This window comes from Chironomus tepperi, unplaced genomic scaffold, assembly GCF_022539635.2.
Source record: "Chironomus tepperi strain 1889 unplaced genomic scaffold, CSIRO-AGI_Ctep_v1 contig_82, whole genome shotgun sequence".
NCBI classification, from domain to species: domain Eukaryota; kingdom Metazoa; phylum Arthropoda; class Insecta; order Diptera; family Chironomidae; genus Chironomus; species Chironomus tepperi.
The window spans coordinates 590,986-712,881 of NW_027226204.1; the positions used below are offsets into that span (position 1 = coordinate 590,986).

Sequence of the window (121,896 nt, forward strand, 5' to 3'; positions counted from 1 at the left end):
TTCTATCAATCAACAAATTAGATTCCAATACAACTTAAAGTTCAATGACCTATCAAGCAAAGTAGAATCTAGTGTAACATGGCAACATTTTAGTCCAAAAAAAAAATAGATAATCAAGTCGTGATAAAAATCAAAGTAAGCTTAATTTATGATAATATGCCAGAAAATATGCATTCAGATTTCCATACACAATCTCTTGAGAACTCAATTTCGTGCCTTAATTTTTACAACCTTTTTGTGTAAATTTTTCATAACCAGAATTTTTCCCACAAAAAAAAATGGAACTTTAAATTTATTTCGGACTCTATGAAAGTGACGCGGATCTACGGAGTGGAATCAATAATTTAACTACTTTAAATTCCTGGAAAATCAGTCGATTATTGCCAATTAAATTGTTAATAACATCAATAATTCATACACAAAATTCATTGGAACTAAAAAGATCCAGCCACAAAAAAATGAGATTCCCGAGAACCAAAAGTAGATCTTCCATTTATCATTTCATACTGTCTGATAATTAGATTGTGACATTTGATTAAGAATGAAAATGTTTTATCAATCAGATGGAATCTGTTTCTGCTTTTTTTTTCGACCGGAGTTGAAGGCATTTAGCACACAAGAAATTAATTTTAGGACAACTTCTATTGAAATTCATAATAAAGAAGAGTATTTGATCACAGAATGTTGATAAGGCGAGACAAAATTTGAATAAAACACACATACTTGACTTGAGTCTCTCTTTTTAGCTCATTTTGGGAGAAAATTGAATGATTTTAACTTCAATTTGGTTGGTTGACTGACTTAGTCGCTAGATTTCAGGAATTAGACATCGTAGAAAGCTTGGATTTGAAGCATTTGCTCTGTTTTTTCAATCTCCTGGCTTTTTGATTAGTTTGGTAGCATTAAACCATTGATAAATGCTTTAATTAATGATTTATCCATAAAAACACATGGTTGATTACCCCTCGAATATTTGAAATTTTTTCGACCGTTAATTTTTAAATTCGAATTGTCTCCCAATCGACAGAAATAAAATGCGCTAAAGTCACACGAATTAATAGAACCTTTTAATTTTTGGACAGAATGACTTAAAAACGGGTGTTAAAAAGTATCAAGTTTAAAAGTCCGATGTGAAATCGAGTGAACGACAAACAAGAAAGTCATAAATTAAGCTGATAAATTAGAAGACAATCCATAAGTTTTTTTTTGTAGTTTCTTGTCTTATTTTAAATGATAGTGGCTTCCTCTCTCTCGCATTTCCATTCATTTATTTTATTTTTTTCAGCTTCTGTTTTCTTCTATGGCCTTCGTCTGTCTCTTTTTTTCTGTTTCGTCGTTTCGATAATGACAATTAAAACTCAATGAAGCGCATCATCAGAAAAATATGTCGCATTTTAGAGTGACTTTGTTCTCATTATATGACTGTTTTTTTTTTGGACTTTTGTATGTTGGATATAAAAATTATTGTTTTTAAGTTTTGTGTCCATTTGATGATGAAAAAAAAAAATATTTTTAATGTCCAATAATATTATGTGAAGTGACTAAGAAGGGGAGAGATTGGTGATGCTGCAAACAGCTGGATAAGTGATTAGTGAATTGAAGATGCAGATTGGCTGTTTGGCAGAGCTATTAAGAAGAGCTTGAAGTTGACTTGTATTTTATATCCCGTGCGACACAAATGTATAAGTTCCATACATCCTTTTCATTTGTGTCACTCGGGATTGAAGCTGGATTGACATTTTCATATAAAACATGAAGAACATTTTATAAACTTTAAGATGCAATCGAGGAACAAATTGAGCATTTTTTACTAAATCTGAATAGTTCATCAGTCAATTGACGGAACCCTGAAACATGCATGGCATATAATGATCAGAGGATTTTCAAAAATTATCAGGACACTTTTGGAAGAAGTCGGGACATATCTAGTCTTTGGCACTATTGAGGTTCTTTTAAATTTTCTAAAATCTCTAAAATAAGTTTAATTCTCAATTTCTTGAAAAATCGGGACATTTTGTGGCTTTTGCGGGACAAAGCAGCAACGGAAAAATATAAACCAGCATCCCGGCAAAAATATAACAGATGGCCACTCTAGGTCACCATCTTGCTCTCTTCATGACAATTTAAAAGAAAGAATAAGGTAGCTTCTAACGAAGCAATACTTCTATCCAGTGTAGATATCTTGCCTTTGACTTTGAAAAAGCAAAATCTTTGCAAAGTCAAAGGCAATGCCTTTATTAAAGGTATTCATTATCAACTCTGCTTCTATCTGATCTGTACACATTATGAGAGCGACCAAAGAAGTCATGGAAATGTGATGGGATAAATTCACTTCCTATAACAATGATAGGCAGCATGTTGTAGCATACAACTATAGACAACCCGCCAATAGCTCAAAAATATGAATCAAGCTCAAGTATAGTACCTCGGCACACAAAAAAATGATCCACAACTATTAGATTTTGAGCTATTTGACTTAAAGTCGCCGTCTATGCGACAAAGCTATGTCTACACTCGTGCTATAGATTCTCAAACTTTAAAAATTCAGTCCAAATTAAACATTCTTCGATCCAAATAAAAAATGCGCTTCACATCATTATGATATCATGAATTATGTAAGAATAACGCAATAAAATTCAACAATTCTTTTTTATACATCCCAAGACATTCGAAAAATGAGAAATAAAAAATAAAGGAATGAAAAAAAATTAATATTCAAATTTAAATGAAAATAAAGTTTTTGTGTGGTCTGAATTAAAGCCAATTTTAAAACTCATACTTCTTTTCTGACTTCTTTTATTAGTACCTTAACTCATACATTTATGTATGTTATCTCTCTGTGGCCAGCGCCAAACTATAAACCTCTCCGTGCCTCATTTCATGGCGTTTAATTAATCTTTCAGTTTATTATTTAAAACGAATTAATTAAAAAAAATCTTTCGCTTCATATTTTTTTTATTCTTTTTTTTCCTTACTCGTTTCTCGTTGGTCGTAGCTGTGTGTGCTTCATGCGATGATGTTCCACGCAATTAATTTTTCCCTTTTTTATATAAAAAAAAAATTTATAACAAACATCATCATGGATCTGCTCAATTATCGATTTCATTCTGATGTTTCTCTTTATATTAATTGGGATTTCGGCTTCATTATTGGACACTTTCTGGGAGTTCCAGTGGCTCATGTCGATGTAAATTGGGATTGGAATTAATTGTTTTTGGTAGTTTAGTGGTTGAGATTAGTTGAAAGAGGATTAAATTGGGATTGAATGATTAATTTAGCTTTTGGACTATGTTTGTCCTATTTATACATATATTATGGTCTAAAACGGTTCGATTCAGTCATAAACTTGATCAGGATACAATGAAATATTGCCAACACTGCATTTATCCAATAACTAACATGAACAACAATTAACTCAAACGCAATTGGCAACCAATGGGCATAAATAAGCAAATTCAATTCAATAATTGTCTCTAAATTACCCGAATTGAACTGGATAAATTAAGTCGACCGTACGTTTAATAATGACTTGACATTTGTGTAAATTGACATTTTTTGGCATCAACCGCTTGATTCGTTCATCCGATCAGCAGCTTTTTACCCACCTGATCATCATACATTGAAATATTGCCCCTACGGCGACGACCAGACAGTCTACATACTTAGAACCCATTTTAGATTGTGAAAGTAACCAAATTTTCCGATTAGCTACCACTCGATTCTAAGTATACTACTGCTTAGTCATCTGTTGGTGACAACTCTTCATTACGTCGTGATCAGATCAACTGTCAAGTTTATAAACGATCATAGCCTGTTTTATTCAGATATCAGATCACTATCAGTTCCAGTTATTGCTGTGTCAGACATTTCAATGGGTGTCGTTCAATAGTCGGAAAGTTATCAAGTAGCCTTCAAAGTACCATCTAGTCTTGTCTTCAATGCGTTGAGGTAGCTGTGCTCTGGTAGCTACATTGTGCTGTTCGGGTTAAAGAACCATTTTTGAGGATTTTGTCAAGGATATTGCCAGAGGCTACCAAGGGAGTTGACAAGCAAAGAACCTGCATGACTTTCTATAGATATCTACATTGAGCTTCACACTAAAATGCCAAATCATCAAAAAATACATTCAACTACATCATAAAAGAGTTCAATAACTAAGTCATAACCCCAAAAAAAACTGATCAGTTGTTGATGACGAGAGAAGTGAAGGAGTGGGGAAAAAATATTCTTGATTAATTAGCTTTTAATTTTTTTATTATTTCATCTCATTCGTGTATTAATGTAAATATACTTGTGAGAGCTCGACAATTATCGAGCAGACAATTTTTCTGTGATGAGATAATCACATGACAGTAAAAAAAGAAGCAGTTCCACACTTTTATGTATTTTTGATTGTCAGAGCGTATGTAAGTGAGCTGAATTATGGCATATCATTTGATTAGATTTCGTTGATCAATAACAAATCATGAAATTTTATTGCTTATAAGGAACAAAAAGTTTATTATCCTTAATGACAAGACAATCGAAAAAGGGATAAAGTTTCATGTGCGTAATCGTAAATATCGTCAATTTTATTGACATTACACAAATAAGACAATTTTCATTCGCGATAAGAGTGATTGGTTTCGGTCACAGTCATCATATTCATGTCTATATATCTCATATGTTTATGCTCAATCATAGCCCCCTCCCTCCTCCCCAAAAAATCATATTTGTATATCTACACATGCCTGATCATATATTGTGTTTTTTACATGCTTTATGTTCAACATAAACATCATGGATTACGAGATTCATCAAAATTCAAAGCATGGAGTTTGTTATTTTTATTATTTGAGAATTAAACTTCAGGCGTCCCTTGTGTGAGCATTTTTGAATTAAATTTAAAGTTGAGTTTTTGATATTTTTCATGCTGATGTCAAAAATTTAAAAGAATTTTAATAAAAAAAACTTCAAAAAATTAACAAACTTTTCAAAAATTTATCAAAATTGTCAAAAAAGCAACGAACTTTTTAAAAAATTAACGAACTTTTCAAATAATTTAACGCATTTCTCAAAAAATTAACGAAGTTTTCAAAAAAATTAACGAACTTTTCAAAAAAACTTGACGTAACTTTCAAAAAAAACTTGACGTAACTTTCAAAAAAATGAATGAATTTTTAACGAAATTTCAAAAAACTTAACGAACCTTTCAAAAAATAACGAATTTTTCAAAAAACTTAACGAACTTGTCAAAAAATTGACGAAATTTTAACGAATTTTTCAAAAAAAATTGACGAAATTTTCAAAAATTTAACGAAACTTTATCAATAATCTTTAACGAAACTTCCACAATTTGGTCCAAAACCATCAAAATTTCCACACAAAAAATTCCCCATCCATCACCCAACTGATAATACACAGCCTCATCGTGTTTAATGACAGCTTGTGAGTAATTTTTTAGTGCGATGACTGATAAGGTTCACAGGAACGATTGAGCGGCTTCTTTTCATCTACCAAAATATGAATATTAAACTAGAAAATCTGAAGAAAGCTTCAAACATATTTTATACGACATCAAGTTCATGTGAAAGGTTACTTTGAAATAAATGCTGACTGCTTTGTAATCATTGAGAAAAAAATAAAATTAACGATTTTTCGAACGGAAATTGTTTTATGGTGACGCTGGATTTAGATTAAGTGGTGATCTATGTGAAATAAGTGATGAGAAAGATGTCGAAGAGATTATGGTGAGTTTTTGGGGAAATTTGATGAATTTATACAGATTTTAGGGTTTTTTGAATTAGGTACAATATGCTAATTGCCTTAAATAGGCAGTTGGGTATCATTAAAGAAGCACAATGTAAATTGTCAGTTAATTACATGACTTATGGTGGTTAGAGTGCCAGACTACCGATTCTGATGACCCGATTTCGATTCCAGGAAAAAGATTAGTCGGATTCGGTTGTTTATTTAGCTGTTTTTGGGCTAAAACTTGACTTAGATGATACACGAATGGCAAAAGTCGGTTACTTCCTCTTTTCATTCGCTAGCCGTACAGATCAAAAGTAATCCTTGGCCTGATCTAGTTTGCGTCTGAAACTGGCTTTATCGGTAACTGCCGCTTGCCAATTACCGATACCAAGTGCATTACCAACTCTATCGACAGACTTCTTTCCATGAGGATGTCGATTAATCGATTCAAAATCCGGAAAATTTGGATGACTTCCTTGTAATCGATCATGGTTCATGGATCATGAAGAAACATGCTACAGTCACCTCAGTCCTATGTCCCATTTGGGAAGTATTAACCGACTTGTGCTGTTCGGAACATATTCTTACTTACTTCCTTGGCAAGAGCCTCTAATGCCTGCCAGTCCAGAATGTCAAGGATTTAAGCTTCTTTTTCTACACATCCTGGATTGGAATTCATTGGTCTTTCTCGAGAATTCGGAGCATAAACTCGGCATTAGCCATCACAATACTAACCTACATAAAACACCCAAATTACCCCAAAATCCTGACGAAATTCCCACAACATCAAATCCAACAACTAAGAAGGAAACAAGCCATGAAGAGATTATTTTGTGGAAGCGAAAAATGTTAAAAAGGAAATTTTATGCCACGCATGATTTTCGAAAAGGACTGATTTAAAATTATCTTGTGACCACCACCAAAAAAAGGGCCCAAGATTTATTTAAAATTGAACATTTCTGTTGTTATCGTCTTTTGTAAATCAAATTTGCAATAATTTGTTTCCTCTTCCATTTATCTATAGCTCTTATGTCCATAATTTTCAAGAATGTCTTCGTCCCTTTTATCCCTTGATTTTTGTTGTGTTATCATTTTGTTGGTATCCGGGGACGAAGAGTTGACATTTACAATAAATGATTATCATATAAAAATATTTGCTGTTCTACATTTTCGGCATATTCAAAAATAAATTTCTGTACAGAAATAAAACCCAAAAAAATAAAAAGATTTAAAATTTTGTAGACGCACCATAAATTACTTGACTTTTTTTTGTTATTCACATCACGCGCTCTAGTGCGGTTTGAAGTTCTTTGATAATGTCAACTAAGCCACTTGCTACTTGCTTTTATTTCTATTCTCTAAATAGACACTGTGATGGATCTAGATTTTTGATATTTAATTTGAATAGATTTTGGTAGAATTTCGAGTGATTTGGAATTTGGATGAAGAAATGTGGTTGAAAATGATTAAAATGATTAAATTGGGTTTGGGATTTGGGATCTGTGCATAAATTCTTGTTGATTGTTTTGTACTACGACTTAATCGACACCATTATTGGGGAATTAGGAAAGCCGACTTTAAAAAGTTTAAATCTGATTTTATAAAAGGCAATCGATCAAGAGGGCACCCCAAGAACTCATGGAAAGATAATATAATGACTGAATGTCTATGCAGAGATGCGATTTTAATGCACTTGACATCGGTAACTTGCAAGCTCTGTTGCAAAGACAGGAAAGATGCTATCAGCTTCAGACTTGGCATCGGTAAATGACAAGGGTTAAGACGAAAACAAAGTGGTAATGATAACAAATTACGCCCAGCGAAATAAGTAAGTAAGTAAGTCAAGTGTATCATCTCGTGGAGTTCCTTGAAATCGCTAAATACACCGATGGCAACCGAGCCCTGTGCCGGTATAATTACAATATAGGATAGAGTAAAAGCCTTTCCATAATTCCTTATTTAAAGGGTGGCAGCTCTACAATCAGCCAAAAAGCACACGTCAGTTAATCGATCTGAAATAAATAGACGTCTTTGCCATAAATTCTAAAAGTTGTAAAAGTAACTCAATAGTCTATAACATTCGATATGTGCCTCAAATCGAGATTGACTGCTCCGGGTTCAAATCCCAATTGTAACAAAAAAATTTGTTATTTGCTCTGTCTCCCTCTTTTTTGCCAAAATCAAATCTAATTCACAAAACTCCAGCCTTAAAAAATTATTCCGCTCAGCAATTGTGTCCCTCACGATCGGCATCAGTCAGAAAAAAAAGAATAAATAATGAAATTGCGTAAAAAGATCTATCGATATGATGTGACTGAATGGTTGAGCAATTCCTCAAAATATTACTGCTTTTGTATATTGTGCCCATCCTTACATAGTGAGTTCCTTCGTATATCTCACCCATCACATATTTTTTCTATCGGTTTTTGCAAGCGGAAAGCGTAATTTAAAAAATAAACACCATTTGCGGCTTCGCTTGAATAATACACCATTAATGTGTAACACGCCTGTGAATTAACATTAAAATTCCATGAGACTACAATCTGAGACTTTTTTGTTTATGCGATTTAATTGTTGAAAATATTTTCAATTCCGATTCTCGGATCTTCTGCCCCGGAAATTTGATATAAAGCTGGAGCGACAAAAGTTTTTCGTTGTTAATTGTTGCATTGTTAAATGTCATGAAAATTATGTATTTTTAAACATATACGATATAAAAGTATCTGATATATTGTGTATGGTGAGGTAGGTAGGTGTATAATGTAATAATATGCATAGTGATCACAGATGATGATGATATCACATTGACAAATTACTTAGGAAATTTCAAATGCATTTTAAAATCAGAAATTTTTTATTCGGATAAGATTAATCATCACTTCATTTACATTTCAATTGAATAAATAAGGCTGAAAAAAAAGCTTTTAAAAAAATTTATTTGAACGTTTTGTTTCGCTGCTTGGATACAAATTGGATGATTTTTTTAGATGGAATTGAAATTGTGTGAAAATATTTTTGTATGATTTTGAGCTAATTGAAAATATTAAATTGAATTACAGTAACTGGGGGTCGATAATGAGTGATGTCAATCAAAATTGTATGCTGGTATACTAAAATAGTATACTAGGTGACCGTTACTAGTGATATACTGGTATACTAAAATAGTATACTGATATATTAAAAAATAGTATACTAAAATAGTATACTAAAATAGTATACTGGTAAACTAAAATAGTATACTGGTATACTAAAATAGTATACTGGTATACTAAAATAGTATACTGGTATACTAAAATAGTATACTGATATATTAAAATAGTATACTGGTATACTAAAATAGTATACTGGTATACTAAAATAGTATACTGGTATACTAAAATAGTATACTGATATACTAAAATAGTATACTGGTACTGTTATACTAAAATAGTATAACAGTATACTGCTATACCAAAATAGTATACTGGTATACTAAAATAGTATACGGCCCGTATAATACGGGTATACTAAAATAGTATACTGGTATACTAAAATAGTATTCTGGTATACTAAAATAGTATACTGGTACTAAAATAGTACACTTGTATACTAAAATAGTATACTGCTATACTAAAATAGTATACTGGTATACTAAAATAGTAAATTAGTCTACAACAAGTCTACAATAATAGTATACTGTTATGCAATAGGCTTTATTCTTAATATCAAATAATTTCCAATTAAAATTATCATTATCAGTTAGAATCTCATGAATTATCTGCCAGAATAAGAAGCTGCTCTCATTCTGTTAAGCCATCAAATCCAAACGATCCCATATGTTATAAAAATTAAAAAAGCTGACTCAAATCAAGTTTTTATTAAATCGTCGCAGAACTAATTTTTATCCTGTCTTGAAAGGAGAAAACTGGATCAATTTCCTTGGCATCAGGTATACAGCTATTTCTCAATGGATTTATACAGCTGTGTCATAATTTTGAATATAAAAAATCATAAATGAGTTTGAGCACGATGAGAAAAGTGATCAAATCTGCCATTTTTAATCTAATTTATTTTGATTAGACCATCGGTGTGGGAATCTGGAGCTTCATAACTCGGGTGTTGATTCCAAATTGCTGCAATTAAGGTTTACAATGTTGTGGTGTCTTCTTTTTTGTACAAGTTGAGTATGAAAATTGATGGTAATTGATAAAGATTAGAGTCGACTGACTTTATGGTGACAAAATTGCTAGGTAGGAGGCTAGGCAGCATGGATTGGGTGTCTAATGGGTACGGGCAGGGGTTTAGCCTGAAAATTTTACTAAGGGGTGCCCGACTGTTATAAAATAAACAGTTTTTCAACTATCAGAGGGTCCAATGACCCCTCTGGCTACGCCCCGTGGTACCAGGAAGATGAATGTTTTATTTGTGGCTCTCAAATTAGACATAGACGCATATGATGCCCAAATTGACAAGAATCATCTGAAAATCCAATTTTTTGACTAATAGATTGTTGGATGAGACTGATTCCTACAACCTTGGTATGAGACTGATCAACTGATTAACAAAATCAGCAAATTCTCAAACACAAATCAAGTCTTATCAAAAATTCCCCTCAAATAGGTCAGTAACCAAACGAAACCAAAAGTCTTTTAATTCCACAGAATTCATATAGTGTGTTCTAATGGCACATAAAGACGTGTCCTGCCTACCATATCACCTTAAAATCGGCAAATAATATTTGAAGTGTCGAAAAGATTTGTGAATTTTAAACCAAAAAAAAATATCTATTAAATATTTCAAAGATTATCTAAAAGCTATAAATTTTTATGTTATATCACACACAAAAATTACTTATTTGACGTGACGATTACTGACCAAAATAAATTATTTTTGACTTGATATTGCAGGATGTTTTCACTTAAAATATTGCCAATAATAATTTTCATTGTCAATGCTCATGAGCACATGATAAACGTTACGGGAAACCTTAATTATTACGTAACGAACAAGATTTGAATTATTTGCATAATCAGGCACATTGAACATGCGTTGACAATTAACAAGTTTTTTTAATCTTTTTTAAGCAACGATTTTCTTTTGTCATTTTCTTGATTCTTTTGTGTCGATTATGTGCTGTACGTGATACGCGTTTTGTTCGATGTTTGACATGTTGTTTTATTAAATAATTCAATAATTTTACATGGCAGGTATGAGAAAATTATGAGACGTTTGTCTGATTTGCTAGAGATAAGTGAGAAGATGTGAATGGTTTGGCGTCGGCTGGTGACAATTTTAAGCTAGAAGTAAATTCTACTTTTTGAGAAAAAATTCATGTTGAGATCAGTTTGCGGAAGTTTCTTGCAGGGTATCATGTTGTGAGCTATTGATTAGTAATTAGTTGGGAATAAATTATGAATTAGCCACCTTAGAAGCAAGACTGATAAGATCTTTAGGTTTAAATTTGGAGGATAGATACCGAATAATTAATTTTTGGAGGTAAAGGCCTAAAATTCAAGAGCAGCTCTTGACTTAATATTCAAATATATCTGATTTGAATGAGGATTGGTATGGAAATGAGTTCGAATAATTCTGATTGATGTACTTAGGGCTTTAGTGTAAGAGCATGCATATATTATGTTGCAGACACAGACTTACTTACTAACTTTGCTGGCCGTATAGATCAACTATTTTCCATAGCCTCCCGCAGATGACACCTAAAGCTGATTTTATCGCTGGCTTCCATCTGCTAATTATCAATACCAAATACATTACTGTCTACATCGACAGATTCCTTCCAGGAGTTCTTTTAGGTCTTCTAAGTTGAAAGAGACAGTATGCCAAATAACACAGAACCAGTCATGAACGCAACGACCTAGCGACAACATTGTGCTGGATGGGAATTGTTCTTGAAAATTTTAATTGGCATACGCTTCTTTTCTTGAAAGCAGGAGCTTGCGAAATAGGACGGCATGAATCTTGCTTGGGACTGGACTCGATAAAATCTGATACCTGACATGATTCACACTATCCTATTACCAGATTTTTCTATGTATACATACGTAGTGTGTCTTCAAGTAAGTGAGTCTATAATTCCTCTTATTAACTGTTAGTAGCGTTGATATCTATCTTCTAATAAAGTTAAGATTGTAGTGTGTTTCTAGGTTTCAAATTAATTAAGATTTCATCTATAATGTGTCTAACCTCACCATAATTTTAATAATCTTTATAATCTTCATTCTTACCATACATTGTCCATTAATAACAAGCTCTTGGTAAACAATTGTGTAATTTTCATATAAAATAATTATTATTTTTTTATCAACATTCCTCATCAAAAATTATTTCACACATACTTTAATTCAGCTTCGCACTTCCAAAGAAGCATCAAAAAGATTTATTTAAATAATTAAATGTTGTAAAAGATGATCATCAGTGTAAGAAAATACCAGCACATAGCTCGATCATGTGTGGACTAAACATGCAAATTAAATTTCATCTTATTGTAATCTCAGCAAGTCGAGAACATGGCGAGATATCCCAAAGTGTTACATAGAACATGTAAGAAAATTAGAAGTTGAGAAATTTATCTCCCAAAAGTGATCACATTCTTTACATTTTAAATAATTCTTACCTTATCATGATCATTTAAAACATTTCAAGAAACACTTTAAAGTCTCGTGATGTCTCCTATAAAGCACCATCCAACAATCTTTCTTTCGTTCCTCTCACAACGTGTGTATGTTTGTGAAGAGGCGCGAATTCATGTTAAACATTTATTTATGCTTTATAGAGATTCAAATTGTTAAATTTCATGTGCACATTTTGAGCAAAAACCTCAGGGGTCCCCATGGCAAGTGCACGCCATGTGCAATGTCTCCACATTATTATCTACACGTATAATTGTTGTGAATCATTTACATGACCATTTACATTTTATCCACACATAACAAAGCATAATATCACTCTTGTTTTTTTCGGAGCTGGATTTTTTGTGAGTCTGTGGTATTTGGGGGGTATGCGTGGGTGGCTGATGGTTGGATGGAAGGTAAGATGTTAAATTTGAAGAATTTTGGATTGTTGAGTGATATAGTTGAGTAGGAATTATGGAGACATATATGATACGTAAGTTAATTGAAAATTTAGGGAGTCATTGACAATACAGGTACATTGCAGAGTACATCAGGTTTAATGACATACTCGTGACCTTGCAATTTACCTCCAGTGCTTCCAGCTCATAGGGATGGGCCCTTCGAGCATTAAACATATACAATACTGATGACAATCGCCTTTCATCTTCACTTTCTCAACTGTTCAATTGTCTAATCCACCTCCCTGAAGGCAAGGTTACCTTTGAGTATAGACCAGGTGAGACACGCTCATGTACAACAATCAAAAGTAAGGAAATGAGCTGCTTTAAATGTCCTAACAGATAATCAACATACCCAAATGACATAGTAATCGCATCATTGTAACGTATGAGTATTGTCTGCTTGGTTCAGAGTTACAAAGCAGGCATCTGTGACAGACAAAATTATAACAATTTCTGAATAATTTGTATGATTTTGTAAGACATGGTTTTGCTGAGCAGATTTAAATCGCAGTGTCTCCAGCTAAGACTAAGGATGACCCCGGTCTATACGAAGCAATAAACCCATGACAACCCATTCCCAGGACAACATGGAAGCCTTGACTTCTTTTGATTGTCCTTGATAAGGAATCGAACCCATGTTCAAAGGTTTGCCGTTCCTCATTCGAATTTACACGGGATAGTTACATGTATAGTTAGATAATGGACCAGCTACATGATTAATTCCAGAAACGACAAATCACCTTTATAATCCTCCTTAGAACTAGACATACAACTAGTCAGAATAGAGTCGATTCAATAGACATGTCTAAGTCAAGTCATTATGAAGTCATCATGTGAATAGCTCAAAAAAACGCGGAAAAATGTAAAACAATTTTCCATTACAAACTAAATATTTCAATGCATAACTTTAATCCAAATGCATCACATCAAGTATTTTAACGCCAGTCAGTCACATTATCTAATAAGCCGCCCAATTAACCTTTTCAAGCTCCTTATTAAAATATCTGAGAAAATATTTTTGACCCACAATCCACGCTTATTAATTCGCACATGCAACATTGTTGACTGTATATTATGTATGCCTTAAAATGCACTTTAGTCATCAGTTCCTTTAGTGTAGTTCTTACTGCACGTTCCATTCGATATACTTATGAGATAGTAATGAGTATAATAAAATTGAAAATTATTTGGTGTGTCGCTTTACTGCATAGGCTATCGATCGATCCGTTTGCCATATACATACATACATGCATACATTCTGTTTCTGGTCGGTTGAAAGAGGTTAAAATTTATTTATATATTGAAAAAAAAAGCTGATCACTTATCAGACTAAAAACTACACGAGAAGATTGCTATGCACCGATTATAGGCCTCTTTTTTTCCGTCTTCTCAAGTCTCTCTGTGCTGCACATTTTTTTTATTGTTGGATAATTTGTTCAATGCGATAATTCATAAATTACGTCGCTTTTTTATATTAAACAATCCATGTAATTGGTAATTTAAAATCAATTGGAAGACATAACGAGAAACTTGCAGAACAAGGCCCCAATATATATAAAAATTATTGACAGACACTTTGTTTTGTGATGCAGAAATTACACAATATAGCAGATGACGCCAATAAATTAAGCAATTATATTAATATATTATATTTTTTTTCATCATACACATATTTAGCTTTCCGTTTCCGAAACGTGTGAAAAAATGTAACGGTGAATTAATAACATCAGGCATCAATCAGGCAATTCATACATGTATGTTGCTGCTCTCTCTCTCATAGTGCTTATAAAATTCCAAAAGAGATGTAAAACAAGTTGGAAAGTCACTTGATGTGATGTTAATAATTGAGGTGTTTAGAAGTGCATTTTGGAGTGTTAACTATTGATTCAGGTTGTTTGTCAATCTATTTTTGTGTGAAATTTTTAAAATTTTTTCAAAAATATGCAGCGCATTAAGGAAAATTTGAAAGTTTATTTACGAAATTAGATGAAATTTTGACAGTGAGAACACTGGTCGGTACTGTAAAGTATAGTTGCTGGTCTCTGGTCTCTCTGACTCGAAAAAGGACTCACAGATAATCGTTCTATTAAAGTGGTCTAATTATTTTGTCTAATTTCCCAGTACAGCTTAGTCGATGCTTCGACCAAAACCTCACATGGCATACGGTATATGACATTTCCAAACAATTCGGCGACACTTAGTTTGGACAACATTACTCTATTAGTTGTGCTGATATTGAAACCATCCTTCCAAACGATAATCTATTGCCAAACTCAAACTTAACTCCACGACACACAAGTGTATTAAATTAAGTTGTCTCGAATTATTCTTAAATGTTAAATGAGTCGATTTTTACAAAATTTGATAAACAATGTTGTTTTGCTTCAGCTTGAAACTGGAATAAGTCCATTACAAGTTCAATGCAGTACAACAGTGCATATTATTAGATGCATTCTCATTTGAATTATAAATATATTTCAGAAGTGGGAATTAGCTAAATACAAAGTTATTGATATATGTACATTTATTTAGTCCATTGGAAATTGGCAAAGTGTGGAAGTCAGCGATAAAACCATTTTTAGTCGACTTCTGAATGAAACCATGGATCACAATTGACTTTATCTTAAAGTGAAAGTAAGTAAATGAGCAAATACAAAGCTCGTGCAATGAGTTTACAGCATCAAATGTCATTATGTCCATAAATTCTTGCTTATGAGGGAGTGAAGCTGTCATAGTACAGTATGGGGTCCACAGACGTGAGCTAGAAAATTTTTGAGTAAGGAGGAGTTGGGGGAATGAGTTTAGATCAGTGGTGAGAACGATTTATTTTCCACACTAGTGTGCTGCAGCACATAGACTGGACTAGTTAAAATTTCACGAAAAACCCTGGCAAATTGAAGAATTATATAAACACAAAAATCCCAACAAACTAAGTTTTCCATTCACAAACTTCACACAAAAATCATAAATAAATCCACAATAGACAATCAGACAATAAGCCATCAAAACAATTTCCATCAACAGCAAAAGCAGCGCACCGAAATTGTCAACAAAAATAAATAAAAAAATTATTTATTTCAGGTTTTTCACAATCATTCGCATTTAATTTCTTTTTTTTACAACAAGCAGCAACAAAGCACAAGGAAAAATATTTGCGAATGGGAAAATATATTTACAACGCTATAAAAATTATGATAGTGGCACTTTTAATCATATTTTTGTTTCATATTGTCAAAGTATGTTTTAACCAATTCAATGGTTCTTAATCAAATGTAATGACTATAAAAATGGGTACCAGCTTGTGAACGGCACACTCTCTATAAGGAATTAATTATTTCGTGCTTGTTCACTTCTCTATCTCTCTCTCACTCACTCACTTTACTCCTTCTATTTATTTACTTTATAATATCGCGAGAAATAATTTGATTAATTTGTTGTTTAGCAACTTTCCGGTGGATGTACTTACACTAACTTTAGTTTCTTGTGGAATATAATTCTTTATTACATTTATTACTTTTTGCCTAGCTTTTTGCTGTATTTTTCGTGTGCCAAGCTTAATATATGGCTGGTATTAAAAACTATACAAAGTTTTGTGTAAGTTAAAAAGTTTTTTATTTATGGAGTCAAATATTCTATGCGACAGTATGGATATGATGGAAAAATGTTAACGGTTTTTTGAAATTTGAATTTTTAGAAATCTTTTAACTGATTTTCATGCCATCTTTTGGATTTATGGGAAGTTTGTTTGAGCGAAAATTTACCCCTTGAATTTATGTAATGAATTTTGCTTTTAATTTACTTGATTTTATTGAAATATAGTCGATTCTGTGAGTTATGCAACCATATAGCTTGAAGGGGGAACTTAAGATTTACTCCTTTAATTTATGCAACTGTTGTCACTTACTCACCACAATATATGAGAAACGTGAATAGTTCAAATCAGTAAACGATCAAAAATCCGATTCCACATTGGCGTGACTCTGACTTGGTGCCGGATTCGGTTTAAATCTAACCAGAGTTGGAAGGACTTAGGGAGTCCGGACTGCAAATGTCCAAAAAATCCGAATTCCATTGGAGTCGACTCTACTAATTTTTTGTGATCCGGACTCCAGTGGAGGCGATTCCACATTAGAGCCCTGCCAACTCTGAATGTAACATTATGTCAGAATCACGTCAGACTGGCCATTCAACATTCAGGATGTTAAAAACTCTGATCCAGGTATCAAATGCAGTTCTCTGCCAATCTCAATATTCGCTCATATTAAATGATAAATGAAAATGTATAATGTGGATATGTCACGAACCCATAAAGTCGAGTAACACCAGATAGCTCAGTATAATAAGCATACGACTGGAAATCGTAGGATGTGAGTTTGAGTCCCACTCGCGGTCCATTATTCGGAATTGCACTTTTTCTGTCAGATTAACAAATATAGTAATTAAAGTTTGAATCCTCCCATATCAAGATTCCCCAGCTTCAACATATCCCTCTAAAGATATAACCCCCCTTCTGACTTCTACTGACCTTTAAATGCATTTCTGGATATGTCTTCACTATTCAGCATCTTGATATACACCTAAATATTAAAAACTAATATGCACTACTTATCTACTTTAATTCATCAATTTTTCATTGACAAATAGCAAATAAAGTTTGTTAATGGAAAAATTACACGACCTTAACTAATTCCAGTAACATGATTTTCCAGTAAAATTTTGATATTCTATTGTATTATTCACTAATATTGAACAATCAAATTATTACATTTAAGTAGTGTATGCACAATTTTTGATAGCTATTCTTTTACTGTAATGTAAAACAATATTTACAAAGAAACTTTAAAATACACGTGTAATAATTAAAATTAAATCAAAATTTTGTACAGCTATAGTGAATCACGTTTTTATAAAAATTCAATGGTTTTGCTTTGATTTGATATTTTGTATATATTTTAAAAAATTAAGAAAAAATTTAAAAATTTTAAAGTAAAATTCAATAAATTTGAAAAATATGAAAAAAAAATTGATTCACCTTTTCTTTTTGAAATCAGATCCAATATCACAATAATTTTGGGATATCATTACTTATTTGTTCAAATATGTAGATTATGTTTTTACTCATCATTTTTCATGTCTTAGAAACATTTTAGGATTTGAACCATAAAATGTCAGTTCTAAATCATTCTGAACCAATTACTATAATGTAATTTAATGACTTGAAGTATTCTACATAAAGTTTAAATTTTTCAAAATAGCAAATTTGAATTTATTTTAAAAAATTTTAATTTTTGTATTTTTAGAAATTTACAATTTAAAACAACTTTTTAAGACAATTTTAAAAATTGTCAAAAATTTGAAAAATTTAAAAAACCTTAAAGAGTTTAAAAAAAGTTTAAGCAACTTAAAAAAAAATTTAAAAAAAATTAGAAATTTCAAAAAATTTGAAAAAATTTAAAAAAGTTCAAAAAATTTGAAAAAGTTTAAAATGTTTTGAAAGAAAAATTATAATATAAATTATTAATTTAAAAATTTCAAATCAATTTTTAACCTCATTAAAGAATAGGTGAGGTCACATCCTGGTGATTAGCTTCGACCTAAACCAAAGGTTGCCCATCACTGAGTTAAAACAAATCTCAACAGCACAAAAAAAATTGCAAGTTAAATGCGAATCCATCAACACCTAATATTGAAGCAAAAAGTCTTAATAATCAACGCTGCATTAATGATCCATGGCTAAAAAAAATCCATAAACAATAATTTGTTACACAAAATTACGCAATTTCAATGTTTTCGTAACACTTAATAAATTACAGTGCGAACTTTTTCTGCAAAAAAAAAAAATTTAATAATAAATATCAAGCTATAAATAACAAAAGCTTCTTCATTTTTTCTTCATAAGCACCTGCATCAATCATTATTTTTATTCATTAAACTTTTTTTTTTATTATTGAATGTTTTTTGCAAAAATTTTTCCTTAAAAAACTAATTTTTCTCATATTTTAAATTTAAAAAAAAAATGCAATCAAAAAAATTGAAAGTCAAATATGATTAATTTTTAATTTCATTGACTATTTACTTCATTTTATGAACCTAAATGGATATTTAAAAGATAATCATAATATAATACAAAAAATATATGTAATTCAGTTTACTTAAGCAAGTGGGGGCAAGTCAATCATTAAGTATATCTTTTAAGTCATAAAATTTATATTCAATTCATTTTTTTTTTCAATATAAATGCATCTTATTATCTACAAAATAGAAATCAATCGCTCATTTAGTTATGAATTGGAGGAAAGTCAGGTAAAAAATTTTTTTTAATGGAATTAAGGCCCTTGTGGGATGTTTTGGGGGGATTTATTGAGCTTGTTTGTGATGGAATAGGTTTGAGATTTAATAAATTTCAAATAAGTTAAGTTAATTTAATAAGTTTTGTGTCTAGTTCTAGGAACGGCAAATCAAATCATGGATATCCTAGCTTAAATTCTAAATACAATGACAACTAATGCTGTCATTATATATTATCTATGTATATCCTTAAGATTACATATACAGGTAGTCAAAAAGCCTTTTCACACTAGAATGCAACTCAAACTTGTTCAAATGCTTCATATGCCAATCAAAAACACACAGTTTAAAAGTAAAATGTTAAATTATTTAGTTATTCAAGAAACACTCGGGTTCAATTCCCATTCAGTATGATTTGAGCTATAAACAATCACTTTAATGTTTTTTTTTTTTTTTGATGACATTAAAGCTTCATGGCATACCTCCTACACAAAAACTGAAGTAAGTCATAAAACTATCAATATAAAATATTTTATTTTGCGCCTTAATTTTCCATCAGCTATAAAAATTAGAACTACTGTCTCACGATATTCTCAGTCGTGATCAAAATTTTCTTAAACTATCGGCAAAAAAGTCACAAAAATTATTAATATCTGTGACTTAATAGGTCAGTGAGGCCAGTGTTTCTTAAACTATGATCTGCGACATAATAGTTGCTAGACATAATCAGACTTGCGTCATTTCATTTCGAAAAAATTCGAAATTAGTTCGAAAATGTTAAATTAGTCATAAAATTGAAAAATAATGTGTCTTGATATAGTGTAAACAACGAAAAATATTGTCTAAAAATTATCAGTTCTTTTCATGAAATTCCATAGTTAAGTCTCAAATGATCATTAATTTCATTGCTCATGTGTGTTACACTAGTCAAACAAGTCACATGAATCAGAATTTGAAGTAAATATTGATTTTTTGTTTGAGTATTAATGGACTTTAAAAATTTTCGACTATTTCATAAAAATAGTTTTCATCCCCGTTTTTTCATTCAAAAAATAACGATCAATATTTGAAATGACGCTTGTCTGGACATAATAGTCAATAGTCAGAGTAGTATGTTAACTTTAGTCATACAAGTTGCACTAATCTGTCTCACTAGTGTGTCTCACTGGAGTGTCTCACTTGTGAGTTGCTCTTGTCAAGCTGGTGACACACTAAGAGGCACTTAAGAGGCAAAGATCATGCTTTCGAAAGCTTGTTTTCTTTAAATATACTTGATAAGCATATAAGCATGCTCGTCAGCGTTGTTCTATTCTTACTCTGCTTTTGAAAGCACACTCTTTGTCCCTTACGGAAAGTATACTGGACAGAACTCAAAAAGTTTGAGAAACACTGTCCTAGACTGCCTTCAAACCCAAAACTAGCATATCCTCAATCCTATTGACCTCCTCAAAGAATCCCCCAAACCCTTTCCACAAAAGGCCATCGATAAAAAAATCGTCAAACAAAATTAATTTTATTGCACAACATCCAAAAAAAAACAACTCCAAAACAGTCCAAAAGAAAGTCATCGAAGAAGAAGTGCTTCTTCATAAGAATGGAAAATTAAAATCACAAATCGGTAGTTTCAGCATGATGAGATTGTCTATGATAAATTCTATCTGGAATAGTTTGGTACGTTGTATTCTCAACAATTTTGCTCAATTCCTCATATAATCGACTCAATGTCTCAATGACATCGGACGATACTTTTTGATATTTTTGTTGCATTTTAACTTTATCGATTGCCCGTTGTGTATCGCGTAGGGCTTCCTCTAAATTATTAGCTTCCATAAGTGCCTTTGCACGTGCATAATATCCATCGTAATTGTTGTTCTTTATTGATATTGCTGTTGTGGCTAAATCAATTGATTCGGAAATTTCCTGTTGAAGAAACAACAACAAAAAAGAGAATTAAGTCATGGATAAAATGGAGTTATATTAAAGTCATGACTTACATTCATTTTCCGCTTACATCGTGACAAATTAATTAAGAAATTAAATCTCAACTGTTGGAAGGTATTATTATGTCCATATTGCTCATCAACGTCATCTGTACTTTCGGATAATAATTTATCAGATCCTTGAGGAATTTTCTTTAATGCATACTCATAACGATGACTGGCATCTTGTAGACGATTTTTACGATAAAGTACATTGCCGTCTTCGAGTAGCTTATTGAGTAAAACGATCCTATTGAAGCGTAAAATAAAAAAAATCATTAACTTAATGATATATTGCTATAAATTGACAAGTAACTTACATTATTTCAGGCTTACTTTGTGCCAGAAACCACGTTGAACTGCCCAATTTAGCGCCATGCTTTAAAAATACTTGAACTACTTTGATGTTCCGACATGCAATAGCACGATCAATTGGTCGCATGCCTTTCTCATCAACATGCTCAATTTGTGCTCCATTTTCGAGGAGGGTTTGGACGAGTTCGCCAGTTCCTTGATATGCGGCCAAGTCTAAGGGCGTTCGCTGATGATTGTCTTGATGATGAATGTCGGCATTGTGTTCGAGGAGGCTCTTAGCGGCTAGTAACTTTCCCCTTAAGCATGCCCAACTGAGGGCACTAAGACCATCTTTATCCACTTTTCCATGATCAGCTCCTTTATTCAGCAATAATTCCATAATTCCAACATGACCTTCCTCAGCTGCAATCATTAGAGCGTTTCTTGAATTTTGATCCACAACTTCAATATCAGCACGACTTTGAAGTAAACGCTCGACAATATTCCAATGTCCTTCCTTAACTGCCAGCAGTAAGGCATTCATACCCTTTCGATTTTTATTATAATGATTTGCACCACGTGATAATAGAATTGATACAGTCTCCGTATGTCCATTTGATGACGCAATTGTTAATGAATTATCGCCAGTAATGTAATCCATAGCATCAATATCAAGCTCAGGTAGTGAAAGTAACAAGTCTTCAACAATTGATGTATGTCCTCTACTCGATGCAGCCACAAGTGCTTGCTTTGCAGCATCCATGAGGCTCATATCATTACGACTCTCATGTTGTATCCAGTCGCATGATAATAAATATTTAACAATATGACTATGTCCATTAAGAGCGGCATGAACTAAGGCACAACGTTGTTGAGTGTCTGTTTGACCTAAGTAACTTCCTGTGGTCACTAATTGCTGAACAATTTCAAAATGTCCTTTGATCGCTGCTGTAATTAAAGGTGTGCTGCCTTGATTGTTTGCTTTCTCGACATCGGCACCAAATTCAATCAATAAATTGACCATACTTAATATTCCTTCATTAGCCGCAATACATAAAAGCGGTGCATTGCCAAACAGTTGTGTCTGATAATCGGGATCAGCACCGGCAAGTAAAAGTAATCGTGATACCTTAATATTAGGATTATAAATATTCCGTAATGTACACAACGTGGACGAAATATTTTTAGCAGACGACGCAACCCAAAAGGCTTGTAAGTCACGCGGTGCTTGTGTTACAGGCGGCGTACGATAAATATGTGCCTTTAATATATGATGACATAGTTCCAATGTTTGTTCGGGATCTAACGGTGCTTGTAGACGTGACATTCTAAATGCAATTGCTGCATGACCAGTTCTTGGGTCACACAAAAATTTTGCACTTTCACCATCGTCGCGTCGCATAATAAGCCATTCCCTGAATGATGGATGAAAGAACATGTACGTATTGTCAATTCGCTTAACAAGAAAACCAGCAAGCATTTTAAATCGATTAAGAAAGTCATTCCACTCGAGTTGTGCTTCTGTGACTAAAGCATTAACTGAATGAAATATCTCGATGAGTGTAAGTGGATTTAATGCTGCTAAACATACAGCTAATATTGGTGAAATCTTCTCAAATGCACTTTGTGTCGGATATCGTAGATTAAAATTTAATAAAAAGATTTGTGACAATGTCACCGGAAGTACCTTGAAGCTATTTGACTTTACAACCAAATGTCCTCTTTCGATTAAATCGAGCGTTAATTTGGCAAATAAGAATGAGCCTTTACTCAGTGTTAATAAATGCTGTGCAAATTTCATTGCGGTTCCTTCACGTGAATTTGATAATGTACCGGATGGATTGATGTGACTGATGTTATTTTGTATGGATGGACTATGATTGAGTCTTAATACAATATAGTCTAATATATCTTTTTGCATTGTATCATTTTGATAATTATCCAATGTAATTTTGGTGAATGGCAAGCTGCTTGTGTAATCCATCATTTGTGTACGTACGGTTGCGACGACTTTCAACCATGATGGAAAATTGTGACACATTGTACCCAAAAATGATGTTATTGTATCGCCATAATCGGGACGATGATATTCTGACTCGCATAATGCATCAATTAGTATCAAGCATTGTCGACTCATGATCTTGCCTTGTCGCTTCAACATGTCGAGTGGCTCGAGAATTCCCATTTTAAGTGCACGTTGGGGATCGGCAATGCATTCCTTTATGCTCAATACATTTTGTAAATGCGGTTCATTAAGTAGAAATTCATTATAAGCAGCAAGTTGTGGTGCTTGACATAATTGTGCTGCCAAGCTGTGCACGAAATCGGGAACTGTACACGTTGGACTATTATCGCTCTGACAAAAATGATAAGCAACAACGTGACTTGCCAACTGTTTGAGTCGTTCATTTGGCAAATTTACTTGACAATAAATCCCATCATGTTCTTGCATTAATGAGTCCTTTTTACGACCAAAGCATGAATATTCAACCATTTGAAGGATAAAGAATGTTTTACCGGTACCTAAGCCACCGTTTATTATAACACCTTTACAGTCGGTCGTTGATATTGCATTGGATATTTCACGAACTAGCCAGTGGCGCCCCACGAATATTGGGTCGGCTTCTTGATGTGGCACTTCGAAAAATAATGGCTTCAATGGCAATTGGGCGGATGTTCGGTATTGAGCAAATCGTATTTTTGGATCTAGTGGTGCACTTAGTTGTACTGATCGTGCTGATCGCCTTGCAGGTACTTTGCGGGCTTTAAATTGGGATAATTCGTCGAGTCCTTCAATGTTATTTTGATTTCCTGTTAAAAATATCTCAAATTAGTAATTATAAAGTCATAAGAAGTCACTAAGTCACTTACCAGTAATGGAATGACGTCGTCCCATCGAATTTGACGATGCATTGCTGTTCTCCGAAATGGAAACAGACAAAAGAGATCCAATTGATTCACAACCGCGTCGAGAAGTCTGTGATTTGTCTCGGTATGAACCTTTCGACATGTCAGCTTCCGATGAATTTGTCAATGTTGACAATGGACTCGTATTACTCGATCCCAATGAATTCAACGATTGTTTATGTTTAGTACGTGCCTGACTATGATTATTATTTTCCAAAAATAATCCAAGACGAACTTGCAGCTCATCATCCTTGACTGTACGAGATTTGTTTGATGCATGCTTCTCATCATCTGTTATTGTCATGGAAATATGAGAAGAATATGCAAAAAAATTATTATTAATCATTATAATGAGATTAATGGATATTTAACAAACAACTCAACAAAAGAAGAAGAAAATAAACACGAAATTTGAAAAGAAGAAAGTAAGACTCAAAATAATGTTGTAATGAATGAGGATGAAAGTGTTTTTTGTGGTTTTGAAAGTGAAATTAACGGTCAAATTGAGTTTGAATTTATTTGAATAGAAATTGTTGGTTTTGTGAATAATTTTTTGTTAAAATCTGCCTGAATTGAGCTATTTTTATGATAATTTCATGCTTATGTGGCTACACACAGCATAAACAAGCAGTCAATTGAGAATTCTAAGTATCATCTGCTCTAAATATGAGAAAATTCAGCAAAAAAGAATAAAATTCCGCGAAATTGGCAAAAATTTAAATTCAAATTAAAAATAACCGTTAAAAACTCAAAAACCTTAAACAATAAAAATTCACACAAAATAATAATAAAGAAACACAACAAAAACCGACAATAATGACAAAAAATAATAAACAAAGTATTTTAATTATCATGCAGTGTAAAAAAAGTCACAAAAGAACAACAATAACTCGCAAAACAATGTGGAAATATTGTTAAAGACCTAAATTTTCTTTGCTCTTGCTTTTCTGTCGTCGATCAGAATCAGCCAACATATTAAGTCCCGTTCCATTAACCGACCATAAAGACTTAATCTTTCCAAACACGAGTGTACCGCCACTCACAACAGCACCACCAAATCGTTGCAATTTGTTCTCTTTATTATCTTTATTATGCTTAACTTTAACTATTGACTGTGATGGTGACGTGTTTGAGTAGATATTTGATTCGGAATTGTTTGTTGTTGTTGATGAGTTCATCGACGTTAATCCAGCAAAGTTTTTATGGAAAAATGCTTTATAACCAAAAAGATTTTGTGTATTTTTAAACAAGATGAATTTTGGAGACGACAAAAATGTGTTTTGTGTTTAAAAGAAAGGAGGTGGAAAGAGAAGAGATAAATATGAATAAATAAGTGTGGTTTATGAAGATCTCAAAAGTTAATGTGATATATGGAACTAAATTTAATAATAAATAAAAATTATAAGGAGCTGTTTAGGGTGTTCGGTGGATTGATAGAATAGCTTAGACCAGTGGAAGACAATCTTTTTTGAGCTACGGCAGTCTTTGGTCATCTGGACCGAAACTATACACGCCATACGGTTCATGACATTTTTAAAAACTGTTGGTGACACACAGGTTGTTCACTACTAGCTTAGAGTATGTGATACAACTGGTGTATTGAATAAGCTCTAAATTGTATCATATGATAGCATCATTAGCACCCGCACAGAGCCCAGCAGCAATCTGGAACGTAATTTGCAAGAATTTTGACTATATTGCTCTTAACTGCTTGAAAATGATGGACATTTAAAGATTTTCTTGTCATTTTCTGGCTTAAAAAATTGTCAGCTCAAAATCTGTCATTTCTTCATCAAAAGTTGAAAGTTCTGATCATTTTTAAAAACCACAAGAATTTAAGCAGACATTTTTTCTGACAGAAAATTGCTAAAATATGTTCAAATTTTCAATAATATCAAAAATGTCGGCAAGAATAATTGAATGGCAAGATTTTAAGCGATTTTATTCTGACAAAATTTTAAAGGAAAATTTTCAAATTGACGTCTAAACAATTTGCAAGATTTTAAGCAGATTTTTATTTCGGACAGAAAATTGTAGGAAAATCTTCAATATGTCCGCTAAAAAATGCAAAATTTTGAACGGATTTTTTTTTCTGGCAGAAAATTTCAGGAAAGTCTTCAAAATTTTAACAAATATTAAAAAATCCACTGAAAAATTGTAAAATTTTAAGCGGAAATTTTTTCGGCCAGAATATTTTTCAAAATTGTACAAATGTTGAAAATGTCATGTCCAAAAAATCTTCAAAATTCGACCAATCAAGTGCAGTTAAGAACAAAATTCTTTAAATTCTCCTGAAAAGTTGATTCTAGATTGACGCATGTGTAGCATATCCACTAAGCTAGTATCCACCTGTCCAAACCCCACTTCCCCCCATCACAACTCCATTCCTGCCACCTGCCACCATTTAATAAGTATTAAATATCTACCTGAAAATGTCAAATTCTGATCCGATGATCCACCACTATTTCCATTTCTGTTCTTATAAAGTCCAAATGGACTTTTTAAATGCTTCGGTATGAAGAATCGTCGTCGATTTTGTGGCGGTGTTGCACAAATTTCAGCCTTTGTTGTGACAATATTTGGACTGACATCAACTAATCCCCTCAGGTGTGATAATGAGTGCTGTTGCTGAGGACATTTTGGTGGCTTACTATATACAGCATGGTTTGACGATGGCTGTTGCTGTTGTTGCTGAAAATAAACAAAGACAAAAATTATCATTAAATAAAAATAATAATTACATATGTGAACATTTACAATAACAATTCAGAACATAATTTATCACTCGGTTGACGAGAATCAAGATAAAAAGACACAAGTTGAATATTCCATATACGGTCCTATATCGATGAGTTAAATATATTAAAGAGAAACAGCAGACGAAAAAAAAAAAGTTTTTATTTCTTTTGACTCCTCTTCATATAGGCACACAAAACAATTGAATATCTTTTGGGCTCGGGTACTTAAATCTTATATGCTTTATACACATGAATCACGAGATTATTTAATTTTTTTTTTTCATGATTATATGGAATGAAATTTTCAATTTTCAATGGAAATGATTGTAGATTCTTAAAAAAAATAAATCTTTCATGAAGCTGTTGTGGAAATTTGTTAAAAATATTTTTGTATACTGTTTTTTTTTGGGTTACAGAAGAAACTTTTACTGTATGTTGTCTCAATTGACACTGGGTTCAAGACAGTTACGTGACATTAAATTGAGTTTATGGTCTTTCATGCTGATTTGTATTCAGATTTAAGGCGGAAGATGTTTTTAAAGTGTTTAAGAACTTATTAAATTTGAATTATTAGTTTTAACAATTTAAACTTGAAATTTCAGAATTTTAAAAATTTGAATTTTTAAAACTGTAAAAAAAAACTTTTAAAATTTAAATTTTCGAAATTCTTAAAAATTTCAATTTTTGAAAATCGTTGAATTTTGAATTTTTAAAAAAACTTTGAATTTTTGAAATTTGAATTTTTTAAATCTTGAAAATTTGAATTTTTGGAAATGTTAAAAAATTTGAAGTTTTTAAATTTTTAAATTTTGAATTTTAGAAAATCTTTCAAATTTGAATTTGAAAAACGTAAAATTTTAAATTTTTTGAATTTGTGAAATTTTAAAAATTTAAAAATCTTGTAAATTTGAATTTTTGAAAACTGTTAAATTTTGAAATTGGAAAAACTTGTAAATTTGAATTTTTGAAAATTGTTGAAATTTGAATTTCAAAAATCTTGTAAATTTGAATTTTTGAAAAGTTTTAAAATTTGAATTTTCAAAAAGTTAAATTTGAATAAATTGATTGATAAAACTGTTGAAACTTGAATTTTTGAAATTCGTAAAAATTAAATTTATAAAACCTTTAAAAAAAAGAATTTTTCCAAATTTTTGAAAACTTTTAAAATTTGAATTTCAAATGATTTAAAAATTTAAATTTTTAAAAGCCGTTAAAATTTGAAATTTTAAAAAACTCTGAAGCTTGAATTTTTAAAATATATTTAAATGTAAATTTCTCATATTCAGTATAATATTTCAATCATAAATTCAATTAACATTATAAATGCTTGAATTAACCTGAACTACTTTAATGAAATCAATTTTCATAAAACCACAATTTCTAAATACCTCACTCAATTCTCTAATGCTCATTGCTCATGCTAACTCGCTCATTTATGCTTCAAATAATTGCAAAACATTTCTGCATTCATTCATAAGTACAACAAAAATTTCCTCATAATTCTTCAAATTTGGTAGCAAAAAAGCCACAAATCACATTCTAGGCATACCTCAGATTCAAATCTCCAATGAACTCTAATAAATCTCAAACTTAAACTTATTTTTTAATGATCCAATAAAAGTTTATAATCTCAATTCATTGATCACTTCCATGCGAGAGCAACAGAAATAAAAATAAAAAATTATTATTACAATCCGTGAGAGACTCCAGTGGAATGTAAAAACTATGTCTACATAAATGCATTACTATGATCAATTTAAAGTACAGAGCAGTACATAATAAGCAATAATGTCTTGAAAAAAAAGTATGTATTTTTTTGATTAAACAGCTTTCTGTTTGTCTGTTAACATTACATGCACATAGATAGATAGATAGATAGGTAGATGGAAGAAGAGGAAGCACAGCATAATCAATTATTGTTGGGCACGTCGATAAAGTTATGTTTGTGTAAATAAATGTAAGGTTCAATAAATTTCATTCAGGTTAATATCGCATGAAGGGGTTAGGAACTTAATAATGCAGGCAAACAGTTCATTGTCATGAGTGTGACTACTTAAGACCATAAAAGCCATGAAAAATTGCAAAATGTCATAAAAAGTAAACAAAATCCGATAAAATAAATTAAATGCATGTCCAGTCAAAGCCTGGTGATGCAAGTTGTGAATTAAATCTGATGAGTCAGCACCCCTGACACGATTTTTTTTGTGTGTGTGCCTTACTCTTATCTTGATTCAATTCCAAAATCGAAATGTCATTTAGATTTGTGTTCAAATATTTAGAATACATAAAGTATAAAACTTGGTTATTGGAAAAAGAAGTAGAAAGTGTCAACAATAAACATCCCATGGGAACCCGACCGATCGAATGATTACAAAAAAAAAATTTATAAATTCATAGCAAATAATGAAGATGTCTGGAATGTGACTTGAAAGCGCATTACTGTAAAATATTTGAAAGTTGTTGAGATTCGAACATTTGCCTTGATTGAATAATTGAAATTTTCAGAATTTTGTATGAAATTACATACTTCACAAGAGAATGTTTCTGGATTTAAAAAGGTCAAACTGGATGTTTTGTCAATTTCGAATGGATTAGCAGACATAATAGGAACACAACCAAACATCCAGAAAGCAGACACAACATCCGAACAGCAGTTAGTGACAATTTCCCGAAAAGCTACCCCAAAAAAGCATTAAAAATGTCAAAAATGTCTCAGACGCACATGAGCTATGGATTAAATATTTTAATGAGATCCAATAATCATAATAAAGACAAGAAGTTTGTTGCCGCCGATCGTCGCTGCACGCTATGCATCTATAGAGAGCCACATTAACAACAATTGGTGGCATATGCATGAATTATAGAGACTTTGGCATTGAATTTTATAATTGAGTAAAAGCCGCAACTTAATGAGCTTTATGTAGCACCGATGGTCAGCAGTTTTGTGGCTGCATTGATGAAAAAAAACGGGTTGCTAATTCCTTACTGCTGCAAAAAAGAGTGCTTCTTTTAAAAAACACACAGCAAATTGGGATGGCAATAAATTATATAGATGAGGCTATTTTTTGTGTACATGCTGCCGTTGAACATCACGAACCATATACATTGAAATATTACTCAGCAATATTTTTTGGTGTTAACAAAGGACACAATGCAATTTTGATATAAATCACAAAATATCAGATCGACGCGACTGTCTCAATTTACTTTCGGAACATTCCTTTAAAAGCACAAAAAAATGTGTCGATGTTAAGCCAGAAAAATTAACTTTTACTTCCACAATGTTATTTATTAATAATTAAAATTAAATTACTGACACAAAGCGCGCGAGAGAACTTGATCACATAAATATGCTGTATCCACATTACTGGAGAGAATCATTAGCAAATAATCAATCATGATTTCACCCATGAGACATTGACAATTAATGATTATGCTGGTTGCTTTGAGCATAAAATGTGTCCATGTGGAGAGAAGCAGATGTTAGATGATAGAGATGCTGATCTGGATTTGAGATGGGATTAGAGCGCATTTGAAGGGAGCAATTAGCTTGTAATTAGCTCTAGATGGTTTGAAGACAACTGAAAGTTCTTTAGAGTTTGGGATCTAGAGATCAGTTCGGCGGTAGTCCCAATAGATTGAATAGGGAGGATACAATCTAACCAAGTCTATTCCAAATCTGTTCCTACATCTCAGAGTGCCTAATTTTAGGTTTCAGACAATAAATTGACTACAAATTTAGATGTCGAAGTACCCCAAAGCTTGTTCAAAATTACTTGGTTGATGGTGAGATTCGAACCTGGGAGGTCATATCGCACACCTCCTTTTGTGACCTGCACCTTACTAACTGAGCTATCAAGGGTTTGCTTGATTTAATAAAGTCTACAATTGTAGTTATAAGAATGCAATTGAAATTCAGGAGCTTATTAATGAGCCATAACCTTCAAAGTAGACATAATCCAAAGATAATCAATGATATACTGGATTTACCCAAGACTCTTATGCATTTCCAACACAAACATAAAGATTTCAGACATAATATGAATAATACAAGCTATCTAAGCTGTTAATCACTAATTAATCAGCTTGACAGGCTATGAGCTTCAATGATTAAACTCTTAACCTTCAATTCAATAAAAATTCAGTCAATAACCTCTGGATATTGCAGATTAAGGTCAATATCAAGTAGTCTGGCCACAAACGTGGTCATCTTACAATTTATGCTCATTTCTTGCTAATATCCACCATCTGCCTCGGAAAAACCAGCTAACAAAAGAGAAAATATCATCAACAAGCTTCACACGCACATCCAAGCAATCTGCATTAGATAATAATGATGATTATCTTTAGCTATAGCTTGTCATTTTCAGATATGTTTATAATCTAATTAATTTAGCGTTTACGCTACACAAAATATAAAGAGCCAATATTAGAGGCGGTTGATTGACGAGCTCGCATGAACAACTTTACTTCTTCTTATTATCCTCTCTTTCACACATGATCACACAATAACACATCAAAAGCAATTTAATTTTCCACGCTTAAATCTAATTGCTTAGTAATGATTTTTGCCATGATAAAAAATAATATAATATGCTGCTACATAGACGACCTAATGTTGCCGTCATGCTGATACTTATGCAATTTTTTTTAGCCATACGATGGGGGTCCTCGGTTTGAATAATGTTGGATTTTTGGAGAAATTTTGATCAAATCTCCTTTAAAATGCAATTTTGAATCCAAAAATTCCGTTAAAAAAAATTTTTCAAAAAAATTCCAATTTTCAAAACCGAGGACCCCCAAAGTACAATGTTTTTGTTTCATTCCTACACGAGTCTAGTATATAATTTTTTCTGGCAATAAAAAAAATCTCCTCAATTTAGATTTAGATTTCAATTGAATGATACTCGCTATGTACTTCAATTCAATGGCACAGCACACAGCACACAGCACATCACAGACATAAAGTATGGCGATAAAGAAGAGAAAATTGAAAAAGTAGCTGATGAGAAGAAGTCAACAAAACCATAAAAGCAAAATCGACTTCTTAAATGGCAATAACAATCATCAATGCAATGGAAAAGGAATTGGAAATTGGAGAGAAGCATAATAAGAACTGATATTCAACTGTAAATTGATTCCATCATAAAAATAAATTTTCATTTTATTCTCTTTCTTTTTTTTTTATCAAATGCAATTATTGCGATTGGAAGTATAAAGGAATTGAGGTGGATGACAGGGGTCGGTAACGTGATATCTGTGACGACTTTTTATGGGTCAGCCTACGACATAATTTTTTTGCTTTTGTTGTGTAAAGGTTAATGAGAGTTCTGAAGGATGTTGTTGAGGAGTATTTGATATCTTAACAGAAATGGAAGTGGAAATGTATGAGACTTGTATGACAAGTGAGACTAACATCTTATTAATTTGATATTGTGGAAAGAGTTGTAAGGAACTAATTTGCTTGTAGGATGTGATTGCAGAAAGCGCATCAAATTATTTAAAGTAAAAATTTCAACGGTTTTCAAAATTTTAAATTTTTAACGGCTTTCAAAAATTCAAAATTTTTGCTGATTTTCAAAATTTAAAATTTTTACGGGTTTTAAAAATTCAGTTGCCCTAACGAATTTTGACAATTCAAAGTTTAACGGTTTTCAAAATTCAAATTTCAACTGTTCTCAAAAATTCAAATTTTTTAATGAATTTAGAAAATTCAAATTTTGAACATAATTTGAAATTTCGAATTTTTTAACAAAATTCTAAAAGTCAGATTTCTTAACGGATTTCTAAAATTCAAAAATTTACGATTTTCAAAATTTCAAATTTTAACGGTTTTCAAAAATTCAAATTTTTAACGGTTTCCAAAAATTCAAATTTTTAAGAGATTTCAATTTTCTTGAGTAAATTTAAATTTACAAAATTTTAACGGATTTTGAAGGTTCAAATTTTTAATGAATTAAAAAAAATTAACTTTGTAACGGATTTCAAAATTTCAAATTCCCCAACACCAATTGAAGTCATCTAAAATTGCCATAAATTGACAATCTGAGCAAATTATCCATAAATCTCACAATAAACCGCACATATCTCATCAAAACCTCCTAAAACAAAGCATCCACTCATATCAGATTCAAGATAACTTCCATAAAAATCAATGATCATCAATAAAAGTGTCAAGGGATGATAATCAAGTAAATAAATTTGCCACTTCCAACAAAAAACTTTATTGCTTTTATTTGCCTTTCTAATGAAGCAAAAACAAAAAAATTAGCAATGCCTCATAATCATTAAACACGCCATAAATATCATGGTTTTTTGGGCATTTAAAAGCGAGGATTTGGATTAAAAAAGTCGTAGGATTAAGTGTCGACCCCCAACGCACTTATCAGCATCATTAACATTTTTCCGACATGCACAGTCCAGTCAGCAGAAAGGTCAAACAATAGATGACCAAACTCTCGACATTCGCAAATGATTTAATTACAGTTGTTGATATTTTTTCGCTACTTTATATTAAATTGCGTTTTCTGCGACTGTGACACGAATACAGGCACAGAAGTGTACTCGAACATACATTATGATGTCTTTTCTGATTACTGTTAATGGCACCAAAAAATAAAATATTTTATTTACTTTCGTGTGACAAAGATTTCGTTTCATGTCGAAGACTTAAGAATATGAAGGAAGAGAAATGGGCAATGCGAATTTAATTACTGTGATATGAGAATTTAACACATTCGTTGTGCTGAATATGAAGGTGACAAATGTACATTGTTGGATAGGATAGAGATGATGACCTTAACCTGTTAGGCGACTTGCGAATTGAATATTTAAATAAAATTGATGATAATAAAACAGGAATAGAGAAGAATTCCCCGAAGAAATGGATGTTTTTGATGTGTTCGGTCGACTAGAATATCCGGATTTGTAATTAAATTAACAAACTGCGTAGATTTCATGGCTTTTATGAAGTTTGAATGTTGAACAGTTCATTTTAGTCAATTTTGAAATTGTTGAAATTCAAATTTTTGAAAATCGTTAGAAATCAAATTCTACAAAACCGTTGAAATTTGAATTCAAAAAACTCGCAAAATTCAAATTTCATAAAGCCGTTAAAATTCAAATTTTAAAAGAACGTTACTTTCAATATCTTAAACATCAAAAATTTCAATTATTTCAGAGCTGAATTTAGAAGGCATGAAAATTCAAATTCAAGTAACCGTTGATTGTCAATTATTTTAAGAAATTGTAAATTTCAAATTTTACAAAAACCGTTGATTTTTAAAAATTTTGGAAGATCATTCAAATTCAAAATTTTTAAAAATTCAAATTTTACAAAACCGTTTATTTTCAATGTTTTTACAAGAAATTTTAAAAATCAAATTCTACAAAACCGTTAACTTTAAATTAGATTTCTGGACTATAAATTCAAATTCTACAAAACTTAACGGTTTTTATATTTTGAATTTTGTAATTATATTTTTAAGTCATTTAAAAATTCAAATTAAACAAAACCGTTAAAAGTTAATTACTTTTCATCACAATAAAAATTCAAATTTCTGCATTACCGTTAACTTTTAATCGAAAAAAAAGAATCCATACAGCACCAGATATAAAAAAATTAAATTAAATATTTTTTTCCAATAAACTTTTAACGATCCGATTAAGGAAATTATGATTCAATCGACCGCAGAATCAAATTTAAATCTCAGATTTTCATAATCTATATAATAAAAATATCCATTTAATATTCATATGCTACTGAAATTGATCGTTTGTGCCCAACCTTATCATATACACATGTAGAGAGAGAATATATAAAAATTCAAGAAATATGGGGAAGTTAAAGGAGAGAAAAAAAAATAACATGTTCCTTAATTAATTTCGTAGCCATCCATGACCGTGTGTATTTAAACTTTAGCTATCGCAAAATCGTTTGATGTTCATACTGCAAGGAGAAACATTGACAACAGAAGAAATCTCTGTCATCATTAAATTAAACTTTCTTTTTATGTACATTTTAACTTCTCGCTCTCGTCTTGATTTCCTTCGGATATCAAACCGTGTATAAATATTATTTGATTAATGATATCTTTCTTATATGTAATAAAAATAAGTATTTATTTTTATATTTTTTATTTTTTGAAATCTCTATTTGCATTGTCAATCATTTGAATAATTCTTTTCGCATTTTGCAATATCTTACTGTCAACAATGTTGTTGTTTGATGTTCACATGATAAATGAAGTAAGAAAGAAGGAATGAAACTAGTTTGTGATCAATAAATTGAAGATTTTTGAAAGATATTGCGCATTTTGTTCATTTGAATTTTAAAAGTTCGTTAATTTTGAATTCTTAAACTTCGTTGAATTTGAATTCTAAAAGTTTGTTAAATTTGAATTCAAAAAGTTCGTTAAAATTGAGTTTAAAAAGTTTTGTAAAATTGAATTCAAAAAATTCGTTAAATTTGAATTAAAAAAATTCATTAAAATTGAGTTCAAAAACTTCGTTAAATTTGAATTCTAAAAGTTCGTTAAATTAAAATTCAAAAATTTCGTTAAAATTGAGTTCAAAAACTTCGTAAAATTTGAATTCAAAAAGTTCGTTATATTTAAGTTCAAAATTCTCGTTAAATTTAAATAAAAACCTCGTTGCATTTGAATTCCAAAACTTCGTCAAATTTGAACTCCAAATCTTCATTCAATATTCAAATCTCAAAAGTCCGTTAAATTCTCATCCTCAAAACTCCCTTAAATCCATAATAATTCCAAGAATTCCAATAAAAATCTAAACCTATCAAACCATCTATAAATCCAATCAAATCATAATTAAGCCATTAACTTCAATCACGACTCCATCACACAACATTGTCTGGATCATTTACCTCTCAATCAAAACACAGACAAACCGTTCATCATGCCCCATTTCCCTAGCTTCAAAAAATGCACATTAAATAAAAATAAAAATATTTTTTTTTTCTAAATCAAAATGCCGACAACATTGTCAGTGGAGCCATTCAGCTATACACATTTCATGTATGTATATGATCAATGAGTAAAGGAACAGAACACAAAGAGACCAATAATTTGCCCCGAAACCATATAATAATTCGCACTATATTTGTCTCAATCATTGATGTGGAAAATTAACTCGTGTATTAAATCAAGTCGCACCAACAAAAATTTTGGGGATTGTTCGTAAATGATGGGTGGTTTTTTGGGTGAGGCTGCTTCATTTTGGTTATTGGACTTTATGGCATTTCAAACCAAATTTATTGGAGTAATAGACTTTTTAAAGCAAAACCTGGGGAGCCCCGGGGAAAAGGATTATTTTAGTCTAACCACTGATACCTCCTCACTTCCCCTTTATTTCGCTCTAGCCACTCAAAAATATTAAACTATCCATCCTCGTCCCCATCCTCGTCTCCATCTTCGTTCCCATTCTCGTTCCCATCCTCGTCTCCATTCTCGTTCCCATTATCATTCCCATTCTCGTTTCCATCCTCGTCGCCATCCTTGTCCCCATCCTCGTCCCCATTCTCGTCCCCATCCTCGTTCCCATCCTCGTCCCCATCCTCGTTCCCATCCTCGTCCCCATCCTCGTCCCCATCCTCGTCCCCATCTTCGTCCCCATCCTCGTTCCCATCCTCGTCCCCATCCTCGTCTCTATTCACGTCCTTGTCCCAATCCTCGTCCTCATGCACTCCCCCTACTTAAGAAATTGCTACCCCCAACACCTGAGCCAGACGTCATTTACAAACAACCCCACCATGTTGATAGTCATTTGAATTGATAATGTAGTAAGGAAAACATAAAGTTTAACAAATTGATTGTAGTTCATTTAATGAAGTAAAATAACAACAAAAAATATTTCTATGTCACTACATCAACATACCTGCATGTAGTTTGTGAAACATCCATTGGTCTTAACAAGCGAACGACAAGCGAGTTGAGGTGAGCCAAGAGTTGTGGAACTGCCTATTCCAGTATCGTAATCGCTAAATGTTTTACTGTGATTTCCTCGTTGAAATTCTGTAAAAAAAATAGGAACAAAAAAAAACAATGTAATTAATTATATATGCCACATATTTTAAATATTCACTGACTAGAAAATAGCATTTCATCACTTAATTAGACGGAATACAACTGTGCCTTTAAAAACTTGTTTTCTAGTTTCTATTTCTTTAATTTGCCATGAAAGTTATAAATTATTGACAAAAAGCTAATAATTTTCAGTAATTTTTCATGATGAGTTAAAGATCAATAAAATCAATTTATGCATGAAAGTTTTCTTATTGATAATTTTTTAATTTTACTTCTTGGGATAGAGTGTGATAATTTCCATATAAATTAATTTCTTCTTGATCGGGAATGATATTTATAGATACTATTAAGGTGGAGATGTTTAGAGATTGTTTGAAATATTTTTATAGGTGTCGACATGAAGACTGAGTTATTGTTGGATATTGTTGAAGAGTTTCTAACTTTTGCTTTATCTATGCTTTTTCTAACGGTGTTTCAAAACAATAAACAATTTTCAAAATTTAACGGTCTTGTAAAATTCAAATTTATTTACCAAAATTCTAACGGTTTTGTATAATTCAAAAATTCTAACGGCTTTGTAAGATTCAAATTTTAACTATCTTTGTAGAATTTAAATTTGTAAAGATTTTTTAATTCAAAAATTGAACATTGTTCAAATAAAATTTTAACGACTAACGGTTTTGTAAAATTCAAATTTTAACGAATTTTAGAATTTAAATTTGTAAAAAAAAATTGTAATTCAAAATCTTAACAGTTTTTGTAAAATTCAAAATTTTTAAAATTGAAATTAACGGTTTTGTAAAATTGAAAATTTTAATGAATTTGTTAAATTTAAATTTTTATCGAATTCAAATTTGTAACGGTTTTGTTGAATTTAAATTTTAACGGTTTTTTAGAATTGTAAAATTTTGTGAAATTCAAATTTTAACGATTTTGTAAATTCAAAATTTAACTGTAAAGTTTTTAGAATTACAAGGAAAGATCATTAACGGAATTGTAGAATTTAAAATTTTAACGTTTTTTTAGAAGTCAAATTTTTAATAGTTATGTTAAAATCAAGCAACTAACAATTTTGCAGACCTAAAGCTGCATTCATTTTACAATAGCCATTAATTTTCAATCAAAATCCATTTCACAATCAGGATTATCCAGCATCTAAATTCCTTGAAATCACTGACTATGCATAAAAATTGCCCCTCATTAAAAATGAATCATAACCAGATGATTATCATTAGGAACTAACGAAATCTAACCTTGCTTTCATTTTATTATTATTATGACTTAATTCATAAGGGACTTAAATGGCATTAATATGAAGAGAAAACTCATTGAATCGATAATAATTGCTTCAAGTTCGCCACTTAATGATAAATATTTAGGTAATTAAAAAACCGGTGCCAATTATCGATCATGAAATTGGTTGAATAATATTAATGCAGAGTGAATGGTGATTAAATAAGTGCTAGATAAATCATATGTGTAGGTTGTTATGGAGAAAAATTAAGTAATAATCATCGGGAGCTAAGTATCATTTAGTCAACATAAGTGACGTATAGTTTTGAGTAATTAAGAAAACTTGTACTTAATTTGCTGTTGATCAGGTGGCTGAGTCAGGTATTTATGCATTTAAAATGTCATTTACTCAATTTAACATGTTAAAGAATTCAAGAAATTCAAACTTAAAATTTGAATGTTAACGGTTATGTAGAATTTAAATCTCAACAGTAAATCATTTTCTTAATTTAATTGAAAAAATTTAAAATTCAACGGTTCAAAAAATTCAACGATTTTGTAGAATTTGAATCTTAACGGCTTTGTAGAATTTGAATTTTTCGCATCATTTCTTGTATTTTAAATATTAAATGACCGTTAAATTACTAAACAATTTAAACTCATTCAATTTATGACAAAATACTTAAAAATAAATAAAATCATGACTAATAAAGTCATAGCCGAGCAAAAAAACACGTCTAAACAGCATAAAAAAGCACAATAGCCATATAAATCCAACACCATCCTACATGATGACAAGGCAACATACATCGAATAGTCTACAAATTATGTCAAAAAAGCTAATTAAAGCAATTTATACTTAATGTTGACTAATCATCAGAAAAATATTCAGACATAAAATATCTCAACAAGAGAGACCCCGAAAAAGGGCACAAATTAATTAAGAGACCCCAAAATAAAAAATAAAATCACAGATGCAAATCAGACAACATGGAATGTATTCAAATTTGTCATACACGAGTGTAAATTTTTGAATTCATTTACAAATATTAACAATGATGTGATATGTCATGAATTAATTTATTATGGTGATATTATGATATCATTTAGATTCATTAACTTTTGTGTATGTATATCTGCATGGTCAGGGTGGTATTTGGGGTTTTGAAGAGAACGCTCCATTAAGCAGATAAATGCCTTAATGGTCAAATAGGTAAGCTGCTTGCCTCCAATTTGGTATGGTAACTTAATGTACGAGATCAAGTCTAATTTGAAATTCTGGGCAACGTTGGATTAAGAAATGGGTCATAAACTTGAAGTGTAGCGAGAGACAACGGGACGAGAGCTACAAGATTACCTAATGATTTTAATCAAATCAAATCAAGCTAGAAGCTTACATTTTTATGAAAATTCCAAGGATGAAGGAACCACGGTTAAAATGGGATTAACTAAGCATCCCGAGTAATCGACACGAATTGCCCTCCCGCCATCCTCTTGGACCTTCTTGGATAGGGTTTTATTTGAAATCAATCCTTCTCCTTCAGCTAACTAGCCTCAATCTTTCTTTAGAAAAACTTCACTGGATGATGAACTAAGCTTAAGTTTGAATGACTCAAGTATGGAATTCCAAGTTGATTTACCCCAAACTGGATAAAAAATTGGCAAGCGGAAGCCAACGATAGAGCCAGCTTCAGGCGTCGACTGAGATCACACTTAATCTGTTCGGCGAGTGAAGAATTCTGTTCGGAATTTTATCCGAAATTGAGAAGATTTGAACTAGCAACCCCAACCCCTCTCCTGGTTACGGTCTAATATAGAATTTTGACATCTTCACCTCACCCCCCTAAGCCTACCACTTGCTTACTAACTTCAATCTTTCTCTTAGAATCCCGAAAGAATGAACCAAGCTTAAGATAGTAATACTGAGTCAAGCAAAGCCTGATACAACAAGCAGCGCGATAGATGACCTCGACTCCCTATACCCCTGACTACACCACCATTCACCATTTCCCCATATACATATCTGATGCATTTTTGCTCTCAAAAGCAAATTCATCTCATGAAGAAGTGTTTCTGTTAATAATATAAATGAACAGTTAAGACAGTTATGCATGAAAAATCGTTAAAAAAATAAAAGAAACAAGAATATTAAGCAAAACAATCATAAAAAGTGAGATACAAGAGCTACGAAGGAATTGGAATTAATACGAATGATGATTTTCTTTAAATGTTCCATGTCATAAAAATATTTTTGGTGCAAATTATGATAGCATAAATAATCTTTAATGATGTACAGATTAAAGTCAATGCCTTGGCACGAATTGGAGCATATACAAAAAAAAAATGTTTTATATTCCGTGATGAATATTATTACTTACCGCTGATATCGTCGTGCATTTCCTGGTGATGTCGTTGCGTATTTGCACAAATTGTACATGATTCATTCTTAAACATACACGTATAACATTTTGCATGCCCGCATGTGTCAATTAACTTTCTCTTCTTGCCTTTATCGAATGGCATATCGCAGCTTGGACAGCATGTTGCACCTGCTTCAGTTTCAAGAATTTTTCTAATTGCTGCCAGATCTGTAATGAGACATAGTAGATGGAGACTGTTAGGAAGGTATTTTTTAATCATTTTGACATGTTTTATTTTTTAATGACTCAGCAACGACCAACGTGACTTAAAGTTCAACTAGTAATCTCAAGCTTAGCATTTAAATACAACTATCAATTTTTTTTTATTAGATTTATTCAATTCCTGGTTATTTCTCGTGAATCGTCAGCTGTTATTGGGGGATTGTTTGGAGATGATGTCAAGATTTAATTACTGACTGCTTCTGGTTCCCCTCCATCACTTTCTTATGTATAGAGCAGTGGTGGGCGACCTATGTGTCTCGGCACACTTCGGGTCGTGTCCCACCTAATCACAATACCCAGCTCATTTATATAGGTGATTAATTTTTTGTATAGAGCAGTGGTGGGTAACCTTCGTGCCACGGCACACTTCGAACCATGCCCAGCCTCATCACCTTCCCCCAGCTCATCAGTATATAGGTAAGTCATCTCAACCTTCGCACACTTATCGTTGCCTAATCACCTTAGCACACAGTGTACCACAGCACACATGCCTACCACTGTCATGAAGCATCATACACTCCACCCCCCTCCTCCCAAAAGAAGCGATTGACGTCACTTACAATCCCCCCCTTTCCCAATGAAATTCACCGAATGACTCCACAAAAATATCTCTTAGTTCCTTTTAAAGACATCTTTGTTAATCTGTTACTAGTTACTATTTTTATTAATTTTGTGCTCTCGGTGAAGTAAATTTGTTAACAATAAAAGAAAAAAGAGATTTTTCTTACGTTGACGCTGTAGGCACTTCGTGCTCTTAATGGCTATTTATGCCGATCATTTGTATTCAATATAATGAGCTTTTTAAAACCTATTAAATTATACACTTTTGTTAATAGATTTCAATTTCACGTGAAAGAATATAAACATGTTTTTTTTGGAGGGAAAATATAGGCAGGGTTGGAAGGTGCTGAAGGTGTTTTTTTGTGATTCTTGGAATGACTTGGTTGTTAAGATTGAGTGAGATATGGGTGGATACTTGGAATGTGCATTAGGGGTAATCATGTAATGTTGAGTTAAAGCTCTTATGAGCATGACTGCATGACTTTAATGGAATGTTGGAATAGAATATGATTTTTTGGGAATATCTATGAATTTAGGTACAAGAAGGACCAGAACATAGCCAAATCTTTGGGATGTAGAGAAGGAACTGATCATAAGAATAATCATATAGTAAGGATGACCCTATGACAGGAATATCGACAACACTCTATACAATAATTGGAAGATCGGACTCTGATGGGAATCGAACATACGTCTTCATACGATTGAGGGTAACTAATGTCTGGCAGGCTTCCTAACCACTAAACACAGTCATCTTACTTTCAGATTGACAATTTTGCCTTTATATGACTCGATGAAGTAGTAAATGCAACTCTCATTCCTCAATATCCAACAAATTCAATAGAATTTCATTCCTTAAAATGCTCTAAATTGCTATGCTCACTCTTAAAAGACATGAACTTATCTAAAGATAGATCCAGCTTCCGACAAATTCTAAATGCCGCAATGGACCCTCGTGCCTCTTAGCCAAGGAAATAAGAAAGTAATTAAATGACATTTTACAAACTAAAAGATGCATCATCAACTCCAAACTGCAATAATACCCAAAAATACCCACCGAAAAGTCAATTGACACAGTGACTCTAATTCAACACCTCAACATCAATCATCCAACTCTGTGAGTCAAAACGACCTCTCAAGGAGTCATTATCAATCAACAAAAAGACGAAAAGCATTGCGTAACATAGCAAGTCACAGTGCCTGTGTTAATTGAAATTTTTTTGGAACATAAATTAGTAGCTTAATGATAATAGTGCTGGAGCAGCAGCCAAAAATATGTTATATCCAAAAATTTATTTAGCATATGTTTGCAAAACACTAAGGTCTTTTGAATGGATGATGTATTGCCATACTGGTGATCTGGTATAGCTTTATTAATTGGACTATATATTACTGAATATAGTCATATATCATCAATATGTCATATAGCATACGATTGTGCGTAAATTAAGTTGTTTTTTGGATATAAAGTTTTAGTCATTAACTAATGAAATGTGATGGATATCTTCGGTGTTAATTAAATTGGAAACGTGAGATTAGCTTGCAAAAAACTCGAAAAGTTCTCTTCCTTAAAATAAATTAATTCAACCTTTAAAGTTGTCTGCAAAACTTGCTAAATAATTATATGTCTCAAGTATCCATTCATCTGTCATCGATACCCGGTCATCAAAAGTATTTTAAGCTATAGAGCAACAAAAAAATTTGTATTGAAATGCCACTTTCAGGTTTTTTTGCAAACTATTTCTAAGCCTATCCATTTCACATCAACTTGAAGTACTATTATGAATATATTATGTCATGAACTTTAGTGTTCAATAGCACGTAAACCCAAATTAGCCTAAGTAAAATAACAAATCATAATAATTTTGAAATGTATTAAAAAAACAAACACCCGAAGCTGTTTGCATTTTCATCCACAAAAAAATATAAGACATATCCAATTGAACCTTAGTTTATTGTCAATAAGCTAATCGGCAAGACAAATGGCATTTTTCGATACAGTCGATAAATAAATTTTCGGCTTGTAAATTGTTGATTGGATGTAAGAAGGAAGGAATTTGGTAATTAAAATGAGACTTTTTTGACGTTTAAAAGTAAGTGGAACTTGTTAGCATTGAAAGGGATTTGATATTTGTGCAAATTGTTGCAATTTATTGTTTAACGGTTTTTGAATTCAATTCGCTGTTCGTAAATTTTTTGTCATTTTTTTTTTACAATTTCAACGAAATTTTTAGAAAAGAATTTGAATTTTAGTGCTTTCTAATAAAAAAAAGAATTTTTACAATTAAATGATAAAATCATAGTTTTTAAAAATTTGAATTTTTATTCTTAACCGTCAAAAATTGTTTAAATTTTGTACTAAAAAGGCGAATTGTTGTTCAACGGTTTTTGAAAATTTGAATTTTGTTCGAAAAATAATTTGAATTTTGTTCAAAAAATTTAATTTTAAAAATTTTGTTTTAAAAAACTTTCAATTTGTGAAAATTCTAGATCATTGTGGAATATTTTAACGGTTTTTAAAATTTGAAATTATTCTTTGGAAAATAGTTTGAATTTTGTACGTTCAATTGTTTTCAACGCCTTTTGAAAATTTGAATTTTGTTTAAAAAAAAATTTGAATTTTGATCTAAAATTATAAATTTCTCGGTTTTTATGAATTCAAATTTAGTTTCGTTCAATTTAACGTCAAAAAAAGGGGAAAATCTTTCGGTCAATTTGAATTTTTCCCAGTAAAATTCAAAATTAAATTTAACGAACTTTCTTAATAATTCAAGAATTCTACAAATAACTTCAAAACATGAAATGCAAACAAGTGAATGTCCATCATCATCATCTATTCTCACACTCAAGTCCATAAAGTGTTGAATGATTCAACTCAAAATAGACAATGACATCACGATTTCTAATAATGTCGACCACTTCCATTTACCTCATTCTTTCCATTTCATTCATAAAAAATATTGAAATATTTATCTTTTCGTCGTAATAGCTGTCCAATGGTATCTTAATGAATCAATCGGAAATGAAAATTTTAAACACTTTTAAAGAAATGAGAAGTAAAACAAAAACAAAAAAGCACGTGGGCGAGCTTAAATTGTATCGCAAATCTTGCAAATGTGTGTCATTGTGACAAAAAAAAAAGTCGAATAATTCTCACTTTCGATTTCAATGACCACGCGATATTGTCACACAAATAGGTATCAACACCTATTAATATTCGATTGCTGAGTCCATTCAATCAGCAAATCTAAAAGAAGTATTATTATTAATGAAACAGACAACAACAGAGCTTTAAAAGGTTGTTGACAGAACAATTCATTCATGACTACCTCGCATTAATCGTGGCTATTTTCGGTAGTCGTAATAATAATAAAATAATTTTTATATTTCACACATTCGAAGACGATTCCAATTCAATTAGACATTAAACAATTAATAAAGTTGTAATACGAAATGTGTAACATCTTAAGAAGGCGTATTGTAAAACATTTAGTTAGTTCCTTGCCATTTATAGGCATTTTTTTTATATTCTGCTCCTTTTAATAATAATTCTCTTCGCTTACAGCCTCCGATTTTCGTGGGCGATTCATAGTGCAAAATACGAGATGAATGAAAAAGTTAAGATATGGTGGGTGAATGAGACGCAGTTTTTGCTGAATGAATCAGAGTAGTATTGCTTAGATTTGTGAAATTAATGAACTTAGAGACTAGATGTTGACAGTAACAACTTTAAATTGCTTGATGTAATGAAATTGATTTGTTATTTTGCGAATTTAGTGATTCAGGCTTTGAGAATTTGTCAACGGTCAATTTAGATTTGAAATCAGATAAGTTGATTCTCCCCTTTCATAGTTGTTTACCTTTTCTTTGATATTTTGTTTAAATTTCATTTTTAGAAGGTTTTTACAAGTTTTTGCTGCTTTCTGGATGTTTGGTAAGTAATTTTACATCATAAGATACTTGTTATTGCCCAACCTTTTACCCAAAAGACAGCAAAACTCAAATCAACTCTAAATTATCAGCATGAAGCCAAATTTACTTTCATGAGTCATAAATGACCTTAAAATTGACATTTTCAACAAAATGTTACAATTTTCCACTTACTGGATCTACATTTTCCAATACCACAACATCCATCAAACCCAACAGATACTTGATGGACTATGCCAATATACAATTTTAATTAAAAAAAAATCAATTGTCTCGTTGATTACATTAAAAAGAATTTCAATGTTAAGAGAAGCATGCTCTACATAATGAAACACTCAGAGTCAATCATTCAAAAAAATCAAGACAGCTGGGAACCAAAACTGTTGGAATATTCAGCACTCGTTGTGCAAAAAAAAAAGAAGTGCGTTGAAATGTCTTTAGCTTATATATGACTATAAGCAAAACGTTAAAATAACATCAAGGTGAGTAGCAAACAAGAGACTTTATGGGGTTTTAATAGTTCCTCTCATTCATTGATTTTTATATATATTTAAAATTCATTCATTCATAAAGTTGTGAAGAGGGAGAAAAAACCTGAAAAAAAATCATAAAGCAGCTGATGATGATTGCGACTATATTTTGCAGAATATTTAACTTAAATTTTTATTTGTTTATTTATTTACAGCACTTTTAAAGAGCAAGAGAATTAGGTCAGCAATATAATGTTATGTCTAATCATGTTCGACACATGGTGGTGCCATTAGACGGATCTGTAGAAATAGCCGTATAATGAAAGAGATGAGAGAAAGAGCGTTTGGCAAAAAAATAGCTAATTCCATAATTAACATCCAACACATTATTAATAGATAGATTGATGAATGTATCTATATACACGCTCCAAATTGCTTACGTTGCATAATCTAATTGTCTAAAAATGTTTTTTTTATTACTATGCTGTATAAATGTATATGGCCGCTAAGAGTGTCTGCTATTAGAAAAAAAAGTCATAAAAAATTGATTGATTGATAAAAAGCCTTTTTTTTTCACTCGAAAATTGAATTTTTCATGAGCACTAAAATAAGGTCAGCTGTCAGAAGTCGGTTGAGTTTTGTTTTCGGACTCACTCAGCTTGGTACCGAAAGGTGGACGTACGTAAATGATGTATACTGAGTTATAGCCATTTTTGAGTCAATCTCTATTTTGAAGAAGCTTAAGTGTCTTGATAGTCAGCTTAGTGAGAGCTGATACTGAATTTAGATACCTGGGTTCGAATCCCATCATCAGTATAGTCTTCAATCATGGAAACCAAGAATTAGGCAACCTGAGATGTTAGAACAAATCATGAAAGATGTAGTAAGACTGAGAATAGATTCAAGACCTTTATATCCACTATATTGGATTTTAGTAAACCAGACGCACTCAGACATCATTCCCAAATTCCCCCTAATGTAACTATGAGTGTGCATAACTTCAATACACATATCTAGGCCCATAATAATAATAATAGCATTAAGAAGGTAAGTGTTGTGTGAGAAGATTACAAGATCGGCACTTTCTTACTCACTTTAATGGCACTTACTATGTACATAGCATACAACATCCACATACATATGGTATATTACATTAATTATGCTGGTAGCATAAAAACACTCTCTCATGTCATGCGATTTATTTTTTTTATGCTGTTGCTCATTTCAATTTGTCTTCATTCGTCATTTTATTTATATTTATATTGAAAGATCATTGAAAGCACAACTTTGGGTTCCTTTCATTTTGAACTCGATCGGTGGTTACGCATGGGGATGGTGACTTGGGGGATTTTTGCTGGGTTCTGTACAGTATTTAAAGACACTCAAGAAACATAGAATAACCAAAATCGAGTATTGTCACCAAATAATCGGCTAACCCATGATGTATGTTGAAACTATAAGTGACCATCCACTGATCCACAACATGTCAATAAAGAAGAATGAAGAGCTTAACAATAAAAGAAAGAAACTCAATTATATCCACATAAGTGTCTCAAAACAGTCAATTCAGACAATAGCCTTCAAAGTCTTCTCAATTTCATTTCCATTTCAATCACCTTCAACAAAATTCTTAAGCTCCATTCTCGGCGTCTAATCCAAAAAGTCAACACTCAAAAAAAGGTTAAATCCCCTCGTGTTTTCAAGTTCGCGAATATGTTTACTAATAAATTACGCAAATATCTAGGTACGCATATCATTTGGAATGGGAATTGACTTTTGCCTCTTTTTTTCATGTTTACATATTGGGGTGAGTGTGGGGATGATGTCTTGTGCGGATGGTGTGGATCAGGACCAAGAGGGGTGGACACAGGAGGGCAAAGGGATCAGGAGGTTGCAGCAGTTAAGAACGAATTTTGAAAAATGCAAGAGCTTATATGGATGCAGCGTGATGAACATCACTGCCGATCGAACCCCATAAAAATATATATTTTCAATATTATTATGCCTTTAGCTCATTGCCGCAATTTTTGTGTACTCAATTAATTAACTTCGATATGTAATTAAAATAGACATGAGATTGTGTATTTTTGATGTCTGTCCTACTCTTACAATCTTTTTATATTTTTATTTATAGATCTCTCAAAGCATTACCATAGTAAGTAAGTATAATAATAATATTTTCATTTCTCTTTTTTTCTTTAATTTTTAATTACTTCATTATGCATTTTTTTTACATATAAGCACAAAATAAATGAGCTTTTAAAGCTTTATCTACTTTAAATCATTATATATTACACGAAGATCTTTTTTTTTTGTGGAGACAGTTAAGACAGCATTGACGATGGAAATTGATTGAAATCTGGTTAATCGTGAACACGAGCGAATGAGATTGGTTCATCTATCTTATGAATATGTACGTATAGCTTGTTATATGACAAAAAGACTAAGAGATGCATAGAGTTAGGAAGTCATTATTGAAACTATTCATCAAAAGACGCAATCCTATTAAGCAGGTAAAATTATAATCTGATTTATGTGATGCTCACATCATTATGTGATGCTCAATCAGTTCTAGATGGAATGTCTTCATGGTTGTTTTTGGAATTTTTATGGTAAATAAGTGAGAAAGATGAGATGTTGTGGATGTGTCATAATATTATCTTGGGTATTGCTTGATAGGGAGTGCTGAGAGGTGTTTGACTACTGTTGAACCAAACTTTGAGGATCTCAGGTGACATAAGGTAGCAAAGACAGTCATTAGGACTCCTTATGGAGCTCTCAAGTCCAGGAATTGCATGGTAGGGAATGCAGAGGGGTGTTCGACTACTCAAATTCCAATATTTAAGGCTCCCAGACACCACAAGTAAGCAAAAACAGTCATTAGGATGCTCTATGGAGCTAGAAAACAGTCATTAGGATGCTCTATGGAGCTCTCAAGTCCCTTGGGACTAGATTTTAGGTATTGTATGGTAGGAAGTGCAGAGGGGTCTATGACTGCTCAATTATAAATTTTTAAGGATCCCAGATGACACAAGACAGCAAAGACAGTCAAAAGAACTCCTTATGGAGCTTTTAAGTCACACTTCGACAAACATAACCTAAAAATCACACTTTCGACTTCATAACTATAACAATCACCAGATAATCCACAATACCATATCAAACCCAACCCATACCAGGTCACATACCCAGAACTTTGCCCTTCACCTGCTATTAAGATATCAAAAAAAAGCTCTCACAATAACCGCAATTCAAACCCTTTCGTTCATTAAAACACGCTATAAAAAATGCAAAGGAAGCCTTGAATCATACAATTCACCTTTTGTGTGCGCTGACATAAAAGCCAGATAGATAAGATGTGTACGTTGAGGTAAAATTAATTGTTTAAAGCGGCTTTTTTTCACATGCTGCACTCACTTGATGACCTGCAGAATATTTCTTTATTGGCACGATAAATCAACAATAATATTTTATTTATTTTTTGTATTTTTATGTTTTTGACCTTTTAATTATTATTTAAATTATTTTGTGCCTTAATTAATCCAGTCCTATATCTTCCGTAGTTAATTTATATGATTACAATTGGATTGCATAAAAAAATTTGTTTTTTTCTTGTAGCAATTTTAATTTACATTTTTGTTGGTGCCAATGGGGTTGTGTCGTGAGTGATGTCTGTGATTTGGAAGTGAGTCTAGTTGTTACTATCTCTAAATGGCGAAGAGACCGCTTTTAGGTACATTAGTGATTTTTCTGGACCATGAGAGCATGCTTTATGCCTGTTAGACTAAGAAAATACTGTGAAAAAGGAATGGTATTGATGAATTTGAAGAGGTTTATAATAAGATAGAGTAAGTGACTATAGCAGAGTCGAAAGAATATGAAGTGGTCTGAAGCAAGTCAGTGTTGGATTTGTTGATCTTGTCCAATACAACGGTAAGAACTGTGCAATGAGCACTGTATATAGAAGAAAGTTTAAGTGAGCATTGTGTCTCTCTTGCACTCACTCTCCAGCAACCCCCGGTAGCTCAGTAGGTTAGAACACTTGGATTGATTGAAAAAAGGCGAGGGTTCGATTCCCAATCAGAAGCATCTACACTGATCAAGAAGTTCACTTTATTAGGCTCTAGAATCTCAGTTTTAATTTGATTCCGAACAGTTAGAGTTAGGATGTTAAAACAGGGGACAGAAGTAGTCTAAAGCATCTAGAAGGCTTTAGTAGAAACATGCACAGAGCAAGTAACAGAACAAACATGAACATAGTAAGTAGCCTTGAAGTCCAAAACAAGAAAATTGCAAGTAATCCTTTAACAAGGTAAAGAACAGTTCAAAAACGATCTGTAAGGAGGAAGAGAAGAAGTCTAAAGAAGCAAAAGAACGGCTCTCTAAAGTCAGTTATCAAGCACCAAAACCAGTTCCCAACAAACATCACATCCAAACAGCCCCCGTTGTGATTTAAGTGCACATATATCTCATGTAACTTTATAATATACTCAATCAACTTTTATTATTTGCAAGATAACTTGCAAGCAAAAAAAAAAGAGCCTATCCAGACAGAAAGAGAAATGAAAAAGAAAACGTTGTTGTTGATGGTTGTTATTGCTCTGTTAATTTTAATTTCTTTAATTAAATAGATTTAAATTTAAATTTATGGTAAACAATTACGATTATAAAAGGCAAATGAGATGTGAAATGTCCTTGCAATAACTGTCGTCAGATTTGATTATTGGGAATTTTACTTCTCGCATTTTAGCGACTATATTGATTATTTATGGAAAATAAGTTTTTTGTGATATCTTTATGGCTTTTTATGAGTGGATGGAATTGATATTTTTTTTTAACTTGTTTGCAAACATTTTGTCTGAGGAGTGGATCACTTATGGATTGTAAAATTGGTGATTCAGAGTTGCATAATGGATATTTCGGAATATTTTTGCAATAAAGCGAGACATTGTAAGCGGAAGTTGAGTAGGTGGATGTGACACGAGTAAATGCAGGGACATTTTTTGTTGTATTTTATGTTCAATTAATTTGGATAGTCTACCGCAGTTGAGGTTTATTGAAGTTTAATAAGATTGCTAGTGGGAGATAGAGTTTGGAAGTGAATTTCCTGCTTTAAAGGGCAGTTGACTGATGACGAGAATTAAAATTGCATTTTTTGGGTCATTTCCTACTTTCAACTTTTCAGACAGCTCTATAATACCCCAAATCATCGATTACTATCTAGACGTCACTTCTGAATTACCCCCAAGCTATACCATAGCCATTCAATCATCAAAATCCCCTCCAACAATCCAAAAATTGCACAATTTCCAAGAATCAACAACCAAGCCATTATCATTCTAAAAAGCCCTGAAAATCTACTCAAAAATTCACAGCACGTCCCTCAAATTCCCAATAATCATAAAAATAATCGTCAGTCCTCATAAAAAAAATTCCTAAACAACCTCATAAAAATGCTTCATCTTGCAAATTAAATCCTAGCCAGTCTCAATTTCCGCCTAAAACCAGTTTATTACTCAGAATCATCAAACAAGATGTGTGTTCCGTCCACATTTCTCATCCAATTCATAAAACATTAAGTGAGCGATTTAAATTAATTTGACATTTGAATGGACCCACAAAAAAAATTAAAGAAAGCGAAAGACAAAAGACATAAAGTCATTGTAAGGGAAAATGTGCATTAAAGCGATAACAATCTCATGCTGCGGTAAAGTATTTATTTACGTTTGTCGACTACAAATCTACTTTACATTTCGATTTAATAATGAATTAATTTTTTTTTGGACGTAAAACACAGAACTTTTTCACTCTGAATTTTTAATTTCATTTTCTTCTTCTTCCTTTCATTTGTCACGTTCAGCATATTTTCCCACGTTTTGCCGTATTGTCTATCATTGTTGCCATTATGAAAGTGTAGAGTCATTTGGGAAATATATAAAAGAAATACAGAAGAAAATAGACATATTCACTCATAATAATCGTAAAAAAAATGCATGCGAGGGGTAACAGGTAGAAATTATGGTGGGGACTGTACGGAGGTTGGGGATCATTGCAATTTAATTGAGTGAAGAAGAACTTATTGGGTCGGGAAGATTTCAACATACTAGAATTTAGAATAATTCATCTAACCTACCCGGAAGGCACACGGTGTAGAATTTTATTGAGATTTCAATGTACTAGAATTTAGAATAATTCATCAAACAAGTGCTTTGTGGGAGTACTCAGAAGGCACACGGTGTAGAATTTGAGAAAATCTAGCTTCACCCAAGTGATAGTCTGACATGAACCCTGATTTCAGCAACTGGTGGGAATCGAACTAATTAACCGAATTCCTGTTCTAATTTTGGCAAATGCCACTAGCAAACCTACATTGATACCCGACCTATTCAGACCTTAAGTAGCTTGAGGGATTTGCATGGGCAATTTTAAGTAATAACTATAAAATACCACAGAAATTCATAATCGACAACTTCTAACATGACCCAACATCCGCTCAACCCCAGCACAGCATTTTTGCCATCAAAATCAATTCCAACGATTCTCCTCAATTACTTTTCTATTTCATTTTATTACTTTTTTGTGCTTCTTTTGCTGTATTATTTTATTTTACCATTCGCAATTGTTTATTAGATACATTAGCACACATATAATCATATTTAATGTTTCCTCGTTCGAACTCCAGTGCTATTTGAGCTTACTTTAAAAATGTAAAAATTATCGTGAGTTGAAAACTTATAAGTGAAAATTGATTTATTAATCATCAATGAACGTGATGTTGTAAATCCAAAAAAAGTATAAATAAATATTTATTGAATAAAGTTTGCAAACGTGCAGAGTTCTTCGATCTTATGCCTGTATACCTACATGTTAGCTCTCAATAATGCAATTGGAAATCTGTTTTGGTTAGTATGGAATGAAAAAAACATAATCATTACAGTTGCAGTAGTATGAGTGCCTTGTAGTCGTATTGTTGTCTGCAAATTCCACAGATTTTAATTCTGAGATTCCTTGTTGTGCTTAGTCTGGGCTTATTCTAAAGACTAATTGATAAATTGATTGTATGTAATGAATATTTCAAGTCCTAAGCTCAATTTATTTTATAAAAGGAAATGGATGGACGATTAAGAGGGGTGCAAACTGTTTGGCTTTTGACGCAAAACTCTTTTGAGATGTTATCGGGACTGTTTTGCATGGGAAAATATTTATTTTGAATGCACATGTTGTTAAATTTTGCAAAAGTATATTTATAATGGCTAGACAAATGTCATAGGAAGTGACTTAATCACCTGGTTTGGTATGTCAATAGTTTAGAATTGTAATGGATTATTGCTGGTTTGGAAATGTGAACTTAAATGAATTGGTGACGGAAATGTAGAGTCATTTGATTAAGTATGTATGTTGACTTATGGCATCGGCAGTCATGGGTTCAAATCTCAGGTAAAACTGTTACATTGACAAGATTCAAAAGTGATTTTAAAGATCGGCTTTTAGTAGGAATCGAACCCATTAAAGTCAAACAGCATGTTGGGAAGCACCTTAGCCACATAAGTTTTACTCTCTGCGCTGACAGATTCACCTACATAAGTATCGATACCTTAAAATTCTACCAAATTCAGGCACAACAAGTTACTTTGAATATTAATTAGAAATCTAACAGAACTATTAGTTCCTGAACATCATCAATACTCTGCCTCACTCGTCCTTAATATGCCACTATGTCTAGCAAAGCCAAGCTCAACTCAACTCAATCCACATTCCAACAACTAAAATATGCTGAAATGTATTAAAATAATTCGCGAATTAAGCTTAGTTGCCATTCAGTCTATCATATCGATATATTAGTCCAGAACCAGTTAGAAATCCAGTCACCCACACACAACTCACCACTGAGACAACCAGTCATCCATCGATTCAATTCATTACAGATTTATTTGTGCAAAATTCAAATAATTCTCAAAGCTTCATACCCTTTCTCACATGGGAAGTGGATAAACCTCATGTTCAACAAAATATATATCCACAGTCGTTTGCAATGAGAAACAGAAAATAAACAACAAGAGTCAGAAGGAATGAAAAGGAATGAAAAAAAACTGAAAGTGCAACTTTTGCGAGAAGTAAAAACAAAAATAAAATAAGAAGTAAGAAGTATGTTTAGCTGTACATGGCAAAAAAAAAGGTACAAAAACTATAAACGAAATCAAGCAGCATATGTTAAAGATTGTTTATCGCTTCTCTGCTGTTTCTATTTCTATTTTTATTTTTCTACATACATGCGAGTCAGCAAGAAACTTTAATTCATGCATGTCTATGTGAACGATATTACTTTTTATGTACATGTATGAAATTATATTTCGTGACATTAGAATTAACTCTATCGGAGACTCATTGACCTTCAGGCAAGTGCTTTATCTTTTGTGATTTTTTTAGCAGCGCGCGCAGAATTTGCATAATAATAAGAGTAACCACTACCAGTAAAAAGAATCTAGTCAGCAAACTTGAATTTGAGACTTCATAGAAGAACTTCGAGGCTATTTCATCATACCGCATAGTCATATAACTTTATGATCTCATCTTTGTTGTGTACCACAGAAGAAAATGCTTCTTTATTATTCTTTTTTTGTCTATCTATTTATTCACTTTTGTGTCTATTATGTATATTCATTATTCACAATACAGTAAGAGACTTTTACATTCGATATTAAAGATTTAAATGAACGAAAAGGGAAGTAAGTTAGTGATTGTGAGTCATTTTGAGATTTGTATAGACAGGCTTGAGGGGAATTGATGCTGTTGTCAATTTATTGATGCTGTTTTGTTGTTTAGTGATTTGAGGAAGTTTGAAGATGTTGGAAATATTGTCAAATTTAGCACAAAATTCAACAAAGTCGAAAGAAATTCAAAATTTAACGGCCGAAAGAAATTTAAAATTTAATGGTCGAAAATATTCTAAATTTAACGGTCGAAAGAAATTCAAAATTTAACGACTAAAAATAATTCAAAATTTAACGACCAAAAATTATTCAAAATTCAACTGTAGAAAAAAATTCAAATTTTAACGGTCAAAAATTTTTAAAATTCAACGGTTAACTTTTCTTTAAATTGTACAGTCAATACTGTCAGTTACTATTACTACTCTCAGTATTGTCAGTTACTGTTTCTGCTGTCAGCTCCTCTCAGTTACTGTCAAAATTTAACGACAAAATTCTATTCAAATTTTTAACGGTCAAAATGATTTTAAATCCCAAAAGCCTACTTTTATTATTACACAACATTGAATCTGTTTTTAAAAAGATTGTAAAATCACGAATTTTACCAGATTCCAATGCAAATACACAAAAACCACATGACATTTATCAAAAAACTTATTTTTAAACAAACGACAAACGATGACAGGTCAGTTATGCAAACAGAAGGAACACGATAGACATTGACAAACCTTTCTTTTCGTCATGTTTGTTGAACCACTTTCTATGAGTGCATGAGACACATGGCATACATATTATTATTTCACAATAAAATCTATGTTTGTGTGTTGGATATATGGCAAAAAAAATGTTTCATTCATAAAAATTTGCTGTAGCGCAAAATCTTAATAAAGTTTCTTCCCACGCATGTGCTGTTTTTTTATATTTTTTTTCATTGCTGGATATTTTTACTACGTTCATTCAACATTTTCAATTGGCTAAACAGCTTTATATGGAAATAAAGAATGCTCTTCTCAATCATACATATATATCAGGTAGGGTACGGTCAGAGTGTGGCCGTCTCAAATTCGACATTTGATTGTCGAAGAAATCGAACATTTCGAACTCAACTTATTTTAAAATAAAAATTTACGTTACGAAGAAAAATACAAGTAACGGTCAAAAAAAATTTGAATTTAAGCGACATTTTTTTTGGTTTTTTGAAAAACATTAACAGTCGTTTTTGAGAAAGCCACACTCTGGGTACGGTAAATAGTTAAAGTGCCCTGTTAACGTGATTTCATTATTTATTGTTTGCCTTTTCATTTTTCTTTTCATCTTCAGAAGCTGAGGTAGATCCGAGTGTAAATAGACACTGATGCGTTATTGAATGTCATCCTTAAGTCGTTCACAAACAATATGACGGTTATTTTCAAGAAATCAAAAAAAAATGTTGATATTTGACGCCTTCGGTGACGATAAAAAAAAAGTCAGGCAGGCACACAAAAGACATGGCATATAAAAGATGAGGACAGAGAAAAAAATAAACAGTTTCAAATTTGCATAGAGTTTAGAGCAGGGGTGGGTAACCTGTGTGCTGTGGCACTGGTGTGCGCCAAAATATTTTGGAATTGCCATGAACATTTTACTGGTAGCCAAAACCGTTATTTTTTGAAAAATTTTTAAAAAAGCAAACAAAAAATTTAAATTTTAAAAAAACGCAAACAAAATTTACGGTTTTTAATTTTCGGAAAAAATGCGGTGTACGGTTTTGGTTCGCGCCTTACCACCAAGCTGTTCAGCCTCAAAATAAAAGCTTGCCCACCACTGGCCTTACAGAGTAGAAGAGACATGGACATGATAGAATAATAAATCACAGATATCGCATTTTATGTGCTCTCATTGGCACAAAATAAAAACATTGGTGTCTATGTCCAGTACAAGTTCAAACTATTGCTATTTTTATGCCCATAAAAACGTATCATTTTCTCTTCCAGTTTCAGATTATCGTCAACATGATGCCTATTTTTGCCTCGTTGTTGCACGTTTTTTTTTCTACTTCGAGCCACTCAACGTTGATTATTTTCATTTCGTGCCTTGATGGATATTTTTTTCAAGACATTCAAATAGCGCGATAAAGAAATTTAAAATTTAAAATTCGCAAATTACGAAATTTTCATGCCAGACTTATGAAGATGAGAGAGTTCAACAAAACATTTTCAATTTTATGGTCCACAGATGTGGTTTAAAAGCAGCACAACAAAAAAAATGAATGAAAATGTCGTTATAACTTTTTGAGATAAAAGCATGTTTTTTTTTAGGTATTGTTGCGGTCATGAAGGATCTGGATTAATTTTATATATTCACACAAAAAAACACATTCTTTCGCGATATTACATCCACATGTCAGATTATGAACAAAAATTATTGCCAACAAAAAAACTTCTTTTCTATTCAAGTTTATTCATGAAATATCCCGCAACGTCTTAATAGAGTCTCACAAAGCCCTGACATAAAAATTTCCATTTTTTGCACTCTATTTTTTATAAAAATAAAAATTTTTTGTTCTTGCTCTTTCTCTCTTTCATCTCTCAGTTCTGTCCTGGCTTCTTCTTATTTTTGAGAACAACTTTTTCCTTCATTAACCGAGACAACCATGATGAAATGAAGAAAAAGAAAGCAAAATAAAAATCTTACTCGATGCTGTGGGGATTTTTGTAAATGATGTCTACATATCTTAAATTTGGATACTAATTCTGAACCTGTTGGCTTCTCTAGAACGCCAAAAACCAGAATAGACCACAAATAACCTTAACTTGAGTACACTTGGCTACACAAGACCATGTCAGATACCACAAAACCTTACTAGATCATGGATGATCGCAAAAACTCACTAAACTGTACTAGACTACTGTAAACCATGCTTAACATCACCCAATACCACCAGTAGACCATGCTTGAGCATACAAAACTCAATTAGACCTTGCTAGACCAAATAAGACTCTACAAGATCATACAATACTTCATAAGACTCCAACAGTTCATTTTTGACTTCACAAGATCTCACTACACCATGTAAGACTCCACTATAGCCTATACAAGACCCCACATCGTGTTAGACATCATTCTAAGGCTAGACCATAAAATACCCCCATTAGACAATACTAACCTCCATAATACATCATAAGACCATGTTAGACCATACAAGAACTCACTAAGTCATGTTAGACATCATAAGACTCCACAAGAAAATGCTAGACCATGAAATACACCCACTAGACTATTCTAGACCAAAGACGACCCCACTAGACAATGCTCGACTTTATAAAGCCCCTTTAGACTATTCTTGGCTTCTTGAGAATCGACTAGACCATGTTGGAGCAACACAATACCACACACGACATCAATAGCTCATGATAGACTGAACTAGAGCAACATAGACCTTGCTGAACGACACAATACCGCACTAGACTATCCTACACCATATATGACCCCTCTAGAACGATCAAGCTCTAAATGCTAGACATCATTAGACCCCACTAGACCGATCAAGCCCTAAATGCTAGACATCATCACCACACATCTCCCACTGCGGCTTTAGCATTTTTATACTCACATCTTGTGAGATCACATAATAATAATTTGCTTATATTGTTCTTCACTCTACAATTTCGCGAGATGAAGATTGTTCCTCTTATTCAGTTTTTGATTCGAGAGCATGAAGACAGGGCATCGTAGAGACATACATTTTATGGCCCAATTTTTTTTTGCCCCTTCATTATTCCACTCTTCTCCTGTATAGTAGAAAGACAGTCGCAAGCTTCTTCTTCTTTTTTGTTGTATTTTTTTTTTTTTTTTTGTTACGTCTTCACTCTTCCACAATTATTAACGTTCCTTTTATGACGGCTGATGATTCCAAAACAGAAAAAAAATATAAGAGTCAAGAAGAAGTGAAGCGAGCATGAAGCGGAAATTTTCGATTTGATATAAGTAACGCATTTCTAATTGAATGATCGTTTAACAACCTTATGAACTTTGGATGTTTAGTTTTTGGGGATGTTTGGAGGTTATGTGACGGTTGGAACGGCTATATAGGCTATATTATCTCGAAATTGGATGGTAAAAGAGCTCATGGTAGACTAAAGAACTTCTGGATATAGAAAAAATGTAGCATTTGATATTGGCAATTGGCAGACGGAAGCCAGCGATAGAGCCACCATTAGGCATCATCTGAGGAAGGCACAGTTGATCTATACGGCCACCAGCGAAGTAATTTATCTCGAAATATGTTGCAGATCAGGTATAAAACTTTCCAAAATTAATAACGGCCCTTTCAAATTTAAATAAAGTGATTAACCACAAAATGGTGCATTTCTCCACTTCGAAAAGTAATTCACAAAAATCGTGCATCAAACATCAAAATTATACATTCCAAACAGCATATTATCCTTCAAAAAAGTGGCAAGAATCGAAAATAAACAGTTAACCTCATCTAAACACAAATATAGAGCGAGATATTGAAGATTCACTTAATCAACCTGCCAATCAAACCAAAGTGTACAGCACATCCCATCATTCAAGCATAAGAAAAAAGGCACTAAAATATGTAGCTTTTTTTATGATTTCTTTATAATATTCTCTACAGACACAACTATAGATAATAATATTGATTGGACAGCTTCTTGACTTCTTTAACGGAAATGATTTTTTGCTATCGCCAGAGCATCTAGCTCTTTGATACTTAAATCTTATTATTATCGTTCTTTTTTTTGGATGAAATAAAAAAAACATTTTTAAATCACAATTGAATGAGAAAAGAAAATCTCAACACAAAAGGGCTATAATTTGTCGAATTAAAAGAAGTACGAGGATGAAAAGCAGAGCATAATTCGGCTCATTAAAAATTTACTTCTTCATCTTCTTCTTACATGGAAATAAGAAGTAGAAAAAAAAAAATTGAATATAAATGCGAGAAATGGAGCAAATGTCGAAGTTACTTTGTCTGTTGCAACATGAAAAATCCCATAACAAACAAGCATAAGAATACAATAAAAAAAAGCAACAAAATCTCTTTTCCCATCGACATTCCACAACCGCATATCTCGTTTTTTGCTGCTCTCTGTCTTAAAATCCTCCTCAACTAATCGTTCAAATTTAATTAGATTTTCTTTTGTTGTTATATTGTTCTGTAAAATGCTTCATTCTTGTTGTGGGGTCATTCGTTAGTGATGTATCATGAATAATTAGAGTCTAGGGGATCTTAGGCTACCTTGTTAAGCTTTGCTAGAAGTTTTTGGATTGAAACATTGTATTGGTACACCTTAGAATCTCAGCTAAATTTAAAGAACATTTTTCGACTATCTTGTCTCCTTAGGTCACTTCATCGAACATTTTTTGGTTGTCTTGCCCCGTTGGCACACTTTATCATACATTTTTAGACTATTTTGTCCCCTTGGAGCACTTTATCTAACATATTTAGACTATCTTGTCCCCTTAAAATATTTAATCAAACAATTTTTAATTATATTGTCCCCTTGGCACGCTTTATCAAACAATTTCGGACTATGTTGTCCCCTTGGCACACTTTATCAAACATTTTTAGACTATCAGTCCCTTTGACGCACTTTGTTAAACTTTTTTGACCATCTTGTCCCCTTGGCAAACTCTAATATAATTCCGCACCTCATTGCAACTTGACACACTTTTTCAAATAATATTGACTATATTGTCCCCCTTGTAGAACACAGTCTCGCATTTCTTGACTACTTTACCCAATTAAATACCCTCAATCACATATTTTGGGATTACTTGTCCCTTTGGCACACAATGCTCCACAATCAATGATAGAATAACCCCTTGATGGAGCTATGTTACTCATAATTGCACTATCATACCCCCTGGTGTGCTTTGCCACTAATTATTGAACCATCTTACCCCCTTAAGATAAAATTTCAACCAATTTTCAACCTACAACAGAATAAATCAAACTCCAGAAGCTCTAAACAGCTGCCAACTCATTTCCCTCTCTAAACCCATTAACATCATAATTGAATCCCTCCCAAACCTTCTCGTCTTCATGTTTTATGTCTCTTCAACTCATTACAAAAGGGAATGGAATCTTGTGATAAAGAAAAAAAAATTAAATTTTTATATTGCAGGAAAGACAATAGAAATGGCAGAATGAAGAGATGTGTAAAAGTATAATATATCAAGCTGATTGTTTACTTTTTTTTTACACACACGAGTTTTTATGGAGACAAAGACTTTATTCCAGGGACTTGCATTTATTGTGCCATAATTAAAGCCATTCACAAAAAAAAATTGCACACTTTAAAGCTGTTGGATGAGGGTCTGATCGAAGGATTCGTCGAGGACATTGAAACTGATATGATGGTCAATAATTATTTGTGCAGCTTGACTTTTGAGGATCATCAAATTTTCTATGCCAGCATCAAAATATTCCACCTAGTTCTATTAATCCTCAGGCACCTATAAATGCCATATCAAACTCTATGAAAGCATTACAAAAAGAATAATTGCAGCTATTCTCTTCCTCAATAAACAATGTTGATGCAGCGGTGGGTAACCTGTGTGCTGCGGCACAGTAGATTGGCATCAAAGATTGTTTGGAAATGTCATTAACCGTATGCCGTGAAAATGCCAAGAACCTTAATGGCATCAGTGGCCTAAATGGTAGAGCGTTGGCCTTACGTCCCAAAGGTCGTGGGTTCAAGCCCAGGTCATGCCTCATTTTTGAAGCTCTTTTTCCATTTCACTGTTCAAGTTATGAAGCTCGGTTCGTGTGTTGGGTGGATTTGGAATTTGGAGGTTTTTGGCACATAATATGTCTCCATAGCTAGGTCTACGAGGATATACTTTTGCAATGTCCTGAGTGGTTCGATTCCCATTATAAATCTAAAGGGTGGGGTCAGATTTAAGTGTCATAAGGCTGGATCCTTCAAGGTATACGTGAGTACGGGTTCGGTTGAGGTAGTAAGTCGCAAATAGCTTTAGGTTGCCCACTACTGATATAGCTTCAGATAGACTTAATGTTCTTCACCCCAAAGAAGAAGTTTTTTTTCTCATGCATGTTCATCTCTAGCATAACTCAACAACAAAGATTCGACATATATATTATGTGCATCAGCCACATAATTTAGCTGCAATTGATTTGAAGCAATTCAACATTGTTGATGGCAATTACACCTGCATTTAAAAATGCATTTATTGAGCGACTTATCTAATGAGGAAAAATCTCCTCGCCTTCTTTTTTTTATTTCTCTTCTATATAGCTATATAGCTAGCTATTTCTAAGAGGCTTAACAACTAACATTTCACTAAAAAATGTATATGAAAATAAAAATAAAATGTTTCTTTTTTTAACATTTCTTTTCTGCTTTTCTATAGAAGCGATTTATTGAGAGGTGAAAGCCATAAAATATTGTCATAAAAAATTGCACACACAAAAAAAAATTATATTTATGTGACATGATGTGCATTTGAGTTCGCTATAGCAATTTATAACATTGATGAATCGAGGGAAAAATTTATTCTTTTTTTTTATTCCTTAATCAGAGTTGACGCTTTGGGTTTTGTGTTATGAGTGAGTAGTTTAGGCATGGTTATGAAGTGCTTGAGGGGAATAACATGTATAGCTTGAGGATTACATGAGGTGTTGAAATGCCTTTGGGCTATGGCTATAGCTATGGGATTAAACTTGTAGTCATTTAAAATGTTGTTGTGAAATTTTGATAATTTTGATCAAAACTACATGACTTGAAGTTGTTGGAAGTGGTATTAAATGCCAGTTATCCTTAAAACTTTTGTGAATCGAACTATATGACAGAAAAGTCCAGAATTTAGGGAACCTTACTTCACTGGTCATACAGATCAATTGAGATCTATGACCTCCCACAGGAGTCGCCTGATGCTGGCTCTATCGATGGCTTCCACTTCCCAATATCCGATACTAATCGCAATATTGTCATATAGAGGTATTTGGGATTACTTTTGAATATATTTTGAAGGTTTCAGGGCTTGATTGAGCTTAAAATTGGCTTAAAACCACAAAATGCAGAGGAATGTCTTCAGATGTAGCTTTAAATGAATCTACTTGTTAATCTCGAACAACACAAAGTGGTCACTGTTGAAAGATAAGCATGACTCTGTACCTCTATCAAATCATACCTTCATTTAGTTGTTACATTGCTTTTAATGCAATCAGAACCTAAGACTTAGCCAGAAGTTTGGATAACAACACCACTTTCTGGGTTACATCCCAAGTTTATAATCCAGAGCAATGATGGACAAACAGAATGCGTCCCAAAATTGTTGAAAATGCCATAAATCGTATGTTGTGTACAATTTCGATTGAGGTTTACAAACAAGGTGTATAGCAAAAAATAAAAGCTACCCACCACTGATCTAGCGTGTTGAACTTTATATTGACGAAAATGCATAAATAGGATAATATGACTGAATGGTCAGGACACATAGACTAAGAGTCTTGTTCATCTATAACAGCATGGGTTCGATTCCCATCAAAGTCAAAAATTCTTTATTAAGTAATTTGTAATTTTTTTTTAAATAAGAACCTTCCCAACTCTGCGTCCATTCCCAATCAGCTAATTCATACATATCAATTGCGACAAAATTGACACCAAAAAATTTAATAATGAATAAAAAAAAAATATACTTTTTTCACGTTTCATTTAACATGATAAGGCTAATGTCATCATCGGCGCCCATAATCTATAACTATATAAAGGAACATTACGATGTGTCTAAGTGATTATAATTTGATGTCAAAAGACATTCTTAATTTACGTTTCAAGTTTAAACCTGAATTTAGATTTGTCATAATTATGGACATTATCGGCAGGTATTAAATATGTCACATTTAAAAATTCAATAATTCAACATGTCCAGACACACCAGAAAAAAATTTCGTTGACCTCATAATCCTACTTGATTACTCCATGATATCCAAAATAAACTATCGATATTTTGTATTTCGGCGTAAAGTAATTGAAATGTCAATGTTAATGCCGACAGATACATGAGAGATAAACAAAAGCACTTCGTGGCGTATTTTAATATTTTTTTTTTTGTGTCTGCTGCGTGACTGAAGAAAGTAATTGACGAAAAAATGATTGGAGGCCCATAAGATGGATATACGAAGTAAGTGAGGTGAAGATGAAAATTATGGTAAATGTTGTGTGCAATTTAGAGTGAAACTTTATTGTTTCCACGAATATATAGCTTTTATGACTTTTTACTTTTCACCTCAATTTGTCGTTTTTTTGTATGGTCTTATGGATTACTTATAATCCAGTTCCAGAGACTACTTAACCCCCAATAGGGGGGGTTATTCGGGTGTGATGGTTAGAATTTAGGAAGGGAAGAGCTGAGGAAGAGCAGTAGTGGGCAGCTAAAGTGCAACGGTACACAAGTGTACCTTAGAGAGTGCTCAGAGTATGCCGTAGCATTGTCTAAGATCGAAGTGTGTCGTGGAACAGAAAAAAGAAGTCCATTCCTGGCTTAGGAGGATCTAGAGCTATATGACACTTCATACAAGCTACTCATAAGGTCACCATACGAAGAAGGAAGTCTGGAAACCCCAAAAAATTAGAAACTTAATGCCTCTCATTTATGAACCCCCCAAAAAATCAAAGAATTTAAATCCCCCCATCCACTGATAACGTAAATACAGACCATAAAAATTCCCACATAAACAGCTCAAACTATAAAAATTCAGACAGTCCCCATGAAAGTCATGGTCACAAAAAAGTAAGTGATAAAAGACACTTAAATTGATCAATTTTACAACCAGACAAATCCATAACTTTTCAACTCAATCAAGAACTTAACTGCATTTGCTTACATTGTTTCCTTAATACGAATAAGCACTTTCAATCTAAGCAGATTAAAGACATAAAATTTGATATTTTCGATTACACAATAATTTAATTTTAATTTTGCACAATCGACACTAATTGAAATCACGAAATATACTTTGTCGACAATCCTGGGATGGGGGAGAGTGGAAGTGATGTGATGTGTTGGTTGGAGACCCCCCTCCCCCCTGCATCTCATTTTCCTAACATTTTGATACTAAATGATGCTTAATATACAGAAGATTGAGTATTGTAAGTTTTTATAAAAATTGAGGCACTTGAATGGATATGCTTCTGGAGCGTAGGAGTCGTAAGTGAGTGGAGGGGGATGGTCTGGGGTACTGTATAGAAATTTAAGGGAATTTTTAGTTTTTTCTCAAAAAACTTTATAAAATCGTGAGGGGGGGTCTAGGGGGGTCACATTAAAAATTCAAAAATTCAAATTCAAAACAGACGTAGCTGATGAATGACTCCCCTTTGACACTTTAACAGTAAATCGGATTTATCATAAGAAATTCTGGCCATTTCAAGTAAAATTGCATTATGAAATAAATAATTCAAAAAATTGCAAATTTCCTCTTTCAAAATTATATTTGCAATAATTTGACATTTATAGCTTCAAGGGATATATGACTTTTTTTAAAATATATAAAATAAAGAAACTCAATTTTTCCATCATTTCACAGTTGCAAAATGCAAAAAAAAAAAAATTTCAAATGAGCTTTGTTGCATTTTAGACGGTTATATGTACAGTATTGCATAGTCAAGTTCTTACGTTCACATAAATCGTAAGGCATATAGGAGAAGTAGCAACAACAACAACAAAAAAATGGAGAAAAAAAAGTTAATTAAAATAGAATAACGAACCTAGTACGCTTAAGCTTAATCCACTACCCGGACGACTTAATGCTGATGTTTCATTTGAATGAGGCATTCTGACTCTGTGTAATGCACTCTAAACTCGTTAGTGCTATTTTTTTTCAATTGGATTTCAATGCACCATAAATTATAATTCAAATTTTTATTTTTATATTTTTTCCCACTGCAACGTGATTTTACTATTATTGTTACTCATACTTTGTTATTGGATGTTGTAAAACTTCTTAAAAATTATTTTTTTAAATTTTTTTTAACACATTTTTAAGACACAATGAATTTTTATTCTTAGGAATGCTCACAACACGTAAGTATTTAATCTTGATAACAGATTATTTTACACCTCTTATCAGCACAACCTTAACGAAAAACATATGAACTAATATTATTCACATTCCATGCTTACACTAATAATAAATTCTTATTAATATCTGCGGCGACTTTATTCAATTATTTGTGTTCAATTTTCACTTTTTGTTATCAATTTTCTATTCCAATGTATACTTCGATTTAATATTTTATTTTTCTTATTTTTGCAAAAAAAAAATTCTTTAATTTTTTTAACTACATAATAAAATTCAACCGATCACAATGAATGCCTACAACTGACTGAGCGAGTGGATCGAGTAAAGTGGAAGAAAAAAAAATACAATAAACCTTTGTGGAGAGTGAGAGAATAGAGAGGCACACTGGAGAATGGCTGTTTGTGAATGAACCTACAAACTATGACGTCATGAATTGTTGCTTGCTGAGACTATTTTTTTGTTGTTTATTTGCAAAAGAGAGTGAGTCTGAGAAATATTTTTTAACGTCTAATGAGATTAGTGAAGTGGTAACAAAGTGAATTTATTGATGGAATTGGATTTTTGGATTGTTTTACGCAATTTTATGCAATTTTTGATTTTAACGGATTTTAAAAATTTGAAAATTACTCAATTGTTCAATTTGAAGCTTTTCAAAACTGTCAAATTCAAAAAGTTCGTTAAAAAAATTTGAATTGCAAAAAATTTTGTCAAAATTCAAATTTTCCGTTGAAAAAGTTTTAAATTCAAAAAGCCCGTTAAATAATAATTCAAATTCAAAAACTCATTCAAATTCACAAAGTTTGCCATCGTTAAAATTCATTAAAGTTGTCAAAATACCATTCAAATTCAAACAGTTCGTTAGACTATCATTCAAATTCAAGAATTCTATCAAAATTTCATTCAAATTCTGAAAGTTCGTTGAAAATTTACTCAAAATTCAAATTTTATGAGCTCAAAAAGCTATTCAAATTTAAAAAGATCGTTAAATTACCATTCAAATTCAAAAAGTCCGTTAAGCGTTTATTCAAATTTCAAATCAGTCCATTGAAAACTCTTTCAAATTGAAAAAATTCGTTAGAAATTGTTTCAAAATTCAAAATATATTTCCATTTAAATTCAAAAAGTCCGTTAAAAACTCAACAATTCAATGCCCTTCCAGTCTGCCTTCCAGCAAACTTTAACTCTCTCTTCCAATTTCACTATCAACATGACTTCTGGTTACAATACATGTCCATGTACCTACAACGCCTTCCCATGAATTGTTCAACATTGCAGAAGAAATAAGGCAGGAACAAGAAGTGAAGCAGAAAAGAAACGAAAAAAAAAAACAAGTTATGTAGAAAAAAACAGCAACAAGAGTCGGAGAGTCTTCGCAAAAAAAACAGAACAGAATGAAAGAAGAACACTTGAAGACACAAACGGACAACAGACATTTATGATGACTTTTATTCTTTTCAATTTCTTTCCCAAAAATTGAAAAATCTTCTCCCTTATTTAGTTCTGTTTTGTTCTTTTTTCGGTAACAGCAAGAAAAACATGAGATAATTATGTTCAAAATACAGCAAAAGTCTTTCGTTCCTTTATTTTCTCACAGCACAAAATTTCTTTTATGTCTATCGATGATTTCTGAGAAAAGAGATCCTTTTGGAACCAAACAACGAACACAATTTGAGAATAGAAGGATACACCACAGAGTGTACTATTAAAATAGTTTTAATCTTCAAAATCTTAATGGCCAAGTTCTTACAAATATGTGAGAAATTCTTTGTTTTCATTCTTTTATGTCTATCTCATCAATAGACTAAAAGGCAAGAATGAAACAATAAAGTAGAATGAAAAAATAGAAGTGAAGATTTTTTCGGATCATAAAGAATGTAAATTAATTTAATATATTTTTTTGGGCAATTTTTGAAGAACAATGACGGTTATAACCTCACTTTGATCAGGTGGTTGGCTGACTGGCTGAGTGAAACGCAATATCTCAGCAACCAGACATCCTAAAGACCTCTAGTTTGAAGCATTAGCTCTGTTCCACCAAGTTACTGGCTTATCGCTTGATCTGGTAGCTTAAAACAATAGTTTAATGCTTTAATTAATGATTTTTCAATTTTCCCACGTGTTTTTACGCCATTTAAAATTTTGAATTTTTTTCGACCGTTAATTTTCAAAAATAAATTGACCGTTATTTTTCATACAATTTTCATCTCATTTGTCTATTGAATTTTATTAAGCTAATCAAATTCTAATAGCCCCTTAAAATTTTGAATTTTTTTCAACCGTTATTTTTCAAAAAGAAATTGACCGTTATTTTTCATACAATTTTAAGCTCATTTGTCTATTGAACTTTATTGTGCTAATCATATCGCTGGTAATATATGATATACATTTATGATCACTAGGCAAAAATGCGCTTTAGTCCCTCGACCAATAGCACTTTTATGATTTGAGAACAAAAGGAATTTAAGTAAGAAAATTAATTTTTAACATTCGATGCACGATTACACGGCGATGACATAGGTTGGCTTCATTATCAACGAAATTCCCAATAATCGTCAAGTAAAGACGACGAGCTTATCATTTATGATGAGTAAGATTGATATTGTGCATTATCAAAATTCTATTGAAGTATAAAACTGTAATATCATAAATTCTTCGTGATGGAATTGGAAATGGTTATGAGTCAATAAATATTTTTCAGGGAAATAATTATATGCAAATTAGTTTGAGTCATCTGTGGATATGCATGTCAACACATGAATTCTTTCACATCTGTCAAGTCATCATTTTTCTTGAAATATGTTATTAAGTAATTGCGACTAGGAATTTTTGGAATTTATTTGCACAATCGATGCTTTTGTTTTAAGGGCATGGAATGTCGGATTTGAAAGGTTTTGAGAGATTCATTTCATATTTTACTAAGCATACTTTACTATATTATTAGCTTAGTCTACAGTCTGTTTTTAGTCTATGTAATCCACTTGAGATGATGCCGATCAAATTATGGAATTTGAAAAATTAGGAAATTTAGGATTAGAACCCGAGTTATAAATCATGATAAAGTGGTTTTTAACGAAACATAAGGGAGTCTATCTTGTAGAGTTAATGACAAATTGACCAATTTAACTTCTTTTAGACCATTTAAAAGAACATGGAAGCAACCAAAAAACCCTTGAAAGGAAGATGTTGTTAAAGACAGAATTTGATTCCGTAATAGAAATTGACAGATGGAAGAAAGTAAAAAGGGCAGCTTCAGACGCCATCTGAAGGAAAATGTGGATTAAAATTGATCTCTCCGGCCAGCAAAGTAGATGAAATGGCAAAAGTGAGACCTGAGGATAAAATATTGCAGGCTTAGTGCTGAATCTAATAAATAATGCTTGAAGGGCCCAGCCTTATGAGCTGGAGGCACTGTGATTTTAAATCTGTTGTACCACGCCCTTTAGACCTACAGTTTATAGTGGGTTCTGAACAACTTGTAAACTGACAACTGATGCCATTTCACCGATAATCTGAATCTAATTGATATTATGCTTTGCACTGGTCTGATGTGTCTTGGTGTTGCATTTTTTCCACCAAATAGGCTATCCGGGTTATTTATGATGATTCCAGAAAGAAGTTAACTAGCGGCACATCGGTGCTGTATAGCAGCCATGTCATAGGGTCATGTGGTTGTCATATAATTTCGTGACAACACCTCGACTCCGTGTTGGCAGTATTTTGCCTTGGTGGTGCTGTGGGAGCTGTATACTATAATCCGCAAGACTGCCATGTGACAGCCATCTTAAATTGTCTTACCACGTTTATGGCAAGGTAGTCATAAGGCTGCCACATGACTGCCATTGCTGCCATACGCCTCTCGGGGTTTTCTTTGAAAACAATTATTTGAGAAAGTCTAGAACTCATCATATAGAATTGTAGACATCTGGTATGTCACAGCAAACTAATTTACTAGGAAATAAGTAAGTGTGTCCCTAAAATAAATGAAGTAGCACTCCATGACACTATTCTATACATCACTTGAACATAACTTCTATGTCATCAATATTGTGACTTCCAAATCTATGAAAAATTCCACTTTAAGCCTTCAATACTTGAAATCTACATTTGTGTGACAACCACTTGAAGATAACTTCCTACCGTCAAATATTCCCAAACCCTTCAAAATTTCCAATTCCAATTCCATGTCATCAAAATCTACAAAAATAACTCTTCAATCACATGACTTCCTATTTAAGCCTAATTCATGGCTGTAAAAATCTCACAAAAAGTCTTCATAGTCGAAATTTTTAATGTAGATCATGACAAGGCATCAAAAAGTTTGATATGAAGCATACAATTTAGAATTCAGCATTCAAAGTAAACGTCAAAAACAAAAAAAAAGTTCGTGAATGTTACAGCACTTCTTATCCATAAACTTCCCTTTCTATGGTGAGTTGATAGCTGTTGAGAGATTATGGATTGTTTGTTAAATACCAAAACAACATAAGAAAGGTGAAATCTCATAAAGATCTGTTGCTGTACATTTACTTAATGATTTTTTAATTGTTACTTTCGAAAAAAAAAGTTTTTCTTTTTTGAGGGCTCACAAAAAATTAAATTGACTCAACTTGACTTTGAACTTAGTACCATAATAAGAATCTTTTCTTTTTTCGCTCTCATAAATCAATTTATGGTCTTCCCAATGTTGTGTGTATTGCCCACTCCCTCCTCCTTTCCAATTTTCTAAAGCAATTTCTTTAAGGGAATTGAGGTTATGTTTGTGTTTTGACTGTCTGTCTATTTGTTTATTGCTTGATAACTTCTTCAGTTTAAACTTTTTCAATGCAGATTTCTGTTCAAAATGTATTTGCCACTTTTTTGAATCGATTGCCAAACAATCACTGCAGTTGGTAACTTCTTTAACTAGAACCAGCAAAAAAACTTTCTGAAGTGGCTTACGTAAAATGTAGATCTACGTAAAATCATCAAAATGTGCTTGCCAATTTCTGTTTAAAATATGCTTGCCACTTTTTTGCATTGATTGCCAAATAATCAATGCAATTGGTTGCTCTTTCGACGAGAACTAGTCAAAAAACTTTTTGAAGTGGCTTACGTAAAATTGGGTTACGTAAAAATGTATACGTAAAATCATATAACGTACGATTTCACGTAACATAGAATTCTAAGCAACGTGCTATTTTGTCCTGTAAACTTAAAGGTATGACAAGATGTCTGTGGATGGGTCATAGGGGAGCTGATGGTAGGAGTCTCTGGTGATAGACAGAAAGATACAACATTTTAAAATTTAATCCAAATATTTTTGATCGTTATTTTTTGAATATTTTTGATCGTTTTATTTTTTAAAAATATTTCGACGATTATTTTCCAACATTTTCTTTTACAGACAATAAAAAAGGAATAAATGCGCTTTAGACACCCAACAAGTACCAAAATCCATACCAGTTTTTCGTTCGTCTCTTCCTCAACATCCCAAAAAAAAAGTAATATAACATAAATGATATTAAGAGAATTAAAGCACAAGAAGAAAGGAGAGAAAAAACAATGAAGATGAAGATCGTGATTGAAATCAAATAATAAGTAATAAAAATAATAAGAAAAGAAGTTCGCCTTTCTGATTATTATAAGAGGAACAGAAACAAAAAATAAAATCATATAATATGACTTTAATCAGATATTTTTATGCCAATCTAGCCTTCAAGCTCTTTCCAACAAGCAATTGAATGCGAAAATTTCTTTATCAATAGTGCCACGTTATGTGCCTCGTTTCCAATATGTATATATATGTTCAGCATGTATCTCTGTGTAGATACATTATTTTTTTATGAATGAAATTCACGAGTAAGAAGTATTTCGACATCCTCCACATAAACTGCATTTGCCATTTTTTCCATTGACCAAAATGATATTAAATAAAAACCTAAGCTTGTTGTGGCTGTAATTGCAAACTCAGGACAAGTTTTTTATTTATTCCTTCATTCTCTCCTCTTATTTCATCGCTTAAAAAAATTGCATTTGCGCGCAAAGCTTAAACGAGTAGATTCATTCATACATTTAATGACGCCCACGTATTTTAAAAAATAAAAATGAATTTTCAAATCGAGTTTCTCAATCGCAATAAATCTGTGCCGTCAAAATGTCTGTGGAGCTGTTAAATTCTTCCGCTTCTCAACAGTCCATCGATCGATACATGTTTCTAACTTTTTTTTTGTGCCTCTATATTATTTTATTATATTTTTTTATTTCGTTTGCCTTTACTCTCTTGCAACATTCGTGTACGGGGAGGGGTTGATTGTAAATTATGTCATGATTATGGTGATTATTGGTGTAATCTTTTGAGTATGTCCTAAAATTGTCTTATAGTTGCATAGTTCTACTTCTAACTTAGTGGATGGCAAGTGATCACGAGGAAGACCGAAGAAATCCTGGATTGTATTAGTTGAAAAGGACGCTAGAGTCCTTAATATCCCGAACTTTCAGAAGGTTTTGAAGGATAAAGCTGTCTTCAGACATACCCTACGCTCGGCAATGGGCCCTCGTGCGCCCAAGGAAGTAAGTAAGTGAATAAGTTGCATATTTACTGTAAATCTAAAGTTTAATCAAGAATACATTCTGCATGAATGAGATTTGTGAGTATCAGGGTCTTGGTGGCGTAGTGGTTTCGTCCTGAGGGGACTTAATCATTACACACTGACCCAGCGATCATGAGTTCGAATCTCAGTATGGGAAATTCTTCACTTGTTCTTTTAGGAATCTTGTGTGCTGGAAATGTGGATAAAAGTCTCCCTTTGTTAGGATCCAAATAGTAATGTTCTGAAAATATGGAGTAAGGTATTCTGAAGTCTCGGTCTGGACAAATCTCGAAACCCAGACTGGGAAAGTCTTAGTCTCAATCGGGAGAATCTATATTATAAACACCCAATTCCTTTGCTGATACAAGAACGGAAGCCATGTGAAGCCATTTTTTGAAGTCGTGTGAAGCCGAAAATTGAGGGGTATCATGGGGAATGGGGGTGTAATGTGATGCCACGTGAAGCTATGTGAAGCTGAAAATTCTGAAGATGGTCGCCACGGGCGCTCCCGATATTCTAGTCCTTAATATGGAGAGATTTAATATTAAGTTTTGTGTTAGATAAGACGAGACACCATGAACTTGCAGCTATAGTCTGCACCACAATGATATGTCTAACTCAATGCCTTAGAGATATGCTTTCAAGTTTACTGAGAATATGACTTATGAGACAGTCAAGAACAACTCATTGGATTGAATTTTGAGAATAATAAGGTAAAGTGGGCAATAATACTGGAGAATATCCTGGAGATTGCCCCACCTGCTAGTACAAATTGCTCCTGCACCTAGCAATCCTCTCATTCAATTAACAACATCATTTACAGTCAATCCCCCACAGCATTATTATTATTCTTTTTCATAACAGGCAAGAAATTATTTTTTAATTCGTCATCCATTACAAATTGAAATCAGCAAACAAGCAGCAAGCAGTGGAGAAGAGAAAACAATTTTTTTTTCATTATATTTTCATATTGCATGTTATTTTTTTTATAGTATTACACTGATGCTGGTACTTTTTCATATAAAACTACACGAGAAGAACAAAACGATATAAAAAAAAATCCTGTTTTTTAGTGCAATGTTGCAAAATATCTCTATTAGCCCAAATAATCAACGCGCGCACTTAAATCAAAGTGCTTTATTTCGCCTCTCTCTTTCTCACCGCATAACAGACAACAGGTCTGCTATGTTTCTTATAGATTAAAACACGAAAAAAAAGACTTTAAATTGCATTTTTATTTTTTCTTCAATCTATTTTGCTCATTTTCATCACAACCAGCAACGCCCTCTTAATTATCCCATAACAGTTAATGTTTGCTGCTGCTGATGCTGATTTTGATGCAGATCTAAGCAGTGCTTGTGCGGACTCAATAATGTAATTTTTTTGCTGCATTTGATAGGTTTAATGAGAGGAAATTAACTTGGGGAAATGACTGTTGTAGAGTTGTTAAGAGTGATTGTGGGGATCAAGTGGGGATTATGGGGTGGATTGAGTTGGAAGTGATAATCGAGACAATTGAGAGCTCAGAGAAGGCTGAGCGGTTGTCTACCTATGACATTCAACATTTAGATTGCTTAAATCAAGACAATTGTCTCTAAAAATGCATTTCGGACGAGTAGTAAGGAACAGAAGATAGAAAGACACATTTTCCATCAACATCACTAACGAACAACCCCCAACATTAAGTCTGTATCCAAATTATGACACAAACAATCCCAAACCACATCTACTAACACAATCCAGCTATTAAAAGCCATTTCAAAGAACAACAATGCAGGCAATGATGAAAAAATCTCAAACGAACAATCTAAGCAGTGCACAGAAGCTATTGAAACAATTTGCAATAAGCAAAAAGCAATTCATTCAGCATTCCATTAATCAAATCAAATGACTTTTTATCATTCTCTCCTTTTTGTGTAATGGATATGCACCGACATTTCAATCTTACAAATAAAAAACTAGTTTCTACCTTATAGACTAAAAATAAAATGATAAATGCAATTACTATTCACATAACTTTTGATTTTCATTCTTATTACTATCGGTATTTTCTAGGGTATTAGAACAAGTTTATAGTCATATTGTCATTAGTTTGTCTGCATGGGACGGTACAAACATAATGATGTGAAACGAATGAAAACAGATTCTTTATTAATTGATGGAAATATTTCAAACTAAGGAGGTACAGTTAATGCGTAGAGTAAGCAACAACACATATAATTATAATGAGTCTCAGCAAGGTATCGAAATAAAGAAAATTAAAGCGATCATCTCAATCAATTGGCTTGTGAATCTGATATTTTAACAAAGTAGCACAATGTAGAGCTATTTTTAAAATGGGAAATTGTTGGATGTTGGGAATTGATATTGGAATTTGGCGGGAATTAAGAAATTAGACAATTAGCGTTTGTGGGCTAAGTGGTAAGGAACGTTGGGCTAACTTGCCGAAGGTTCTGGGTTCAATTCTTAGTAATGAGTTAGTTCGAATCTCATTGTTAAGTTAGTTCGAATCTCATTGTTAAGCTTGTTCGAATCTCATTGTTAATTTCAATAATCTAGTCACGAAGCTCGACGCTCGTTTTTTGTGCAGGGTGTAGGAAAGCAGTCTTTGGTACATAATGTGTCTAATTTGCAAAGTATTGTAGAATTTGCCAGCATCTGGATGACTTATTTATGGAACTTTATGTGCAAGAATTGATCAGAGAAGATCAAATACACTGCAGGGTACGTCAGAACTTCTCCTGCAGGTCCTCGTGCCTTTTCGATGTCCGGAGCATGGATTTAGTCTAACGGCACTGCGATCGATGATCCCTTGTACAAGGACAGTCTATACAAGACCAGATACACTTGGCAGGGTTTCTCAACGTCCTCGTGTCAAGACTTCTCAACAGTCTCGTGTCTTTGTAATGTCCGGAACATGACTAAAGTTCAAAGAAGTACGAGGACGGGATATACAAGATCAGATACACTGCAGGTCTTCCCAACGTCTTCATGTCTTTGCAATTCCCAGAGTTTAGTGGTATTTAATGTCTAAAGAGTTACGAGTAGGACGATCTATACAATCTGATCCATATTACCTCGACCTTCACATATTAACAATCAATCCCATCTCATTCTCACACATCAAAAGTCAAAAATCATCACAAATAACAAGTCGCATGACATAAATTCACGGAATCCTAATTCACAAAATGTAAACTATCATAACAAGCCCAAATAATTTATTTTACACGAAACTTGATATGTTTGGACAATTCATTTGTCAATCAAGTCTGTTAATTAACAAATTTGTATTCTATTGACCATTTAAGGGCTGTAAAAAATTAATCAAAACATATTGTATTTCAGCTTCCCAGCAGATCCAAAACTTAATTTGATTTTTATCGATTTGTAATCGAATTCAAAATCGAAGGAAATCGCTGACCAGATCACCTTTCACATGACTATACATGAGCCCTTAAGACGGAAATATTTTATGAGTATCAGGTGGATATTGGTGTTGGGTAATAAAAAATTAGGTGATGAAATTATTATGGATTTAGGTATTGGTATGCTAAGTAAGTTGATGTTATCTGAATAAATGTTCAGAAATTAAGTGGGAAATTTATCGGATTTGGAAGAGTAACAGGAAGGATTAAATCGTGTCTAATTGATAATTATGGTGCTGATGTAGAAGGTTGGAGGATTTTAAAGAAGTTATTGTGGCTTTTAAGGGATCGTTTATAATTGATGTCAATCAGAAAAGCGAAGCTCTATCGATTCTTGACTTTAATGTCGACTATCAAGCTGTTGTCGGTCTCAAATGTCAAGTAACAGGGATATACTTCTCCTGATCTGCGCGACATTGCACACTTAATCACCTAAGCTGTTCAAGATGCATATTAGGGCAGATCCGAATGAGTCTATGGATTTTCAAGCCGCCATTCTTAAATCCAAGATTAACAACCCAAAGAGAAGGGATGCTTAGAAGGCAGGAAGGTTGAAGCAATAGAAGAGAGGAGTTTGGACTCCAGTACCAGTCCCTCCCTTCAACCTTCTTCCTCTGCTCTGCTCTGTTCAGCGGAAAGCTGGATACTCTAGGCGCATTTCTGCGGCTCTACGGAAAGCTGAAGGATAAAATTTTCCAAAAATTTTAGGCGCAATGGATCAAAATTGATTTGTAATGCCGTATATATTTAGGTAAGTCCATATTGATCTAGAATGCAAATGTCGAATTTTCGATTTTCCCGCACATCGCATTTTAAGTTATTGATCTGATGCCTTTAATTCCATAGTTATGTTCAGCCCAATCAGCCTTAGTCTCCATCAAAATAAGAATACCAATCAAAGATGTCCACAAGAATTCACAAAGCACCTGTCTATTCAATCAAATCATCATCCAAAATAAACTGCCACAAATAAGGCAGAGCAATAAGAAATCTAGTTGACATTTCAAATATCGTAAATTCCAAAAATTCCATCCCAATAAAATACGATCATCATCAACATTATTAAATTAAAGTTATTTGCCACTTGACACCCACCAGAATTCCAATTTAATTTTCTGCACAGTTCGGGCAATAATCTTTTAAAACGCATGCTAAATAATTGTATACCTTACACCATCATAATTTTAACGATTAGTTTTTTTTTCTACGTACAATTTAAAGATTATTTCATAACTTGCATCTTGTAAAATTAATGAAATAATAAATATGAGGATTAATGGACTTATAATAAGATCATTATTACTCTATTAAATGCGTCACATTTTTCCTCTTTGAAATTATCGACAAAGTCGACTTGTTTCCGAGCAAACTTGCAAGAAATATAACGTAAATATATCACTAGTTTTGCGATATTTTAAGTATATGATCTTAAGAAATCATAAAAAGTGCTCGACTTTATTGATTGACTTAAGCGCATTTTTGTCCTAGTCATCAATTAAAAGATTTTATCATAACGGTTTTTTAGAATTTAAATTTTCTAGCAATTTCTAAGATTTTAAATTTTCTAACAGTTTTTTAGAATCTAAACTTTCTAACGGTTTTTTAGAATTTAAATTTTCTAACAGTTTTTTAGAATCTAAACTTTCTAACGGTTTTTAAGAATTTAAAATCAGCATTTTAAATTTGAATTTTCTTATGGTTTCTAAGAATTTAAATTTTCTATTGGCATTTTAGAATTTGAATTTTTAACGTTTTATAAGAATTTAGAATTTTCTAACGGTTTTCAAAAATTTAAGTTTTCTAACAGTTACTAAAAATTCAAATTTATTGAAAGCAACGCTTTAAAAATGTTTTTCTTTTGTTTATTTAATGAAAAATCATTAATTAACGTGCATAGAGATGACTTTGGGCTTCCAGACCAATCGATACTGAAATAACTCGATAGCACAAAGCTAATCATGCAAACCAGAGCTCTGAACGATGTCTGGTTGCTGAGATCTCGCACTTCATCCAGCCAGTCGATCAAAGTGAATCTATAAGCGCTAAAAAATCATTTCCATTCCAACAGTACATATCGATTTATAGAAGTTAATGTGCAAATGACATTTATCCATCTCACAATTCTTTTCACATGTCTCTTTTTATTTCACTGGTGTGTTATCTTGACGACTTAAGCTGAATATTTACATGCAACAATATTTTTATTTATTTCATATATTTTTCTTATTTATTACCAGTTTGCCTTAATCCACTAATGAGTGTGTTATTTTGTCTCAACTCAAATCAGATTCGTTAAATGAAATTAAAAAATATGCATAATGTGCAGTAGCTGTGCATTGGATATAAGCATTTGGTTCCGAAAGCCGACATTATTTATGAAATGTTTGGACATTTTATGAACTGAAAATTACTTTTGCTGCCTGCTGAAAATTGAAGTTCTCTATCGCTGTTTACTACATGTTGTTACTCACAAACAAGATATAGTGTATTATGAAATTTTATGATTATTTCTTTCGTACGTTGTCGGTGATTTAATTTATATTTTTGGTGCAACTTTATATGATAAGATGAGTGGATTAAGATATTTGTGTCTTGTTGTTGGTTAATCTTACCCGGAAGGCACAATAGGAAAGAATCAGGGACAATGATTAGATTGGTGTAAAGTTGGTGTTAAGCGTGGATCTAGCTAGTTGGAATCCACAAGAGAAAAGGCGTCCAGGTGCTCCAAGAGCAACATGGCGTAAGACGGTAATGAAGGAATGCCAGTTAGATGTCAAAACTGAGAATTTTTACGAGCTTTGTGATACAGCCAGCAACAGAGTCAGATGAAAGGCCTATTCTAGCAACATAGGCTCTAAGTCGGAGCATGGTTCCAGTATGTGGATCTAGCTAGTGGTAGGCACGAAGTTGTCATGGAATCATTGAGATCCAGAGCTTTTTTAGGACGTATCTGATGATGGCTAATGACTTTAACGAGTGAGGGTGTTCCAGACAACTGCTTTCAGTAGACCTACAGTATAAACTCTTTTAATGACTCTATTGTCCGTTTATTGTCTTTAGTCTACAAAGAGAGGCTGTGAGCCGCGATTCTATTACATATGATTCGAAAAAGGACAGCGAAAGAGTTTCCCCGGCGAGTCTCGAATCAATGACCGATTGGTCAGTATTACACTAATTAGGTACCTAATTATGAAATCATTCCGCCTCCGAGCCACCGGGCCACCTCGACTAACTAAACCATGTCACGTCTTGTCTTCTTCCAACCCCATGATTTTGGCGTCCCCAACCAAAAAAAAAATTGAATCTCCTCAAATATGGATTTTTGTCATAAATACTTTGTAGATTTATAAGTGATAATGTATTGATTGATCTGAGAGTGGAATATAATACTGTGAAGGGTTCAAGTCCCACTTTATGAAACTAATTAAGAATAGCCATTTGGACCCTTAATACGATCTTTTTTTTTGCCAAAATACAAAGCTTCCATTCTTTTTTTTTGTCATAAAACATCGTCTCATACCTAGGGTTGGGCAAATTCGTATACGTATATATACGTATACAAATATACGTATATTTTATACGTATATATACGTAATGTATACGTATACAGATTTTTCAAATTTTTTTCCGTTGCATATCAAAAGTCATTTGGACCCTTAATACGATCTTTTTTTTTGCCAAAATACAAAGCTTCCTTTCTTTTTTTTGTCATAAAACATCGTCTCATACCTCAAGTTCTTATACGTATATATACGTATATATACGTATATTTGCCCAACCCTACTCATACCTCAAGATACTTTAATCTACCTTCCACTAACTTTATACTTCATAACCTTCCCATAGTCAAGAGAATATAGTGCATAATTGAGTGATATGCACTATGCACTATAATCGATATTTATCTCGATTTTCACTCTTTGTAAATAATAATAATAGTGGAGTATATACATGTGTTCAATGCTAATGCAAGTAGATTATAATCTCCCTAACTCTATCTCTTTGCCAACTTATGCCATTCATGAGATACATGATGCATATAATAACATTATCATAATGAGAAATCAGCAATGAAAATGAAAATCGCTATCATTAAAACGGGTTTGTTAGTACTTGTATAACAATTGTGTCAACTTGCTGAATCCCGTTGGTTGTATTTCCTGTCGACATGACGATACCTCTCGCATGTGTGCATTAAAGTGATTTGAGTAGGACTATTTTTTAAGGTGTTGCATTATAGCCGCAATATGTATGTAAATATCAATTCTTATTTTTTTTGCGTCATCATTTCCTACGTTTTAATGTCTTTTTATGAATGAATGAATGGAAACCACAGTCGATCGGTTTTTGTTGTTGCTGCAAAAACCAAAATCTCCATCTATAGCTAGTTGGTCATTGATACAAACATCGATCGTCTCTCCTCGTTTACTTTCCATCAAATCATGGCAAGACATTTGTAATTTTTTATTGCAATTTAGAGGATTGATGGATGTTGTTGTCTGCAGTTTGTCTGTACGTATGTCAATTTGTCGGATCATGCTGACTGTAAGGTCTGCTGTCCATCTGTCTGTCTATAGTTTCATACATTTGATTTTGTGCTCATCTGGTCATAGGATTATGTCAAAGATTGACATAGTGCTATGACATGGGGTGGCATAGTGCTATGGCATAGGGTGACATAGTGCTATGGCATGGGGTGACATAGTGCTATGGCATAGGGTGACATAGTGCTATGGCATAGGGTGACATAGTGCTATGGCATAGGGTGACATAGTGCTATGGCATAGGGTGACATAGTGCTATGGCACAGGGTGACATAAAGCTATGGCATAAGGTGACATAGGACTATGGCATAAGGTTGACCATTGAAAATGCCAATGAAAAGCATTCGAGACCATTATTCAAATATTTCATGACCGTTACTGTTTCAAATATTTTTTGACCGTTATTTAAACAAAATTAGAGACATCAACTTTACACTTGAAAATGCGCTTCCATCTACTCACAACCCATCCACATCTATACAACATTTTGTTTTTGTCACATTTCTCTTTTAAGCTTTTAATTAAAAAGTCATTTTTAAAGATTTTTGCGATAGATATACAAGTTTGCGAGATTGTAATATAATCAACCTGCGTGAAACTTTATCATAAATTGATATTATACAAGGGAATGAAGATCAACAGCATCCATTTATGGACGAAAGTTTAGTTTTTTTCATTTTGAGTAGAAAATTAAATTTACAATGTTTCGTGAGTCCATCAAAAAAAAAACTAAAATTTACCATTAAGATAAATGTGAGAAATTGAGGATGGAAATGGAATGTATCTGGCGTGTAATTAAAAATTTTATGGAAATGATATGACAAAAAGTTGTCAAATTTCATGGTAAATTAATGGATTGTGTTGATTTGATTGAAGCATACGAGTGGGAAAGTTGGTGATTGTATCTTTGACATTATTGTGTGACATTTGTGCTCTAAATTAGGTGTTAATTATTTACATCAAATTAGCTGATGTCAAGCTGTTCCTTAACATTCAAGCCTGTTTAAAGCATCCATCCCCATAAGTGGATCCATCAAACTTTCACACCGAGCATCTCACAATCACGTAAATTTTTTTTAGCAAACTTAATATCAGTTGAGTCAACGACATTTACATTTTATATCGATTTATTTGACTATTAGTCTTTTGGAAAGTCCTTATGAGATTATGTGATGCCTACGCAGCATATCAAAAGCTTCAAAAAAATAGACACAAATCCACTAGGTCAGTGTTGTACAAACTGTGTGTCGCGGCACCTCAATGTACCTTTATGACCCCCATGACCTCCAGACATGAACCAAATGTCTTGTACTGTTTTGGATGTTGCTTGGCAGCAAAGTGGGCCGCTACGTAAAAAAGGTTCGACAGCCCTGCACAAGCTAGAGAGAATTCTTAATTAGTATTTTTATTTTTGTGTATGAGCTTGACAAAAATCGCCAAAGCATATATTCATCTGAATGTCTCATTATCACATGTGCCTACAAGGTGTAGATTTGTTAAATTTATGTCATTAATGGGTAGATTTTGATATTTTATTTTTGGTTAAATTAATTAATTAGTTTTTGCATTTATAATCAACTTTACTATTGTGTCGATGCCCACCTAAGCATTGGATAGACCAAAAAAATTAAAATTAATTTGTAACAGTACGTCAAATTATGGTTGAACTGTAAAGTGCTCCGGGAGTGTCCGGTGTGTCAAGCAATTTTCTTGACAACAGCCAAAACCAAAAAAAGTGATTCTCATAAACTTGTTTAATGCATTTTCATCAGACACAGACTTTGTATGCCCGTATGTTACTTTTTTTCCACATGAACAATTTCTAATGAAGAAATGAGAAGGCACATAAAAATGGATATTTAAATGGATATGATTAGTTATATCTCAACATAAATGAGTATTCATTTGAGAATAACATGAAGCTGTAAAATTTTATGATCAAATAGGTGAAGCGCATATTTTTATAGCTTATTTTATGTGCATGTTGAGATATATTTTATGTTCAATAATTTAACGGTTTTCTGAGATTTGAATATTGAGATTCTAAAATAATTGGCGGATTATCTCACTTCAAAAAGTATTTTGTTAATTCTAACTTAAATCATTGTTTATTTATAAATTTTTGATTCAAATGCTAATCCACGAGGTGGCAAAAGTCAAATGATCAACATCCAACAATGTTTAAATCAATATTTAACGTAATAGTCTGAGAAACAATTATCACATTGATTCTGAAGCCAACCAGTCTGTCAAATCAAACAAAAAAATCCACATTCATCTCAAAAAACAATGAATTATCTCATAGTTTTAAGACCTAAAAGCGTTAGAATGAGATTAACTATTAAAATATTATGTTGTGATTAAAAGCATCTTAATGCTGACGTATTTTGACCCTCGGGCATCATCAACAGCATTTATTCATGTAACATATCTACATATATTAATAGATTATCGACACACGACTAACTGACATCATTTATATAGAAAATATTTGTATATTATATCAGCAATATCTTCACATTTGAATCTACATTATGTATATTAATATATTAATATGCTATATAAATTGATCTCTAATGACCAACAAGAATAGAAGCTAATCCAGCTCCAAGGTTGCCAAAAAAAATCACAAAATACACTAGCCAATCTCTATTTAAAGTGGCCGGAAAGTCTTTGTAATCTAAATTGTCATTAAAAATGTGTAAACGATTCATTCATTCAGTCTTTTTTTATTTGAATGGAGCATGTGAAGGCAATTTTCATGTAGTTGTTAGTTTATTTGTAATGTGGATGATAGGGAAGTCGGGAAGGAAAGACGATATTGACGATGCTAAGTGGCTCTCCGCGAGGAAATAAAAATTATATGACTATGATCTTGTTTTGGAATGTTTACGTTCGTTCTGATTATTATGAAATTGCGAGGCTTGTCGTGTGCTGCTTTTTGCGGTAATTTTAATTTAATTGAAATTTAATTTCGCTGATTTCATTCAACTTAACGTTCACAAATGCGATTAATCAAAAATTCTCAAAACAATTGACGTTAATCTCTTCTATACATTGTGAGTCAGGTCGACGTACTTATGTGATAAAAAGTACTTAAAATATAAACAGACTCCCGGCGTCTACCGTATTGACATGTGGCGAATATAATTCATTATCACAGACACAATTGTATATTTTTAACCCACTTAAGGTCTCTCTCAGATCATTGCTTTATAAATTGATCAAACGTCATTTGTTACTTTTCTTATCAACATTTCCTAATTTACGTTGTAATCGTACATGTCGCTTCATGTTTGTTGTGATTGTTGATAAATGACGTCTGTCGAAAATTAATGGGCATGTTTTTGGATGTCAAGTTGATGTTTTTTGTTCATCTTGAGCCGGTTTGTGGTGTTTGAGTAGAGGAGAGAATCTAGGAGATATCGAACCATTTAAAGTATGCTTTCTCGACACCGGGACCGGGAAATTCCGCGACAGTCCCGTCCCGAGTCCCAAAAATCTTCCGGGATTTCCGGGATTTCTGGAAAGCATAATATAAAGGTGATTCTGTCAATTCGAAATTAAGGTCTCTATGGTTGAGTGAGTAAACAATTGGACGGATATCTGTATCTGAGTGCTTGAGTTCGATTCCTATCCCCGAGTCTGATCACTCAAATCGCTATATAGTGTGTTGTGGATATGACAAAGATTCAGGCAGTGTGTCTTAAGTTACAAGCTCTTAGAGATTGCGGGGAGTAAGCAACTTCCAAAGCGGCACAATTCGGTCGCTTCTATACTGATTCATTCTCGTGTTGGTCTCAAGATATCAAAATAACGTGTAGGTTTTCCCAGCTTTTTGTTGTCCATTTTGACTAAATTTGCCGCATTACTTTGCTATAACCTTAATGCATCTTTAAGATATGATTCGAACTCGATGCAAGTACTGATCTAATTAGCCCTCAATCCCTCCACTCCTCCCCATTCCCCACCAAACCAATATTGAACCCTAATTGACAATAAGTATACTTAAAGCTCTTTGTAAGTATATGAGTAAAACCTCACTACCGAATAACCCCTCTAATCAAATAATAAAAACTTATGAATGGAATGAAATGAATGAATGTTTTGTGGATTTATTTATGTGTACATACCAAAGGAATTTTTGTAAATAGCTTTTTTACGCAACATTGGTGTACGGCAACAGCCGAAGAAATCTATTTGTTTGTATTTATCAATTTTTTTTCTTTCCAGCTTGTCAATCTTCTTGTATTCACATGTGTATATAAAACTCATTCATTGCAATCATTACCGAAATGTCATATCGATATGAACTTTTTTTTTATTTCTTGTGTATTTGCCTGCCTCGCTTGTTTTTCTTTCTTTTTTCGCGATAATGGAAACACAAAATAAAAATTTGTTGCCAACTTCTATTGTTCTCGTTATTCCACAATGCGTCTCACGGAGTAATGAGTATTGGCAGTTTTTACATTGTATTCAGTTCCATTAATCATCGTATAATCCCAAAACCTCGGAAATACAAATTTCTTGTTGTTTTGTTGCACATTGAATGAATATTTTATGTGATTTTTATTGCTTAATTTTTTATCTTTTTTTGAAAAAATTATAAATTTTCACTTAATAATATTTTAATAAACGTTGTGATTGTGTAATACAATTAAAATTCAATTTCAGCATGTGATAAACTTTCCAATATCATTTTTCAATCAGTTCTCTTTTTTTGGACTCTCGTTTTTTATCAAACTTGGTCTTTTTTTATTTTTGTTTCATCAGCACCATGAAACTTGAGTAAGTTCCATTCGCGATTCGATCCGGCAAACTAAACATTATTGAAAAGCGACAGAAAAGAATTTTATTTTTTTTTTTTATTGTACGACGACTCAAAATAAACACACGAAAAATATATAACTTGATTCTTATTTTTCATACACAACATTATTATATATGAGTATATTTGCACATATGTGTTTGCTGGAAGGCTTATGGAAATACTCTTTTTTTCTTTTAGGCGACTTTAGAGTGGATAGAATTATCATCATATGTGTATGGAATTTATGGATGTATATATACATAGTTTCAAGTGCTTAATGTGAAGAAAAGAAGATTTTTGGTTTAAAATTTATTGAATATGCCTCATAAAAAAGATGGGAATTTGAAGGAATTTAATAGCTTGAGTGCAGTTTAGCTTTTTTATGGTCGGAATGTCTGAGGCGCTTTGATTTGCATCGGTTGATCATAAACAAATGACTCAAAATAATCCCCTAACAGGCAATGAGTTTGTTCTCAAGATCAGAGTAAGCTGAGAGCAAAGCTCACGGGCATACTCATCTAGTGTTCTTAAGGTGAGCAACCACTCGAAAGCATGCTCTTTGCCGGTTTAGGATTCAATTCAACATTTCAAAAATTTAACGGCTTTTTAAAATTCAAAATTACAAACCAACAAATGACCCATAAAATTCAATTCAAAATTCCAAATATTTAACGGCTTTTAGAAATTCAAATTAGCAAATTATGCTTTTTCCATTTCGCGCAAAATTGTTGAGACCGGGACAGGACTGAGATTGGACTGGGACAAAACCAGGAAGAAATTTTTCTGAGAAATCCCGATCCCAGTCTCGATATCAGGAAAAAATTGCAAACCAAAAAATTTCCTAAAATGAAAATGGCGGACAATTTTTTTCTCCATATTTAACATTAAAATGCAAATTAAAGCCTCACTTAATGGCTATTTAAATAGCGATTTAGCATATTTGCTTCCTAAGAATGGCACAAACAAAAATCTAAATCAATCATGCTCTTTAAACATTTGCTTTTGAGAGAAAAACAATAAATTGTTTTAAAAATATCAAGATTCTGTTGACTAGACACCAAAAATAAACAAAACCTTTCAAAATCGTTCAATCACACGTTCTCGTGGCCAGAAAAAAAAGAGCTCCAATAAAGTATATAAATTTATTTAATACTCTATAAATTATTCGACGTGTGCGATTAATTCGCATCAAAGCTTAACGAAGCCTTAATTGATTTAAATGATGCACGTAAATATTTTACGAATAGAACTAACTGAGTGGCGCCTGTCACGCTTATTTTCTCATAATGATCAACTTTTTTTCTACATTCAAGTCTCATTTCAGCTTATTAGCTATGAAAATCTCCTAGCATTTCCTCTCATGATGAGAGTCTCATCATCATCATCATCATAGTGCGGTAATGTCAAACCAGATATTAATTTTTTTTTTGTGATTCCATCTGCTTGACTTGAAACTTAATATTATTTTTTTTGAATATTAAACGAGAAAATGAGATTTTTTTTTCATTATTTAAAGTTGAAGGAATTTCATACAAAAATTTATTGTGTCAGCCTTGGGACATAAATCTTTATCTCATCTTATAGTAATAATATATTTTTTACGTAATGAATGAAGGAATTCATTCTGCAATAATGCATGCAATATTCAATGTAAATAGTATGGCACGAGGAAGTGATGATGGCATTTTGTAGATAATTTGGGCACGAGGAGGAGCGTGAGAATTATGACTTATTGATAACGAATTGAGTACGAAGTACTGATTGCTGTGCAAATTTATTTACTCTGGCGCTTCCTTGTGTGCCTCAAATTAAGCGCAAATTAATAAATTTTTCATTTTTATGATGAACAATGCAATAAAGAACAGCATTGACAGGCGTTGTTGTTTGGCGGCTGTTTGCCTGTTCATCTCTGACATGTCGATTACAAAAGGTATGTGCTGATAAGATTCTAGTCAAGTCATGTTTGGTCATGCAATCATCATGAATGTCATAAAAAACACTAAGTCTAGATAAGATCTTGGTTTGGGTTTGTATAGTTTAGTTGGTGAATGTTTTGGCAGTGGTAGTAGCAGTGACAGTGACTAGACTCTGACTAGATCCAGGTACACACTTTACTAGGCAGTTTTTTGGTATAATCTAATTAATAAACCTAGCCAAGTTGATGTGATCAGAACAGCGAAAAGGCACCCGAATCCGACTAGAGTTTCCCTGGGATCGAACCCGGGTCGTTAGAGTGTTAGGCCAACACTCTAACCACTACGCCACTGCTGCTTTTTCGCTGCCTATGAGATAGCACCGATACTATCCAAAAACTTGAGTCAAGAACTTGAAAAAACTGAGTTTAAGATCAGGAACGTCTAGTTACGAGCCAGTCTAGTTACTGGTTATAAGAGGGGATCATTCGGAAATTACGTAACGCTTAAGAGGGATGGCTGATATGGAGATCAAATTTTGATTCATGATTCTGCTATAAAGCGTTGTTGTATGAGGAATGAGTCTTAAAACTGCTATTTTCAGCTTTACGTAACTTTCGGACGTTCCCAGGCATCTGAACAAATTGAATAATATTGTCCAAAAAGAAGATGGGAGGAATGCTATGACCCCAAAACTCCTATGGATGAACCTGTCTAACAGGATCAAGAACTAGACAATACCTTGACAAGATGCCCTCAGTTTGAGACATAGATGACCATGCCCAATACCTAACCTATATTTATCAGGTTCAACAACACTGATTATTCTACATATACTTTCAATTACTTCCACAAATGTTGTCATATTGACACAATTTTCATTTTTAATAAAAAATGAGGCCTTGATATAAAAATACGCCAACGACTGATAACGACGACTTCACGCACATTGCAAATATTTTGAAAAAAACGAAAAATTTTCGTAAACCTTTAAAAATATTTTAATTCGACTCACATGATGATAAGAAGGCAAGAGCAAACGAACATCCAGAAATAGTTTTATACGTAAGTGATTTTGGTCAGGGTCAATGGCTTTCTCTTCCTTTATTCATCTTCGAATTCTGATTCTTTTTTCAATTTCCAAAGACATTTTAACTAATTATTAAAATGCTATAAAAAGTTAATTTACGTTTGACAATATTGTAGATACACAACATCGAAAAATTTGCTTTTTTATGACAATTTCTGTGTTAAACTTGCTCGACCTGTTCTGCAGTCTTATGTTGTTTTCGCTTACATTTCATCCGAAACTTAATTTTTTTGTTTGTTTGTAAGACGGACGTAAAGTGGATGGAAATAAAATAACGAAACAACATAAATTGCATCAATAAAACACCTTACAATTGCCCTTAGGGTGACTTTTGTTAGAATTATGGGAACGAATGACTTTTGTGTAGGGTGTCTAGAGGATTTTCGCAAAATATCGGGACACTTTTGGAAAAAAAATCGGGACATTTTTAAGTTTGGCACTATTGGGGTTCTTTTGGACTATTTTGATTCCTAATATTCACAGATTTAGTTAAATTAGGTTACAAACTTGCACAAAATAATTGAAATTCCGAAAAAAATATTTTCAGTCCTGGGCTTGAACTCGGACCTTCAAAACGAAAATGTTCAAAATTTGTCAAAAATTCCAAAATTTGTATGGACTTCTTGAACAATCGGGACATGTTGAGGCTCTGTCGGGACACAGCAGCAAAGCTGAAAAGTACAGCAGCGTCCCGGCAAAAATACAGCAGATGGCCGCTCTAATTTTGTGTAACTTGTAGCAATTCCAACAATTGGACATGTGAAGGATATACGAAAATATGCAACACGTTCTAATGAAATTGGGTTAGAGAACACGTTTGACTTGCAGCAAGTGCAGCTCATGTTCTTTTTGACAGCATTAGAATTTTTCCGAGCAGCACATGTTTGAAGTGGTCTGTTATCAGTTGATTGAGTGTTTTTATGACAGGTCGGTAGCATATCAAGACTTACTATCTGATCTTCTGTTTCAAACAAGACCGAAACTAGATTTAGTCGAATTTTTATCAAGTTTATGAAATATTGAGGAACAAAAGGCAATATTTTGAGTGTCTCTATCCATTTTATGATGAATGGCACTTGCTAACAATTCCTTTAATTCAATTCACGCCTTAATTACCTCTACCTGACTCAAATGCTGAATATTAGTAAATTTATTGAATGATTTTTCCGGAATTCTATGCTCATTCTCAATTCTAAATACACAATGGACACAATAACTGTTTCCGTTAGTCCCCGTCGTCAGTCATTAGAGACCTTGAGTCTTTTATATCGTTCGGATGTCTGTCTATTCTCCGATTGTAATCACGTAAGAATGATCGTATTAAATTATTTTTTGGCAAGCATTAATGTATTGTGTGCCTTAATTTATTGTTTATTCCTGTGTTACACGAAAAAAATTTGTTTTTTGTTAGCTGGTCAGTGGCGTTAAAGAATTTAGGGATCGTTCATTTATTACATATTGTGAAAGAATGAGAGTTTTTGAAGGTTTAAGTGTGTTTTGTGCTACATTCCATAACAACCACCAGTAGGTCAGTGGTAGGAGAATGCAATCAGAAGACATGGACGTGAGTTCAAAACCCACTTGGGCTATGTTGTGGAGAAGTGTACTTTTTCTCTAGAACCTTAGAAGTAGACAAGGTTGCGAACAGCCCGAAGTCCGACCCCAAAGGTGAGCAAATGTCAAGTGTACATATTTGTTCCTTATCGTGGTATTCTCTGACACAGCTTTCGATCAAAATATGAGCCATACTATGTACGGTAAGCGATTGTTAAGCGGACCATTGAAAGCTCTTCACCATTTAGCGTTCCCTAGTGTTGCATGGTGGCAATCTTACAATCAGACTAGTTCAGTAAGGGATTACAAGACTGGATTTATAACTACATCCCAATGCAAACGACGAACTTATACAAACTAGGTTACAGAGCCAACAATAGAGTCAGATCAATAGACTCTCGTAGAAAGACCAGAGCTATATGCGTATGGAGTAGAGTCGTCTGGAGTTGACTTTCCCATACAAAATCCGAGTCATCTTCGAACTCTGAGAAACACGGTTACAGTAAGGCAGTCAGTAAGTAAACGCGATCGACTAGACTTTCTCATGTCAATTCCATCCAATTTCCACCTAAGATCATTACTACGTTTCAGCTAACATTATTTGATTATTTTATATATCCAGGTTGTCATCATGTTATTGGAATTTCAATGCAAACTTTTTTTTATTACTTGACTCATTAAGTTTCTCCATTAAATTGTGCACTGGCTTTACGGTTAAAATTATTATTACACCATGTGTACACAGCAATATGATTAAATTCTTTATAAGTTTCCCCAATAATAATAAAAAAAGTCAAAATGAATCAGCAAATGAATGTCTCAAATTTTTCAGTCTGTCTGCACTATCATGTTCTTCACTTTTTTTTCAGCGCATATTTCAAATGTGTCGGCAGAGTCTTTTGTTTTTGTGAATATTACTATACATACTATTCAAGTGGCTCTTTCTCTCTCTTTTATCTTTTATTGCCGGTAAAATGCTTTTCAAGTTATGTAAGCTTCATGTTATCTATGCACAGCAAAAAAAAGGAAAAACAATTTCAAGGTTCGTTTGATGTTCTTTTTTTAGGAATGATTAGCAAGAAACTTTAATTTGCGCAGAATTTTGCGCTCGATAACAGCAACAAAAGAAGAAGTTTTGGCTATAAAAATACATTTAGAAATCAAGTTTTATTGTCTTTACTATTTTATGAATCAATTCTTGTGGATAATTTTATGAATTAAGATTTTTTAATTTTTTATTGACTGGATGGGGTTTTATGAATTTGTCAATAACTTTATGTCTACGCAGAAATATTAATTAAAATATGAAAATTTGATAAAAATCTGTAATTGAATATACGGATCTATAACTTTTAAGTGGCAGTTAAAATGTTTCTTTTTTTCTATCGATTTATGTTCTTGGATAGCTTTTAATTGGTTTAAAAATGGCAGAATTAATTTTATGATTTTTGGGGTCAATGCCAAAAAATTGGGATTTTTAAAGTCTTCAAAATAACTCTTAATAGGTGCATCAATAAGAGAGAAGAGGTTGGGATTAAAGAAGATAATTCTTTGTTTTGATCATGAAGGTCAGTCACCCTTGCTTATAAATAAACAAAATTGAAGATCAAAATCATTTACTCAATGATAAAACATTAAAAGCCTTATCAAACAACATAACGGATTTTAAAAATTCAAATTTTTAACGGTCGAAGAATATTCAAATTTCAGAGTTCAAAAATTGAACTTTAAAACCACGTGTTTTTGCTTATTTAATGAAAAATTATTAAATAATTGTGCTTAAAGATAGCATTGAGCTTCAAGTCTAGTTGTCACCTAAACAACTCGATAGCACAGAGCTAATGCTTCAAACTAGAACTCTGTACGATGTCTGATTGTCGAGATCTCGTGCCTCAACCAGCCAAACAGTCTTTTATTTAGCGCCATATCATCAAAAATGCTTTAGAAACTGCTTCAAAAGCTGCTTCTATTTTTCTTCAGAAACTATTTTTATTTTTGAATTATTTTAAGAACGAACAACTGCTGAGAGCCAAAAATACTAAAAGTCCTACAGGTGTTATGGACGTTAGCTATGTTCATGCCAAAAAACTTTACATCATCCTGACTCTTCAGTTGTCTATTTCTATTCAGACAAACCACTGATTCAAAAGAAGAAAAAAAAAACATGAAAACAGTTCAAAGACTGACCCCAGCAAGAACATCCAAACAGCCACACATGCAGTCAATTCTACCTATCCATCTTTAATAATTGCCCATCCTGTTTGCAAAATTTATTCATGCCAATAATCCCCAGAACTCACTCATGTGAGTTACAATAGAAATTTTTGTATAAATGTAGAACGACAGCCTACATGCTGAATATTTTTCCACTCGAAAAAATTATGCCGGTTATCGAAAAAAAAATAATTTCATAATTGCTTTAAGGTCAACATAAAGTGGCTATTCGTGATGAAATAATGTAAAGCACGTCAGATATTAATTTATCTTGACTTGGATGATAAGCTAATCAGACGTAATGTTCCAATGCTGCATAACATGAACATTTCGTAATTCTCTGTAACATCCACGACAACTATCGTGAGCGACATTATTTTTAAATCCAGTTCTTATTATCATCACGTTGTCAACCTTGAAATAAAGTCTTTCAATTTCATAATAATTAAGCACTCACCCTCTTCAGCCGTCTCGTGTAGATTCTGTAAGCTTTCTTCCGTATGCTCTATATGATCATCCCACCATTTGACAATTTTACGTTGGCGCGCTGTTGCTGTTGTCATTGCTGTTTCAATTGATGATGTCATTGAGGGTATTTGTTCATATATGGAGCTATTTATAGAGGATATGCCATCAATTATTGACGAATCTGTTGTCGTTGTTGTTGTCATGAGGGAGGAAATGATTTGATGATTACTTCCATCCTCTTCTATCAAGTCTTGTTCATAACTATTCCATACTGAATAATCGGATGGATTATTCAATTGTCCATAACATGATTGTGTCATAATCTTTGGAAATTTCTCGAGTGGCGGTTCACTTGTACTTTCACTTGATGTATGTAGCATCATCAAACTTTGATGCTTTTTTGGCTTCTGTACGGTAGCATATAAATTGTTATTATCGTAATGTACATCAGCAACACATGTCACTTTATGACGATCATTTGTCTCCGACTCAAAATGATCACGCATTTCATTTAATGTCTCAATATATTCAGCATCTTCTGCTTCATATGAAAATTTTTGTAGATAAACTGGATCGATTTCAATACACGAATTTGGATCCGTACTGCTAACGAGATCAGGTGGAAGTGAACTAAACTCTTGATCAATTTGTATCTCGTATGGCTCATACATCGACATAGGACGTCCAAAATAGTTATTTGCGCCAACGCTATTGCCATATGCAAATGTTAAAACAGCAGGCGGCTGTTGTATTTGTGATTCTGTTTCATATATTGACGATAATGTTGATTTGGTCTGTAAGTTGAGACTTGGATGATCATTGAATGATACAAAATCGTCCAGTAATCTCTGCTGATTAGGTGTTAATGTTGACAAATAATTGAGAACATCCTCATCCATATTACTTGAATGATTATCGTCACAAAAGCCACTTGATGTCGCTATTGACGACGTAAGAAGTTGATATTTATCAATGGATTCATTCATGTTATAAGCTACAATGAGAAATATAAAGGTTTGAATTAATGAATGGATTTTTTTTCTTCAATTAAATTGTAAGCATCATCTGAACGGAAATCGCATGACTGTAGCGCGTACCATAAATTGTATATCGCGACATAAAAGTGCATCTATTTTTAACCTACACGCATTCTTTTTTATGATGCATTAGACATGAGATTCCGACAGTTAACATCACAGGGCATGGAATAAAGTATAAACATAGTACATGCATATGTAAAGTACATGAAGGCAGTCATATGATGATTCTGCTGGGGGGCGAAGTTATTATTAAACATTCTCTCTCGCTCGTCTTGCCGATGCTACGCCGATAGACGAAAAAGAAAAAATATAAAGTCAGTCTTACGGTTTTCTTCTTGTTGTTCTTTGTATCTTTCATCACACGAAAGGCATTCCTCTATGGAGTGTCTATTTCTCGCACTCCAAAAATAGCCTTAGCATTGTTGAAAAGATTCTGAATTTGAGAAATTTATGACTTTATAAGCAGATTTTCGCTGCCTTTTTGTCACTGCTGTTTTTTTAGGTGACAAACATTCCAATTAAATTAGTCAAAAATGCTTCTAAGCAAGCTAATTTAAAGTAAACGACTAGTCGCGTAGATTTTGCGAATGTGCAAAATTATCAACGTGACTATAAATAAAGGAAAGAGTCAAAAAACTGTTTTGATACTTAATTTTTTTCTATCTGAGACGCAAAACTTTTTTTAGACACAAACAACAGAAAAAAAAAGATTCGCAGACAGTAAATTGTAAATGAATGAAATTGGAATGGGATTTAAATTGCAATTTTTTGTGCTGCATTTATGGGCTTATCGAAAAAAGATTGATTGGAATTACTTTTCATTTCCGTTAGCAATTAGTCTATTAGCCATAAGGTGATTTATGAGCTGTAAGGTTGTTTATTAAGCTGTCGGGTTTTTGTTAATTTGTGATGGTTTGGATGGGATTTGAGGAATATACTTTAAGTGATTTTTATATTGATTCGGACTTATTGCTGTGATCCTCTAAATCAATGATAGGCAACCTCATATTTTCCGCGGCACACCATGATGGTTAGTCTCGACAGAAACCGAAAATACCATTTGGTTCATGACAATTCCAAAAATTCTTGGTTGCACCTAGATTGCTCATCACTGCTCTAAATAGAAGCATAGCCAGATATGAATTTTCATACAAAAATCCCCTTCTGGATGTGCTCCTGTCTCTAATGATTTTTGGAAGACATTTATATCAAAAAATCTTAAAAATTAAGGAAGAAACGATTCAAAGACAGATTCTTTCTCCGGATCTGGTACGGAACTACTTTAACATGTTGGTTAAACCGTAATATACCACATCAGAAACAGAAAATCAAGCCTCTGATCAGTAATATGTTCCAATAATCTTCACTTACAGCTAAAAAATCAACAAAAAGCTGTCATGTACATAAGTGACGATTGCTCTATTATTACAATTTAGATTCCAATGCTTTAGGGGAACACATCAAATTTCAACTAAACAAATGCTTTACTGTGTCACACTCAAAAAAGTTTGAGAATCACTGATATAATAGCTTGTCAAATGCATCAAACTGTCAACATAGATTTGCGTCAATCTGGAAATTAGATCCGAATTAGAATCGTTGACAAGAACTTCTCAAATTAAAGCTAAACTTCGAGATTTTGTTATTCAAGACGGCTTTGCCTTGACAAGCTGCTTTGACTAGACATAAACAATTTAGACAGTTACTAGATATCCCAAGATACCTTCGCAATTCCTAAACAAACTTAATATTGATGATAATTCCTACTCATTATTGCTGTGTCAGGGAAGATTTTTAATTCAAAAAGTAGCACAGCTTAATACTCATTTTTTTGCCAGAAAAAACCTAATGTTTAGTAAACAAAATTCCTTCCGTATCTTATTTCATTCACGATCATTCTTCTTATGAACGATTTTTTGTCGATTCCGAAATGTAAATGTTTTACCAAAATTGCCTGAAGCATGTCTGCTGACTTATATAATCAATCTATGAATAATAATTAAGATTATGTCTTAGCACCTGAAGTCAATGTCGAACTTAAAAATTCTCTAAATAGGCCAAGGTTACTAAGATCAAATTTCATATTATGAGTCATTAAACGATGCTTAATTAACATGCTCATATTAATATTCCTTAAACATGTTTTATTAACCATTTAATAATCCATTAAATTCAACATACATCCTATATATGTTTGTATTTTCTCTCGATAAATGCCTAAGATTTTCTTATTTTATTACTAAACAAATTGCCTACTTTGTTAAGCGATTAAATCTTGTCTTTTTATTGTTCCTAAGAAAATTACTGTGTTTGTCTTTACGTTACGCAAACTCTTTTAGGATGTCCTACATTTTAGCAAGAAACAAAAAAAAAATGTTGTAGCAAAAATTATCTACAACGAATATTTTTTGTCAAAAACTCTCATTTATGACTTTCAGATGTCATCTTTTTTTTATTTTTTGGGGATTTTTCGCTTGTAATGTGATGTAAAAATTAGGTCGAATTGGAATATGTTGAGAGATATGTATCAGGTATTAGGTATTAGGTATTAGGCCAAGTCGTAGCACTTGCGTTGGTTTATTAGCAATTTATTCGATGCTGTCCTTTCTAAGGGTTTTTAAAAGGACAAGATCGAGGCAGAGATCGAAATAGCCTTGAAAATCCTTCCTTTATTCTACCCATAATAACTATCATCAATGGTATTCTTGGAATATGGTAAGGATCAGTGTACTAGAGCTAATAATTATCAGTACACACAAGTATACTTGGACTAGTTTACATCAGTATACTAAGGCTAGTATGCAATAGTACACTTAAACTTGTATGCAGTAACATACTAAGACTAGTATACAATAGGAGACTAAGGAGTACATCAGTTTACTGAGGCTAGTATTCGATAATTTCCTAAAACTAGTATGCAACAGTATATTAAGACTAGAAAAGATCATCATACACTAATATACTAGGACTAGGGCAAACTGGTGCATTAGTACAAACTGCTATGTTAGGACTAGTACCAGGTAGTAAAATAGCACTAGTAATGATAGAGGAAAAGTAATGACTACTAAACTAGGAGTTGCTTCATCAAGAACATAGGCATTTTGTAGAGAATTTCGGATGAGATCATCGATCGCAGTGCCGTTGCTTTAAGCGAACCCAAACTTATATTCTATTCTATTCTAAACTAGGAGTAGGAACGACTAGTATACATATTAAGACTGGTGAGGACTAGTAGAATAGCATGTAGAATAGTATTTAACCCAGAGCTCATCTGATCCTCTTCTAGATTCGATTTGTCAGCAAACTTGAGGGCTGCCTCAAGTCTGCTTCCAGTAAGAAATTGATCCAATCTCATATGTATGTATGCCATGACCCGTCATGACATGACTAGTCAAAAACAAAAGGTGATAATAGACGTGTTTTACGAACAACCCCAACTTATCACGGATTAAATTATAAACTTTTTTTTAGCCTTTTATATTCAGTGATTTTGCAACGATTAAGTCATTTATTTTAATTTTCATGATTTTGCACATTTTTTCAAATGTCTTACAACTTTTTTTTTAAATTATTTTTTCAAAAATCATGACTTAAGACAAAATAAGAGATGAGAGCAGTTAATTTAATTAAAAAATTTTCTCGCATCACACGATGATATTGCTGAAATGATTACTTCCGTTCACTTGGGAAGTAAAAATAAGGCACAAAAAAATTATTTAAAGTACATTAAAGGCAACCAGAAGAGGGAAAAAAAATTGGCAATTCCTGTAACAAATTTATCACACGAGAGAGCATGATGCACATTTTGAGTATGAAGACAGTTGCAGAAAAAAAAGAGTTATTAAAATTGATGACTCCAAGATTCAGCCAGACGTGCCATCGCTTTTGTCGCTATTTTTAGAATATATCATGAAAAACTTTCACTCATTTCACGTCGCGAGAAGAAAAGATTTCTTATTACTTTACTTTTACTGAAGCATAGTTTCTTCCTATACATGTGTATTTATAACGTCTATCATCATTAGACACTTAGTTTATATAAAAAAAAACCTCTCTTTTTTCGAGGTCACCTCTTTCTCTTCTATAGAAGTCAGTAGATAAGTGTTAAGAATGTGATCATACTTATTTAAAAATCGAGTGGCAAGGGAAAGGTCACGAAATTAAAATATATATAACATCATGGAAAAAAATGAAAGGAAGTTTTATGTCTATCAACATTTATGGCAATCGCGCGTGCCACCCAACATAAACCAAAACTACTCGTCTCACATTTCTTTTCCTTTCTTTACGAAAATTTCTTCGTCTTGACTTTATTTTTCTGTATATTTATGCTTCAATCAACCACGACATCATCATTTCTCTTCCCTTTTCTTCATCGTTCCTCAAAAAATATACTAGCATGAAGAATGTCATAACACCAATTAATCAGATGACTTGTGCGCATTTCTCCCTGGAGGAATCAGATGATTTATTGTTGAATTTTTAATTGCTTGAACTAATTTCTTTGGAGAATTTTTCGGTGATTTTGAATTGTTGGAGGTAGTTGATGATTTACTACATGATTACTTTACAGTTTTTGAGACAAAATCCTTCTAAAAATTGATCAAAAACATTGAAAATTGTTTTAAGGAAGAAATAATGAAAATTCTCAATATTGACCAATTAATGAGTTGTTAAGGCATAGATTCTAATGATTTATGGATGATACTTCCATTAAACTACTGATTAACATCAAGCACAATCCTTTATCAAATCAAACAATTGAAATTCAAAAAAATTGAAAATTTTTCTCTCACTTTGAAAAATTTTTTGCTATTTTCTCAAAATCTAAGTCACAAATGTGCTCTTTGTTGACAAAATACATCAAAAAAAGATGGCAAGAGCTTAACATTACTAAATTAACAATCTAAATCATTATTTTAAGCTTAAAATTTCAAAATTTTCTTAACTAAAAGGTTTTGTTTACTGTCAAATTTTTGCATTTTTATGAGAATAAACAGATGGAATCTACTGCTGATACAATCTTAACTGCTTTACATAGATCCACAATCCAGATACAACAAACTAAATCCCTCCAAAATCTATAAGAATTTCAACAATTCTAAATACTCAGAACAGCACTCACATTCAACAGTTGACAGTTCATTCAGTCAACTACCGAAAAAAAGTGAACAAGAAGGCACGACGTGTCAGACAAAATTAAACAAATATCAGAGATGTAAGGAAGAAAAAGAAGAAGATTAAATTATTATGAGGTTTCTTAATTCCCTTTTTTTCATTCTTTATTATCAACAAAAAAGAAATCTTTTTTAATGCCTTAATTTCACTCAAAAAATACTTGAATGATGTGGAAAAATTTGAATTAAGGAAAAGAAAAAGGGGTTGTTGATGTTATTTATGTAAGATGTTCATGGGAGTCAATTTAGTCAGCACGTTTTCTCACTTTTCAATGATATCGCGCATATAAAAATGTGCATATGTGGTAGATGTGTTGAGTAATGAAAAGCGGAATAAGGAGGATCATGAAATAACTTCATTCGTATGAAATTGTTTATTCTATAAAGATCATTGACATCCCTTCCCCTTAATTTCAATGTTTTTACTTACATTTGAACTGTATATGTATGAACTTATGGTAGGGTTAAGGAATGAAATTGGATTATTTATTTGAGATTTTTGTAATGGAATTTTGAGGCTGAATAAATGTTTTTTTGAACGATTTCTGTGTTTATCTGGAATTTATGTAGGTATTCTCAATGTCTCAGTCTCAACAGATTGCTGAAAAGAGAATGGGATATTTCGATCTATTTCTCGATATCAAAAACATTACCAGGATTAAAGGATTACTCCGAGTGACACAAATGGAAAAGGCTGATGATCCGATTAAGTCTTCGCAATGATTGCCCACCACTGGACTCCTTTTGCTGCTTAGATTCCCATTCGCATCATTCGAGCAATTATTTATAAATTAACTCATTTAAATGAAGTATTCAAAGTTTAAAGGATTTTTTGGAATGTCCATATATGACAGTCATAAATATATTTTAGATTTCAACAATTGCATGAAAGATTTCATCTCGATGTCATCAGAATCACATGTAAATTTTAACACTTGTATGCAATACTTGCAAGCAATACGTGCATACTTGCATACAGTTGTCGAACTCTAATACATTTCCATATATTTTATAGATCCAATCATAAAATTGAATATCAAAGCTAAATTGAATACAATGCATAACAGGCTGGGATGGTGCCTGATCACAAGCTTTCTACGCAAAAACAAAAGTCAACGATCTCATCCCGATCGAAGCACATTGAAATTTTATCATCGCGGGGACTAAACCAGTGTTGATATCTTGACTTTTACTTTGAAAAAGGCAATCTTTGCAAAGGCAAAAGCAATGCCTTTTTTAAAGGCAATCCATATCAACACTGGACTAAACAGCAGTTTACTTATGTTAACATGGGACAATTAATTGGTGAAAACCAGAACTCGAAGTTGACTCGGATTTTGCATGAAGTCGAGTCGATTTGAGTCGACTTTTCCATACAAAATCCGAGTCGACTACGAGGTCTGTCGAAAGCAAATAAATTTGTCAATTGGCAGCATAACTTAAGTATGCATTTTGTTAATTAATTGCTTATAGTAAAATATGTTAATGTTGCAAACGTTTTGACATTAATTTCAATGAAGGTTCAATTCCTAAGTAAAGATATGAAAAAGATTTTTTTGTTTTTCTTAGCGATCGTGCGTTTTTTCAATGCTTTCTTTTTGCAACTTCAGACTAAAATTCTAAACACAATCTATCTGTTCAGCACATAGCATTCACATTGTTCCACAACATAAATTCCCCATAAATGTCTCTACTCACACTGTTATTAAATTAATTTTCATTTTATTTATTAAAATTTTAAATTTTATATCTTTAATTATAGTAGCTGACTACTTGCAGACAATGTAAAATAAATTTAGGCAGACATCATTTAAAATAATTAATTTGCAGTCTTTTGTTTTTTGATAAGTTAAATCTTTCATAAGACCATCAACATCCAGAAAAAAGTCATAAAACTTTTTTCATTTCCCCTCCTTAAAAATGAGACACGAAACCTCTTTAAATGCTGAAATTTATGTGTGGAAGAATCATTAACTTACGGTTCCGTACCACGAGGTTGATTCTTTTAATATTTATGAGATAATTGGAGAATTAATTTAACAAGGAGTTAAATGTTCTTTATGACATACTATAATCGATTTTATATCACATTTTGATGAATGCTTAAGACACATTAAAAATTTGTTTTTTGTTACAAATGCTTAACTGCATTCCATGCTCAATTCCACAGAGATTTATTTATTTTTATTATGTCACGAAACTCAAAAAAAAAAGAGAACCGAAACAACAGCTGAGCATTTTTCATGAATATGATCTGAATCATATCACATACATATGTATGTATATGAGGGACGAAAGGCATTCGCTTTTTATTCGCAAATCTGGCTCCCACGACGATTTTTTTTTTCTTCGGCATTGACTTTAATTCTATTTTTTTGAGGCATTTTTGATTAAGAAATGTTTTTGATATGATGCAGTTTGGGAGATTGGCAGGTTGAAGAGATGAGAAACAGAAGGAATTGAATACAAAAGGAATCATCAGAAATTGCATTCCTGAGCAGCACAACCGAGCGGCATTATACGACGAACTGCATTATTTACCGTAAAAATGGGACGAAATCATTAATCACGGTGTTATCAAGGCATCTTTGCATCTTATTGTTAATACGACGATACAGTGGTGCTCTAGCGAACCAGGCAACTAAGCCACTAAGATACCGTTCCTTCGCCACTACGACAAAACATAAAAATATCATTGAAGGAAAATCTCGGTATTATTGTACTTGATATTGGGAATTAGGAAATGGTAGTCAACAATAGAGCTTGTTTCATGCTACATCTATGAGAGGTCATGGATCACAATTGATCTGTATGATTCGCGACATATGTAAGTAACATGGTGTCCTGGGTTAATCATGATAGCTATATTTGGCTCATTTACAGACGAATTTAATCATCTTTACTACTCATTTATACTTAGAGCGATTAAGATTAATAATTTTATTTAGAGGAAGCCATGGATACGGAATTGATTTTGAAATTCATTTGTTGCTCAGGATTAATTCAGTCCTATTGACTTAATTGCTATTTATAGTTTTAGGTAGTTTGACTTACAAAACAACCGTTAAGAATTTAAAATTCTGAAAATTCCGCAAAAATTAGAAATTTGAAATTTCGTTGAAAATTTGAATTCTAAAATACCGTTAAATTTCAAATTTTAAATGACCGTTAAATCACAATCTCATTTATTTATCATTGAAACCTGTGCTCTTTATATTCTTTGCATCTACAAAAATTCGCTCAATTCTCTCAACCAACCACAATAGACTTTTTAATTTACTTATTTTCATTTTGTCATCGCCGAAAACATTTCCTCAATCATATCGTAAATTCTCCTATGTCATTGAACTTATTTCTTCCCTCACCGATCGCATCACTAGATTTAAACGGATGCCAAACTAGTGTTGAACAACATTGACACACAATTAATCCAATTTCTTTCTGAAGATGTTTAATGACGTGCTACCCCTCGGCACGAAGTTCTTTGAAATTACTTTTCAAGAGACTTTAGTTCCCTCACGCACATAAAATGCTTCAAGTGATCTTCTTTTTAAGGATCATCTTTCACCATTGACTAATGATTTCTTTTGGCCTACGTAGAATTAAGGATCTTTGAAAAATGAGCCATAAATGTTAACATAAAAAAACATGAAAAAATCATTTGCTTGAATTAAGTGCTGACTTTTTTAATTTATTACAATGAATTTAGACTTTATTTTTTAGTAGGAAGGAAAAAATTGAGATTTTTTTTGTCTGTGGCCAATTGAGTTTAGAGGCAGGCAAAGCATTTAAAGTTAAAATTAAAAATAAAAAATTGTAATTAAAAAATAAGAAAAAAGTTGTTGAAAATTGAAAATTTTTAATTTACTGTTCTGGATAAGTGTCGCAAGCATGAGGTTCGTCTAATTAATTCATAAATAAAGTAAATGATTCATAAAATAGTCTGTAAATTTTGCTAGATATTCTCAAACATGATCAGACATGATTTTAATAATTTTAGACATATGTGTCACTTAATCCACATGATCATCTCTATATAGAATCATGTAGAATGTTTGCTATTTGCAGGATTATGTAGGAATTGACATTTATTCATTCATATTTTTAGATAAAAATTAGGTCAAAAGTTTAAATGTTTTTTTGTCCGTTATCTTGTGACGTCATGAAAAGATGCTGTCGATAGAGATGGTTATGCACTTGACATCGGTAATTGGCAAGCTGTTGGAAGCAATAGGGTCAACTTTAGACGCAAACTAAGGAAGTAAGGAAGTTGTGACATCATTTGAATTTTAAAAAACCGTTACATTTGAATTTTATAAAGCCGTTGATTTTAATCAACCAAAATAAACTTGCTTCTTGTGAAGTATATAATTTCATAGAAAAATTTAATTTTGTCCAATCTTTCAATTTTTAGTAACTTTTGGGAGTTACCCAAAAATTCAATTCCCAAAACACAAAAATCCTAATCCTAAAACTCATCACATACCAATCTCATCAAAATTCTTCCTTCCGTTCCTCCCATCGCCATAAATCATCTGACTCATCAACTAAAAAATATTGTTTTAAAAAAAACTATTCAACATATCCCGAGGACATACACAATTCTGTATTAAATTTCCAAAAAAAAAAATGTGCATTGTTCATGGTATAAAATCATATCCTCATCTAAAGTTCACGAATGTACATCCATAAAACATAAAGACATACATGTTATATTCCACATAATTAACATATTCATTACAATGTTTAAATAGGTATTTTAACAAAGTTGTGAACAGGCGAGAGATGACTGGAAGGAGGAAGTGAAATTGGAAGCGAGTTCAGCACGACTTTAGGAGTTTTCTTATTGGTAGGTTCGAATCTCAAATGTTAGAATTGTATGGGAATTTAAAGATATTTTGAAATAATTTAAGTTCCCATCAATTCTTTTTTGACTAATTTCATCCGTAATTTGAAGCTTAATAATTGTTTTGTCCCCTCAGCCCTGCCTTCAACACCCCAACCAACCCTTCGTAAATCCCCTAAAATTAATGAATGATCCCCCAAACTTTCTCAAATTATCCCTCTTGTGAAGTATATAATTTCATACAAAAATAATTTCTTATTCTTTTTTTGCATCCAACAAATTTCTTCCTACAATCTCATATTCCATCCAGCATAATCCATCAAAATTCTCGATGATCTATCATTAAAGTATCATCACCCAAGTAAAAATTAAAATTTTTTAAAATTATTCTCCCCTTAAAAAAAAGAGAACTCATCAATATAACTTGTGTGCCGTACTTAAATTTCTTCCTTATGTTTTCATCAATGTCGGAAATGCAAGGCAATTGTGTATACAAAAATGAATTGTATATAATACCAAAAGGAATACACAAAAGAGAGCATGATGCTATATGTTGTTTTTTTGATTGAATGTTAATGAAACTCGCGTGTTAATGAACTCACAATATAAGTACGAGATTTATATGAATTTTTCGACTTCCACGAAACGGCAATAAAACACTCGTGAGGATTTAGAGGCAATGAAGCATACATGATGATGATTTAAAGGGAGTATTGCTGATGCATTGATATTCAGGATTGTATTGAGGAGAGCTTGGATGTTGAAAGGCTTAATAGACTCTAGCAGGCAAATAGCATGCTTTCAAGAACAGGTTAAGCTGAGAACACGCTCTGAAGCATTAGCTTAGCTAGTATATTTAAGTAAAGCAAGCTCTGACAAGAATCCCTAACAGACAAAGTTCATGCTGTCAAGTGATTGCTCTACTTAAATACAGTTTACCATGCAGTTGAGAGCATGATCATTGCCTGCTTGAGAATGCTTATTGGCAGTTAGGGAGAACGCAAAAAAAGAATAAAAATCAAATTTTATATGAAATTACATACTTCACAAGAAGTAACAATTCAATCTTCTTGCAGGATTCATTCACTTTTGATGCAATTCAGAATTTGACTTTAAAGACCTGTAGGACCTCGATCAGGCAAAATATTATTTGGACTTATTTAAATTAAGTCCAAAAAATAATTAAAATGACAAAATGAATAGCTGAGAATTCCATTTATATGTTGCCATAAAATTAGAACTCCCATGCTATTCAAATTATTGAGATTCGAACCTACCAATTAAAAATTATAGATAATGTTTGGTGGCTTTGATGTAAGTTCGTTTGTCACCAATCATCTTTCTCATGAAGTGATCTTAGCAAAAAGGCTTATTTAAATTGTGTAATGATCATGTTGAATCTCTAACAGGCAAAGATAGGACAGATTCTAGGTACTGTAATGGTATTTATGTACCATGAAAGCATGATCTATGTCTGCTAGAGAATAGAATGTAAAATAAGGCTTTTTAAGAGGATAAATCCGGAACTGAGATCGATGATCTATTGTACCGTAAGCAGGCAACTTACTTACTTACTTCGCTGACCGTGAAGATCATCTGTGATCCATGGCCTTTATCAGTGTCTTAAACTGGTTCTTTCGATTGTTGACCTTAGCCAATTACCAGCAACACTAACAGCCAAAGTATATGTTTTCAAGAGCTTGCTTAGGAATGCTTGCTCAGCTTACTCTGCTCTTGAGAGCACATTCATTGTCTCCTATGGTAGGCATGTAACTACCAATTAATATCCAACACTTTTAATCAAACTCCTTAATTTCCACAAAATTTCTTGAAATAAAAATCCAAAAATTCCTATGATTAATTTCACATGTACAGGAAATCACATCTAATTACATCCCTGTCGCGACATGCTTGCAAGGAGGTCATCATTCCTCAAAAGAAAAACAACAAAAAATCATATTTCGTGGTTCACGTCACGCCTTTTTTGAGGTCTGATTATTTATGAAAATGTAGTAAGAATAATGGAAATGAATTTTTTATGCGATCAACTTGCAAATGTCACTCGACACGATCGAGAAAGAAAGAAGTCAATACATTTTTTGGGAAAAGAGGAAAATGTCATTTCCGCTGAGCTTAACGAGAGTTAATGATATGTTATTAACAAAAAAAAAATTTAATATTTTTCTTTTTAATTTTCTCACTTCCCGAAGGGTTGGAAATCGGAAATGAATAAAAATTCTTAAAGAAAATATTTTGTCACATGTTTCTTGGTAAGTGCTGGTAAATACGCGGATGAGAGGTAGAATATGATTAATGTTTGTGCAGGATTGGGTGGCTGACTCGTTAATTATTCATGTAAAATTAGTAACTATTTTAATTTGTATGATTACTGTGGCTGAAAAATGTGGTCTTTTTGAGTCGTGGAGAGAGATATTTAATTGATTTATGGATGCAGCTATTAGTTTGGATTAGTTATGGTTTGGATTGTCTTCAAAATGTGCATTTTTAGATATACTTTTTGAAATTGTTGGATTTGAGTTTTACGTAAAAGTTACGTACGTATTTTGATTACGTACAATAATTTCATACAAGTTTTTTGTATATTGATAAGTCAAGAACAAGTTAATTGTGAATCTTAAGACTATGCATCCGTAATTTACAGACACGTTATGATCAAGATTAACCAATAAGAATTATTAAGATGCACTTTTTTGTTCAATTTTATAGAATTATCATTTTTAATTTTACGTAAAAGTTCTTACGTACAAGTTCTTACGTACAACTTTGTTACGTACAACAATTTTACGTACAATATCCTTACGTTCAATAATTTTACGTACAATATCCTTACGTTCAATAATTTTGCGTACAATTTTCTTACTTTCAATCATTTTACGCACGTCAAAATTGCATCAAAATTCAAATTTCAAATATCCGTTAAAAATCATTGCGAAATATGCTTTGCGATTTCCGTCAAATTCCTATGAATTTCCATTAATAGAGTCATGTCATCCTCAAAGAATGCACACAGCATAAGTATTTCATAAGAATCACATGTTGTATTTTAAAAAATTATGAAATTGAGATGAAAATGTCTCACCTTATATTAAGTTTCGTCTATATCCTCTAACAATGATTACTATATAATAATAAATAATTACTAATATTAAATTGCACACAAAAAAAACTAGACTCCAGGCACACGACACACACGATACAATTGGAACTGATTAATTTCGTTTTGGGATTTTTCTAAGATTTTTTTTATCGGAATTTTCACATTTTTTCGTTTTCGGAATTTTCTTTTCTTTTTTTTAATTTACTTAAACTAATTTTTCATTGCGAAAAATGCGGTGACTTTTCAACAACAAAATTCAAGACAAAAGACTTGAGTGACGAGCAAATTTCTCAGTCATAGATCAAAAAGAATTTCTTATTTTCTTTTCTATTTTATTCCTTCTCGATGATCTGCTTTCGAGAAAATCTAAACACAAACTGAAAAGGAAAGGAAAAATTGTTGAAGGAAATTTTTGTGTCTCGCACAGTAAAATTAAAAATATTGAGTCGAGACGAGTGCGCTTATTTTATACACAATTTTTATTTCTTCTTCTTGGGATTTGTTTAAGAATGAGTTTTAAGAGAGGAAAATTCTGTTTTTTTATTTTATTTTTTTTCTACATCTTTTTCAATTCAGTTATTGGGATGTGAAATTAACTTTCATTTATTTACATTTCATAATAAAAAAAAATTAAATTCATATAAAAAAATAAAGGATTTAAAGAAACTTCCTGTGGCCGCGTGAGAAGCGATCGTCAAGCATTGCTGCACTCTTTACGGCCAACTTCTTTCTCGACTCATCAAAGCGATTCACTTGTAGGTCAGATTCACGATTAAATGGCCGTCGCTCTTCCTTTTCATCTTTTGACTTTTTCTAATTTAATTTTATAAAATTTAGCAATTAACGAATCATGAAAATGCGATCTTAATGTCTTCATTTACCTTCTCCTTCTTCATCTTCTTCTCATGCAACTCCAACAATGATTTATCACGTTTATGTAGTTTCTTATGCTTTCGTGCCATCTCTTCTTGTTCGGCGTCACGCTTTGCAATAGCCTGATCACGTCGACGCTTTTCAGCATTACGACGATGATCTTCTGGTCGTTCTTGTTGTTGTTGATTACCATCGTTTGGTGTCTTTGTCCATGAGCTGCGGTCACTGAAATCTGGTTGTTCGTTACGACGAAATTGACGTGCACCGAGTCCTAAATCGGGAACTTTTTTGACTTCCGGTAGCTCAAGCATCCAATCCTCTGGAAAATATTATTAAACATTAGAAAAATTGTAATTAATTGTACAAGAATATTGTAGGTAGTTGAGTCGATCAAAGTTGCATGTAAAACTTGTATGGAAAAGTTCGTTAAAATTTGGATCCGAAAATCTCGTTAAATTTAGAAAGTTCGTTAAATTTTGAATCTGACAGATCCGTTAAATTTGAATTTAGAAAATACGTTAAAATTAAAATTTGAAAAATCAGTTAAAAATCAATCAAGTTCAATGCGAAATCCATGACCGTAAATTCATGACTGCAAAATACCTCCCATAAAAATAATATCCAGCCCATAGCATTACCAATCTAAAGATAATAATCTCATAACTACTCACCACGCCTGTTCATTTGAGACTCAATTTCTTTTGTTCTACGATCAAGCTTCTGGATTTTCATTTCAATTTTTCTCTTTTCACGTTCAAGCTCTATTTCACTCAATTTCGATGTATCGTCTGTAGGCAATGGTCCTATCATACAGTCATCATCATCTGATGAAATATTATCATAATCGTCAATTTCTTCATCCATCATTTCATGGTCTTTGGGTAATGCCGGTCCAACAATTGCTCGTTGCTGATCATTTCTTCTGTCACGGATAAAATCTGAAGGTATTTCTGGTCCAACGAACTTTCTCTCGTTGCTTTTTGATGCATTACTTGGTGGTGGTAATGCTGGTCCATAAGATGCATCATAATCATCCTTATCATCTCGTTTCTCTGAGCTGCGATTGCTTGAATTTCTTGAATGTTTTTCAGACGATCCTTTTCGTGACAAAATTGGCCTTTCCTCACGTCGATCATTGCGACTTTTGTCTTGTTGTTCATTTTTATGATGATCTTCTCGATGCTTGTGTCTATCCTGATGTTCATTTTTGTGTCTATCATGATGATCATCCTTATGTCCGGATTTCTCTCTTTGAGAATTTTCCGATATTTTGTCGACTTTGCCTCTATGATCATCTTTATGTTTAGGTCTATTCGAATCTTCTTTATCAATTTTTTCATCACGACCTTTAGACTTTAAATGCTCATCTTTATGTTCATCTCGATGTTTATGCTTTTTAGAATCGTCTAAATGTGAACTTTTTGCTGCCAATTCTTTATCTCTAGAAATATCATCTCGATTGTAAGACTTTCTGGAATCTCTTTCGTCTTTTAAAGTATTGTGACTGGATTTTGAATGATGTGAGGATGAACCGTCTCGTTCTCGACGTTTTTCGTTGGAATGTGATCGCTTTTTGGCATCAGGTTCTCGTACATCGCTGATTATCTCCCTTTTTCGTTGTTCTGGCTGTTCTCTACGATTATGTGCTGGAGCTTCCTTACGCTTATCGCTTTCAGCTTCTCTTTGCCTATTACGTTCAAATTCTCTATGTCTATCAACTCCAAAATCTCTATTTCTATCAATTACAACCTTTTGATGTCTTTCGTCTGGAATTTCTCTACGTCTATCATCTCCAGCTCTATGGCGTTTTTCATCTGCAGCTTCTCTGTGTCTATCCTCTGTAGCATCTCTGCGTCGATCTTCTACAGCATCTCGTCGTCTATCCTCTACAACATCTCGTCGTCTATCCTCTACAACGTCTCGTCGTCTATCCTCTACAACATCTCGTCGTCTATCCTCTACAGCTTCTCGTCGTCTATCCTCTACAACATCTCGTCGTCGTTCATCAAAAACGTCTCTTCTACGTTCATGAATATCAGATTTTCGACGATCTTTAGAACGCGAACGTGTACGCTTTCTACTATTTGTATCATTATGTCTCTCGCGAGAATTTTGACGTGGGTGTTCTTTATGGCTATGAGTTTTACTGTGCGACGAAGATGAATTTCGACTTAATTTCTCATCGTCCTTGTCCAATTTATCACGACGCGAATCATGTTCATGTCGATGTCTTCTGTCACCATCATGCCTCTGATCTGTGCTGCGCTTTTTACGAGAATCCTTTTTTGGTGAGGATTTTTCATCCGATGTCGTTCGTTTTCCTCGTTTAAAACATCCAGAATCAGAGTCACTTGATTCTTCACTTGAATACATGCTTGATACCTAAAAGCAAAATAGAATTTTTAATTAAATTAAAAAAATAGACTGTAATTGGAAATTTTATACTAAATATAGTGTGTGGAATGAAAAAATCAATATCAATCAACTTCGTCAATTATTAAAATTTTGATTTTATTTTTTTTCTTTGAATTATTTTTTTTTTAGTACCTAAGGAACAACTACAAGCTAAAAGTCTTCAATGCTTTGCTCCAACTATAACTGATTGACTTTTTAAGTCCAGCGGTGGGAATATTTTTAAGCGATTGCTTTATGCTACTTTGCCATACAATATCAGCTAGGCTCTTTCGTACTATATCTTGATATTGTGGAGAACATGCGACTGCTCTTAAAACATCCTCTGTATCTGATCTATAACGACCACGATTCCATTCTTGTACTATCCTTCGAATTGGATATTTAGGAAGTTGATTTAGGTGCTGTAGAATGACCAGTGGACCTTTATCTTGTTGCCAATTAACAGAATATTCATCACCGTCCATCGAATAATTAAGTATCGATTTAAAGACTTCCAATATTGGTTTATAGAGATTACGAAAATTCTCAATCTGTGGCTTAACGATATTTTTCACTTTGTTCTTGTTCTCTCCAAAAATCATTCGAAAATCTCCATTGTAACTTAATGAAGTAATCGCGCAATAAAAGTCAAATTCACTAAAATCATTTGGCAGTAATAATAATGCTGAATGAATGGCACTTTGTAAGTTTAATTCTAATGCATTTTGAATTTTGGAATTTTTCGGCTCACGAATTATTTCGACAGGCTTTTGAAGTCGTCCAGCGACGTATAAATCTCTCCAATCCAGTAAGTCCTCAATAAGGTCTTTCGTTGATATTACACCGTACTTAATCATCAAGTTTTTCTCATCATGTATCGGAATTAATGTATTACAAAAGACTTTAGCTGCATACTTTTCCTGATAACGTGCTATAAATTTACTTCCCATTTGACTAATGAACGAGTAATGACTAGGATTTTGTAATACATTCTGTGAATGCCATTTGTATGGATTTTCAACAACAAACATTAGATCCAGCAAAGCCGGTTTCTTGGAAATGGCTTTGATTGCATTATTATTATTGTTTTCCAAAGTGATGTTGAGAGGAGTCGGCGACGGCGATAAATTATCATAGCCTACTTGTGGTTTAACACCGGATCCGTAAGCAAAACATAGAGAAAAATTCGGAGGAAACTTGGAGAGTATTCGATAATAAAGAGGCTTAATATTTCCTCGTGTAAGCATTCTTTAATTACTCAATTTTCGAGACTGATTACTTATTTACATAAACATCTGATGAATGAATTGAAAACTTCCAGTTTTTTTGCTTTTATACCTTCTCTCGAGTCGCCTCTTTGCTGTATCCTCAATCTTTACGTCTTACTGCCTAGGTTACAGCACTTTTTACTTTTTTAAACTTCGTATAAAGCTCACTAATTAACAAATTTAAAATCAAACTTTGAACTACTGAAACTACTGATTCTCCCCTGTTTCACTGTTAGGGGAATATCGGAATTTTCAAATTTTAAAAAGTTTTTAACGGTTGAAAAAAAGTTTCTAAAAATAAAGTTTATTAATTGTTTTGATTATTTTTAGCCATTTTTTTAGTATTTATATTGAATTTCCAATTAGCTTAAATCAGTGATAATTGGTGATTTGAACTAAAAACATTAAATCAAGAAGAAAAGTAATTAACGAATTTTTAAGATTTAAATTGTTTCCACTCAACAAAAAATATATTTTAGGAAAATACAATTTAATACAGATAAAATGGTAATTTTTTGACATTTCCCACAACATTTTACATGTTAATCATAACATAGTAGATAAGTAATTTGGTGCTAAAATGAAGTGATTTAAGAACAAGGTTGAAAAAGTCGTGAAATTCTAACAAATCGTGAAATTTTCCTACATAAAGTGAATTTTCGCGTAAAAAATCACAGAAAATTTGTGAATAATGAGAAAATCACAATATACAGCTGAAAATAAAGGATGTGATTGAGAAAAATGTGAATAATAGATATAAAAAATTAAGTTGGAATGAAAATCAAAAGTTGATAATAACGATTAATGATAAAATGTCCTTGAAGATTCGCTTTTTTGGCACCAAATCTATAAACTTCTACGCAATTTCAGCAACTTTAAATACTATAATTTATATATGATTTTCCATTTTTAGAATAAATTAAAGCAGCAGCAGAAAGATAAGGTCAAAAAATTTATAGCTCTAACACAAACTGGCGAGCAGACAGCGATATTCTGCTTGCAGAATAATGACTGGAAATTGGATTTAGCAAGTGACAATTACTTCCAAAATCCTGACTATTATTACAGAGAATTAGACAGTAAGAAGATTGAACAGCTTTTTAATAAATATCGCGATCCAAATGAGCCGCAAAAAATAACATCAGATGGTGTTGTACGACTCCTTGAAGACCTTCAATTATCTCCTGAATCCAGGCTTGTTCTCATCATTGCATGGAAATTTAGAGCGCAACAACAATGTGAATTTTCACGGGACGAATTTGTGAATGGATTTTGTGATTTAGGAGTAGATAGTATAGACAAATTAAAACAGAAACTTCCTCAACTAGAGACGGATTTGAGTGATATACACAAATTTAAAGATTTCTATCAATACACATTTAATTATGCGAAAGAAACTGGTCAGAAAGGTCTCGATCTCGATATGGCCATCGCTTATTGGAATATTGTATTGAAAGATCGCTTCAAGTTCCTTGATTTATGGTGCAAATTTCTCACGGTAAGTGCTTCAACCTTTTAAAATCGTTAAAACCCTACAAATGTTTTATTTGAATTCGTCAAAACCATACAAATCCCTTCAAATTTGATGAACTTTTCTAAAACCATCTAAATGTTTATAATTACCATTAAAACCTTTCAAATTCTTTATCAATGTTTCAAAACATTACAAATTCATTTTAAAAACCTCTCAAATGTACAATTTAATAACAATCTTCAATATCTCTTTTATATCACTTTCTCATTAGTCAGCATGATGAATTTCAATTTCCAAGTAAAATAAATTTAACCTTAATATAATTTAATACAATTACAGGAGAATCACAAAAGGTCTATCCCAAAAGATACATGGAATCTTTTGCTGGATTTTGCACAGCACATTGACGATAACATGAGTAACTATGACGCAGAAGGAGCATGGTAAGTTCATCAAAATTATTAATTAATTGATCAGATCTAACAAATTTAAATTAATTTACAGGCCGGTCCTAATTGATGATTTCGTTGAGTGGTGTCAACAGCGCTTAAGTCAAATGAATGCAGCAACCCAGCAATTATCGTCACCTCAACCACAACAACAACAGCAACATTATTATCAACAGGGAAAAAGTAACATGTATTTTGGGTAAATTTGACCATCGACGCGTTGAACTCTTTTAAATTTTTGCCTATTTACTCAAAATTTGTTTCCTTTTTTTTGTAAATGAGATGATGAAAAAAAATAACGAAAAAAAATTGTTTTCCTGATGAATGCTTATGTAATTATTATAATTAATAATATTTGATTATGATTTCAACGTTTAATTGTTGAATTAAAGATATAGTTTTATCAAATAAAAATGTATGGTGACATAAAAAAGGGTCAATAAATGTCCAACATTTAAAATTATTAAAGATTGATTTTTCCCTGTTTGTAAATTTAAAAAAACAAATACTTAACAGATTTGGAACGTTAATAAAAACGACGATAAAAATGTAGAAAATAATAATTTACACTTTTTTTTATGCTCTTTATTTTTTTTTCTTATATTCTGAGACTTACTTTTACAGGAATTATTTTTGACAATGTACGCCATACAAAAGGCATTCAAAAAAATACGGGACAGCATGTATAAAAACTAATTAAAGGGAAATAATATTCTAGGTAGCATTCTAATGATTATGATTATATTGTAGTTAATTCATTAACGAGTTCTTCAGTTTTTTTGTGTGTGCTCCTCAATAACGAATAAAGAGAGTTGTACATTTACTCTAGATAAGATCATTATTAATATGATATTTTCTTAAAATCTCATTTTTATCTTAATATATTTTTTTTCCATCTCGCAAAGTTAATAACATTCAGCTGTAAGCTTCTCAACAAGTTTCAACAACTTTTCATGTGCATATCTTAACTTCTGGTACAAGTCATTGCTGCAGCCTTGTTCTGCGATTGTACTGAATGGATATGTTCGGAAGTTCTTCTCGACATCCAATAGTGTTACTGCTTGCATCAATGGACATAAAATAATCTTTTGATGATCCGAGAAATTCAGCTGTAAAAAATAACGGTCAATTAATATTTGAATTTTAACGGATATTTATGATTTGAATTTTTTCAAATTTTAAAAATACGTTAGAAAAAATTACCTGAACAGTTCCATTTGTCAAGTGCATAACAACTGCACATTGCGTCCTGAACCATGTGTGCAAATGAGGCACACGAGAAACACTATCGCTATCTTTGACTGCATTTGCTCCTGCCTTTACCAGATGCTCAGACATGTATCTCTTAAAATAAGTCAATAATTTCATCTTCTTTTCGAGTTTTGGTGGATACGACGTTGCACTAAAGTAAGATTCTTTTCCTTCTTTGTCTATAAAATGGACATTGCTGTAAGGAAAGTAAATCGTGAAATAAGGACTCAAGATATGACTATAAATGGCTTGACTTACTGTCCGTTTGCAAGCATAATTAACTTTGTTGTATCATTAAACATAACACCCATTCCTTCATCACATAATTGATATCCAAATCCATACTTATCGCTATAATCGACCCATTTACTGATCCAGAATAATGGATTTGATGCTGGATCACTATATTCATCACCTAAATCACTAAGATGACGTTTCAATTTCTTGGCAAACAATTCATTCAATTGCTGATACAAAAGCTCCAAATTACTCTTTTGTAACTGACTCGATGCAGTCATCATTCCCGAAGCTGTGATAGCATCATGCAAATTATTCTTAAGGAATGAGAATTCTGAGTGTGTGTCATCTAAATGAGATTAAGGATTAATAAATTTGATAAATTCAATTCTATGTCCTGTTAAATTACCTCCATTCATTTCAGCCAGAGGACGTCGTACTGCCTTATCATTGTATTCGAGCAGCTCTGGACGTGGAGCAGTTGTTAAACATGAGTATGGCAATGATTTTGGAATGGGAGCATAAGATAAGAACTCAAAACGCAACAATTGACTAACAGTTGGACGTTTTTCTGGATCAGACTGTAACATGGCAATGATCATTTCAGCAGCGTTCTTGCGCAAATTTGATGGTAAGCGGTAATCGCATTTTTTAATTTTATGATAAGTATCCTTCAAACTCTTTGTCTCAAATGGAGGCTGTCCCACTAACAACGTATACATAACACATCCAATTGACCAAATATCAACTTCATACGAATGTCCCTTCTTGTTAAGAATCTCAGGTGCAATATAGTTTGGAGTTCCGCATAAAGTCTTTTTACGTTCACCCTCAAATTCAATTTTTGTTGCTAATCCAAAATCACCAATTCTAATTTAACGGAAATTCATTTTCAAATAAAGAACAAAGAACAAAGAAATTATCAAGTTTGACTTACTTAACATGCAGTTCATCATTAAGGAACAAATTTCCCAATTTAAGATCGCGATGGATGATACGGTTTTCATGCAAATATTGAACACCGCTGACAATTTGATGTATATAATAACGACATTCATAATCAGTAACGACTTTTCGACGTTTATGTAATTCCATCATAGATCGCTTTTTGCATAGTTCTAGTACGATATAAACGTTAAATTGATCATCGAAGAAACTGTTGAATCCTACAATATTTCTATGGTGCAAGGACTTGTGAATTTGAATTTCTTGGGTCATTTTCTCTTTTTGATTGGTCTTCATCATAAGCTTCTTAGATACAATTTTTCCAGCAAAAGTCTCACCAGTAACAATATTTTGAATCTCATAACATTTGGCAAAGCCTCCCTAAATGATCAAAAATGGATTTACAGGACACAAAGTTAAGGAAATTCGTTATTTTTATTCGAGGTTAAGGATTTGTATATAAACATCAATTAAAATACAAATTAACTTACTTTTCCGAAGAAACGGAGCTTCCTGTACGTAGTACCTGATGTTGCATCATACAGCTTCTCTGGAATTTCCTCCACAATATCGTCTTTTTTCGACATTTTTGTTTGACTTTTTTTTATTTCTCAATAATTCCTAATTTTAACTACACTTTTACTGTTTCTTAACAAACACTCACTAGATATCAATTCCCTTTTGTATTACCGCACTAGTTTGATAGTTATAATGGAATGAAAAGCTATATTTTAATTAAATTATGTCGAAAATAAAAAAGCAGTTTGCAACACGAACGGTTTTTTTGAAGAATTTTCAAATTTATCCGTTAAGCCCTTTCAGCAAATCACTTTTGCCGCTAACTTTCAAAACAGACTCCGGAAATCAATTTTACAGGCTTGTTATCAAGTTGTTGTCTACTGTAGTCATCTAATATAGTTAATAATTGTATAAAAGTACATGAATTATGCTTAATATTTATGTATTTTTCAAAATTCAATGTAAATTTCTATTTTTGACGAAACTTTTCTCACGGACATGCCAAAAATTTCGCAAATTTTAGTTTTTGCACAATTTCAATGCTAATATGATTCCTTTACACTTTTATCTGTTTAGTTAAATTGTAAATTATGTTTTTGGATAATATTCTGAGTTATAAATGATGTATTTGAGTGAAAGTGTATTTTTTTGTACAATCATCATCGACTTCGGATGTGAACAAGCTGTTTTCGTTCTTTTTCAACGAAAATTTTTATAGATTACACGTCTTGGTGAGTAAAATTTAATTTATTACTTTAATTAAGTCTTTTATTGCTAATATTTATGCTTAATGCTATTAATTACAATGCATTAAACATGAATAAGCAAAATTTATCAAAAAATCTGCGATAAATTCAGCAAAAAATGATAAAATAATTTTGACAACAACAAACATGCTAATGAACTTTCATTTTTCAACATTTTCAGTTCTTAAAAATACATATATCCTTTTCCAATTATCAAAATGGTTAGGGAGAACAAGGCAACATGGAAGGCTAACTACTTCACAAAAGTTGTGGTAAGTTATCGATTTATTAAAATTAATGTGCAAAAAAAAATTGAGGTTATGAAATGTGGATATAAATTAAATATGATGAAATATGAACTAGCTGAACATGGATCGTCCGGCATTGGAAGGCTTGAAAAAGCTGAACCCACCAGTGCCTGGTTCATGGGTGTTTCTATTCGCTGCTGACAGCAGTCTGAGGGTTTATTTCCGCAATCATAAACTTGTCGAATATACCCAAAAAGTCATTCGACATTTGATTGATATTCATTCAAAATATGCTTAAATTTTGCAGACATACCTCGACGAATATCCAAAATGCTTCATCGTCGGTGCAGACAATGTTGGTTCAAAGCAAATGCAGCAAATCCGTATTTCGCTTCGTGGCCTCGCTGTTGTTTTGATGGGAAAGAACACTATGATGCGTAAAGCTATCCGTGGACATTTAGAAAACAACCAAGCCCTTGAAAGACTCTTACCACACATCCGTGGTAATGTTGGTTTCGTTTTCACCAAGTTGGACTTGAATGAAGTTCGTGAGAAGTTGCTCGAGAACAAAGTTCGTGCCCCAGCTCGTCCAGGAGCCAGTAAGTCATAATTTATTACTTATAATAGCTTAATACTAATCATTTAATTTAATCAACAGTCGCACCATGCCCTGTCATCATCCCAGCTCAAAACACTGGTTTGGGTCCAGAAAAGACCAGTTTCTTCCAGGCTTTGTCTATTCCAACAAAGATTTCAAAGGGTACGATTGAAATTATCAATGATGTCCCTATCTTGAAGCCAGGTGACAAAGTTGGTGCTTCAGAAGCTACATTGCTCAACATGTTGAACATTTCTCCATTCTCATACGGTCTTGTTATTGAACAAGTTTATGACTCCGGAAGCATCTTCTCACCAAACATTCTTGACATCAAGCCAGAGGACTTACGCACCAAATTCCAACAAGGTGTTGCAAATGTTGCTGCTCTTTCATTGGCCATCGGATACCCAACAATTGCTTCAGCTCCACACTCCATCGCCAACGGATTCAAGAACTTGTTGGCTATTGCCGCCGTTACGGAAGTTGAATTCAAACAAGCTGAAACAGTCAAGGAATTCCTTAAAGATCCAAGCAAATTTGTTGCCGCTGCTGCTGTTGCTGCTCCAGGTAAGCAAATTGTTCCTTAATAATTCTAAACTTTTGGAATTAATTATCATAAATGACTTAATAACATTAAATTTTCTTATTTATTCAAATAGCTGCTGCTGCTGCCCCAGCTGCAAAGGCTGAAGCCAAGAAAGAAGAATCAGAACCAGAATCCGATGACGATATGGGATTCGGTCTTTTCGATTAAACATCTAAATCATAAAATACCATCAACCAATACAGGTCACACAAATGTTTCGATCCAACATTGTCAAATTTTATCATTATATGCATAAAGAATTGTAAATACTCGTCGGGAAAACTAATGGCGACTTACAATTTTGATTGCATAAGTAAAAGAGAACAACATTCCTCTTTTTAACACCATCAAACAATAATTACGTTTCTTTTTTTGCCTGAAGACCGGCAATTTTTAAATTAAATGAAATGAAATAACGTTTAATTTAATAAAAGTGACCAAAAAAAGATAAAAATGTTTTCAATCAATTTTCTTGTCTTATTTTCAGCATTCTTTTGAGTATTTGTTTTCTTTTCAGTCTGTATTCTTTGTTGGACATGAGTCAGTTTGACCAAGTTGATCTAAATTTAAGAAATGTTTGAAAACCTTATAAATGTTTATAGTTGTAGGGTTTTGAACTTGAATTTATACGACTTTGACCTAGCTAGCTTGACCAGTTCAAATGACAGCATATAAAAATGTTTGAAAACCATACAAATGTTTATTTTGAGATGTTGTGAGGTTTTAAATTTGAATTTATTGGGTTTTAAGCATTTCTGCGCAACGAAGTAAAACCGGAAATAACTAGTTACGACGCAATTCTTTTCTAAAGGATAAATTGCTTATGACATTAATCTTCAATGGTAAAGGATGTATTCATAAGTCATACATGTCATGAACATTGATTGTAGTCAACCCATTACATAGCTCCAAAGTGATCAAGTCATTGAAATGCGCTTGAGTCGCATGCTCAAAACTGCATGAACCGACTTTATTGCCTTTCGTCTTTGTTTCAGTTGAGCTCTAAAATGATTGTCACGCTATAATGATATGAGAAAAATAATGGCCTGAAAGGGCATGAGAGACAGAGAGAGAGATAGAGAGAAACGAAATAACAATAAGGCAGACATGTCTAGGATTATTGGGAGTACAAAGGAATGTGAAAACGATGCATGACAAAAGAGAAGAAAAAGGGAGGAAAAATTGGGTAAAATTGTGATAAATTCTAAGAAAAGATTTCTCACAGCGAGTTTAGGTACTTGAGGCACATGCTTGCGCATTTGTCTTAAATATAGCTTATTTAGTGACTTACTCAATTACATAGTTGAATTTTTTACGGATGTAGAAAATTAATCATTGATTTAGATACTGGTTTATTGCTTTATCTCATGACAGCCGTCCAGCAACATCTCAGACAGGTAGTCAAACTGTGTACAATTCAACCTTGCCCCCTTTAAAGAAAATGCGCTTGAGAGAACAAATTAACATAAAATGTATTTAACCCGTCAATTCGTTCTCTCACTCAATTCCAAAATGCCTTCGGAATAGACTACAAGCGGCGATTGTGATAACATTGAACATTGAGGTCCAAGCACGTTATACGAATTATAAAACTTACAAAGATTTCTTCAGAACCAGTTTTTTTTTTTCTTCTCAAACATTTTTGTCGAGATGTCTCATCGGGACTCATGCATCAATTTAAGAATATCACATTATTTTTTGTCGAACATGTTCATTTTAATCGTTGCTTCTTAATGGTCCAATTTATCTCAATTTAATTAGATTTTCTAAAATGTTTTGTAAATATCGTCACACTGACTTTTAACGGTTGTTCAAAATTTGAATTGCATTTGAAATTTTTGAACTCAATTTCAAATTCAAAAAATAACGGAAAATTTTGCAAAAAGCTGTAAATCATGAAATGACATTTACACTAACTGTACAGTCTATAAGGCATGAAATAACGGCATGAGGAGAAAATATCCAATTACGTAATTCTTAAAATAACCCCAATAAAAAAATCCCAAATGATGAAATCACATTGCTTCGCGCGGTTCGGTCAACACGAAATGCAGGTTGAAATAAAAGTATGGAAACACAAGAAAGAAAGAAAAAAAAAATCATGAACTTCGTTAGTCATACATTGATTCATTCCATTAATGACGACGATCACATGTTTTTGTTGATATGATTAATTTTAGAAAACTGAAATTTTTAATTAAGGTAAAAACATTTTTCTATCTTTACCCTGATCATAGCTTTATACCTACCTAAGCACATTATATACGCAGCACGATATCTCATGACTGTGACATTATATATGGACGTAATGTATTTTTTAGAAGAGAAAATTGAGCGCAATTGCTTGATTTTCTTGAAGGACAAACAGATAAGCATTTTGCTGCTTACTGACTGACTATTTGTGCATGTATTTCATACCAAAAAGGAAAAACGACAACCAAAAAATATAAAAAAAGTAATAAGAAGTAGACGTAACATGTCAGATGAGAGAAGTCTTCCAAGCGTGATAAAAGAAAAGTCAGTCACTAAGAATTGCATGTATTCCTACATACACAAAAAGTATTAAGTACAAAGTATAATAATGGGACATTAGCAAATAACAAAAGAGTCAGTAAAATGAAACTTTCAAGACCTTGAATCGTATCCAATCCATCCAGCAAGCTTACAATTTTACAGTGCTTGATGATGCATGAAATTCGAAAAAAAAACTATATTTTACAGAGTTGCAACTGATTCCATACACAACCGAGCATAGCATAACATAGAAGCAGTGGTGTGGCAGCAGGAAGAAAGGAACAGAACACACAGCAACAACAACAAAAGAATATCGAAAATCCAAACCAATGTTATCTCTAGAGAATTGATAGGCGAGAGAGATGGAGGAGGAAGGAATAAACGAGTTTTTTGGGGGCGAGAGCAGGGGTGTTTCAAGTATTAAAGTTATATGCATGCATGCAAAAGCTACATCTATCTCATTCTCATTTGCGTTTGTTCATTCGTTCATTGAATTCAAGCAGCAGAAGCAATGGAATAGGTTCTTTTTTTTTGAAATGTTTATGCAAATCAGTTATCTCAATTCCATTAATTCAAACCAGAAAGGCTTTTGCAGAATAAAAAAAAAAAAAAAAACTTTTTTTTTGGAGCTCTTTGTGTGTATAAAATATTTTGTGTGCTTATGTATCGAAAATTCTGTCTTCCACTTCTCTGTGTCTATCATGCATTTATACGAATAAAACGTACATAGAGTATAGTGTGCTATGTATATTTAAAATATCCGATTAATTGGGGATACTTTTCAAATTATGTCATAGACATTTCCTGCTCTACGTCGACTACGTACACAATATGCGCACACCATACCCGAGCATTACTATGTAGTCGCAGCAGGGAAGCACTACGTCACCATGACAATTGCAGCACTACGTCGCCGTGACAATCACACCACTAAGTCGCCATGTCACACGAGAAGCTGACCAGAAGGCATTCCATGTTTTTTATCAATCCCACCCTTTAACCTAGTAGCACTATGTAGTCGCAGAGCGCCACTAAGTCGTCATGTCTATCACAACCTCAGAAAGTGGCTTGAAGTGACCCTGACACATGTATTTTCCCAATCACACACCGGTGCCATGTAGCACAACGTAGTCGCAAGGCAACACTACCTAAATCACACCACTCATCGTACCCAAGTAGCACTATGTAGTCACAGCACGCCACTACGGCACCATGTCACGTCACGACAAGGTGACGTGACGACACTTTGGTGCATTTTCTTCCCAATTTCTCATCGTAACCAAGCAGCATTATGTAGTCACAGGGTACCACTACGACACCATGTCAACCATACTACTACAACGCCATGTCACACGAAAAGGTGACTTGATGGTGC

At 32.6% G+C, this 121,896-nt stretch overlaps 6 protein-coding genes across 10 annotated transcripts; 2 read left to right on the top strand and 4 right to left on the bottom strand.

Annotated features, from left to right (window-relative positions):
• Window positions 1–20,515: 20,515 nt before the first annotated feature.
• Window positions 20,516–106,779, bottom strand: rols (rolling pebbles). Of its 4 annotated transcripts, XM_070633948.1 has the most exons (10): window positions 106,402–106,779; window positions 92,228–93,232; window positions 40,663–40,872; window positions 36,903–37,039; window positions 26,697–26,961; window positions 25,193–25,483; window positions 24,235–24,561; window positions 21,390–24,174; window positions 21,085–21,319; window positions 20,516–21,010 (listed from the first exon to the last, which is right to left on the bottom strand). In XM_070633948.1, exons 2-10 carry the CDS (start codon window positions 93,222–93,224, stop codon window positions 20,699–20,701), a joined length of 5,559 nt encoding a protein of 1,852 aa, XP_070490049.1. In that variant the 5' UTR covers window positions 93,225–93,232; window positions 106,402–106,779; the 3' UTR covers window positions 20,516–20,698. The 4 variants fall into 4 exon arrangements, with proteins under 4 accessions (XP_070490049.1, XP_070490050.1, XP_070490052.1 ...); XM_070633949.1 differs by lacking the exon at window positions 25,193–25,483; XM_070633951.1 differs by lacking the exons at window positions 92,228–93,232; window positions 106,402–106,779 and adding an exon at window positions 84,323–84,779.
• A 101-nt stretch (window positions 106,780–106,880) lies between these two features.
• Window positions 106,881–111,179, bottom strand: LOC139085728 (zinc finger CCCH domain-containing protein 13). 2 transcript variants are annotated; one of them, XM_070633856.1, is made up of 4 exons: window positions 111,025–111,179; window positions 107,964–109,674; window positions 107,301–107,611; window positions 106,881–107,232 (listed from the first exon to the last, which is right to left on the bottom strand). In XM_070633856.1, exons 2-4 carry the CDS (start codon window positions 109,663–109,665, stop codon window positions 107,077–107,079), a joined length of 2,169 nt encoding a protein of 722 aa, XP_070489957.1. In that variant the 5' UTR covers window positions 109,666–109,674; window positions 111,025–111,179; the 3' UTR covers window positions 106,881–107,076. The 2 variants fall into 2 exon arrangements, with proteins under 2 accessions (XP_070489957.1, XP_070489958.1); XM_070633857.1 differs by lacking the exon at window positions 111,025–111,179 and adding an exon at window positions 109,840–109,978.
• On the bottom strand, window positions 109,851–110,933 carry LOC139085756 (phosphatidate cytidylyltransferase, mitochondrial). The gene has a single exon (XM_070633900.1). The coding sequence runs from the start codon at window positions 110,931–110,933 to the stop codon at window positions 109,851–109,853; it is 1,083 nt and encodes a 360-aa protein (XP_070490001.1).
• Window positions 111,180–111,351: 172 nt separating the features above from the next.
• Window positions 111,352–113,373, top strand: SCCRO (defective in cullin neddylation 1 domain containing SCCRO). Its single transcript, XM_070633859.1, has 4 exons — window positions 111,352–111,461; window positions 111,868–112,452; window positions 112,768–112,871; window positions 112,933–113,373. Exons 1-4 carry the CDS (start codon window positions 111,459–111,461, stop codon window positions 113,078–113,080), a joined length of 840 nt encoding a protein of 279 aa, XP_070489960.1. The 5' UTR covers window positions 111,352–111,458; the 3' UTR covers window positions 113,081–113,373.
• A 67-nt stretch (window positions 113,374–113,440) lies between these two features.
• polo (Serine/threonine-protein kinase polo) lies at window positions 113,441–116,360 on the bottom strand. The gene is made up of 6 exons (XM_070633858.1): window positions 115,802–116,360; window positions 115,303–115,691; window positions 114,775–115,235; window positions 114,387–114,714; window positions 114,081–114,324; window positions 113,441–113,986 (listed from the first exon to the last, which is right to left on the bottom strand). Exons 1-6 carry the CDS (start codon window positions 115,895–115,897, stop codon window positions 113,783–113,785), a joined length of 1,722 nt encoding a protein of 573 aa, XP_070489959.1. The 5' UTR covers window positions 115,898–116,360; the 3' UTR covers window positions 113,441–113,782.
• Window positions 116,361–116,453: 93 nt separating this feature from the next.
• Window positions 116,454–118,461, top strand: RpLP0 (ribosomal protein LP0). The gene is made up of 5 exons (XM_070633904.1): window positions 116,454–116,560; window positions 116,757–116,847; window positions 117,131–117,422; window positions 117,482–117,988; window positions 118,081–118,461. The coding sequence occupies exons 2-5, from the start codon at window positions 116,794–116,796 to the stop codon at window positions 118,173–118,175; spliced, it is 948 nt and encodes a 315-aa protein (XP_070490005.1). The 5' UTR covers window positions 116,454–116,560; window positions 116,757–116,793; the 3' UTR covers window positions 118,176–118,461.
• Window positions 118,462–121,896: the final 3,435 nt, after the last annotated feature.

Coding starts and splice junctions, on each gene's coding strand:
- polo (XM_070633858.1), bottom strand. CDS start 115,897: ATGTCGAAAAAAGACGATATTGTGGAGGAAATTCCAGAGAAGCTGTAT. Junction 115,692..115,801: donor AGCTCCGTTTCTTCGGAAAA/GTAAGTTAATTT, acceptor TTGATCATTTAG/GGAGGCTTTGCCAAATGTTA. Junction 114,715..114,774: donor TCTGGCTGAAATGAATGGAG/GTAATTTAACAG, acceptor AATCTCATTTAG/ATGACACACACTCAGAATTC.
- LOC139085728 (XM_070633856.1), bottom strand. CDS start 109,665: ATGTATTCAAGTGAAGAATCAAGTGACTCTGATTCTGGATGTTTTAAA. Junction 107,612..107,963: donor GTCTCAAATGAACAGGCGTG/GTGAGTAGTTAT, acceptor AATATTTTCCAG/AGGATTGGATGCTTGAGCTA. Junction 107,233..107,300: donor AGAAGATGAAGAAGGAGAAG/GTAAATGAAGAC, acceptor AAATTAAATTAG/AAAAAGTCAAAAGATGAAAA.
- rols (XM_070633948.1), bottom strand. CDS start 93,224: ATGAATGAATCCATTGATAAATATCAACTTCTTACGTCGTCAATAGCG. Junction 26,962..36,902: donor GTTTCACAAACTACATGCAG/GTATGTTGATGT, acceptor GTTTATTTTCAG/CAACAACAGCAACAGCCATC. Junction 21,011..21,084: donor GATGTAAGCGGAAAATGAAT/GTAAGTCATGAC, acceptor TTTCTTCAACAG/GAAATTTCCGAATCAATTGA.
- SCCRO (XM_070633859.1), top strand. Junction 112,453..112,767: donor TATGGTGCAAATTTCTCACG/GTAAGTGCTTCA, acceptor ATACAATTACAG/GAGAATCACAAAAGGTCTAT. Junction 112,872..112,932: donor TATGACGCAGAAGGAGCATG/GTAAGTTCATCA, acceptor ATTAATTTACAG/GCCGGTCCTAATTGATGATT.
- RpLP0 (XM_070633904.1), top strand. CDS start 116,794: ATGGTTAGGGAGAACAAGGCAACATGGAAGGCTAACTACTTCACAAAA. Junction 116,848..117,130: donor ACTACTTCACAAAAGTTGTG/GTAAGTTATCGA, acceptor TAAATTTTGCAG/ACATACCTCGACGAATATCC. Junction 117,423..117,481: donor CCCAGCTCGTCCAGGAGCCA/GTAAGTCATAAT, acceptor TTTAATCAACAG/TCGCACCATGCCCTGTCATC.
- LOC139085756 (XM_070633900.1), bottom strand. CDS start 110,933: ATGCTTACACGAGGAAATATTAAGCCTCTTTATTATCGAATACTCTCC.